The 144,179-nt window shown below is 37.9% G+C and overlaps 6 protein-coding genes and 2 long non-coding RNA genes across 8 annotated transcripts; all 8 read right to left on the reverse strand.

Moving 5' to 3' along the window:
• Positions 1-18,919: 18,919 nt before the first annotated feature.
• On the reverse strand, positions 18,920-20,773 carry LOC109195056 (uncharacterized). The gene is made up of 2 exons (XR_002056727.2): positions 20,008-20,773; positions 18,920-19,702 (listed from the first exon to the last, which is right to left on the reverse strand). It is a non-coding gene; the product is annotated as an uncharacterized LOC109195056 (long non-coding RNA).
• Positions 20,774-41,684: 20,911 nt separating this feature from the next.
• On the reverse strand, positions 41,685-49,543 carry LOC109195048 (integumentary mucin C.1). The gene is made up of 10 exons (XM_019346483.1): positions 49,384-49,543; positions 49,090-49,257; positions 48,855-48,965; positions 47,097-47,570; positions 46,803-46,970; positions 46,567-46,677; positions 44,882-45,277; positions 44,588-44,755; positions 44,352-44,462; positions 41,685-42,567 (listed from the first exon to the last, which is right to left on the reverse strand). Exons 1-10 carry the CDS (start codon positions 49,406-49,408, stop codon positions 42,218-42,220), a joined length of 2,082 nt encoding a protein of 693 aa, XP_019202028.1. The 5' UTR covers positions 49,409-49,543; the 3' UTR covers positions 41,685-42,217.
• A 16-nt stretch (positions 49,544-49,559) lies between these two features.
• Positions 49,560-51,967, reverse strand: LOC109195022 (integumentary mucin C.1-like). Its single transcript, XM_019346423.2, has 4 exons — positions 51,665-51,967; positions 51,373-51,540; positions 51,139-51,249; positions 49,560-49,855 (listed from the first exon to the last, which is right to left on the reverse strand). The coding sequence occupies exons 1-4, from the start codon at positions 51,687-51,689 to the stop codon at positions 49,560-49,562; spliced, it is 600 nt and encodes a 199-aa protein (XP_019201968.1). The 5' UTR covers positions 51,690-51,967.
• A 2,099-nt stretch (positions 51,968-54,066) lies between these two features.
• LOC109195023 (mucin-5AC-like) lies at positions 54,067-71,642 on the reverse strand. The gene is made up of 24 exons (XM_019346424.2): positions 71,537-71,642; positions 69,800-70,255; positions 69,508-69,675; positions 69,272-69,382; positions 67,525-67,980; positions 67,231-67,398; positions 66,995-67,105; positions 65,252-65,707; positions 64,958-65,125; positions 64,722-64,832; positions 62,979-63,434; positions 62,685-62,852; positions 62,449-62,559; positions 60,720-61,175; positions 60,426-60,593; positions 60,190-60,300; positions 58,450-58,905; positions 58,156-58,323; positions 57,920-58,030; positions 56,197-56,631; positions 55,903-56,070; positions 55,667-55,777; positions 54,259-54,383; positions 54,067-54,072 (listed from the first exon to the last, which is right to left on the reverse strand). Exons 1-24 carry the CDS (start codon positions 71,538-71,540, stop codon positions 54,067-54,069), a joined length of 5,259 nt encoding a protein of 1,752 aa, XP_019201969.2. The 5' UTR covers positions 71,541-71,642.
• Positions 71,643-79,120: 7,478 nt separating this feature from the next.
• Positions 79,121-81,441, reverse strand: LOC109195024 (cell wall protein DAN4-like). The gene is made up of 4 exons (XM_019346425.2): positions 81,025-81,441; positions 80,733-80,900; positions 80,498-80,608; positions 79,121-79,230 (listed from the first exon to the last, which is right to left on the reverse strand). Exons 1-4 carry the CDS (start codon positions 81,389-81,391, stop codon positions 79,121-79,123), a joined length of 756 nt encoding a protein of 251 aa, XP_019201970.1. The 5' UTR covers positions 81,392-81,441.
• Positions 81,442-83,226: 1,785 nt separating this feature from the next.
• LOC109195025 (integumentary mucin C.1-like) lies at positions 83,227-87,893 on the reverse strand. The gene is made up of 8 exons (XM_019346426.1): positions 87,794-87,893; positions 87,500-87,667; positions 87,264-87,374; positions 85,519-85,974; positions 85,225-85,392; positions 84,990-85,100; positions 83,583-83,706; positions 83,227-83,239 (listed from the first exon to the last, which is right to left on the reverse strand). Exons 1-8 carry the CDS (start codon positions 87,816-87,818, stop codon positions 83,227-83,229), a joined length of 1,176 nt encoding a protein of 391 aa, XP_019201971.1. The 5' UTR covers positions 87,819-87,893.
• A 1,692-nt stretch (positions 87,894-89,585) lies between these two features.
• On the reverse strand, positions 89,586-92,483 carry LOC109195055 (uncharacterized). Its single transcript, XR_002056726.2, has 6 exons — positions 92,292-92,483; positions 91,998-92,165; positions 91,762-91,872; positions 90,036-90,487; positions 89,744-89,911; positions 89,586-89,620 (listed from the first exon to the last, which is right to left on the reverse strand). It is a non-coding gene; the product is annotated as an uncharacterized LOC109195055 (long non-coding RNA).
• Positions 92,484-94,581: 2,098 nt separating this feature from the next.
• Positions 94,582-114,073, reverse strand: LOC109195026 (mucin-5AC-like). Its single transcript, XM_019346427.1, has 15 exons — positions 113,171-114,073; positions 109,156-109,249; positions 105,975-106,076; positions 105,680-105,847; positions 105,444-105,554; positions 103,432-103,905; positions 103,138-103,305; positions 102,902-103,012; positions 101,158-101,613; positions 100,864-101,031; positions 100,629-100,739; positions 98,886-99,341; positions 98,592-98,759; positions 98,357-98,467; positions 94,582-94,874 (listed from the first exon to the last, which is right to left on the reverse strand). Exons 1-15 carry the CDS (start codon positions 114,071-114,073, stop codon positions 94,582-94,584), a joined length of 3,894 nt encoding a protein of 1,297 aa, XP_019201972.1.
• Between the last annotated feature and the right edge of the window lie 30,106 nt (positions 114,074-144,179).

The raw sequence follows: 144,179 nt of genomic DNA on the forward strand, positions 1-144,179 counted from the left end.
AGGAAGATGCTCCCGGGAACCCCTGATGCCCTAAGCCTGTCCCTACCCCCACACCAATCACAACAGTGAAGGTGGGACCAAACTAAGACCCCCCACCCCCACTAGGTGATGGAGCTGATCAAAGGAGCCCAGAGCAATTGATCTGATGTGGTGGCAGAGGCTGTGTCAAGACTAATGTAATCTAATAAATAATTTCTATATTGGTTAGAATTAAGATTATTTTTATTTTCCAGTTCATGAGGACTGTTTTCTTGGCTATGCATAGGGCAGTGAAAACCATATGGGCTATATTCTTTTCCGGAGTGACATTATCTAAGCTGCCCAACAAACATACTAAAGGGGAAGTTGGAATGTTACATTTCAGACACTTTGATAAGTCTTCACATATCTCGCGCCAAAACTTCTGAACTGGTGGACAGAACCAAAGAGCGTGGATATAATTGTCCGGTGAATTGGTTTGGCAGTGTGAGCAGTTGTTGGTAGACGTAAAGCCCATCTTGAACATCCGATGGCCTGTATAGTGCACTCTATGTAGTATTTTGTATTGAATTAATTGAAGACTGGGATTTCTAATTAGATGAAAGGTTTTTAAGCAAATCTGAGACCAGAAGTTTTGGTCAAAGTTAACTGATAAATCCGCTTCCCATTTTGCAATAGGAAGTGATATTGATTCATCTGTTTTAGAAAGCATTCTGTATATTTTGGATAGTAATTTGGGGGTTTTAAGAGTAAGAAATTGAACCACACTTGGTGGCGTTTGTAGTTCAACTTGACCCGGTTTAAATCTCTTTTTTATTATGGATTTAATTTGTTGATATTCTAAAAATCTTTTCTTGTTGATCCCATATTGTGTAACTAGTCTGTCAAATGAAATAAATTCTGTTCCTTCTAGTATATGTTCTAAGTATTTGATTCCTTTACTACTCCAATCTGAAAAGTTTATCATATTATTGTTTGTAATATGTCAGGGTTGTTCCAGATAGGTGTACGTTTGCATGGGATTAATGAAGACTCTGTCAACTTCAGAAACTCCCACCACGCTGTCAGAGAAGAGCTGATGTTGATGCTTTTGAAGCATTCATGTCGTTGGATGTTTGAGCTGATAAATGGTAGATCTGAAATCTCTAGATTATTGCAAAGTGCTTGTTCTACATCTAGCCAAGGTTCATCTAAGAGGGTATGTTTTGCCATCCTGAGATAAACTGAAGCCTGTTGGCTAAGAAGTAATGCTGAAAGTTAGGTAGTTCTAATCCTCCTTTATCCTTGGTCTTTTGTAGTGTTTTTAAGCTTATACGTGGGGGCTTATTTTTCCAAAGGAATTTGGACATATATGAATCTAGAGATCTGAACCAATCTTGCGGCGGTTTAGTTGGGATCATTGAGAATAAATAATTTATTTTTGGTAATACCATCATTTTATAGCGGCAACCCTTCCCATGAGTGATATGGGTAGACATTTCCACCTAGCCAGATCACCTTCTACCTTCTTTAAAAGTGGGATATGGTTTAATTTAGTTAGATCTGCAAGCTTGGGAGATACATTAATACCTAAATATTTTATATTTCCCGATTGCAGTGGAGTAGAAGAGGAATTATGGAAGGAGCAATTAATCGGAAGGACTGTAGATTTTGACCAGTTAATTGAGTAATCTGATATTCTTGCAAAAGAGTTTATCAGTTCAATCACCCCAGAGATATTGGTTTGTGAATTTTGGAGAAAGAGTAACACATCATCCACATAAAGGCTGATTTTATGTTCTACATTCTTGCATTTTATGCCCTTAATTACTGAATTCTGTCTAATTGCTGCTGCTAGTGGTTCGATAAAAATTGCAAACAGTGAAGGGGAGAGTGGGCATCCCTGCCTGGTGCCCCTCAGGAGACAGAAGCTGGAGGATGTCTGGTCATTTGTTCTCACACAAGCTGTTGGGGAATTATATAATATTTTTAACCAGTTGATGAAAGAAGATCCAAAACCAAATTTGTGTAAAGTTGCAAATAGAAATTTCCAGTTAACTCTGTCAAACGCTTTTTCTGCATCTAAAGAAAATATTGTAGTTTCAAGGTTTTTACTGTATGAGTAGTCTATCAAATTAAGTAATCTACGTGTATTTGTTGATGAGTGCCTACCTTTTATGAAACCAGTTTGGTCAGGATGAATTAAGAGGGGGGTTATTTTCTCTAATCTCTTTGAGAGAGCTTTGCAGATTATTTTGAGGTCTACATTTATAAGGGATATTGGACGATAGCTTGAGGGATATACAGGGTCTTTGCCTGGTTTTAGTAAGAGATTAATGTTTGCAGAATTCATATTTGATGGAAGTCTGCCATTTTCTTTGATTTCCAACAACGTTCTGTATAAAACTGGTGCTAGAATCGTCCAGAATTCTTTGTAGAATTCTGCAGGAAAGCCATCTGGGCCTGGAGCCTTATTATTGGGCATACTTATCAGGGCTTCCTGGAGTTCACCTGGTGTCAGTGGCGAATCTAGTGCCATTGCTTGAGTGTCTAATAATTTTGGGAGAGTTATGTTGTCTAAAAACTGATCAATTTCCTTTTTAGATGGGTTTATTTGTGGTGAATACAACGTTTTATAGAAATCCCTGAAAATGTTGTTTATTTGTTTCGGGTCATATACTGTGTTCCCAGATGAATCTTGAACAGCACATATAGTTGTTTTTCTTTATTTATTTTTAGCTGGTTTGCTAGAAATTGACCGGATTTATTACTATGTTCATAATTTTGTAAGCGTAGTCTTTGTACTAAGAATTTTGTTTTTTTATCAATTATCTCATTTAATTCTAGTTTTGTTTTGCGTATTTTGTTCAATGTTTCCTGATCTTGGTGGTACGCGTAGGCTTCTTCTAGGGATTTGATGGTTTTTTCTAATTCCTGAATATTTTTGTTTTCTTCTTTCTTTTTATGTGATGAGAAAGAAATTATTTTACCTCTCATCACAGCTTTCCCTGCTTCCCATAGAACAGAAGCTGATGTTCCGGGAGTGTCATTAAAGTCTAAATATGAAGTCCACTCTTTTTTAAAATATTTAATAAAGTCTTCATCTTTAAGCAGTGAAGTATTAAATCTCCAGTTTTTACTTGGCGTAGTATTATTCTTGTGCATTAGTGTTAAAGATACAGGAGCATGATCGCTGACAGCTATAGGATGAATCTCAGTGTCTGAAATGTCACTCAGCAGTGAGCTGCTGACCAAAAAATAATCCAGACGAGAGTAGGAGTGATGAACATGTGAGAAGAAAGAATATTCCTTACTGTTGGGGTGGAGGGAGCGCCATGCATCGCAAAGACCAAAGTCGCTCATATACTGTTTGATTATATTTGTGGACTGCCAATTACGCTGAGTTCCTGCTGTATTGAGCCTATCCATTTCTTCATTTAGTCCAAGGTTGAGGTCGCCTCCAAGAACAAGTGTGCCATCTAAGTGTTCAGAGAGTGCACTGAAAAAACTGTGAAAAAATGAGGGATCATCAACATTTGGACCATATACACTTACAATACATAGCTTTTTATCACATATAGATAGTTTAATGATTAAGAATCTGCCCTCTGGATCTATAACTGTATCGAGTACTGTGAAATTAATATTTTTATGTATTAAAATTGCTACTCCCCTTTGTCTAGAATTATAACAAGCTGAGAACACGTTAGGAAACTCAGGTGTTTTAAGTTCATTCGAACCTTTAAGAGGTCTGTGGGTCTCTTGTAAAAGGACAACATCTGCCTGTAGTTTTTTGAGTTGGTTAAATATTTTTAACCTCTTTTCTCTGGAGCCAGCTCCATTTACATTCCATGTAACGAATCTTAGTTCACCCATAGATATGTTTGTATAACTAGGGGTGTATGCTGTGTGTGTGGCTTAGACAGGTGGAGAGAATACATCACCAGTTCATAAATAAAGAGAGGGAGAGAGAGAAAAAATGCGTGGCGAGATGCTCCCTGAGTCTGATTATGTGTGTGCATATTTACTAATATGAGTAGTACGCTTGACTTAAGTGTGTGTATCCTATACTGTGTGCGCTGTCTGTCTGATGTAAATGTGCTGCCGTTGAGCGCATGATTGTGTGTGATCGTGCTGTGCATATGTGTCGAAATAAAGTTTGTGGATGAGTCTGGAGGCAGGTGATCGAAGCAGTGAAAGAAATAAAGAAAGAAACCAAGTACAAGGGTGAGCAGCATAAAAACAGGAGGGGAAAAAGAGAGAAAAAAAAACGAGGAGGAGAGAAAAACAATAGCAAAAAAAACAAAAAAAACAAACAAACAAACCCGGAAACATTCCAATCATACCGTTGACGGAGAGTGACGGTGTTAATTCTGCTATGAAATTAAGATGAGCCGATTTGATACTGGTAAGTTAGACAGATGTTAATGTTAAGTTAATGCAAGTTAGTGTGCGTGGATAGGGAAAGGGTGTAGCGGATTCTTATCTGGTGTGAAGTTAATACAGCCACGGAGTGATGTCGGGGTCGCGGTGGAGCTGTCCGTCCACGTACAGCCGGTCCACAGCGATGACAGCGCGGGAGCCCTTCTGGATGAAGCTGCGTCGGATTGGGAAGAGGACCCTGCGTCGTTCCAGGATCTCTTTGGGGAACTGGTCGTTCACGCTGAAGTCCGTTCCTTTTAATTCCCTCCCGCGGCTTTTCACCTGTTCCTTTTGTTTGAAGTGGCCAAATTTGGCCACAATAGGACGTGGTCTCCCGGCCGGTGTCCTCACGGCCCCAAGCGATGCACTCTATCGAAGGCAATGTTCTTTACGGTGTCCTCCGGCAGCTTCAGGTGGATTTTAATGAAGCTTTTCACCGTTGCCTCTGCATCCTCTCCGGCAGATTCTGGAATACCGGAAAATACAAGGTTGTCACGCATGCTACGGGCTTGTAGATCGATAACTGACTCTTATTTTTTTATTTTCAGTGTTTAGCTGGGTCACATTATCGGTGAGAGATTTGACCGACTCCCGTAGCGTGGCATTTTCAGCGGCAAGCGTTTCCACTTGCTGCTGGCTGAACTCCAGGGATTCTCGCAGAGATTTAAATTCCCGGTGTAAAATCTCCACCAGGGACAGCCTCGCATCGAAACTGGACAATCGTTGGTCGATTGACTCCAGGATGTCTGCAATGTCTTTGCCGGCAGGTGATGTTGTGCCGGGGAGTCTGCCGGGCGACATCTCTTCGATGACGGTGTCTCAATTTTGGCCGGGGAAGATGCACTCTGGGCCTTCTTCATGACTAAATCTTGGAAACAGCGGTCGATGTAATCTTGGAGAGCGTCTAAACTCTCCCCGTTGTCCTCCAGGGTGTTAGGGATGATAGGACAGATGTTGTTAGTTATGTGACAATTGATTATTATATTTGGTAATGCTAAAGCTTAAAGAAACTTTGTTCAGTTCTAAACTACCATTCGCTTAAATTTTCCGCCAAAATCTCCGGCGTCTGACGTCAGTTACAGCATGTGTCGCTTACCTTGTCCGTCACTTCCGTCACTTACCTCTCTCTTTTATTCTTTTTTATAATGTCTAAAGGGCTTTGAGTAGTTGACAAGTGTAGCCTAACGGAACTGAGTTTCCAGTTTTTGTATTTTTTTTGTCTTTTTTGCCTAATTAGTTGTTTTTTTTTGAATAATTCATTATAGTTTATTTGCCCTGTTTTCCCATTCTTTACTGGCTCAACTGTATGTATATCAAGTTTTTTTTTGCTATCCCATTACCTTATTGGCTTAAACCATACACACTTGCATATGATTGGTTAGGAGAAGTAGATCCCTCCTCCTCATGCTGACTGAGGGAGATTCTGCATGTCAGGCAGATGAGGCTACAGTGCATCAGGTGAAATGCTAGAGCATCCTGATGAGTGAGGGAAACTGCTTTCTGCAGTAGAGAGGTATTCCCATACACCTTGTGTCTCAAATTTGATTGATGACCCTAGCCTTGACCTTTTGACCCCACCGGAAGTACTCCGGAAGTGTGTAATATGATCCATAAGCGTGACACCTGTTGTGAAAAAAAAAATTTTTTTCGCCCTTAGAGGGAGGGGGGTCTGTGGAGGGAGGAGAATAGAAACAGAGAGGGCGGCGCACACATTTCTATGCGCAGACAACATGGAACCTTTCATTCTGCAGCCCTGCGTTCCTCTGTACTTGGACGGGGAAGAGATCTGCTCTCCTCTCTAAGCATGGGAAGCAGCAGCGGTGAGTGGTCCTCATCGATTATCAGCGACACCCCCGTCACCGTCTACAGTAACAGATCAGAAGCAACCGATGCTCTGCGGAAAGAAGAGAGAAATAAGAGCGTCTTCATGTTCCGCAGCCAGATACCGGCTCTGAGGAGCTTGCGGGGAGAATGGCCTCTACCTTTTGAGGGGTGTGGAAAGTGGGGCTACGTCTTCAAATACGACATATTTATGATTGATGGCCTCAACCTAGACCTTTTGACCCTACCAGAAATACTCCGGAAGTGTCCAGTCGTTTTCAGACGTGTGTAATATGTTCCATAAGCATGAGGGGAGGGGTATGGTTCCTGAGGGTGACGCAGCAGATTTCTGTTGAGTCAGTGCTGTGTAGAGAGACAGAGGGGCAGTTAGTTTTCCACAGACAAACTCATAGTTTGAATTCTGTTTCAGTATTATGACAATTTTCTCAGTAAAAAAGTATTTCTTTTTTCAATAGCGGATGTAATTTTACTTTCTTATATTACAGACGCAATAAAATAAAAAACCTTTAAGATTATCCGACTAGTAACAGATTACATACATATATATATATATATATACACATATCTACACATATATAGTGCCAGGTGGAGGTAAGCTACACCTGCGCTTGTAATGGAAAAAAAGAGTGACTTCCTATTGCCTGTAGAGAACCATTTCTTTCAATAGTATTTTATTTTCTTATAATACAGACGCAATAAAAAAACTTTAAGATTATCAGCCTAGCAACAAATTGCATTTTTATAGAGTGGGGTGGAGGCAGGCTACACCATCGCTTGTAATGAAAAGAAGAACTTTCTATCTGCTTGTAACCTACAGGCCGCCCACCTTGTACGTGTAAAAATTAAATAAATAAATATCCCTTAGTGAAAAGAGCACCGCCCATATATTCAGAACTCGGTCTTACTTAAAAAATTAAAACACCCTCGGATGGTCTTGTTTTACACACACACACACACACACACACATCGTGGGTCAAGAAGGAGTCAACAAACCGCTCTAGTTATTATCAGTATTTCTTAATGCTTATAACCTAAACACCCCGATGAGGTATTTTGGTTTTGTGCAGCCACTCCTTATCAGACCAAAAGTAAAGAGTTTTTCTTCATTATTTTGAGCTACTTTTACAACAGGTTCTCTCAATAGACAGAAACCCTAAAAGAAAACGGCCTTGTTTTATGCACATCAAGGAGTCAGACGATTGCTGGTTCATCCCAGTAAATTACCTCCGAGAGATCGGAACGCTTCCTCCGTCTCGTACCATAAACGTATGAGAAAACCCCCCCCAGAGAATTTATTATTTTGGTAAGAGAGAAGGAGAGAGAGAGAGAGAGAGAGAGAGAGAGAGAGAGAATCGATCCAACTTTTCTACAACACGTTATACCACTCCGGGCCAGGGGGGCGATATAACACGGACCGGCTGGATGACTACGCCGGATGGAAGCATAACCGGAAGCGTGGCAGCGAGTTTCCCTTTGACCTTCATCCTGCTCCATGATCAGCCGTTAAAACTTTCCTCAGTATTGCTGTAATGTAACAACAAAGTTAGTTTTTTAAGATCAGACAGGTCCCAACACATTCCTTACACGCAGTCACTGAATTAGCATCTGTGGCACAAATAAGCTTCAGGGACTGACTTGATTTTTAGAACCGACCTTTGACACTTGGATGTTGGCTTAATTTTTTACACAAAGAGAAATTTGACCCTAATAATAAAAAACACGATACTGTGGTGAATACTTACCTCAACTTTGATGGGTTTTTGCACAGCTATTTATGTAGAAAAAAAGTAAAACACGTTACAAGGAAACAATGCACATTGCAGAGTACATGAATGGGAATTCCTCCTCTCTATACTTACACTCCTCCCTAACAAATGCCAAGTCATCATCTCCATATTGTGTGTCCCACTTTTCGAGTTTCATTGAAGTGTGCCCAAGTGCACAAGATGTAAAACACTGTATTAGTTTTTTAAGCCCCCGTCCCCAGTCTAACAAGATGCCATTCATTTAAGAGACTAATAATTTTTTGATTTTAAATTGTGCTAACTTCAACGCAGTAACATAAAAAATAAAACATAGCAGAACTCATTTTTGCTGGACACAAGAACAACTCAAGCATATTTTTCGGGAGCCGGAACTAGGGCTTACAAGTTTAACGTGCCCCTGGGGACCAGTGCGAGTTTGTGCGGCGTGGAGGGTTCAGACACTCCCACGGCGCAGACTTTGCTATCCGCACAGAGCGTTTCTGGTATGTCTCATGCAAAAGAGACAATACAGCGTGTTTCTCTGCTCCCAGTAAGCCTGCCCTTTATAAATATCTCTTTGATTATTCAAACAGTGTTTAAATTGTGACTCGTTTGTTATCCAAAAACATTTTATCTATGTAACTGATTTAAAATATACATAGATATACTTCAAGTTTTTAGCTCAAACAGACTCTTGAGCAAAATCTGTAATGGCATAACCAGTGTGCAGCCTAATGCACATCTTCGAACTGTATGTTAATCAGTACATGAAGCGTACCTCTGAAAAGAGTCCATCATTAACTTAAAACACTAAAAAACCCAGTTACAGCTGGTAAGATTTATGGTATAAACCAGACTTTCACAGTCTGCATCTTTACAGGGTTTTTTTTCTGCTTTTGTTCACTCCTAGTGTGACTAACAAACAACAGTCACAAACACAGAGCCCACTATTAGCTGCTTTTCCCCCTAAACAGTCAGTTGACTGAGAGAAATGCAGTCCATTATTGTGAACGCTGAAGGAGATGTGCTCCATAGTCAAACTTATATTTCCTTAACTTACATCCTATGTTCTGTTTAATCCCTTTGATGGAAAAGTGATATTTGCATGATTGATGTAGACATTAATGTGTCTACAGTTTATTGTGCGGCTAACTTTGCTGCTTGATCTGCAAAGTTATTGCCTTTAGTTATTTCTGATTCATCTTTCTGATGTGCAGCACATTTACATAATGCTAACTGTTTTGGCAATGTTATTATTTCTAATAGTGTCTTCAGAAGATTTCCATGTTGTACTCTGAGCGCAGTGTGAGGATGTTAGGGGTTTCGCTTCTATGAATCTGTCTGCTGTGGTTACTGCATAGCCGACAGCTACGTTTAGACGCTGAGCCGTCTACAAAAACGTCAGTGAAACCAGTTTGTGGTGTGCTGTGAATGTCACCACGTGGCTTTGTCTCCTCATCTAATTTTTGCATACAGCAGTGTGAATGACCTCCTTCAGGTGAGGCCAGAAGTGTGCTCGGGTTCAACTGGCAACATTTCTCGATTCTAATGTGTGATTGCGACAATAAGATTCCAACATATGAGAGCTGTCTCGCATGTGTCAGGTAAGACAAATTGGCTTAGGTTAAAATTGAAGTCACTACATGGGGTACTCTGATGATCAAAGTGTGCCCTAAAACAATGTCAGCTGACTTTTTTACTGCCTCTGCTGCGGCTGCACAGGCCTGCACATGCAGGCAGGCCTGACGCAACAGAGTCTAATTTGCAACAGAGTAAAATGTGAATTTACTGATTTGTTGATGAAATCCTCTGTATTGTAGAAAATGACTTTAAACTATCGCTGTTCCTACTTATTGAGGTCCCTAGCTACTGCTTTACTATATGAATAAACAATTTGAACGACAAAGGGTTTAAAGACACATTGAAGCAAAGGTAAAAACGTTGTAATGAAATTTATGTGACCGTTCTTCTGAAATTCGACAGAGAGTGAAAACCCAAGAGCTGCTGCAAGCCTCTGCATTAATGATCTTTCTGTTTCTCTCCTTCTGTGTGTGTGTGTGTGTGTGTGTGCTCACAGAGGGGAGGTCACGGCAGGAGTTCCCTGAGTTGACACGTATGAATCATAAAGTCAGTTTGGACTGAGGAGCAGTTGGTAAACTACATTCAGCGTAGACAAAATTACTTTTTTATCCAATGCATGCACAAGAAATCGAATCTCTGTATCACAACGATGTCGTTAAAGCCTTAGTAGTTTATGGGGACAAATTACTGCAGATCAGGGGTGGGCAATTCCAGGCCCCGAGGGCCGGTGTCCCTGCAGGTTTTAGATCTCACCTTGGGTCAACACACCTGAATCACATGACTAGTTCGTTACAGGCCTCTGGAGAACATCAGGACATGTTGAGGAGATAATTTAGCCATTTAAATCAGCTGTGTTGGTTCAAGGACACATGTAAAACCTGCAGGGACACCGGCCCTCGGTGCCCACCCCTGCTGTAGATCATTAATAGGGAACAAAAAAGGAGGATCACATCGGCAATGGGAGACAGAAGTTTTGACACGTGCTTATAACTTAAAAAACAAAAAAACCCAGTTACAGCTGGTAAGATTTATGGTATAAACCAGACTTTCACAGTCTGCATCTTTACAGGGTTTTTTTTTCTGCTTTTGTTCACTCCTAGTGTGACTAACAAACAACAATCACAAACACAGAGCCCACTATTAGCTGCTTTTCCCCCTAAACAGTCAGTTGACTGTAAGGAGTTGTAAGGAGGTTTACGATCTACTTTGTCAGCAGTATCCGCATCTGAAACGATGGATGGAGAGTAGATTCCCTAAAAATTCTTTCCAGGAAGCACTGAAATACAGGAAGGAGAACTCTGGAAAGAGCCGACAGTCTTTTACTGAAATTCGCAGTGTTATGTTGTTGCTCGAACTGAGCGAGTCAGTTTGTCTCATAACTGGTTCCTTCATAAAGCAAGGCACAGGCTTTGTGCTATTTGATAACTTTGTCTTGACCAACGCCCACTTATTCGACTACTGGGTGTGGAATTACAGGGATTATTTTACATAACCATCATCTTTATCATTGCATTAATTATCATTTCATCCAAGCATTTATTGAAGTTGCTGGCATTATGTTATAATTTGTATTACAGGGGTTATCATAGTCAAATATTAACATGTTTATTACAGGTGCAGTTATAACCACTTTAAATCGTTGAGTTAAATCTATAATCTTAAAAGCTTATATGCTGAGTAAATTGTTACAGTAAAATAGTAGCTGAGCAAAGGCCTGAATGTATTCAGCTTCTTGTTGCATTTGAGTTTGCCTAGCAACAGGTGACGCAAAGAGGAGGACAAGTCCATGGGGACCTCAAAGGCCTGAGATCATCACCATATTTGAAAGAGGATGCCAGAAAGGGGAACTTCTGTGTCTGCATTTATTTCTTAGAATAGATCATTGTCTGTACAAGGGGCAAAGAATGTTCTTAAGATGCAAATTATGTGCTTGTAAACGCATGAGGGGGCGTCATAATACCCTGATGTTATAAAAGCAATCTGAAGTGTATTTTTGGTCGGGGATTTACAACTGATGGTTTCCAGTGTATGTCTCCCCACGCTGCGTGTATTCATTAAAAATCAATTGTTTGATCGACCTCTTCTGGACCATCATTGTTTTACTCTCGTCCTCAATTTCAGACCCGTAACATTTGGTGCATTGGCCGGGATTGAGTAGAGAGACTTGGAGGTTGAGACCGAGAGGGTCCGAGGCGCTCGAACGGGCAGACACGAGTCAGTGGTCGAAGTGAGTGGACATAAGCCGGCTTATTCAAAGGTAAGGCACTACCTGTTGAATTATTTCCAAAATGTGCCAGATTGGACATGTCAAATTAAAGTCTACTCACTGAAATTACTGCTAAATGTCTGTTTTGATTTTGGTGAAAATCTCATGAGAATTGAAGTTGAAGTAAAGATAATGAAACGTTGAAAATAAGTAAAGAGTAAAGAGAATAAGTGTATTTAAAGCAGTTGGACTGCAGAGTGAATTTAGAGTTATAGGTTATTGGCGAAGAGTTGTGACAGTTAAGTCTTAATTGAATATAAAGCCGGGCTTGGACATCAATAACATTGCTTGTGTAATTTTATGGGGTGTCTTCAAAAGTAATTAAATTTTTGTAGTACGGGATTCTGGGAATTCTGAGAAGTGCATTGTTCGGAGGTGACGCTCCAAATTTCCTGGCGACGGTCAGGATTTTCCTTGGGAAGGGATAGTCCGATTGGCAATCGTGGGCAACTGGGGACGGCCCAAAATAGCTACTGACTAGGTCAGTTTACCGTCCGGGGCGGTGGTTTGCACTTTTTTGGTCAGTTGAAACCGGGTTTCGGGCGTGTAACTTTAACTTAAAACTTCGGGGAAGCCTGGGATGTGAAATGCCCCAAAATAGAGCTTCTCGGCAGGGGTTGAGTTGGTTGACGCTTTTAAATTGTGTTAGGGCATTAGATATGTGACCACGGTCCGGGGCCGAGACTGGTTAATTGATGACAAAAAACTCAGGGAGTTTATCGGTTGGACCGTTAATTTAAATTTGTCGAAATTGTGTAGGTTTTGAAATGTCAGGCCTAATACTGCAGTTGTAAATATAAAGACGTCTCTGTGTAATATAAAATATGAGATCTATGAGTAAGATCAGTCTCTGTGTCAGCAATGCACAGCCGGATGTGCACTGATGGTGTGTAAATGCAAATGAGGAGCGGTGACGCGCAGAGAGGGTGGTTTCAGTTTCGAGAGTATTGAGCTTTATAACTATTGTTTGCCAATATTGCTAAATGCCTGTAATTAAGAGGCTGGTTTTGCTTATTACGAGAGTATAAATACAGTTTGAATATATTAGTGTGGATGTATAGTAAATGACTGAATTTTGATAGATGTATATATCTTGAGTAACAAATGCTGGTGTGTTTTATTTTTTCAGTTATGTGTGTGTGGTGAGAAGCTGTGAGAATGATGAGAGGTTTCAGTTTCTTTTTCTTTTGACTTGCTCTTTCTGATTATGGAAGGCATGTCCAAAATACGCATAGGAAAGTGTATTTTGAGTGATTTTAACCGTGTGAATGCTGTCAGTATTTGATTTGAGTGACTCTGTATGAGTTGTCTGAGTGAGTGGAAAATGGAAGTTGAGAGAGAAAAGGCAGTGTGTGTGAGACGATTTATGGCGTCTGAAAGAGGTTAGAACATTTAAAAGTGTGTATGAAATAAAGGTGTGTATGAAATATATTTCTATTGGGATGTAAAGTAGGATGTTTTAGAGTTTGAAAGTGCTTTTAATTCAAGAAACGTATGAGTGATGTTATGAGCGGTTGAGTTTATTTTTTCTGATTGAAGACACTTAAGTATATACACTTGGTACACCCACTTAAGAGATTATTGGGTGACTGATGCTATAAAACTGACCTAAAGAAGGGTGTGTGTGTGGAGAAGTGTTAATTGTCCTGATGTGTGAAAGAGCTCTATTCAAAAGTGTGTGAGTGAAATGAAGGTGTATTGTTTTTAGATCAAGATTTAGTAGAATTAAAGAGGGTTTTAGACTATAAATACAAAGGGAGACAGAGTCTGCAGAAAACAGGAAATATGGCTCTGTGTGCCTGCTGTGTGAGAGGAAATGTGTGTGTCTGGGACAGGAAATGCATGCCCATAAAAGGGAAAGTCACTGTGACAAGTGTGCATCCAGAGAAGAGAGAGAGAGTTAACTCTGGGCAGATGAAGCAAATGCAGGTTTTAAGATAAAAAATGAATATGATACTAATTATATGCTTTAGTGTGCCAATACAGGTGGACTTCTCTCAACATTGGAACCTTGAGTACAGCGGCAGAACAATAGATTAACAGAATTGGGAGAAAATAAGCCAGTCTTTGGCTCGAAATTGTGCAGCCTGATCTCTCACTTTGTCCTTGACCCTGAGAAGCACAAAGGACAGTCAATTTCCTGATGAAGACCGACAGAACATCGTGGACTTGAACAATTAACTGAAGCCTAAAAGCAGTGCAAGCGAAAGCAGTAACACTGACGACGACTGATGAGTCCAGCAGTATGAAAGATGCAACATGCATGCTGGTGAAGAACAGTGTGATGTGTCTGCTTGAAGGCACTGACTCTCATATTTGCCAAGCTTGGAGCAATCTTGGAAGAGAAGACTGAAAGGATGAATGGAGAAGAAAACAGAACAAATGAAAATAAGACTGAAGGCACTGAATGTGATATTTTGCCATGCTGGGACTCAACCTAAAAGAAAAGACTGTAAAGAAACAGAGAAGAAGATAACAGCTGAGTTGAGACTGTGTTTGTTGGAGCTTTGAAGCCCGAACAGGACACTGTGAATGAAAAAGGACCAGCGAGAAATGAAGCTGGACGACTTTGATGGCGAGAATATAGGATATGATTGGATTAAATTGAAGCGGGAACTCATGATTGTTTAGGGATGTCCACCACATCACAACAAAGAGGTAAACAATACAAAAGGTAAAAATAATCAGAAAATAACTGACAACTATATTAATGAATTGAAAACACACATACACAAGTTGTTACATGTGAGATTATTTTTGAAATGAATCAGAAGTGAGATAGTTTGAATCTAAAGCTCAGTGAAAAATGCATGAAGTAAAACTGATTATAATTTAAGATGCAATGAAGAAACAGCTTACATGTAGTGTACATTAACATGAATACATAGAAATGCAACGAAGAACTCAATGAATTAATTCAATGAAGAAGCAGTTTACACTCAATTAACATAAAATGCAAGGAAGAACACGCTTACATGCATGGCATAATTGGTATTTCTGACCAGAGACAGAGAAATGGGTCCTTTAAGCAATGATGATAATAATGAAAATGTCTCAGTTTGTTATTTTCAGGAGTAAAGCGGACCTGGACCAACTCTCCAGACCCACCAGTCGGAAGGAAATTCTAGGTTAAAATCAATGGATAAGTTAAGGCAAGTTTCTGGTTGAATTGTTCACAGCATGATGTGTCCAGGAACCTGAAAAGCAAGCCCTAACACCTGGCTGAAGACCAGGAGGGTGGTAATTTAAGGTGGGAAATCAAAAATGTGGGTTAGTAATTCGGGGAAAAAGAAAACTGACTGCTTAATTGGAGAATTGGGAAGGAGTCTGGGAGACTGCGAAGCCATAGATGCAAAATACCACACACAAACAGAAAATGCATTAACCTTACAAAGACAAGCTCATGAAGCTTGTCTAATCAAAGCTTAACGCATAGATACATTGATTGAAAACCTGGCTAAGAACACAAGCATATGCAATGAAGATCAGCTTGCTACTTGTATGAGTGATAGAAGGGTGTGAATGTTTAATAAAATAGACTTACAGCTTGAAGTTGAAGTTGACTCAGAGGAGTTATATGACAGGGGAGTGAGTTATGGAAATTAACAGAAGAAAAGTGATTAAAGCAGTTGTAAAAGAGTGACTTAGGAGTGCTCTCGTACTGAGTGATTAAAACCAGTGATATAGTATAGAAAGAAAATGAAAATAGTTCAATAATGGGATAAGGTTTAAACATGTATTTCTCTTGTCAAGTTGGCTGTTGAGCTGTGAGTCACTATGCAAATTAGCTGGAGTGAGTGAGTGACAAAGACACTTCCTGTGTCTGTGTCTCGGAGGCTTTCAGTTCAAGAGAGCGGTGGCTGTTGTGTTGAGGAATACTTGCCGAAATATATAATGGTAAAGTATCAGGATATTTGATTACGGTGGTCAGGTCTGTTCAGAGGTGCAGATTTGGACAGGAAATTTATAATTTAGGGATGATACGTTGTTGAAATCGGTTTATATCTTATGTTGAATGAAAACATGGCGGAGTGAGGAAGGGAGACATTGTGCAAACGGTCTTTGATCTTTTGACGAGGTTTTCGGTGTGTTGAAAGGGTGAAATTTAAGATTGTTTAAGATTTTTTGGGGCTGTTGTTTTTCATTTTAATAGAGGGAGTTTTGATAAACATGGACATGCCTAAAAGGGCCCATAGTTTTTGTAACAGTGCACTTAAAAAAAAAAAAAACAAAACAAAAAAAAACCTGTCAGGTGATTTTGTTTGGTACTTTGATGAGCTAATAATCAGCTCTCTTTTTTTTTTCTCATTTTTGCTCTAAGCAGGCCTGGAAGAAAGTGAACTGACAGCGCTGACAAACAAATATGAGGTGACCTTTCCAGATTTCAATGGGTGGAGGAAAGGCTACCTGTGGGGACCTGATCAGATTGAAAGTCCCTGTCTAAAAGATTGCTGCGAGCCAATCCAGAGAAAAACCATAAAGAACTATTTTCTAAAAAAGAGAAAACAAAATAAAACAAATGAATGAGCTCATGTTGCTGAGAGTGAAGACTCTGATTATTTGCGAGGGAGTCCACACTATCAGCAAGACCTGATGTTAATGCATGTGAGTGAGTGTGTGACTGGACCAAGGTGGGGATGAATAAAATGTTGACAAACAGGAGGAGTGGAAGACTTAATTCTGGGGATGCTGATGTTTGCTCGGAGGGAATTTTTGTTTTATTTACTGGGGTTGGATTATGTTATTACATTATAAAATGCTAAATGCTAAAAGGGAAACATTTTTTGATATAACTCATGTTACCATTAACTGAAGAAACACATGATTGATAACTGTTCTGTTTTAAGTTTAGTCTTTGTTGTAACACAGATTGGATCATAAAGGGGGAGAGTTGAGTATGAAATGTAAAGTACAGGTTTTGTTTCCAGGAAATTCGAAGGATCCAGACTTTTGCATGGAGCAAGGAGTTTGAGAAGATTTGATATGATGATTAAATTGATTTCATTCCTTAAGCACAGGTTTTCAGGGCCGGAGCAGAGAGGAGGATTGCTGAGCTGTTCTGAGAGATGATATGACTAATCGTTTTCCTTTAATTTCTTAAGCCCGGGTGATGCATTTTGAGTTTTTTGAGTTTTTATTTATTTGGACACATTTGGTGTGTCCAAATAAAAAGGGGGTATTTAAGGGGTAATTTGAAATGAGTTCTAGGATCATTTTATGACTTTTGGGGTTGTTGATAATTTAGATATGGTAAAACTGAGGCAGAAATTGTCATTTTTAAATAGAGTTATTTGTAAAGTAAAATGGAACTCCCTTGCTTTATTTAAAATAGGCGAGGCCAAAGGCCTGTAGCTTTTAACTGTATAGCTCTTAACTTGCAGGGATGGCGTGGAGTGTAATGAATGAATGCAAAACATGCTTACAGACACAAACAGGACATATATTTATTTTATAGGGCAAAGGTGGAACACATGGTGCTTTGTTTCTGCTTAGCAACTAGTGAGGCAGACGGTGTTAAAGATAAGTATGGAATAAGTGAACAGGAAACATGTGAGGGTGAGACGGGTGAAACAAAATGTTGTAAATAATGGAAACTTGTGTAACTGGCATTAACAGTAATTTTTGCATGCTAGGTATATGCTTGAAGCAAAAAGAGGTGCAAATCCTGATAGAAATTTTGAAGCGTGCTTTCTAGCGGAGAGTTAGGCTGACATGGGGATGGTGTATATTTTACCTGGGGTGTGTTTAATAGAACTAAAAGCGTTGCTCACACGCATAAAGAGTATTGAGATTAAGTAAAGTTAATAAAAAAGGATAAAGCCCAGAACATGATATTGTGAACCAAGTTTGAATAATTAAAGGAACATTGGATGAACACAGTAGATTAGTGAGGTGTAGCAGAGAGAGGCTTTGTGTTTTCTATCTTTTACAGGAGAAGATTTCAGGACCACAGCGACCATAGGGGGCGAGAATCCTGGAAGCCCCAGACCGAACGGAACCAACCAGAGAAAGGAGAAAAACAGAGCACAAATACACCTAGTTGTTTATATTACAAAGAAGATCAAAAGCTTGTTAGACATAGGTTATAATGGAAGCATAAAAGGGATGAGAGGAACTTTACACAACATAGAAATCCTGCAACAATTCGTAAATTGCCCAAACACAGTGTTCAGACCGGATATGCGCTACCCGTTAAAGGGGGCGAAGAAATCAGGCCTAAGTTTGAAAAATGAAATGGGTTAACTCGATAGAGGATGTTTCCAAAGGTTGAGAAAATAATGTAGGACCTTTTACCAGGAGAAAGCTAATTGTATCTTTTACACTTTACAGTGTGCACTGAGGGAAGTCAGGAATAGTTTAAACTAGGATTGAAAAAAAAATTAAACTAGGTGAAAAAAAGGGGGTGTAGCAAGTAGATTTAGGGCAGCTCACAGCCTGGCGTAAACGCAAGGTGCCGTCACACAGCTTAAGTTATTTGTTTGATTTATTTTATGACAAAATAATAAGGAAACATTGAAAACATACAACCCGTTGAGGAGACAGATAGGGTTGGGGAATTGAAAGGTTTTGTTTGTTTAGCATAATGCACTACAAAGTATACAAAGTTTATATAACATGATGCAAACACACGAATCAGAGACACGTAATGAGAAAACTGATTAGAATGTTCCTTACAACTACATGTTTATTGTACGCAATGATATTAACTATGGCTGTGTTGTTTATTGTGTATATTTTGCAGGGCGCTCCGAACCACTTGTCTGAACACGGAGGCCAGTCCAGCCCAGCACTTCCTGAGACTGTAGTTGCTAAAACAGGATCGGTAAAAAAGACAAAAGCGCGAGGTGTCAGGTAAAGGTGATGAGTGTCTCAGCATGAATAATGGCATAGGGTTGAATTATGGTAAAGGGTCTACCAGCTCATTCACATTTGATTTGTGTGACGTCATTAAGTGTACAGGAGCTAGTAGTAGCTGGAGAGCGTATGATGTACGGGTCTGCAATTGTAACACTTCTGGAGTCGTTACAGTACACTAGGACCAGTTAGGTTCGACTACTAGAGTAGTAATGAGTGTAGGATGTAATAAAGACCACAGACCAGAAAATAAGTTTAAATTGCCGGCTTGTTATTTTGCAAAAAAACAGATAATAGACAGTTGACAAACATTATATAAAACATTCAAATTCACATTTAAAGAAAACGAGGTATTTTCTTTCCCTTTTAGTTCAGTAATTTCTGTTAATTTATCCTATTTATTTCAAAACCTCTTATTGGGCTTTAAAAGGATGTTATTTTCAACCTAGGTTATTGTTTTATTTATTCCAAGTTCTAAGTTCAAGTCTATCCTTTGATCTATTTGAATTAACACTGTGTTATTTTAAATCAAGTTTAGTTCTTTTAAGCCCAAGATTTAATTTAATCTTGGTCTAAGTTCACCTGTACATTTCAACCAGTTCTTATTTTGTTTTAACCCAACAAAATTATTTACATTTCCATTAACACCATTACAGCATTAAAATGTAAGGTTGACCAAAATAAATTACAAAAACATGTAAAAACTGAAAACAATTCAGCAAAAGGCTGAACAAATCCCTTAAACAAACAAATAAACAAAAGAAAATTGTCTCTGTGTCCTTTAACTATAAATCCTGGAATTGCTCTGAACGATTATCCAGTGCTTTGAAAGTCCACTGTTCTTTTGCAGAGGTGTATGGATTAATCCTACCAGTTTTTTAGTGAAAGAGTTCAACGTCCAGCAGGGGGCGGTTTTCCTTTTTCCTGCTCGGTACAGTTCAATGGGTCCCTGGGTGGCTCGCCATCTTGTTTCTCGCTCAGCGGATCAAACTCCGATTCTAGCTCGGCATTTCCCGATCCAAACCTTAATGGCCTACCATAACAACAAAGCAATATACATAAACATTTGAAAATAACACACGGGTAGCCCTTAAATAACAGTAAAAGTCCGTTTTTTCCAGCTTATTCAGCCGTAAATGAGGTGACGCCAACATGGCGCGCTGAAACACCGTCAAAGGCCTTTGAACTGCAGCCTGTGTGTCGGTCAAGCACCAATCCACCGTTTTTTAACATAAAACAGCATAAATCTGCTACCTTGACTTTCAATTTGCATGAAATGAGCAATATAATACAACAAAACATTTCTTGCATGAAATAAAATACAATTTCTGAACTCACCAAGTCCCGTTCGGTTACGTTCACAACGTCACCAAGGCAAAGACAGGTCGGAAAAAAAAAAATATATTCTCCAGAGTACAAAAATGGCTTTATGTAGGCTTCTGACTTGTTTTTTAATATTTTTTTCACTCGTTTAGACAGCAGCTCCGCAACGACTATCTGCATTTCTCCCTCTCCAGCATCAAAAAGAAGGAACAACCCGATTGGGTGTGGCTGATCACAGGAGTCACGCTACAGCGTACCCTTTCACAATAAGAGTCTGAACACATATTTTAGCCATTTTACCTGAATTAACATAAAAACACCATGAATTAGCAAGTTTTTTAACCTTTTAACATATGTTTAAACACAGTAATATACCCTGTCTCGTTTCTTCAGGCCACGCCCTCTAATACTCATGCTGTCTCTGCGTATCTACCTCTTCACTGAGATCACAACCTTGACCCCCCTGTCAGTTTTTGACCAGCGGTCACGGGTTCCTTCCAATAATATGACGCGAGACTGGCACTTTATTAAAGAAGGCACGTATTAACAGCACAAACACTAAAAACAAAATGGCTTCCTTTTATACTCTACCTACTCGGGTGAGCATCCGGACTAGCCTGAGTATGGGGGTTAACTAATCAAAGTGAAAACATTAACATACAATTACATTAGAGCACATAACAAACATATACATATTTCCAAAACGTGCTATAAACAAATCAATAACATATGCTTCAACCATTACTATCTAACCATACAGGGAGTGCAGAATTATTAGGCAAGTTGTATTTTTGAGGAATAATCTTATTATTGAACAACAACCATGTTCTCAATGAACCCAAAAAACTCATTAATATCAAAGCTGAATGTTTTTGGAAGTAGTTTTTAGTTTGTTTTTAGTTTTAGCTATTTTAGGGGGATATCTGTGTGTGCAGGTGACGATTACTGTGCATAATTATTAGGCAACTTAACAAAAAACAAATATATACCCATTTCAATTATTTATTTTTACCAGTGAAACCAATATAACATCTCCACATTCACAAATATACATTTCTGACATTCAAAAACAAAACAAAAACAAATCAGCGACCAATATAGGCACCTTTCTTTGCAAGGACACTCAAAAGCCTGCCATCCATGGATTCTGTCAGTGTTTTGATCTGTTCACCATCAACATTGCATGCAGCAGCAACCACAGCCTCCCAGACACTGTTCAGAGAGGTGTACTGTTTTCCCTCCTTGTAAATCTCACATTTGATGATGGACCACAGGTTCTCAATGGGGTTCAGATCAGGTGAACAAGGAGGCCATGTCATTAGTTTTTCTTCTTTTATACCCTTTCTTGCCAGCCACGCTGTGGAGTACTTGGACGCGTGTGATGGAGCATTGTCCTGCATGGAAATCATGTTTTTCTTGAAGGATGCAGACTTCTTCCTGTACCACTGCTTGGAGAAGGTGTCTTCCAGAAACTGGCAGTAGGACTGGGAGTTGAGCTTGACTCCATCCTCAACCCGAAAAGGCCCCACAAGCTCATCTTTGATGATACCAGCCCAAACCAGTACTCCACCTCCACCTTGCTGGCGTCTGAGTCGGACTGGAGCTCTCTGCCCTTTACCAATCCAGCCACGGGCCCATCCATCTGGCCCATCAAGACTCACTCTCATTTCATCAGTCCATAAAACCTTAGAAAAATCAGTCTTGAGATATTTCTTGGCCCAGTCTTGACGTTTCAGCTTGTGTGTCTTGTTCAGTGGTGGTCGTCTTTCAGCCTTTCTTACCTTGGCCATGTCTCTGAGTATTGCACACCTTGTGCTTTTGGGCACTCCAGTGATGCTGCAGCTCTGAAATATGGCCAAACTGGTGGCAAGTGGCATCTTGGCAGCTGCACGCTTGACTTTTCTCAGTTCATGGGCAGTTATTTTGCGTCTTGGTTTTTCCACACGCTTCTTGCGACCCTGTTGACTATTTTGAATGAAACGCTTGATTGTTCGGTGATCACGCTTCAGAAGCTTTGCAATTTTAAGACTGCTGCATCCCTCTGCAAGATAGCTCACTATTTTTGACTTTTCTGAGCCTGTCAAGTCCTTCTTTTGACCCATTTTGCCAAAGGAACGGAAGTTGCCTAATAATTATGCACACCTGATATAGGGTGTTGATGTCATTAGACCACACCCCTTCTCATTACAGAGATGCACATCACCTAATATGCTTAATTGGTAGTAGGCTTTCGAGCCTATACAGCTTGGAGTAAGACAACATGCATGAAGAGGATGATGTGGACAAAATACTCATTTGCCTAATAATTCTGCACTCCCTGTACTCCCCTAACCCGGCACACTGGTCTCCTCCAGGAGCTCTTAAGCAGGTGATTAAGCTGCTTCCACATCCTGCAAGAAGCAACCGGGACAGCGGACTACTTTTACAAATTCTCTTTTCACATATCTTTAGGTTACCGAAAAATGATCAAATGTAAGCAGCTCTAACTTTGACTCTTTTCTGACACAGGTAGGATGGACCTTGACGCTTGACAAGTTGTCATTTTAATCCTACATCCATAAAAACCTAATAAAGAATTCATAAGAACTAGTGCGTTGTCTTTATTATAATTTTTTTAATTTCCAATCAATCAATTAATTAATAAAAATGCAGGAGACCTGACCTTGCGATTGCTGCGCACAAACTTTGGAACAGTCTGCCTCTTGAAATTAGGATCTCCAACACTTGACATTTTTAAAACCCGGTTGAAAATACATTTCTAATCATTAGCTTTTAATTGTAACAGAGTTTTGTTCTGTAGTTTGTCTGTTTTTGATCTGCTTTTTTACTATGTACAGCACCATGGTCAGCCTGTGTTGTTTTTACATGTGCTTATGAATAGATTGATTTAACAGAGAAAACACTCACTTCTAAGTTTTCATTCATGGTGATAACAATCCAACTTTTGGGACTAGCGAGTAAATGGCACGAGAAGCATGGTGATAAGATGTTTGTTTCGCCTGCCAGTAAATAGTTATCGGTACTATTTACTTCTCTCCCTCCAAATGGAGGAAGGAGCAGCAGCAGGATAAATCAAACTTGTATACTTGTGGTAAAGGGCGTCATCTGTGAAAGGCTGTATTCGAAAAATGTTTGGTTTGCCACATTTAAAAAAAAAAAAAAAAATCCGCATTATGGGGTGTGTGGTTCGGCTGCCACTTCGCCCCTCTTTCACTGAGTTAATGGTCAGCTTTTGACGGCCGATGTTCCTTAGTCTATGACAGGGGATTTCTTTAAATCACCCCGTAGTTCTTCAGCTAAGACCCCTGAGTTAGAAAACACAAACACTGCAGTTGTCTTTTCACTCGCGAGGACAGTCATGAACGCACGACATGCGTCTCATCACTGTCTGCGTGCTTTATTTATACTTTTCTTGTGTGTGTGTGTGTGTGTGTGTGTGTACAAAGAGCACAGAGTTATTCTAAGAACTCTGAGCTGAGGTTCCCCTTTTCTAAATCTGTATGTTCTTACAGAAAGAGGAAGCTGTTAGTTGGCAAATAAGTTCATCACAAAAGTTATTAGGTGAAAAGTCACATAGACATGTGGTTTGCTTAGTGATACATAAAAAGAGCACATTTCATGTAGCTGATCACATTATGTACAATTTTCTTTTAACAGTCTAGTTTGCCATTTTCTATTTCAGGCTGGCTTTCCATCCTTAATAGCCAGTGACTGAACCTTGCTCATATAAGCATGGATGCTCTGTTATCAGGGCCACAGCTGCATTATCAAATTCTGCAATATATCAGATTTCAGTTTGGTACTTGGATGCAGGGCAGTTCCATTGTTAAGCAAGGCTTGGTTTCCTTGTTCTAACAGCACCTCATAATTAAACTCAGGTATTTGGAATTTTAGGGGATGCAATGGAAACCAGGGGTTCCATTACCCTAGTTTGCATTTTTATTAATTAATTGATTGATTGGAAATTAAAAAATATTATAATAAAGACAACGCACTAGTTCTTATGAATTCTTTATTAGGTTTTTTTGGATGTAGGATTAAAATGACAACTTGTCAAGCGACAAGGTCCATCCTACCTGTGTCAGAAAAGAGTCAGAGTTAGAGCTGCTTACATTTGATCATTTTTCGGTAACCTAAAGAAATGTGAAAAGAGAATTTGTAAAAGTAGTCAGCTGTCCCGGTTGCTTCTTGCAGGATGTGGAAGCAGCTTAATCACCTGCTTAAGAGCTTGTTGGGATTCAGAGATTCTTTTATTGTTACCATATAACCTGCCTTATGATAAATGCATTAATAACTTGTTTTACAGCATTATTTTATCAGTAATATTTCTTACAGGGTTCATATTGCATTGAATATGTTTGTCATCACAGTGACCTTTCTATTCACAGGTTGAGTTCATTCTATACACAATGCATAACTGTGCTTGTTTAGAGTTGATGTTCCATCCAAGAGGGTTTTAAGCTTCACTGGTGAGAGTGTCCAGGTGATACTGTCAGGGTCCTGGGTCCCCTGACCCAGCATGTTTAATTCTTTATGATTTTTGTAATATTGTGCTTGTGAGTTGTATCGTTTCTAGTTTTGATCCCTTGCCCTTCGTGTTTCTCTGTGTCCCCTCTGTTCTGTGTAGTCTGTCTGCATGTTGAGTTTCCCTCTGTGTCTTTCGGTTCTTAGAGTCCTCTGTCTTATGGTTTATGTCTCTGTGTTTCTTAGTTGCTGTCTCCACTGTGCCAAGTTCATGTCTCTGTGTCATACTTCCTGTTTTACTTTGAAGGTCCGTGTCTTATGTAAATGTGTCCTGCTTTGCTCCCTTGTCTCGTCAGTCCTGATTTCTCCCAGCTGTGCTCTCCTTCTGTGTCTCATTCCCCTCGTTACTTCCCAGTGTATTTAAACCCTGTGTTTCTCTGAGTCAGTGTCGCGTCGTCCCTCATGCTGTGTGGATCTCCTGGTGTCTCCCTGTAAGTTTAGTGTGTTATTCCCCAGTTTAGTTTACTTTGTATGCTTTCCCAGCCTGTGAATAAAGCTGTGGTTTTGAGTTCATCCCTTGTGTCTACGAGCCTGCATTTTGGGTCCAATTCCTGCCTGCCACATAGCGTTTCATGACAGATACATGTTGAGGGAGGATGAGAACATAGCAGGTTAATTGCATGCATGCTTACAATACACATTAAATCTAGTAGCAGGCCTGAGCGAAGGCCCAAGTGTCTTCTGCTTTACTTTGAGACCTGCGCCAATTCTGTCTACTTAGTGATTGGTGACGAGGGTCCATTATTAGCCCTTAGAGACCCTGAAGCTTGAAGTTTATTACCTTAAAAGGCAAGTGTTATAGAAAAGAGAAGTTACATGACTGTTTATAGTTATTAAGATGTACGAGATCTGCTCATGTCTGTAAACAATGTATTTTTGACCTGTATTTGACGTGTATGTGTGGGCGTTAATTTTCTATGCTATAAAACCAGCATTCAATGTATTTTTGTCAGAGGAAGACATATGCTGATGGTTCCTCTCTGGTGTTAATAAACTCATCGTTTGATTGCACTTGTCTGGTGCCTCCGTCGTTTGTTGTTCTGGTCTCCAGTTGATCGATCTTGCTTCATTTGGTGGAGGATGCGAGGCATCTGAAGATCAGTAGAAAGAAGTACAGGTGTTTGTTGTCGGCGTAGGTCGAGGCCAGATCAGGTGATCGGACGGCAGACGTCATGGTGATTGCTTGACTACTGGGCCCACATAATAAAAAAGGTAAGGCACAAACTTCTTAAACAGAAATTGTGCTGTAGTGGATTATAATTCTAAAACAGGTAGTCAGGTGGTCATCCGTTGATCTCTGTTTTGAGTTTTGTTTGAAATGAAAATCTTTGTTTGCAACGAAAGTGAAACTTAAGAGTATTGTTGCATTTACGGTCAGGCTCGGAAAAAGCCGTACTGAGCTAAAAGTAATCCGAGACGTTGTTTTAAGGAAATAGAGAGAAAAGAGACTGATTTGTGAGTAAGGAATAAAGAGTAAATACCGGACACAAGGGTCCGAGGAGTTGATATATGATCTAAGAGAAACTCAGGCCAGCCGTGAGCTTGAGGTTTTGTAGCAAACCGAGCCGATCAAGTAAAAGTGAAATTAAAAGTGAAAGTCTGATAATAGATACTGTGAGTTATGAGAGACGATTAAAAGCATTACCTGTGCATTTGTGGACCCGCCGTGGCCCGTGAAAAGCTGTGTTTTTGTTGATATTCCGGGAGAATCTGCGGACCTGTTGGCGTCTAAAAGACAAGCGGCAGTGTGCATATCCGGGTCGAACTGAACTGAGGTTGTGACGTAGAAAACTGTCTGAAATGATTTAAAGTGTCAGCCGGCTGCAGGCTGGGTGTGTGAGAGGCTTTGAAAAGTTTCTTTTTCCGTTCTTTTCTTGCTGGTGAAAAAGTGCGCAGTTAAAATTTGGGTGCGGTCACTTCCCCTTTTAATTTTAACAAAAGACACACATTGATTTAATGAGAGGTAGATATAAAGGCATGCTCATTTCTGGATCGTGTCAAATTGAGTATTCACGTGCAGGGGATTTTGTTTATATGAAATGCATATGTCGGGCTGAGACGCTAGAGAATCTTTATGGGTTTACAGTGACTGCAGAAATAAGACGGTCAGAACCAGAATTATACAGCTTTTTGTGCCGTTGTTTCATTATATTTAGGTGCCTGGAAAAACACGGGAATCCCATTGAGGCTGCTGAAGCATTTTCCCTGTTTTGTGAGCGTGCATTTGGTGATTTTGAAATACAGTATCACTGGACAGGGTGATTCTAATATAAGAGTTATTTTAATCCAACCAGAAACAGAGTAATAAATAAAGCTGTGAGCCTCTTCCTGAGTGCAGAGAATTTGCAGAATTTTTGAGTATCTCTTGTCAAAGAAAAAGGGAAAAGAGATTCTGTGTATTGCATGGGCGAGGCAGACCGTGAAGTTTTTAGATTAGATCAGAGAGAACAAATGTGGCCGAAGGTTGGATCTGATATGAGGCAAACAGAGGACCGGTCTAAAAAGATTAAAAAGGTAAGCACAAACCTGTTCAATAAGCAAATTTGTGCAAATTGGCTGAATTCTGAGTGTGCAGCGTTGTTGATAACAGATCTGGCGAGGTCTGAGGAAAAGAAATAAATCGGTGAATGGTTGATATATTTACATGAATTTTGGTGGATCCGTTGAGGTCCAGAAGAATAATCAATGCGGACTATGTTGGTTTGAATGTTGGTAAATGATCCAGGAAGAATTGCCCTGGGTCTGTGTCTGTGTGTGTGTGTTGTTCAGTGACAACATGCGCAGTTTAAATTGGGCGCTGTTCCTTCCTCTTTTTAGTTTCAAAACACAAAGGCTGTTGGATTAAGAATTACTGTGTGAGGAACGGCTTGACTTTTGACCAGGGAAATAATATGCTTACTTTTGGGTCTATGAAGATCTCGTAACATTCCGGTGGAGATGACGGGGTAAAAAGAGTGAGCTCGGACGAGGGAGTCCGAGAAAAGGACACCTTGAGTTTAGCAAGGTGTTTAACTGACTCAGGATTTCAGAGAATCGAGTCAGCTGTGATCTTGAGTTGTGTACATGTGGACACACAATTGTGCTGAGATTGATGGATCGGCTGCGGTCGATCTGATAAGTTAATACTGGGTAAACTGAGACAAGAAACTGTTTTTAAATCTTCACTGGCTGCAGTGATGTACATGTGCTGAAGATTACTGGACCCAGCGAGGTCCATATGATGAAGTTCTTGGGCAGATAAATGACAGAAACAGTTTCTGAATTTTGAGGAAAATTCTGAAGCACTGAGGTTGAATTTTCTCTGTGCTTGGTGCGCTGTGTGGACTTATATCAGAGTTATAAGTCCAAAGGTTATGACCTGGGGGTCATTCAGGGTGTTCAAAGAAGAACAGGAATTAGAAAAGGATATTTAATGTCATATTTTGTGTAAATTGAGGGGGACTCACCATATGTGTTCACCTTTTTTCATTTAAAGGGACACAGACATTAACACACACAAAGTTCTTAGGTGTGAGTTACTTCCTCTTTTAATTTTAAACTGCGACACATGTGTTCATTGAACTAGAACTTTAGTAGTGGATGAGACAGGATTTAGATTACGGCTAGTTAAAGATAAAGATGACCTTTATTAGTCCCACAGGTGGGAAATTTGTTTTGGTTACAGCAAAAGTGCAAAGTTATGCAGCAAAAATTAGAAAACACTGGAATGCAATAAAATAAGGTAGAATAGAATGATATATACAATAGAATAAAATAGAATACCAACACTATATACAACTGAGTAAGAAAATACAAAATACAACTTTGTCAAAGAAAGAATTGCACATATAGCAGTCTTAGTCTTAGTATGAGGGTTCTGGTAAAGTACTAGTTCTGGTAAAGTAAAAGATTATGCTCAAAGTTTTATGCCCTGGAGGCCAAGAGTCGTGTGTAGAGAAGAACATGACTTAGAAACGGACATTTAAGGTCACATTTTGTCTAAGATGGGGAGAATTGTCCCATATGTGTTTATTTCTCTTCTCTTTTAAGAGGACAGATGCAGTTACTGAGTGTTGTCTACTTCCTCTTTCTGATTCTGAACAAGCATGTTTGATAAAATACTCTTACGAAAGCGTGTTTTTCGAGTGATTCTAAGTGTGTGAATGTTGTGAGTACTCGATTTGAATGAGTCTGTGTGATTTGTACAAAATAATAAATAAGTAATAATAACACATAGGAGAATGTGTGAACAGAGGAACTCTGAGAGAAAAGTGTGTGCGTGGAATAAGGGTGTATTGTTTTTAGATCAAGATTTAGTAGAACTAAAGAGGGTTTGTAGATTGTAAATACAGAAAATAAGAGGTTGATTAGCCTGTAAAAAAATAAATAAAAAATTGTCACACTGCAGATGATAAGAAGCATGCTATTTAAAAAACAAAAACAAAAAAACAAAACAGCAACAAAAAGTAAAAAGTGAGCATTTTACATCTGATTTATTTCAAAAACAGGGATCCACAATGAGATTTTGAGCAGTACGGTAAAAGTGTAGACTCTCTGTTGGAGAGTGGGCAAGCCATTTTTATCTCGACAAATTTTGGATGAAACAAAGAAAATTTCCAGAGCCAGTGTGTCCCCTCCCCTCATAGCACCCCTGCCCACTTGGCCCCCGTATCAGGCGAGTATGGAAGGCTGGATAGCCCATGACGGGTAAGATCCCACCTCGAAACCCTGGGACAACCTAAGGCAGGCACAGTCACGATTACTCGGCCTCAATCCCTGTGAGCTCAGACTCACTGGTGAGATGAAGTGAAGAAGACGGGACTTCAAGGGTAAAACCGCTGGGCTGAGGCAGAGGGGGAAATGTCATTAACAATGACCAGAGAAAACACTCCCTGTCTTTCAGGGTGAATTGTTCACAGCGCCATGTCTCCATAAACCTGACAAGTGGGCCCTAACTTCTGGCTGAGGACAAGGAATGCTGTTATTTAAGGTGGGAAATCAAAATTGGGGTTAGCAAATTTGGGAAAGAGAAAACTGACTGTTTAAGTGGAAAATTGTGAAGGAGTCTGAAAAAACCACAAAAAAAACATACACAATCACACACACATATAGAAAATGCATTAACCTTAGAATACAAAAGAGTTCATGAAGATCAGATTGCAGGTTTAGCATAGGAGTCTGTTTATCATCTTGTCCAACTCGCTTAGTGTGTAGTAGTTTTTAGAAGAGAAAATTTAGAATTTAGTGTTGATGGTGTGCAAGTTGTGTGGCGTTTAACGAGATTTTCTGTGTATTGAGCAGGTGAGATGATGTTAGTTGACCTGAGAGTGTCAGGACCCTGAAGAACTTGTGGCAAAAGGTTCTGTGTTTAAGATTGTTGAGGTTGTTGTTGTAGTGATGGGTTACTTCTATCGGTTAGATTTGTGTTGTTTTCTTATTTTAACAGAGGGAGTTTTATTGAACATGGACATGTCTAGAATTGGGCCCATTATTTTTGTAACAGTGCACTTAGAAAAAACCTGTCAGGTGATTTTGTTTTGTGTTTTGATGAGCTAATAATCAGCTCTCTTTTTCTCATTTTTGTTCTAAGCAGGCCTGCAAAAGAGTGAATAACAGCGCTGACAAAAGTCTCGGGAGAACAAACATAAGGTGACCTTCTCCAGATTACAATGGGCGGAGGAGAAGGCTAAGTCTCTGTCTAAAAGGATTGCAGCAAGCCAATCCAGTCCAAAACCATAAAGAACTATTTTCCTAGAAAAAAGTAAAAAGAAAATAAATGAGTTGATTTTGCTGAGAGTGGAGAATCTGATTATTTGTGCGGGAGTCTCCACTATTAGCAATACCCGATGTTAATGCGTGTGAGGGGATGTGTGTAAATGGACGGTGACTGGATGGACGAGGACCGACTGGACACTGAGATAAAGATTGGACTAAGGTTGGACACATGACTGATAACTGTTCTGTTTTAAGTTTCCTTTCTTATAACACAGATTGGATCATAAGTGAGGAAAAACTCAGTATGAAATGTGAAGTTGAGGTTAACATACAGGTTTTTGTTTCTAGGAAGTTCCAAGGATGCAGGCTGTGGATGGAGCCAAGAAAAGATTTGACATGATGATTAATTTGATTTCATCCCTTAAACACAGGTTTGAAGGGCCGGAGCATGTATACCTAATATGATATGACTAACCTTTTTCTTTTAATTTCCTAAGCTCGAGTGAAGGATTTTGAGTTTGTAACACATAAGATGTGTCACAAAAGGGGGGAGTTACAGGATTTAAGGTTTAATTTGAAATGGGTTTTAGGACCGAATGGAACCAACCAGAGAAAGGAGAAGAACAGAGCACAAAGACACCTAGTTGTTTACATTGCAAAGAAGATCAAAAGCTTGTTAGACACAGGTTATAATGGGAGCATAAAAGTGATGAGAGGGACTTTATATAACATAAAAATCCTGCAACAATTCTTAAATTGCCCAAACACAGAGTTCAGACCGGATATGCGCTACCCGTTAAAGGGGGCGAAGAAATCAGGCCTAAGTTTTAAAGATGAAATGGGTTAAATCGATAGAGGATGTTTCCAAAGGTTGAGAAAATAATGTAGGACCTTTTACCAGGAGAAAGCTAATTGTATCTTTTACACTTTACAGTGTGCACTGAGGGAAGTCAGGAATAGTTTAAACTAGGATTGAAAAAATTAAACTGGGTGAAAAGGGGGTGTAGCAAGTAGATTTAGGGCAGCTCACAGCCTGGCATAAACGCAAGGTGCTGTCACACAGCTTAAGTTATCTGCCGGAGGTTTCTTCCTGTTAAAAAGGGAGTTTTTCCTTCCCACTGTTGTCAAAGTTCTTGCTCAATAGGGGGTCACATGATTGTTGGGTTTTTCTCTGTATCTATGAAGCGCCTTGAGGCAACTTTTGTTGTGATTTGGCGCTATATAAATAAAATTCAATTGGATTGTATTGAAGTAAACTTAAATGTGATAAATTAGGAATTAGTTCATTTCTTAAGTGAGAAATGAAAAAGGTGGACTGGTGTTAGGAATAAAAGAAATATTTTTAATGTGCACACAGCAATGCATCAGGGGTTGCCAAAATAATACAGAAAACAGCACATGTTGGGAGAGAACACTGTTAAGGTTCAGAATATTGAGGGGAAATCCAAAAATAACCACAGATCCAGCCGGGTGCAAATTAGACGGCATTTTAATGAATACACATATGCGGAGCCAACACTGCTCAGATTCAGTATTGAACTGTCTTACAAAAGTCAAAACAAAGACTTTATAGAGGTGAGAATTGTACCGCCCCCTCTTCTGTTGCTAGGCAGATTTAATATAGCATACGTCAACTCAAAACCACAATGACTTTTAACATAGTTTAAAACAGAACATCTTCTTCGGGTCGAAGCCAGGTGCTTCCTGTCTCCATCCTGCCCAGGCTTATCTTCTGGAACATCAGGTCCACGTTCTGCACAAAATGTCACTCATGCAGGCACAACTTTGCAGTCGCAAGCAAAACATAATTAAACTTTTACCTACTCAAAGGAGTCTATCTAATATGTGTGTGTGCGTGCACGTGCGGGGGCGCGTGCGTGCTGTGTACTGCGTACGTGTCATGACCTCTCTCACTATATGTGTCTGTATGTGTGTCTCGCCCTTAAATACTCTCACATCTCACCCGTTGCACTTCTGACCTTTCACCAGAACAGAGGCTCATCCTTACATATAATAACCTAACTGGAACTATATATGTAATCTACTGAATAAATGTTTTAATCAAAAGCCTCTACTAAAAGCTTAATACAGTTTCATATCCTACTCACAGTACTTGCATTCAGAGTCTGCTTTCAGTTTCACTTCTGCAAAAGCATGCCTTGCAGACGTGTTTCCTGTCCCTGCTCTTTGAGTGCTTCACCCACTGAAGACTTCAGTATAAGAATATAAAAACATTCAATAGATTCAACTCAACAATTTAAAGTGGTTCTTCTGGATTTGTAATAAAGACTAATATAATACCCATATATTTGAACATCTGAATGCATCTGGATGCAACATCACTATTAATAATGAAATGGTAATGATGATTATACTAATAGCAGCAAATAATAGCAGTAAAATATTCCTACTCCTCTCAATCCCCTCTCTCGACCTCTGGCACACCAGAGGTCGCCATACATTATGTTGGGTCACTCCTTGGCCCATTCAGCTGCCTCCCTGTCCACCCCTGACGTCATGGACATTAGGATCACTGTTCTTAGCTCTGACCCTCTCTAGTTCTCTTTATTCAAACCTGATTCAACCTAATATTACTCAAAACATGAACCTAATTTCGTATTTGGTTTTTGACTTTTATTTTTATATCTCATTCAACCGTACTCAGCATTTGTAAACCTCTGAAAGCGCTGTCTTTAAGAGGATCAAAGGAAGCACGTCTCTGCATGTGCTTCCTGTTGCTCCTGTGCACAAAACTGTCGCTGCTGCACGGAGCTCTCCCTTAACGTCACCTTTCACAAGAAAAATCATCATAAACACTTATTCTACTAAAGGATCAAAGAAAAAACAACCACTTTAATCACTAAGTGTAAGCACATTATCAATAGCTCCTAAGTAAATTTCATCATAGCTAAAAGCTGAACTCTAACTGTATTTTAGAACTCACATTTCCTGTGTTATACCCTGTTTTAATATATCATTTTATTTCATTTTTGCTGCTCTTAATGTTATGATACATTCTAATTTATACTTTATCAGACTTAAACAAAATATATAAGCTTTCTCCCCTTTTGCTTCTGTTTTAAACAAAAACTTGGTCACTTCAACAAGCATTTGTTATTCTGTAACTGCATTTTATAATAAGACTAATTTAGAGCTGCATGTGTTATCTCAATATTTTACATGTCACATAGTTTAGTTACACGCCAACTCCTATTTAGTTCCTCTTGTCTGTCACTTGTTACTGGGCCAACTCAAATTCAGTTAAAAGCTGAATGACTTTCAGGCCCTGGGCCTCAGCTATGTTTAAACCATATGTGTTTGTAAGCGTGAATGCTGTTTATCCTTCTGTTGCTCCAAGTCCCCTACAATATATCGACTGAGACATAACGCTCATCGAAGCTTATGACCTTAAATGGACCGAACATCAACTCTGTTAATGAGCACGATTGCAATGTGTAAGAAAAAATCATTTCTACATATTTAATCTCCAATATTATTCATTTGAGTCAGCGAGACTTTTAACATCCTCATAAAAGCTCTCCTCTACCCTAGAAATAAATCTATTTACTATCTGTTTCTAAAGCCTACATTATAACAACTTTATTCTAAAAATCAAAAAGAGATCACACATTTTCTACTCCTAACATCTTCCCCATTATTATTATTCCCACAGTTCCCCTTTAAGTTTGGTGTACAACTTCTTATCAACACCAGCAATTCATCTTCTAAACCGAATTCAGTTCATTTTAATCCTTTCTTTAAAGAATTTAAAGAATTTTACCATCTCTACATTATCAAAAAAAACCACTAAAATCATCCTAAACCCATTTCAAATTAAACAAATTAAATCTTAAACCCCTCTCTTTTTTGACACATCTCATGTGGCAAAAAACTCAAAATGCTCCACCCACGCTTAACAAATTAAAAGGGAAAAAAGGTTAGTCATATCATTTCTCCAAACAGCTCAGCAATCCTCCTCTCCGGTATTTTGCTTCAGACCTAAAACCTGTGTTTAAGGAATAAAATCAATTTAATCATCATGTCAAATCTTCTCGAACTCCTTGCTCCATCGAACTCTGGATCCTTGGAATTTCCTGGAAACAAAACCTGTACTTTACATTTCATACGCCCCCTTTATGATCCAATCTGTGTCATGACAAAAATAAACTTAAACAGAACTGTCATCAGTCCTGTGTTTCTTCAGTTAATGGTAACATGAGTTATATCAAACAATGTTTCCCTTTTAGCATTTTATAATGTAATAACATGGTCTAACCCAAATCAATAAAACAGAAATTCACTCAAAGGAACATCAGCATCCCCAGATTTAAGTCTTCCACTTTTCCTGTTTGTCAACCTTTTATTTCTTTCCCCCCTTGGTCCAGTCACTCGCATTCACTCACATGCATTCACACATGATATTTTTGCTGATCTGCAGCCTTCTGCGCACGTCATCAGATGCTCCACATCAGCAAAATGAGCTCAATCATTTGTTTTATTTTGTTTTCCTTTTTAGGAAAATAGTTCTCTATACTTTTGACTGGATTGACTCGCTGCAATCCTTACTTGGTAATTTTGTCAGCGCCGTCAGTTCACTCTCTTCCAGGCCTGCTTAGAACAAAAATGAAAAAAGAGAGCTGATTATTAGCTCATCAAAGTACCAAACAAAATCACCTGACAGGTTTTTTCTGAGTGCACTACTACAAAAATTTTTGGGCCCCTCTCAGACATATCCATGTCTACTCAAACACCCTCTCTTGAAATAAAACAACAGCCTCAAAAATCTGAAACAATCTCAAAGTTCACCCGTTCACTGCACTGAAAACCTCGTCAAAAGATCAAAGACCGTTTGCACAATGTCTCCCTTCCTTACTCTCCCATGTTTTCGTTCAGCATATGATATAAACCGATTTCAACAACGTACCATCACTAAATTATAAATTTCCTGTCCAAATCTGCCCCTCTGAACAGACCTGACCACCGTAATCAAATATCCCGTTACTTTACCCTTATATATTTCGCCAAATAATCCTCAACACAACAGCCACCGCTCTCTTGAACTGAAAGCCTCCGAGACACAGACACAGGAAGTGTCTTTGTCACTCACTCACTCCAGCTAATTTGCATAGTGACTCACAGCTCAACAGCCAACTTGAGAAGAGAAATACATGTTTAAACCTTATCACATTATTCAATTATTTTCATTTTCTTTCTATACTAATCACTGGTTTTGATCACTCAGTACGAGAGCACTCCTAAGTCACTCTTATAAATTACTTTAATCACTTTTCTTTTGTTTTTTCCATCTATTTTATTAAACATTCACACCATTCTCTCACTCATACAAGTAGCAAGCTGATCTTCATTGCATATGCTTGTGTTCTTAGCCAGGTTTTCAACCAATCGCTATGCATTAAGCTTCATGAGCTTGTCTTTGTAAGGCTAATGCATTTTCTGTTTGTGTGTGTTATTTTGCATCTATGGCTTCGCAGTCTCCCAGACACCTTCTCAATTCTCCAGTTAAACAGTCAGTTTTCTCTTTCCCCGAATTACTAACCCAAAATTTAATTATCTCCCCTTACATAACAGCCCTCCTGGTCTTCAGCCAGGTGTTAGGGCTTGCTTTTCAGGTTCATGGACACATCATTCTGTGAACAATTCAACCAGAAACTTGCCTTAACTTATCCATTGATGTTAACCTCTAACTTTCTTCTGACTGCTGCCGTGGAGAACTGGTCCAAGTCTGCTTTACTCCTGAAAATAACAAAACTAAGACATTTTCATTATTATCATCATTGCTTAAACGACCCACTTCTCTCTCTTTCCTGTCACAAATACCAGTTATGTCATGTTTGTGTCATGAATATGAATGTAAGCGTTTTCCTCGTTGCATTTCATGTTAATTGAGTGTAAGCTGCTTTCTTCATTGCAGGGCATGTGATCATCTTAATTAAGTGTAAGCTGCATCTTCATTGCATCCTATATATTCATATTTTTAATTTATGCATCTTTTCACTGAGCTTTAGATTCAAACTATCTCACTTCTGATTCCTTTCAAAAATAATCTCACATGTAACAACTTGTATATGTGTGTTTTCTATTCATTAATATAGTTGTCAGTTATTTTCTGATTATTTTTACCTTTTGTATTGTTTACCTCTTTGTTGTGATGTGGTGGACATCCCTAAACAATCATGAGTTCCGGCTTCAATTTAATCCAATCATATCCTATATTCTCGCCATCAAAGTCGTCCAGCTTCATTTCTCGCTGGTCCTTTTTCATTCACAGTGTCCTGTTCGGGCTTCAAAGCTCCAACAAACACAGTCTCAACTCAGCTGTTATCTTCTTCTCTGTTTCTTTACAGTCTTTTCTTTTAGGTTAAGTCCCAGCATGGCAAAATATCACATTCAGTGCCTTCAGTCTTATTTTCATTTGTTGTTTTCTTCTCCATTCATCCTTTCAGTCTTCTCTTCCAAGATTGCTCCAAGCTTGGCAAATATGAGAGTCAGTGCCTTCAAGCAGACACATCACACTGTTCTTCACCAGCATGCATGTTGCATCTTTCATACTGCTGGACTCATCAGTCGTCATCAGTGTTACTGCTTTCGCTTGCACTGCTTTTAGGCTTCAGTTAATTGTTCAAGTCCACGATGTTCTGTCGGTCTTCATCAGGAAATTGACTGTCCTTTGTGCTTCTCAGGGTCAAGGACAAAGTGAGAGATCAGGCTGCACAATTTCGAGCCAAAGACTGGCTTATTTTCTTCCAATTCTGTTAATCTATTGTTCTACCGCTGTACTCAAGGTTCCAATGTTGAGAGAAGTCCACCTGTATTGGCACACTAAAGCATATAATTAGTATCATATTCATTTTTTATCTTAAAACCTGCATTTGCTTCATCTGCCCAGAGTTAACTCTCTCTCTCTTCTCTGGATGCACACTTGTCACAGTGACTTTCCCTTTTATGGGCATGCATTTCCTGTCCCAGACACACACATTTCCTCTCACACAGCAGGCACACAGAGCCATATTTCCTGTTTTCTGCAGACTCTGTCTCCCTTTGTATTTATAGTCTAAAAACCCTCTTTAATTCTACTAAATCTTGATCTAAAAACAATACACCTTCATTTCACTCACACACTTTTGAATAGAGCTCTTTCACACATCAGGACAATTAACACTTCTCCACACACACACCCTTCTTTAGGTCAGTTTTATAGCATCAGTCACCCAATAATCTCTTAAGTGGGTGTACCAAGTGTATATACTTAAGTGTCTTCAATCAGAAAAAATAAACTCAACCTCTCATAACATCACTCATACGTTTCTTGAATTAAAAGCACTTTCAAACTCTAAAACATCCTACTTAACATCCCAAAAGAAATATATTTCATACACACCTTTATTTCATACACACTTTTAAATGTTCTAACCTCTTTCAGACGCCATAAATCGTCTCACACACACTGCCTTTTCTCTCTCAACTTCCATTTTCCACTCACTCAGACAACTCATACAGAGTCACTCAAATCAAATACTGACAGCATTCACACGGTTAAAATCACTCAAAATACACTTTCCTATGCGTATTTTGGACATGCCTTCCATAATCAGAAAGAGCAAGTCAAAAGAAAAAGAAACTGAAACCTCTCATCATTCTCACAGCTTCTCACCACACACACATAACTGAAAAAATAAAACACACCAGCATTTATGGCTCAAGATATATACATCTATCAAAATTCAGTCAATTACTATACATCCACACTAATATATTCAAACTGTATTTATACTCTCATAATAAGCAAAACCAGCCTCTTAATTACAGGCCTTTAGCAATATTGGCAAACAATAGTTATAAAGCTCAATACTCTCGAAACTGAAACCACCCTCTCTGCGCATCACCGCTGCTCATTTGCATTTACACACCATCAGTGCACATCCGGCTGTGCATTGGTGACACAGAGACTGATTTCATACATAGATCTCATATTTTATATTACAGACGTCTTATTAATTGCAACTGCACAGATTTAGGCCTCTTAGCTCCTACAAATTTCGATAAATTTACCATAACGGCTCCAACCGATAAAGTCCCTGACTTTTTTGCGACCAATTCACCGGACCAGCTCCAACCGTTCCGTCCACATTTCTAGCCCTAACTTAATTTACAGGTAGCCAAAAAAGCGCAAAATAGAGGCTCCAACCTCTAGCAATTTTGAAGATTCCCCAGTCCTTCCCGGCTGTTCGTGCCGTACTAACCCTTAGTCGCCGCTTCAATGAAACTCGAAAAGTGGGACACACAATATGGAGATGATGACTTGGCATTTGTTAGGGAGGAGTGTAAGTATAGAGAGGAGGAATTCCCATTCATGTACTCTGCAATGTGCATTGTTTCCTTGTAACGTGTTTTACTTTTTTTCTACATAAATAGCTGTGCAAAAACCCATCAAAGTTGAGGTAAGTATTCACCACAGTATCATGTTTTTTATTATTAGGGTCAAATTTCTCTTTGTGTAAAAACTTAAGCCAACATCCAAGTGTCAAAGGTCGGTTCTAAAAAACAAGTCAGTCCCTGAAGCTTATTTGTGCCACAGATGCTAATTCAGTGACTGCGTGTAAGGAATGTGTTGGGACCTGTCTGATCTTAAAAAACTAACTTTGTTGTTACATTACAGCAATACTGAGGAAAGTTTTAACGGCTGATCATGGAGCAGGATGAAGGTCAAAGGGAAACTCGCTGCCACGCTTCCGGTTATGCTTCCATCCGGCGTAGTCATCCAGCCGGTCCGTGTTATATCGCCCCCCTTGCCCGGAGTGGTATAATGTGTTGTAGAAAAGTTTGATCGATTCGCTCTCTCTCTCTCTCTCTCTCCTTCTCTCTTACCAAAATAATAAATTCTCTGGGGGGGGTTTTCTCATACGTTTATGGTACGAGACGGAGGAAGCGTTCCGATCTCTCGGAGGTAATTTACCGGGATGAACCAGCAATCGTCTGACTCCTTGATGTGCGTAAAACAAGGCTGTTTTCTTTTAGGGTTTCTGTCTATTGAGAGAACCTGTTGTAAAAGTAGCTCAAAATAATGAAGAAAAACTCTTTACTTTTGGTCTGATAAGGAGTGGCTGCACAAAACCAAAATACCTCATCGGGGTGTTTAGGTTATAAGCATTAAGAAATACTGATAATAACTAGAGCGGTTTGTTGACTCCTTCTTGACCCGCGATGTGTGTGTGTGTGTGTGTGTGTGTGTGTGTGTGTGTAAAACAAGACCATCCGAGGGTGTTTTAATTTTTTAAGTAAGACCGAGTTCTGAATATATGGGCGGTGCTCTTTTCACTAAGGGATATTTATTTATTTAATTTTTACACGTACAAGGTGGGCGGCCTGTAGGTTACAAGCAGATAGAAAGTTCTTCTTTTCATTACAAGCGATGGTGTAGCCTGCCTCCACCCCACTCTATAAAAATGCAATTTGTTGCTAGGCTGATAATCTTAAAGTTTTTTTATTGCGTCTGTATTATAAGAAAATAAAATACTATTGAAAGAAATGGTTCTCTACAGGCAATAGGAAGTTACTCTTTTTTTCCATTACAAGCGCAGGTGTAGCTTACCTCCACCTGGCACTGTAGATGTGCAAAGCTGGTAGAGACATACCCTAAAAGACTGGCAGCTGTAACTGCAGCAAAAGGTGGTTCTACAAAGTATTGACTCAGGGGGCTGAATAATTACGCACACCCCACTTTGCAGTTATTTATTTGTAAAAAATGTTTGGAATCATGTATGATTTTCGTTCCACTTCTCACGTGTACACCACTTTGTATTGGTCTTTCACGTGTAATTCCAATAAAATTGATTCGTGTTTGTGGCTGTAATGTGACAAGATGTGGGAGTGTTCAAGGGGGCCGAATACTTTTGCAAGCCACTGTATACTCCTTTCTAATTCTGTCCCCATCCCGGTCACTCTCAATAGAAATCTTAGCATCCAGCTCTGGCACTTCCATCTGTCTTTTTATCAGTGTCACTGTCACCAAACAAAACATCATAGCAGGTCTCACTAACATCTTGCAAATGCCCCATTTACGTTACTTTGCTATTCTTTTGTCATAAGTCTGTCATGGTCAATAGGCAGGCCAGACTCAAATGCTGACTCAGAGAGCAGGTTTAGTGAGTTCTGAATCTGAAGCACCGCTTCAACTTCTTTACTCAAGTAAACATGAAGAAAGTAAAAAGTAGCTATTTGAAGGACATTTCCACCAGCCTTTTTTGTGGAAAGCTAACTCAACCTCTTGCTATATTAATATAATAATATTATTATATGGGAAAACAAACTTTTTTTTTTACTGTGTATCTACATCTAAATAGAAATGGTTAAACAAAGGGTGTAGTAAAGTGCGCTGACAGAATGATTTGACAAGAGAGGAGATAAGTGTCTGAATGTTCATACTGTAAAAATGTAAACACGCCCAATCCTGACGTCATCTGTTCAATATATAAAGTGCAGCACTGCTCCTGAGGTTTAGTGTAACAGTCCAGGGAAACTAATCTGCACAAGCTACCTGCTCATCACAATGAAGCTGACTGCCCTGTTTCTGGACACACTCTAGAACAGTGACTACACTTTTTCTTATCATTCAGGATCTTATTTAAACTTTACAAATCTAAATTTTACAATAAAATATAAAGAAGACAGTAGAATTAATTTCATACAGATGTATGATGATTTAGTCACCTTTCCAAGGCACACCCAAACAGTTTTAAAGATGATGTATGTGGATGTGATGGACTCAAAAACCCCCAAATACAAACAAGAAGAAAAGAATAGAATAGAATAGAATAATCCTTTAATTGTCCCACAAGGGGAAATTTGGGTATAACAGCAGCAAGAAAGACATATACAAACAAACAGTACTAAAGACACAGAACAGAAACATACACAAGTTTTACATATTTACATCAAGGACAATGGTTACCAAAAACGGAGTACTGTACTGTTATTAAATTAAATAAAATTAAATACAGATAAGAAAGAAAGATATGCCACACTTTTTGGAAACCGTATTTTCTTGTTTTAGTTTTTAGATTCTCTTTTTGATTCTGTTTGGCAAACTGATGTGGAAATCTTTTACTTTGGCCAAATTATTTCAGTGAGTGGATTCAGTCTACTTCATATTAGCAATGAGAAAAAGCGATTACCAACTATATGTGAAGGAAACTGGGAAGTAGAGTTTTTTTTTTTCATGTGGACATGCTGATGAATATTTGAATTAATACAAAACCTAGATTAGTTTGTGTGGATGTCATAACCTGTTATCTTCTAAACTGTTTGGGTGTGCTTCTGAAAAAAGACTTAACCCAGAGATAGCTGGGGTTAATTATTTATTAATAAAATAAATAATAACAACAAAGGTCGATCAAATGGACCAATACGGCAAGGCCGTGATGATCCATTTGGTAAAGTAAATCCATTGGGTATCCTTGTTGATCTTCAGACAACAATTCTGACGGCTAAAAAACCAAATGGGACAGGCAAAAAAAAAAGTGCACCCTTATGTCAGATGAATTATAACGTTATTACTGTCACATTTGTTGTTGTTGTTGGGGTTTTTTTTCAGTTTTTTGGGTGTGATTGCCGTAACTAGTTTTAGAAATACTGTTCTGAATAGTTAAGTCATTTGATATTTGATAGATTTTTTTATGAATAGACAACTGATTATATATCAACATATGACCAAAAATTCCCAGATAACTAGTTACTGGTAGAGTATATAGTTGTTTATTTGTACTCATATATTGCATACTACTACATTTATTCAACACATTTAAACAATGACTTTCATAAATAGATAAATATATTTGTATTTAAAACATTATGTAAACAATTACAATTTTGAAGTCACTTGGAAAGGGGTAATAGCGTCTTAAGTATGTGTTCAGCTTTTCCCAGACACTTAAATATGATAAGATGTAAGAAAATCCCAACTACAAAAGAAAAGTAGAAGTTCCTTTTATTAAAAGAGGTGAAAGAAAAGGACTCCCAGTAGAAGAGGAATTACATTCATTCTAATAGAAGATACATTACTTCTTGTTGTGGTTGGTGAAGAAGTGGTCGTGGTTGGTGCAGCGATTGTGGTGGTTGGTGCAGAAATTGTGGTGGTTGATGCAGGTGTTCTTGTGGTTGGGGCAGCTGTGGTTGTGGTTGGAGGACCAGTTGTTGTGGTTGTGGGTGAACTACAGGTTTGTCGACTTGTTATGGTACCAACCCTCTGCATGAAAGGTAAAGAACCCAGGCTTGAAGCAGCTGCACACAGGTTTTTAGATGCACAGCCGTAAGCTGGGAAACTCTTGGTGCCGTCCGTCACTGCAGATCAAAAATTAGTTTGAACAATTTCAGAAATTTTTAATGTCATGATTTCATAATATATTATCATATTTAAAGGATTACTCAGTACATCTTAAAAATCTGTTTGCTACGGAAGCGTAGAGCTGCCACCCAGGCAAAAGAAAAAAAGAAGTATATCACGTTATAACGTGAAAAGTTTATTGTTCTAACAAGATACTTTTCACGTTTGTACAATATACTATCATGTTTGTACAATATACTTTTCACGTTTGAACAATATAATATCACGTTATTACAATATGCATAAATATCACGTTATTACAATATAAATATCACGTTATTACAATATAAATATCACGTTCGTACAATATAAATATCACGTTCGTACAATATAAATATCACGTTCGTACAATATAAATATATTGTACGAACGTGATATTTATGCATATTGTAATAACGTGATATTATATTGTTCAAACGTGAAAAGTATATTGTACAAACATGATAGTATATTGTACAAACGTGAAAAGTATCTTGTTAGAACAATAAACTTTTCACGTTATAACGTGATATACTTCTTTTTTTCTTTTGCCTGGGTGGCAGCTCTACGTTTCCGTAGTTTGCTGATATCTAGTAATATTTATTATTATGTCGTTTTAGTGCCTGTTGGTAAGACATGTTAAATGGTAAAACAACAGGTACATTTATTGCGATTTTGTACTCTAATAAAGGCCCCAATTTAATTTTATTCCAAGGCATATTTACCAGTTCACACACACTTTCATACAGCAGTTTTACAGTTTGCCTCTTTCGTGCTCTCTGACTATTGTGTGTAACGCTGATGATGCATCAGGGTAATTTGTTGTTCAAAATCTTTCATTCTGACATGTGAACTGTAACCAAAAAATATATCATAAGATAAACATGACTGTGAAAATCAAAATGTGTACTCAGAGTATTATCATTAAAAATGTTTTTCTTTTTTATGCAGGACCACTCCTGTCACAGGAATTTATTAATAAATATATTGTATTGTATTACATTTTATTTAGAGCTTCTTATTAGCTTCTTATTTTTCAGTCAAAAGAAAATCATCAAGCTACACTGTAGATCACCTGTAGAGTTTTGGGCATTGACCATCATTATTGGTTTGCAAATGATCAGGGAAGTGCATTGTACCTATCGTACACCATAGGTGGTCTTCCAACATGTAGCATTTTCTGAGAACATCTATCATTAAAATCTTTCTTTCATAAGCCTGATTTTCAGTCAGTTGTTTAGTGACTTTCACATTTATGTTATTGAAAACATTTAGTCACAATGTCATAAGTCAAAGTGATTTCCTTTTAATGAACAGTGTTCCGACACTGGGTGTTCTATTATCACACATTGTTTTTCATTTAAAACAGATAAATGATTTCTCCATCAACAAGAAATCAAAGTGCTACTCTTGATTTTATCGTATTTTTTTTTTTACTTTGTCCTTTTTTGGTGGACAATTATCTCTTTGTTTTCAGCTGTTGTTGTAAACAAATGATTACTCACAACAATAACTGAGAGGTTAATGAATACCTCCATACTACAAATATTGATATATATTTTTAAAATCTGTTACATGTTATAAACTGATTATCGAATCTTAAAGTTTAAAGAGTTAAAGTACAAAATATTACTTAAATAATGATAAAATGCTTTATGTTTCCACTGACTGATTAAAAAAAACAATGTTGGTTGAATTTATTCCAGGCAGAAAAACTAATTTAAAGACAATCTTTGTTAAAGTACACATCAAGAAGACTTACTCGTTGATTGAAAGCATTGGTCCTCCACTCCCTGACACTGTAATGTAGTGTTGCACTGAGAGGCGACACAAACGTTACATAGTAGGCCGTTACTTGACTGACGAGTAGGAGCTGAAACAGAAAAGAACATCATTTAATTTTATTACAGAGAACATTTCAGCATATATCAAAATGATTGTTTCTTATCTCTTTCTGTTACTGTTTCTTTAATAAAACACTTATAGATTTGTAGTTACCAGTCAGATTTTGTGAGTTGCAGTTATCCGTGTTGCAGCACGTGGCAGAGGCAAGAACACTTTGAACACCCAGGTTAACTGAAAATGTCTGATTGCCCGTAGCTGGACACAGAGAGGAAGATGCACACGCCTTGTAGATTTGTGTTGCTGTAGTTCCAGATGAGGTAGCTGCAAATTCAACGTAATATAAATACTTTTAATAATGAATTTTATTAATGTTGATGGAAAGCACACATAACTTCATAGTCATTGAAATTTACTGAAATGTATCAGATAATATGAAGAAAAGATTACCTAAAATAGTAGCTGTAACACACATGGTCTCTGAAGAACAGTTCACTGTTACTGTGCTTGAACACGTCTCATCTGTGCAGTTTTGGCACTGAAGTGCTCCAGCTGTTGTCGATGTTGGTGCAGAAGTTGTTCTGGTATCTACGACTATTGTTGTGGTTGGTGCAGCAGTTGTTGTGGTTGGTGCAGCAGTTGTTGTGGTTGAAGCAGCTTTTGTTGTGGTTGGAGCAGCTGTTGTTGTGGTTGGTGCAGCAGTGGTTGTGCATGAAGTACAGTTTGGTCCACTTGTTATGGTACCAACCATCTGCATGAAAGGTAGAGAACCCAGGCTTGAAGCAGCTGCACACAGGTTTGCAGATGCACAGCCGTAAGCTGGGAAACTGTTGGTGCCGTTCGTCACTGCAGATCAAAAATTAGTTTGAACAATTTCAGAAATTTTTAATGTCATGATTTCATGATATATTATCATATTTAAAGGATTACTCAGTACATCTTAAAAATCTGTTTGCTGATATCTAGTAATATTTATTATTATGTCGTTTTAGTGCCTGTTGGTAAGACATGTTAAATGGTAAAACAACAGGTACATTTATTGCGATTTTGTACTCTAATAAAGGCCCCAATTTAATTTTATTCCAAGGCATATTTACCAGTTCACACACACTTTCATACAGCAGTTTTACAGTTTGCCTCTTTCGTGCTCTCTGACTATTGTGTGTAACGCTGATGATGCATCAGGGTAATTTGTTGTTCAAAATCTTTCATTCTGACATGTGAACTGTAACCAAAAAATATATCATAAGATAAACATGACTGTGAAAATCAAAATGTGTACTCAGAGTATTATCATTAAAAATGTTTTTCTTTTTTATGCAGGACCACTCCTGTCACAGGAATTTATTAATAAATATATTGTATTGTATTACATTTTATTTAGAGCTTCTTATTAGCTTCTTATTTTTCAGTCAAAAGAAAATCATCAAGCTACACTGTAGATCACCTGTAGAGTTTTGGGCATTGACCATCATTATTGGTTTGCAAATGATCAGGGAAGTGCATTGTACCTATCGTACACCATAGGTGGTCTTCCAACATGTAGCATTTTCTGAGAACATCTATCATTAAAATCTTTCTTTCATAAGCCTGATTTTCAGTCAGTTGTTTAGTGACTTTCACATTTATGTTATTGAAAACATTTAGTCACAATGTCATAAGTCAAAGTGATTTCCTTTTAATGAACAGTGTTCCGACACTGGGTGTTCTATTATCACACATTGTTTTTCATTTAAAACAGATAAATGATTTCTCCATCAACAAGAAATCAAAGTGCTACTCTTGATTTTATCGTATTTTTTTTTTTACTTTGTCCTTTTTTGGTGGACAATTATCTCTTTGTTTTCAGCTGTTGTTGTAAACAAATGATTACTCACAACAATAACTGAGAGGTTAATGAATACCTCCATACTACAAATATTGATATATATTTTTAAAATCTGTTACATGTTATAAACTGATTATCGAATCTTAAAGTTTAAAGAGTTAAAGTACAAAATATTACTTAAATAATGATAAAATGCTTTATGTTTCCACTGACTGATTAAAAAAAAACAATGTTGGTTGAATTTATTCCAGGCAGAAAAACTAATTTAAAGACAATCTTTGTTAAAGTACACATCAAGAAGACTTACTCGTTGATTGAAAGCATTGGTCCTCCACTCCCTGACACTGTAATGTAGTGTTGCACTGAGAGGCGACACAAACGTTACATAGTAGGCCGTTACTTGACTGACGAGTAGGAGCTGAAACAGAAAAGAACATCATTTAATTTTATTACAGAGAACATTTCAGCATATATCAAAATGATTGTTTCTTATCTCTTTCTGTTACTGTTTCTTTAATAAAACACTTATAGATTTGTAGTTACCAGTCAGATTTTGTGAGTTGCAGTTATCCGTGTTGCAGCACGTGGCAGATGCAAGAACACTTTGAACACCCAGGTTAACTGAAAATGTCTGATTGCCCGTAGCTGGACACAGAGAGGAAGATGCACACGCCTTGTAGAATTGTGTTGCTGTAGTTCCAGATGAGGTAGCTGCAAATTCAAAGTAATTTAAATACTTTTAATAATGAATTTTATTAATGTTGATGGAAAGCACACATAACTTCATAGTCATTGAAATTTACTGAAATGTATCAGATAATATGAAGAAAAGATTACCTAAAATAGTAGCTGTAACACACATGGTCTCTGAAGAACAGTTCACTGTTACTGTGCTTGAACACGTCTCATCTGTGCAGTTTTGGCACTGAAGTGCTCCAGCTGTTGTCGATGTTGGTGCAGAAGTTGTTCTGGTATCTACGACTATTGTTGTGGTTGGTGCAGCAGTTGTTGTGGTTAGAGCAGCTGTTGTAGTGGTTTTAGCAGTTGTTGTAGTGGTTGGGGCAGCAATGGTCGTAGTTGGAGTAGTTGTTGTTGGTGCAGCAGTAGTTGTGGTTGAAGCAGCTTTTGTTGTGGTTGGAGCAGCTGTTGTTGTGGTTGGTGCAGCAGTGGTTGTGCATGAAGTACAGTTTGGTCCACTTGTTATGGTACCAACCATCTGCATGAAAGGTAGAGAACCCAGGCTTGAAGCAGCTGCACACAGGTTTTTAGATGCACAGCCGTAAGCTGGGAAACTGTTGGTGCCGTTCGTCACTGCAGATCAAAAATTAGTTTGAACAATTTCAGAAATTTTTAATGTCATGATTTCATAATATATTATCATATTTAAAGGATTACTCAGTACATCTTAAAAATCTGTTTGCTGATATCTAGTAATATTTATTATGTCGTTTTAGTGCCTGTTGGTAAGACATGTTAAATGGTAAAACAACAGGTACATTTATTGCGATTTTGTACTCTAATAAAGGCCCCAATTTAATTTTATTCCAAGGCATATTTACCAGTTCACACACAATTTCATACAGCAGTTTTACAGTTTGCCTCTTTCGTGCTCTCTGACTATTGTGTGTAACGCTGATGATGCATCAGGGTAATTTGTTGTTCAAAATCTTTCATTCTGACATGTGAACTGTAACCAAAAAATATATCATAAGATAAACATGACTGTGAAAATCAAAATGTGTACTCAGAGTATTATCATTAAAAATGTTTTTCTTTTTTATGCAGGACCACTCCTGTCACAGGAATTTATTAATAAATATATTGTATTGTATTACATTTTATTTAGAGCTTCTTATTAGCTTCTTATTTTTCAGTCAAAAGAAAATCATCAAGCTACACTGTAGATCACCTGTAGAGTTTTGGGCATTGACCATCATTATTGGTTTGCAAATGATCAGGGAAGTGCATTGTACCTATCGTACACCATAGGTGGTCTTCCAACATGTAGCATTTTCTGAGAACATCTATCATTAAAATCTTTCTTTCATAAGCCTGATTTTCAGTCAGTTGTTTAGTGACTTTCACATTTATGTTATTGAAAACATTTAGTCACAATGTCATAAGTCAAAGTGATTTCCTTTTAATGAACAGTGTTCCGACACTGGGTGTTCTATTATCACACATTGTTTTTCATTTAAAACAGATAAATGATTTCTCCATCAACAAGAAATCAAAGTGCTACTCTTGATTTTATCGTATTTTTTTTTTACTTTGTCCTTTTTTGGTGGACAATTATCTCTTTGTTTTCAGCTGTTGTTGTAAACAAATGATTACTCACAACAATAACTGAGAGGTTAATGAATACCTCCATACTACAGATATTGATATATATTTTTAAAATCTGTTACATGTTATAAACTGATTATCGAATCTTAAAGTTTAAAGAGTTAAAGTACAAAATATTACTTAAATAATGATAAAATGCTTTATGTTTCCACTGACTGATTAAAAAAAAGAATGTTGGTTGAATTTATTCCAGGCAGAAAAACTAATTTAAAGACAATCTTTGTTAAAGTACACATCAAGAAGACTTACTCATTGATTGAAAGCATTGGTCCTCCACTCCCTGACACTGTAATGTAGTGTTGCACTGAGAGGCGACACAAACGTTACATAGTAGGCCGTTACTTGACTGAGGAGTAGGAGCTGAAACAGAAAAGAACATCATTTAATTTTATTACAGAGAACATTTCAGCATATATCAAAATGATTGTTTCTTATCTCTTTCTGTTACTGTTTCTTTAATAAACACTTATAGATTTGTAGTTACCAGTCAGATTTTGTGAGTTGCAGTTATCCGTGTTGCAGCACGTGGCAGATGCAAGAACACTTTGAACACCCAGGTTAACTGAAAATGTCTGATTGCCCGTAGCTGGACACAGAGAGGAAGATGCACACGCCTTGTAGAATTGTGTTGCTGTAGTTCCAGATGAGGTAGCTGCAAATTCAAAGTAATTTAAATACTTTTAATAATGAATTTTATTAATGTTGATGGAAAGCACACATAACTTCATAGTCATTGAAATTTACTGAAATGTATCAGATAATATGAAGAAAAGATTACCTAAAATAGTAGCTGTAACACACATGGTCTCTGAAGAACAGTTCACTGTTACTGTGCTTGAACACGTCTCATCTGTGCAGTTTTGGCACTGAAGTGCTCCAGCTGTTGTCGATGTTGGTGCAGAAGTTGTTCTGGTATCTACGACTATTGTTGTGGTTGGTGCAGCAGTTGTTTGGTTAGAGCAGCTGTTTAGTGGTTTTAGCAGTTGTTGTAGTGGTTGGGGCAGCAATGGTCGTAGTTGGAGTAGTTGTTGTTGGTGCAGCAGTAGTTGTGGTTGAAGCAGCTTTTGTTTTGGTTGGAGCAGCTGTTGTTGTGGTTGGTGCAGCAGTGGTTGTGCATGAAGTACAGTTTGGTCCACTTGTTATGGTACCAACCATCTGCATGAAAGGTAGAGAACCCAGGCTTGAAGCAGCTGCACACAGGTTTTTAGATGCACAGCCGTAAGCTGGGAAACTGTTGGTGCCGTTCGTCACTGCAGATCAAAAATTAGTTTGAACAATTTCAGAAATTTTTAATGTCATGATTTCATAATATATTATCATATTTAAAGGATTACTCAGTACATCTTAAAAATCTGTTTGCTGATATCTAGTAATGTTTATTATGTCGTTTTAGTGCCTGTTGGTAAGACATGTTAAATGGTAAAACAACAGGTACATTTATTGCGATTTTGTACTCTAATAAAGGCCCCAATTTAATTTTATTCCAAGGCATATTTACCAGTTCACACACACTTTCATACAGCAGTTTTACAGTTTGCCTCTTTCGTGCTCTCTGACTATTGTGTGTAACGCTGATGATGCATCAGGGTAATTTGTTGTTCAAAATCTTTCATTCTGACATGTGAACTGAAACCAAAAAATATATCATAAGATAAACATGACTGTGAAAATCAAAATGTGTACTCAGAGTATTATCATTAAAAATGTTTTTCTTTTTTATGCAGGACCACTCCTGTCACAGGAATTTATTAATAAATATATTGTACTGTATTACATTTTATTTAGAGCTTCTTATTAGCTTCTTATTTTTCAGTCAAAAGAAAATCATCAAGCTACACCGTAGATCACCTGTAGAGTTTTGGGCATTGACCATCATTATTGGTTTGCAAATGATCAGGGAAGTGCATTGTACCTATCGTACACCATAGGTGGTCTTCCAACATGTAGCATTTTCTGAGAACATCTATCATTAAAATCTTTCTTTCATAAGCCTGATTTCAGTCAGTTGTTTAGTGACTTTCACATTTATGTTATTGAAAACATGTAGTCACAATGTCATAAGTCAAAGTGATTTCCTTTTAATGAACAGTGTTCCGACACTGGGTGTTCTATTATCACACATTGTTTTTCATTTAAAACAGATAAATGATTTCTCCATCAACAAGAAATCAAAGTGCTACTCTTGATTTTATCGTATTTTTTTTTTACTTTGTCCTTTTTTGGTGGACAATTATCTCTTTGTTTTCAGCTGTTGTTGTAAACAAATGATTACTCACAACAATAACTGAGAGGTTAATGAATACCTACATACTACAGATATTGATATATATTTTTAAAATCTGTTACATGTTATAAACTGATTATCGAATCTTAAAGTTTAAAGAGTTAAAGTACAAAATATTACTTAAATAATGATAAAATGCTTTATGTTTCCACTGACTGATTAAAAAAAAGAATGTTGGTTGAATTTATTCCAGGCAGAAAAACTAATTTAAAGACAATCTTTGTTAAAGTACACATCAAGAAGACTTACTCATTGATTGAAAGCATTGGTCCTCCACTCCCTGACACTGTAATGTAGTGTTGCACTGAGAGGCGACACAAGTGTTACATAGTAGGCCGTTACTTGACTGAGGAGTAGGAGCTGAAACAGAAAGAACATCATTTAATTTATTACAGAGAACATTTCAGCATATATCAAAATGATTGTTTCTTATCTCTTTCTGTTACTGTTTCTTTAATAAAACACTTATAGATTTGTAGTTACCAGGCAGATTTTGTGAGTTGCAGTTATCCGTGTTGCAGCACGTGGCAGATGCAAGAACACTTTGAACACCCAGGTTAACTGAAAATGTCTGATTGCCCGTAGCTGGACACAGAGAGGAAGATGCACACGCCTTGTAGAATTGTGTTGCTGTAGTTCCAGATGAGGTAGCTGGAAATTCAAAGTAATTTAAATACTTTAATAATGAATTTTATTAATGTTGATGGAAAGCACACATAACTTCATAGTCATTGAAATTTACTGAAATGTATCAGATAATATGAAGAAAGATTACCTAAAATAGTAGCTGTAACACACATGGTCTCTGAAGAACAGTTCACTGTTACTGTGCTTGAACACGTCTGATTTGTGCAGGTTTGGCACTGAAGTGCTCCAGCTGTTGTCGATGTTGGTGCAGAAGTTGTTCTGGTATCTACGACTATTGTTGTGGTTGGTGCAGCAGTTGTTGTGGTTGGTGCAGTTGTTGTAGTGGTTGGGGCAACAGTGGTCGTAGTTGGAGTAGTTGTTGTTGGTGCAGCAGTAGTTGTTGTTGGTGCAGCTGTAGTTGTGGTTGAAGCAGCTTTGTTGTTGTGGTTGGTGCAGCAGTGGTTGTGCGTGAAGTACAGTTTGGTCCACTTGTTATGGTACCAACCATCTGCATGAAAGGTAGAGAACCCAGGCTTGAAGCAGCTGCACACAGGTTTTTAGATGCACAGCCGTAAGCTGGGAAACTGTTGGTGCCGTCCCTCACTGCAGATCAAAAATTAGTTTGAACAATTTCAGAAATTTTTAATGTCATGATTTCATAATATATTATCATATTTAAAGGATTACTCAGTACATCTTAAAAATCTGTTTGCTGATATCTAGTAATATTTATTATTATGTCGTTTTAGTGCCTGTTGGTAAGACATGTTAAATGGTAAAACAACAGGTACATTTATTGCGATTTTGTACTCTAATAAAGGCCCCAATTTAATTTTATTCCAAGGCATATTTACCAGTTCACACACACTTTCATACAGCAGTTTTACAGTTTGCCTCTTTCGTGCTCTCTGACTATTGTGTGTAACGCTGATGATGCATCAGGGTAATTTGTTGTTCAAAATCTTTCATTCTGACATGTGAACTGAAACCAAAAAATATATCATAAGATAAACATGACTGTGAAAATCAAAATGTGTACTCAGAGTATTATCATTAAAAATGTTTTTCTTTTTTATGCAGGACCACTCCTGTCACAGGAATTTATTAATAAATATATTGTACTGTATTACATTTATTTAGAGCTTCTTATTAGCTTCTTATTTTTCAGTCAAAAGAAATCATCAAGCTACACCGTAGATCACCTGTAGAGTTTTGGGCATTGACCATCATTATTGGTTTGCAAATGATCAGGGAAGTGCATTGTACCTATCGTACACCATAGGTGGTCTTCCAACATGTAGCATTTTCTGAGAACATCTATCATTAAAATCTTTCTTTCATAAGCCTGATTTCAGTCAGTTGTTTAGTGACTTTCACATTTATGTTATTGAAAACATGTAGTCACAATGTCATAAGTCAAAGTGATTTCCTTTTAATGAACAGTGTTCCGACACTGGGTGTTCTATTATCACACATTGTTTTTCATTTAAAACAGATAAATGATTTCTCCATCAACAAGAAATCAAAGTGCTACTCTTGATTTTATCGTATTTTTTTTTTACTTTGTCCTTTTTGGTGGACAATTATCTCTTTGTTTTCAGCTGTTGTTGTAAACAAATGATTACTCACAACAATAACTGAGAGGTTAATGAATACCTCCATACTACAAATATTGATATATATTTTAAAATCTGTTACATGTTATAAACTGATTATCGAATCTTAACGTTTAAAGAGTTAAAGTACAAAATATTACTTAAATAATGATAAAATGCTTTATGTTTCCACTGACTGATTAAAAAAAACAATGTTGGTTGAATTTATTCCAGGCAGAAAAACTAATTTAAAGACAATCTTTGTTAAAGTACACATCAAGAAGACTTACTCATTGATTGAAAGCATTGGTCCTCCACTCCCTGACACTGTAATGTAGTGTTGCACTGAGAGGCGACACAAGTGTTACATAGTAGGCCGTTACTTGACTGAGGAGTAGGAGCTGAAACAGAAAAGAACATCATTTAATTTTATTACAGAGAACATTTCAGCATATATCAAAATGATTGTTTCTTATCTCTTTCTGTTACTGTTTCTTTAATAAAACACTTATAGATTGTAGTTACCAGCAGATTTTGTGAGTTGCAGTTATCCGTGTTGCAGCACGTGGCAGATGCAAGAACACTTTGAACACCCAGGTTAACTGAAAATGTCTGATTGCCCGTAGCTGGACACAGAGAGGAAGATGCACACGCCTTGTAGAATTGTGTTGCTGTAGTTCCAGATGAGGTAGCTGGAAATTCAAAGTAATTTAAATACTTTTAATAATGAATTTTATTAATGTTGATGGAAAGCACACATAACTTCATAGTCATTGAAATTTACTGAAATGTATCAGATAATATGAAGAAAAGATTACCTAAAATAGTAGCTGTAACACACATGGTCTCTGAAGAACAGTTCACTGTTACTGTGCTTGAACACGTCTGATTTGTGCAGGTTTGGCACTGAAGTGCTCCAGCTGTGTCGATGTTGGTGCAGAAGTTGTTCTGGTATCTACGACTATTGTTGTGGTTGGTGCAGCAGTTGTTGTGGTTGGTGCAGTTGTTGTAGTGGTTGGGGCAACAGTGGTCGTAGTTGGAGTAGTTGTTGTTGGTGCAGCAGTAGTTGTTGTTGGTGCAGCTGTAGTTGTGGTTGAAGCAGCTTTTGTTGTTGTGGTTGGTGCAGCAGTGGTTGTGCGTGAAGTACAGTTTGGTCCACTTTTATGGTACCAGCCATCTGCATGAAAGGTAGAGAACCCAGGCTTGAAGCAGCTGCACACAGGTTTGCAGATGCACAGCCGTAAGCTGGGAAACTGTTGGTGCCGTCCCTCACTGCAGATCAAAATTAGTTTGAACAATTTCAGAAATTTTTAATGTCATGATTTCATAATATATTATCATATTTAAAGGATTACTCAGTACATCTTAAAAATCGTTTGCTGATATCTAGTAATTTTATTATTATGTCGTTTTAGTGCCTGTTGGTAAGACATGTTAAATGGTAAAACAACAGGTACATTTATTGCGATTTTGTACTCTAATAAAGGCCCCAATTTAATTTTATTCCAAGGCATATTTACCAGTTCACACACACTTTCATACAGCAGTTTTACAGTTTGCCTCTTTCGTGCTCTCTGACTATTGTGTGTAACGCTGATGATGCATCAGGGTAATTTGTTGTTCAAAATCTTTCATTCTGACATGTGAACTGAAACCAAAAAATATATCATAAGATAAACATGACTGTGAAAATCAAAATGTGTACTCAGAGTATTATCATTAAAAATGTTTTTCTTTTTTATGCAGGACCACTCCTGTCACAGGAATTTATTAATAAATATATTGTACTGTATTACATTTTATTTAGAGCTTCTTATTAGCTTCTTATTTTTCAGTCAAAAGAAAATCATCAAGCTACACCGTAGATCACCTGTAGAGTTTTGGGCATTGACCATCATTATTGGTTTGCAAATGATCAGGGAAGTGCATTGTACCTATCGTACACCATAGGTGGTCTTCCAACATGTAGCATTTTCTGAGAACATCTATCATTAAAATCTTTCTTTCATAAGCCTGATTTTCAGTCAGTTGTTTAGTGACTTTCACATTTATGTTATTGAAAACATGTAGTCACAATGTCATAAGTCAAAGTGATTTCCTTTTAATGAACAGTGTTCCGACACTGGGTGTTCTATTATCACACATTGTTTTTCATTTAAAACAGATAAATGATTTCTCCATCAACAAGAAATCAAAGTGCTACTCTTGATTTTATCGTATTTTTTTTTTACTTTGTCCTTTTTTGGTGGACAATTATCTCTTTGTTTTCAGCTGTTGTTGTAAACAAATGATTACTCACAACAATAACTGAGAGGTTAATGAATACCTCCATACTACAAATATTGATATATATTTTTAAAATCTGTTACATGTTATAAACTGATTATCGAATCTTAACGTTTAAAGAGTTAAAGTACAAAATATTACTTAAATAATGATAAAATGCTTTATGTTCCACTGACTGATTAAAAAAAACAATGTTGGTTGAATTTATTCCAGGCAGAAAAACTAATTTAAAGACAATCTTTGTTAAAGTACACATCAAGAAGACTTACTCATTGATTGAAAGCATTGGTCCTCCACTCCCTGACACTGTAATGTAGTGTTGCACTGAGAGGCGACACAAGTGTTACATAGTAGGCCGTTACTTGACTGAGGAGTAGGAGCTGAAACAGAAAAGAACATCATTTAATTTTATTACAGAGAACATTTCAGCATATATCAAAATGATTGTTTCTTATCTCTTTCTGTTACTGTTTCTTTAATAAAACACTTATAGATTTGTAGTTACCAGGCAGATTTTGTGAGTTGCAGTTATCCGTGTTGCAGCACGTGGCAGATGCAAGAACACTTTGAACACCCAGGTTAACTGAAAATGTCTGATTGCCCGTAGCTGGACACAGAGAGGAAGATGCACACGCCTTGTAGAATTGTGTTGCTGTAGTTCCAGATGAGGTAGCTGGAAATTCAAAGTAATTTAAATACTTTTAATAATGAATTTTATTAATGTTGATGGAAAGCACACATAACTTCATAGTCATTGAAATTTACTGAAATGTATCAGATAATATGAAGAAAAGATTACCTAAAATAGTAGCTGTAACACACATGGTCTCTGAAGAACAGTTCACTGTTACTGTGCTTGAACACGTCTGATTTGTGCAGGTTTGGCACTGAAGTGCTCCAGCTGATGTCGATGTTGGTGCAGAAGTTGTTCTGGTATCTACGACTATTGTTGTGGTTGGTGCAGTTGTTGTAGTGGTTGGGGCAACAGTGGTCGTAGTTGGAGTAGTTGTTGTTGGTGCAGCAGTAGTTGTTGTTGGTGCAGCTGTAGTTGTGGTTGAAGCAGCTTTTGTTGTTGTGGTTGGTGCAGCAGTGGTTGTGCGTGAAGTACAGTTTGGTCCACTTGTTATGGTACCAGCCATCTGCATGAAAGGTAGAGAACCCAGGCTTGAAGCAGCTGCACACAGGTTTGCAGATGCACAGCCGTAAGCTGGGAAACTGTTGGTGCCGTCCCTCACTGCAGATCAAAAATTAGTTTGAACAATTTCAGAAATTTTTAATGTCATGATTTCATAATATATTATCATATTTAAAGGATTACTCAGTACATCTTAAAAATCCGTTTGCTGATATCTAGTAATGTTTATTATTATGTCGTTTTAGTGCCTGTTGGTAAGACATGTTAAATGGTAAAACAACAGGTACATTTATTGCGATTTTGTACTCTAATAAAGGCCCCAATTTAATTTTATTCCAAGGCATATTTACCAGTTCACACACACTTTCATACAGCAGTTTTACAGTTTGCCTCTTTCGTGCTCTCTGACTATTGTGTGTAACGCTGATGATGCATCAGGGTAATTTGTTGTTCAAAATCTTTCATTCTGACATGTGAACTGAAACCAAAAAATATATCATAAGATAAACATGACTGTGAAAATCAAAATGTGTACTCAGAGTATTATCATTAAAAATGTTTTTCTTTTTTATGCAGGACCACTCCTGTCACAGGAATTTATTAATAAATATATTGTACTGTATTACATTTTATTTAGAGCTTCTTATTAGCTTCTTATTTTTCAGTCAAAAGAAAATCATCAAGCTACACCGTAGATCACCTGTAGAGTTTTGGGCATTGACCATCATTATTGGTTTGCAAATGATCAGGGAAGTGCATTGTACCTATCGTACACCATAGGTGGTCTTCCAACATGTAGCAGTTTCTGAGAACATCTATCATTAAAATCTTTCTTTCATAAGCCTGATTTTCAGTCAGTTGTTTAGTGACTTTCACATTTATGTTATTGAAAACATGTAGTCACAATGTCATAAGTCAAAGTGATTTCCTTTTAATGAACAGTGTTCCGACACTGGGTGTTCTATTATCACACATTGTTTTTCATTTAAAACAGATAAATGATTTCTCCATCAACAAGAAATCAAAGTGCTACTCTTGATTTTATCGTATTTTTTTTTTTACTTTGTCCTTTTTTGGTGGACAATTATCTCTTTGTTTTCAGCTGTTGTTGTAAACAAATGATTACTCACAACAATAACTGAGAGGTTAATGAATACCTCCATACTACAAATATTGATATATATTTTTAAAATCTGTTACATGTTATAAACTGATTATCGAATCTTAACGTTTAAAGAGTTAAAGTACAAAATATTACTTAAATAATGATAAAATGCTTTATGTTTCCACTGACTGATTAAAAAAAACAATGTTGGTTGAATTTATTCCAGGCAGAAAAACTAATTTAAAGACAATCTTTGTTAAAGTACACTTCAAGAAGACTTACTCATTGATTGAAAGCATTGGTCCTCCACTCCCTGACACTGTAATGTAGTGTTGCACTGAGAGGCGACACAAGTGTTACATAGTAGGCCGTTACTTGACTGAGGAGTAGGAGCTGAAACAGAAAAGAACATCATTTAATTTGATTACAGAGAACATTTCAGCATATATCAAAATGATTGTTTCTTATCTCTTTCTGTTACTGTTTCTTTAATAAAACACTTATAGATTTGTAGTTACCAGGCAGATTTTGTGAGTTGCAGTTATCCGTGTTGCAGCACGTGGCAGATGCAAGAACACTTTGAACACCCAGGTTAACTGAAAATGTCTGATTGCCCGTAGCTGGACACAGAGAGGAAGATGCACACGCCTTGTAGAATTGTGTTGCTGTAGTTCCAGATGAGGTAGCTGGAAATTCAAAGTAATTTAAATACTTTTAATAATGAATTTTATTAATGTTGATGGAAAGCACACATAACTTCATAGTCATTGAAATTTACTGAAATGTATCAGATAATATGAAGAAAAGATTACCTAAAATAGTAGCTGTAACACACATGGTCTCTGAAGAACAGTTCACTGTTACTGTGCTTGAACACGTCTGATTTGTGCAGGTTTGGCACTGAAGTGCTCCAGCTGTTGTCGATGTTGGTGCAGAAGTTGTTCTGGTATCTACGACTATTGTTGTGGTAGGTGCAGCAGTTGTTGTGGTTGGTGCAGTTGTTGTAGTGTTTGGGGCAACAGTGGTTGTAGTTGGAGTAGTTGTTGTTGGTGCAGCAGTAGTTGTTGTTGGTGCAGCTGTAGTTGTGGTTGAAGCAGCTTTTGTTGTTGTGGTTGGTGCAGCAGTGGTTGTGCGTGAAGTACAGTTTGGTCCACTTGTTATGGTACCAGCCATCTGCATGAAAGGTAGAGAACCCAGGCTTGAAGCAGCTGCACACAGGTTTGCAGATGCACAGCCGTAAGCTGGGAAACTGTTGGTGCCGTCCCTCACTGCAGATCAAAAATTAGTTTGAACAATTTCAGAAATTTTAATGTCATGATTTCATAATATATTATCATATTTAAAGGATTACTCAGTACATCTTAAAAATCTGTTTGCTGATATCTAGTAATATTTATTATTATGTCGTTTTAGTGCCTGTTGGTAAGACATGTTAAATGGTAAAACAACAGGTACATTTATTGCGATTTTGTACTCTAATAAAGGCCCCAATTTAATTTTATTCCAAGGCATATTTACCAGTTCACACACACTTTCATACAGCAGTTTTACAGTTTGCCTCTTTCGTGCTCTCTGACTATTGTGTGTAACGCTGATGATGCATCAGGGTAATTTGTTGTTCAAAATCTTTCATTCTGACATGTGAACTGTAACCAAAAAATATATCATAAGATAAACATGACTGTGAAAATCAAAATGTGTACTCAGAGTATTATCATTAAAAATGTTTTTCTTTTTTATGCAGGACCACTCCTGTCACAGGAATTTATTAATAAATATATTGTATTGTATTACATTTTATTTAGAGCTTCTTATTAGCTTCTTATTTTTCAGTCAAAAGAAAATCATCAAGCTACACTGTAGATCACCTGTAGAGTTTTGGGCATTGACCATCATTATTGGTTTGCAAATGATCAGGGAAGTGCATTGTACCTCTCGTACACCATAGGTGGTCTTCCAACATGTAGCATTTTCTGAGAACATCTATCATTAAAATCTTTCTTTCATAAGCCTGATTTTCAGTCAGTTGTTTAGTGACTTTCACATTTATGTTATTGAAAACATGTAGTCACAATGTCATAAGTCAAAGTGATTTCCTTTTAATGAACAGTGTTCCGACACTGGGTGTTCTATTATCACACATTGTTTTTCATTTAAAACAGATAAATGATTTCTCCATCAACAAGAAATCAAAGTGCTATTCTTGATTTTATCGTTTTTTTTTTTTACTTTGTCCTTTTTTGGTGGACAATTATCTCTTTGTTTTCAGCTGTTGGTGTAAACAAATGATTACTCACAACAATAACTGAGAGGTTAATGAATACCTCCATACTACAAATATTGATATATATTTTAAAATCTGTTACATGTTATAAACTGATTATCGAAGCTTAACGTTTAAAGAGTTAAAGTACAAAATATTACTTAAATAATGATAAAATGCTTTATGTTTCCACTGACTGATTAAAAAAACAATGTTGGTTGAATTTATTCCAGGCAGAAAAACTAATTTAAAGACAATCTTTGTTAAAGTACACATCAAGAAGACTTACTCATTGATTGAAAGCATTGGTCCTCCACTCCCTGACACTGTAATGTAGTGTTGCACTGAGAGGCGACACAAGTGTTACATAGTAGGCCGTTACTTGACTGAGGAGTAGGAGCTGAAACAGAAAAGAACATCATTTAATTTTATTACAGAGAACATTTCAGCATATATCAAAATGATTGTTTCTTATCTCTTTCTGTTACTGTTTCTTTAATAAAACACTTATAGATTTGTAGTTACCAGGCAGATTTTGTGAGTTGCAGTTATCCGTGTTGCAGCACGTGGCAGATGCAAGAACACTTTGAACACCCAGGTTAACTGAAAATGTCTGATTGCCCGTAGCTGGACACAGAGAGGAAGATGCACACGCCTTGTAGAATTGTGTTGCTGTAGTTCCAGATGAGGTAGCTGGAAATTCAAAGTAATTTAAATACTTTTAATAATGAATTTTATTAATGTTGATGGAAAGCACACATAACTTCATAGTCATTGAAATTTACTGAAATGTATCAGATAATATGAAGAAAAGATTACCTAAAATAGTAGCTGTAACACACATGGTCTCTGAAGAACAGTTCACTGTTACTGTGCTTGAACACGTCTGATTTGTGCAGGTTTGGCACTGAAGTGCTCCAGCTGATGTCGATGTTGGTGCAGAAGTTGTTCTGGTATCTACGACTATTGTTGTGGTTGGTGCAGCAGTTGTTGTGGTTGGTGCAGTTGTTGTAGTGGTTGGGGCAACAGTGGTCGTAGTTGGAGTAGTTGTTGTTGGTGCAGCAGTAGTTGTTGTTGGTGCAGCTGTAGTTGTGGTTGAAGCAGCTTTTGTTGTTGTGGTTGGTGCAGCAGTGGTTGTGCGTGAAGTACAGTTTGGTCCACTTGTTATGGTACCAGCCATCTGCATGAAAGGTAGAGAACCCAGGCTTGAAGCAGCTGCACACAGGTTTGCAGATGCACAGCCGTAAGCTGGGAAACTGTTGGTGCCGTCCCTCACTGCAGATCAAAAATTAGTTTGAACAATTTCAGAAATTTTTAATGTCATGATTTCATAATATATTATCATATTTAAAGGATTACTCAGTACATCTTAAAAATCCGTTTGCTGATATCTAGTAATGTTTATTATTATGTCGTTTTAGTGCCTGTTGGTAAGACATGTTAAATGGTAAAACAACAGGTACATTTATTGCGATTTTGTACTCTAATAAAGGCCCCAATTTAATTTTATTCCAAGGCATATTTACCAGTTCACACACACTTTCATACAGCAGTTTTACAGTTTGCCTCTTTCGTGCTCTCTGACTATTGTGTGTAACGCTGATGATGCATCAGGGTAATTTGTTGTTCAAAATCTTTCATTCTGACATGTGAACTGAAACCAAAAAATATATCATAAGATAAACATGACTGTGAAAATCAAAATGTGTACTCAGAGTATTATCATTAAAAATGTTTTTCTTTTTTATGCAGGACCACTCCTGTCACAGGAATTTATTAATAAATATATTGTACTGTATTACATTTTATTTAGAGCTTCTTATTAGCTTCTTATTTTTCAGTCAAAAGAAAATCATCAAGCTACACCGTAGATCACCTGTAGAGTTTTGGGCATTGACCATCATTATTGGTTTGCAAATGATCAGGGAAGTGCATTGTACCTATCGTACACCATAGGTGGTCTTCCAACATGTAGCAGTTTCTGAGAACATCTATCATTAAAATCTTTCTTTCATAAGCCTGATTTTCAGTCAGTTGTTTAGTGACTTTCACATTTATGTTATTGAAAACATGTAGTCACAATGTCATAAGTCAAAGTGATTTCCTTTTAATGAACAGTGTTCCGACACTGGGTGTTCTATTATCACACATTGTTTTTCATTTAAAACAGATAAATGATTTCTCCATCAACAAGAAATCAAAGTGCTACTCTTGATTTTATCGTATTTTTTTTTTACTTTGTCCTTTTTTGGTGGACAATTATCTCTTTGTTTTCAGCTGTTGTTGTAAACAAATGATTACTCACAACAATAACTGAGAGGTTAATGAATACCTCCATACTACAAATATTGATATATATTTTTAAAATCTGTTACATGTTATAAACTGATTATCGAATCTTAACGTTTAAAGAGTTAAAGTAAATAATGATAAAATGCTTTATGTTTCCACTGACTGATTAAAAAAAACAATGTTGGTTGAATTTATTCCAGGCAGAAAAACTAATTTAAAGACAATCTTTGTTAAAGTACACTTCAAGAAGACTTACTCATTGATTGAAAGCATTGGTCCTCCACTCCCTGACACTGTAATGTAGTGTTGCACTGAGAGGCGACACAAGTGTTACATAGTAGGCCGTTACTTGACTGAGGAGTAGGAGCTGAAACAGAAAAGAACATCATTTAATTTGATTACAGAGAACATTTCAGCATATATCAAAATGATTGTTTCTTATCTCTTTCTGTTACTGTTTCTTTAATAAAACACTTATAGATTTGTAGTTACCAGGCAGATTTTGTGAGTTGCAGTTATCCGTGTTGCAGCACGTGGCAGATGCAAGAACACTTTGAACACCCAGGTTAACTGAAAATGTCTGATTGCCCGTAGCTGGACACAGAGAGGAAGATGCACACGCCTTGTAGAATTGTGTTGCTGTAGTTCCAGATGAGGTAGCTGGAAATTCAAAGTAATTTAAATACTTTTAATAATGAATTTTATTAATGTTGATGGAAAGCACACATAACTTCATAGTCATTGAAATTTACTGAAATGTATCAGATAATATGAAGAAAAGATTACCTAAAATAGTAGCTGTAACACACATGGTCTCTGAAGAACAGTTCACTGTTACTGTGCTTGAACACGTCTGATTTGTGCAGGTTTGGCACTGAAGTGCTCCAGCTGTTGTCGATGTTGGTGCAGAAGTTGTTCTGGTATCTACGACTATTGTTGTGGTAGGTGCAGCAGTTGTTGTGGTTGGTGCAGTTGTTGTAGTGTTTGGGGCAACAGTGGTTGTAGTTGGAGTAGTTGTTGTTGGTGCAGCAGTAGTTGTTGTTGGTGCAGCTGTAGTTGTGGTTGAAGCAGCTTTTGTTGTTGTGGTTGGTGCAGCAGTGGTTGTGCGTGAAGTACAGTTTGGTCCACTTGTTATGGTACCAGCCATCTGCATGAAAGGTAGAGAACCCAGGCTTGAAGCAGCTGCACACAGGTTTGCAGATGCACAGCCGTAAGCTGGGAAACTGTTGGTGCCGTCCCTCACTGCAGATCAAAAATTAGTTTGAACAATTTCAGAAATTTTTAATGTCATGATTTCATAATATATTATCATATTTAAAGGATTACTCAGTACATCTTAAAAATCTGTTTGCTGATATCTAGTAATATTTATTATTATGTCGTTTTAGTGCCTGTTGGTAAGACATGTTAAATGGTAAAACAACAGGTACATTTATTGCGATTTTGTACTCTAATAAAGGCCCCAATTTAATTTTATTCCAAGGCATATTTACCAGTTCACACACACTTTCATACAGCAGTTTTACAGTTTGCCTCTTTCGTGCTCTCTGACTATTGTGTGTAACGCTGATGATGCATCAGGGTAATTTGTTGTTCAAAATCTTTCATTCTGACATGTGAACTGTAACCAAAAAATATATCATAAGATAAACATGACTGTGAAAATCAAAATGTGTACTCAGAGTATTATCATTAAAAATGTTTTTCTTTTTTATGCAGGACCACTCCTGTCACAGGAATTTATTAATAAATATATTGTATTGTATTACATTTATTTAGAGCTTCTTATTAGCTTCTTATTTTTCAGTCAAAAGAAAATCATCAAGCTACACTGTAGATCACCTGTAGAGTTTTGGGCATTGACCATCATTATTGGTTTGCAAATGATCAGGGAAGTGCATTGTACCTCTCGTACACCATAGGTGGTCTTCCAACATGTAGCATTTTCTGAGAACATCTATCATTAAAATCTTTCTTTCATAAGCCTGATTTTCAGTCAGTTGTTTAGTGACTTTCACATTTATGTTATTGAAAACATGTAGTCACAATGTCATAAGTCAAAGTGATTTCCTTTTAATGAACAGTGTTCCGACACTGGGTGTTCTATTATCACACATTGTTTTTCATTTAAAACAGATAAATGATTTCTCCATCAACAAGAAATCAAAGTGCTATTCTTGATTTTATCGTTTTTTTTTTTTTACTTTGTCCTTTTTTGGTGGACAATTATCTCTTTGTTTTCAGCTGTTGGTGTAAACAAATGATTACTCACAACAATAACTGAGAGGTTAATGAATACCTCCATACTACAAATATTGATATATATTTTTAAAATCTGTTACATGTTATAAACTGATTATCGAAGCTTAACGTTTAAAGAGTTAAAGTACAAAATATTACTTAAATAATGATAAAATGCTTTATGTTTCCACTGACTGATTAAAAAAAACAATGTTGGTTGAATTTATTCCAGGCAGAAAAACTAATTTAAAGACAATCTTTGTTAAAGTACACATCAAGAAGACTTACTCATTGATTGAAAGCATTGGTCCTCCACTCCCTGACACTGTAATGTAGTGTTGCACTGAGAGGCGACACAAGTGTTACATAGTAGGCCGTTACTTGACTGAGGAGTAGGAGCTGAAACAGAAAAGAACATCATTTAATTTTATTACAGAGAACATTTCAGCATATATCAAAATGATTGTTTCTTATCTCTTTCTGTTACTGTTTCTTTAATAAAACACTTATAGATTTGTAGTTACCAGGCAGATTTTGTGAGTTGCAGTTATCCGTGTTGCAGCACGTGGCAGATGCAAGAACACTTTGAACACCCAGGTTAACTGAAAATGTCTGATTGCCCGTAGCTGGACACAGAGAGGAAGATGCACACGCCTTGTAGAATTGTGTTGCTGTAGTTCCAGATGAGGTAGCTGGAAATTCAAAGTAATTTAAATACTTTTAATAATGAATTTTATTAATGTTGATGGAAAGCACACATAACTTCATAGTCATTGAAATTTACTGAAATGTATCAGATAATATGAAGAAAAGATTACCTAAAATAGTAGCTGTAACACACATGGTCTCTGAAGAACAGTTCACTGTTACTGTGCTTGAACACGTCTGATTTGTGCAGGTTTGGCACTGAAGTGCTCCAGCTGTTGTCGATGTTGGTGCAGAAGTTGTTCTGGTATCTACGACTATTGTTGTGGTTGGTGCAGCAGTTGTTGTGGTTGGTGCAGTTGTTGTAGTGTTTGGGGCAACAGTGGTCGTAGTTGGAGTAGTTGTTGTTGGTGCAGCAGTAGTTGTTGTTGGTGCAGCTGTAGTTGTGGTTGAAGCAGCTTTTGTTGTTGTGGTTGGTGCAGCAGTGGTTGTGCGTGAAGTACAGTTTGGTCCACTTGTTATGGTACCAGCCATCTGCATGAAAGGTAGAGAACCCAGGCTTGAAGCAGCTGCACACAGGTTTGCAGATGCACAGCCGTAAGCTGGGAAACTGTTGGTGCCGTCCCTCACTGCAGATCAAAAATTAGTTTGAACAATTTCAGAAATTTTTAATGTCATGATTTCATAATATATTATCATATTTAAAGGATTACTCAGTACATCTTAAAAATCTGTTTGCTGATATCTAGTAATATTTATTATTATGTCGTTTTAGTGCCTGTTGGTAAGACATGTTAAATGGTAAAACAACAGGTACATTTATTGCGATTTTGTACTCTAATAAAGGCCCCAATTTAATTTTATTCCAAGGCATATTTACCAGTTCACACACACTTTCATACAGCAGTTTTACAGTTTGCCTCTTTCGTGCTCTCTGACTATTGTGTGTAACGCTGATGATGCATCAGGGTAATTTGTTGTTCAAAATCTTTCATTCTGACATGTGAACTGAAACCAAAAAATATATCATAAGATAAACATGACTGTGAAAATCAAAATGTGTACTCAGAGTATTATCATTAAAAATGTTTTTCTTTTTTATGCAGGACCACTCCTGTCACAGGAATTTATTAATAAATATATTGTATTGTATTACATTTTATTTAGAGCTTCTTATTAGCTTCTTATTTTTCAGTCAAAAGAAAATCATCAAGCTACACTGTAGATCACCTGTAGAGTTTTGGGCATTGACCATCATTATTGGTTTGCAAATGATCAGGGAAGTGCATTGTACCTCTCGTACACCATAGGTGGTCTTCCAACATGTAGCATTTTCTGAGAACATCTATCATTAAAATCTTTCTTTCATAAGCCTGATTTTCAGTCAGTTGTTTAGTGACTTTCACATTTATGTTATTGAAAACATGTAGTCACAATGTCATAAGTCAAAGTGATTTCCTTTTAATGAACAGTGTTCCGACACTGGGTGTTCTATTATCACACATTGTTTTTCATTTAAAACAGATAAATGATTTCTCCATCAACAAGAAATCAAAGTGCTACTCTTGATTTTATCGTATTTTTTTTTTACTTTGTCCTTTTTTGGTGGACAATTATCTCTTTGTTTTCAGCTGTTGTTGTAAACAAATGATTACTCACAACAATAACTGAGAGGTTAATGAATACCTCCATACTACAAATATTGATATATATTTTTAAAATCTGTTACATGTTATAAACTGATTATCGAATCTTAACGTTTAAAGAGTTAAAGTACAAAATATTACTTAAATAATGATAAAATGCTTTATGTTTCCACTGACTGATTAAAAAAAACAATGTTGGTTGAATTTATTCCAGGCAGAAAAACTAATTTAAAGACAATCTTTGTTAAAGTACACTTCAAGAAGACTTACTCATTGATTGAAAGCATTGGTCCTCCACTCCCTGACACTGTAATGTAGTGTTGCACTGAGAGGCGACACAAGTGTTACATAGTAGGCCGTTACTTGACTGAGGAGTAGGAGCTGAAACAGAAAAGAACATCATTTAATTTGATTACAGAGAACATTTCAGCATATATCAAAATGATTGTTTCTTATCTCTTTCTGTTACTGTTTCTTTAATAAAACACTTATAGATTTGTAGTTACCAGGCAGATTTTGTGAGTTGCAGTTATCCGTGTTGCAGCACGTGGCAGATGCAAGAACACTTTGAACACCCAGGTTAACTGAAAATGTCTGATTGCCCGTAGCTGGACACAGAGAGGAAGATGCACACGCCTTGTAGAATTGTGTTGCTGTAGTTCCAGATGAGGTAGCTGGAAATTCAAAGTAATTTAAATACTTTTAATAATGAATTTTATTAATGTTGATGGAAAGCACACATAACTTCATAGTCATTGAAATTTACTGAAATGTATCAGATAATATGAAGAAAAGATTACCTAAAATAGTAGCTGTAACACACATGGTCTCTGAAGAACAGTTCACTGTTACTGTGCTTGAACACGTCTGATTTGTGCAGGTTTGGCACTGAAGTGCTCCAGCTGTTGTCAATGTTGGTGCAGAAGTTGTTCTGGTATCTACGACTATTGTTGTGGTTGGTGCAGCAGTTGTTGTGGTTGGTGCAGTTGTTGTAGTGGTTGGGGCAACAGTGGTCGTAGTTGGAGTAGTTGTTGTTGGTGCAGCAGTAGTTGTTGTTGGTGCAGCTGTAGTTGTGGTTGAAGCAGCTTTTGTTGTTGTGGTTGGTGCAGCAGTGGTTGTGCGTGAAGTACAGTTTGGTCCACTTGTTATGGTACCAGCCATCTGCATGAAAGGTAGAGAACCCAGGCTTGAAGCAGCTGCACACAGGTTTGCAGATGCACAGCCGTAAGCTGGGAAACTGTTGGTGCCGTCCCTCACTGCCGATCAAAAATTAGTTTGAACAATTTCAGAAATTTTTAATGTCATGATTTCATAATATATTATCATATTTAAAGGATTACTCAGTACATCTTAAAAATCTGTTTGCTGATATCTAGTAATATTTATTATTATGTCATTTTAGTGCCTGTTGGTAAGACATGTTAAATGGTAAAACAACAGGTACATTTATTGCGATTTTGTACTCTAATAAAGGCCCCAATTTAATTTTATTCCAAGGCATATTTACCAGTTCACACACACTTTCATACAGCAGTTTTACAGTTTGCCTCTTTCGTGCTCTCTGACTATTGTGTGTAACGCTGATGATGCATCAGGGTAATTTGTTGTTCAAAATCTTTCATTCTGACATGTGAACTGAAACCAAAAAATATATCATAAGATAAACATGACTGTGAAAATCAAAATGTGTACTCAGAGTATTATCATTAAAAATGTTTTTCTTTTTTATGCAGGACCACTCCTGTCACAGGAATTTATTAATAAATATATTGTATTGTATTACATTTTATTTCGAGCTTCTTATTAGCTTCTTATTTTTCAGTCAAAAGAAAATCATCAAGCTACACTGTAGATCACCTGTAGAGTTTTGGGCATTGACCATCATTATTGGTTTGCAAATGATCAGGGAAGTGCATTGTACCTCTCGTACACCATAGGTGGTCTTCCAACATGTAGCATTTTCTGAGAACATCTATCATTAAAATCTTTCTTTCATAAGCCTGATTTTCAGTCAGTTGTTTAGTGACTTTCACATTTATGTTATTGAAAACATGTAGTCACAATGTCATAAGTCAAAGTGATTTCCTTTTAATGAACAGTGTTCCGACACTGGGTGTTCTATTATCACACATTGTTTTTCATTTAAAACAGATAAATGATTTCTCCATCAACAAGAAATCAAAGTGCTACTCTTGATTTTATCGTATTTTTTTTTTTACTTTGTCCTTTTTTGGTGGACAATTATCTCTTTGTTTTCAGCTGTTGTTGTAAACAAATGATTACTCACAACAATAACTGAGAGGTTAATGAATACCTCCATACTACAAATATTGATATATATTTTTAAATCTGTTACATGTTATAAACTGATTATCGAATCTTAACGTTTAAAGAGTTAAAGTACAAAATATTACTTAAATAATGATAAAATGCTTTATGTTTCCACTGACTGATTAAAAAAACAATGCAGATTTGGTTGAATTTATTCCAGGCAGAAAAACTAATTTAAAGACAATCTTTGTTAAAGTACACATCAAGAAGACTTACTCGTTGATTGAAAGCATTGGTCCTCCACTCCCTGACACTGTAATGTAGTGTTGCACTGAGAGGCGACACAAGTGTTACATAGTAGGCCGTTACTTGACTGAGGAGTAGGAGCTGAAACAGAAAAGAACATCATTTAATTTTATTACAGAGAACATTTCAGCATATATCAAAATGATTGTTTCTTATCTCTTTCTGTTACTGTTTCTTTAATAAAACACTTATAGATTTGTAGTTACCAGGCAGATTTTGTGAGTTGCAGTTATCCGTGTTGCAGCACGTGGCAGATGCAAGAACACTTTGAACACCCAGGTTAACTGAAAATGTCTGATTGCCCGTAGCTGGACACAGAGAGGAAGATGCACACGCCTTGTAGAATTGTGTTGCTGTAGTTCCAGATGAGGTAGCTGGAAATTCAAAGTAATTTAAATACTTTTAATAATGAATTTATTAATGTGATGGAAAGCACACATAACTTCATAGTCATTGAAATTTACTGAAATGTATCAGATAATATGAAGAAAAGATTACCTAAAATAGTAGCTGTAACACACATGGTCTCTGAAGAACAGTTCACTGTTACTGTGCTTGAACACGTCTGATTTGTGCAGGTTTGGCACTGAAGTGCTCCAGCTGTTGTCAATGTTGGTGCAGAAGTTGTTCTGGTATCTACGACTATTGTTGTGGTTGGTGCAGCAGTTGTTGTGGTTGGTGCAGTTGTTGTAGTGGTTGGGGCAACAGTGGTCGTAGTTGGAGTAGTTGTTGTTGGTGCAGCAGTAGTTGTTGTTGGTGCAGCTGTAGTTGTGGTTGAAGCAGCTTTTGTTGTTGTGGTTGGTGCAGCAGTGGTTGTGCGTGAAGTACAGTTTGGTCCACTTGTTATGGTACCAGCCATCTGCATGAAAGGTAGAGAACCCAGGCTTGAAGCAGCTGCACACAGGTTTGCAGATGCACAGCCGTAAGCTGGGAAACTGTTGGTGCCGTCCCTCACTGCAGATCAAAAATTAGTTTGAACAATTTCAGAAATTTTTAATGTCATGATTTCATAATATATTATCATATTTAAAGGATTACTCAGTACATCTTAAAAATCTGTTTGCTGATATCTAGTAATATTTATTATTATGTCATTTTAGTGCCTGTTGGTAAGACATGTTAAATGGTAAAACAACAGGTACATTTATTGCGATTTTGTACTCTAATAAAGGCCCCAATTTAATTTTATTCCAAGGCATATTTACCAGTTCACACACACTTTCATACAGCAGTTTTACAGTTTGCCTCTTTCGTGCTCTCTGACTATTGTGTGTAACGCTGATGATGCATCAGGGTAATTTGTTGTTCAAAATCTTTCATTCTGACATGTGAACTGTAACCAAAAAATATATCATAAGATAAACATGACTGTGAAAATCAAAATGTGTACTCAGAGTATTATCATTAAAAATGTTTTTCTTTTTATGCAGGACCACTCCTGTCACAGGAATTTATTAATAAATATATTGTATGTATTACATTTATTTAGAGCTTCTTATTAGCTTCTTATTTTTCAGTCAAAAGAAAATCATCAAGCTACACTGTAGATCACCTGTAGAGTTTTGGGCATTGACCATCATTATTGGTTTGCAAATGATCAGGGAAGTGCATTGTACCTCTCGTACACCATAGGTGGTCTTCCAACATGTAGCATTTTCTGAGAACATCTATCATTAAAATCTTTCTTTCATAAGCCTGATTTTCAGTCAGTTGTTTAGTGACTTTCACATTTATGTTATTGAAAACATGTAGTCACAATGTCATAAGTCAAAGTGATTTCCTTTTAATGAACAGTGTTCCGACACTGGGTGTTCTATTATCACACATTGTTTTTCATTTAAAACAGATAAATGATTTCTCCATCAACAAGAAATCAAAGTGCTATTCTTGATTTATCGTTTTTTTTTTTTACTTTGTCCTTTTTGGTGGACAATTATCTCTTTGTTTTCAGCTGTTGGTGTAAACAAATGATTACTCACAACAATAACTGAGAGGTTAATGAATACCTCCATACTACAAATATTGATATATATTTTAAAATCTGTTACATGTTATAAACTGATTATCGAAGCTTAACGTTTAAAGAGTTAAAGTACAAAATATTACTTAAATAATGATAAAATGCTTTATGTTTCCACTGACTGATTAAAAAAAAGAATGTTGGTTGAATTTATTCCAGGCAGAAAAACTAATTTAAAGACAATCTTTGTTAAAGTACACATCAAGAAGACTTACTCATTGATTGAAAGCATTGGTCCTCCACTCCCTGACACTGTAATGTAGTGTTGCACTGAGAGGCGACACAAGTGTTACATAGTAGGCCGTTACTTGACTGAGGAGTAGGAGCTGAAACAGAAAAGAACATCATTTAATTTTATTACAGAGAACATTTCAGCATATATCAAAATGATTGTTTCTTATCTCTTTCTGTTACTGTTTCTTTAATAAAACACTTATAGATTTGTAGTTACCAGGCAGATTTGTGAGTTGCAGTTATCCGTGTTGCAGCACGTGGCAGATGCAAGAACACTTTGAACACCCAGGTTAACTGAAAATGTCTGATTGCCCGTAGCTGGACACAGAGAGGAAGATGCACACGCCTTGTAGATTTGTGTTGCTGTAGTTCCAGATGAGGTAGCTGGAAATTCAAAGTAATTTAAATACTTTTAATAATGAATTTATTAATGTTGATGGAAAGCACACATAACTTCATAGTCATTGAAATTTACTGAAATGTATCAGATAATATGAAGAAAAGATTACCTAAAATAGTAGCTGTAACACACATGGTCTCTGAAGAACAGTTCACTGTTACTGTGCTTGAACACGTCTGATTTGTGCAGGTTTGGCACTGAAGTGCTCCAGCTGTTGTCGATGTTGGTGCAGAAGTTGTTCTGGTATCTACGACTATTGTTGTGGTTGGTGCAGCAGTTGTTGTGGTTGGTGCAGTTGTTGTAGTGTTTGGGGCAACAGTGGTCGTAGTTGGAGTAGTTGTTGTTGGTGCAGCAGTAGTTGTTGTTGGTGCAGCTGTAGTTGTGGTTGAAGCAGCTTTTGTTGTTGTGGTTGGTGCAGCAGTGGTTGTGCGTGAAGTACAGTTTGGTCCACTTGTTATGGTACCAGCCATCTGCATGAAAGGTAGAGAACCCAGGCTTGAAGCAGCTGCACACAGGTTTGCAGATGCACAGCCGTAAGCTGGGAAACTGTTGGTGCCGTCCTCACTGCAGATCAAAAATTAGTTTGAACAATTTCAGAAATTTTTAATGTCATGATTTCATAATATATTATCATATTAAAGGATTACTCAGTACATCTTAAAATCTGTTTGCTGATATCTAGTAATATTTATTATTATGTCGTTTTAGTGCCTGTTGGTAAGACATGTTAAATGGTAAAACAACAGGTACATTTATTGCGATTTTGTACTCTAATAAAGGCCCAATTTAATTTTATTCCAAGGCATATTTACCAGTTCACACACACTTTCATACAGCAGTTTTACAGTTTGCCTCTTTCGTGCTCTCTGACTATTGTGTGTAACGCTGATGATGCATCAGGGTAATTTGTTGTTCAAAATCTTTCATTCTGACATGTGAACTGAAACCAAAAATATATCATAAGATAAACATGACTGTGAAAATCAAAATGTGTACTCAGAGTATTATCATTAAAAATGTTTTCTTTTTTATGCAGGACCACTCCTGTCACAGGAATTTATTAATAAATATATTGTATTGTATTACATTTTATTTAGAGCTTCTTATTAGCTTTTATTTTTCAGTCAAAGAAAATCATCAAGCTACACTGTAGATCACCTGTAGAGTTTTGGGCATTGACCATCATTATTGGTTTGCAAATGATCAGGGAAGTGCATTGTACCTCTCGTACACCATAGGTGGTCTTCCAACATGTAGCATTTTCTGAGAACATCTATCATTAAAATCTTTCTTTCATAAGCCTGATTTTCAGTCAGTTGTTTAGTGACTTTCACATTTATGTTATTGAAACATGTAGTCACAATGTCATAAGTCAAAGTGATTTCCTTTTAATGAACAGTGTTCCGACACTGGGTGTTCTATTATCACACATTGTTTTCATTTAAAACAGATAAATGATTTCTCCATCAACAAGAAATCAAAGTGCTACTCTTGATTTTATCGTATTTTTTTTTTACTTTGTCCTTTTTGGTGGACAATTATCTCTTTGTTTCAGCTGTTGTTGTAAACAAATGATTACTCACAACAATAACTGAGAGGTTAATGAATACCTCCATACTACAAATATTGATATATATTTTTAAAATCTGTTACATGTTATAACTGATTATCGAATCTTAACGTTTAAGAGTTAAAGTACAAAATATACTTAAATAATGATAAAATGCTTTATGTTCCACTGACTGATTAAAAAAACAATGTTGGTTGAATTTATTCCAGGCAGAAAACTAATTTAAAGACAATCTTTGTTAAAGTACACTCAAGAAGACTTACTCATTGATTGAAAGCATTGGTCCTCCACTCCCTGACACTGTAATGTAGTGTTGCACTGAGAGGCGACACAAGTGTTACATAGTAGGCCGTTACTTGACTGAGGAGTAGGAGCTGAAACAGAAAAGAACATCATTTAATTTATTACAGAGAACATTTCAGCATATATCAAAATGATTGTTTCTTATCTCTTTCTGTTACTGTTTCTTTAATAAAACATTATAGATTTGTAGTTACCAGGCAGATTTTGTGAGTTGCAGTTATCCGTGTTGCAGCACGTGGCAGATGCAAGAACACTTTGAACACCCAGGTTAACTGAAATGTCTGATTGCCCGTAGCTGGACACAGAGAGGAAGATGCACACGCCTTGTAGAATTGTGTTGCTGTAGTTCCAGATGAGGTAGCTGGAAATTCAAAGTAATTTAAATACTTTAATAATGAATTTTATTAATGTTGATGGAAAGCACACATAACTTCATAGTCATTGAAATTTACTGAAATGTATCAGATAATATGAAGAAAGATTACCTAAAATAGTAGCTGTAACACACATGGTTCTGAAGAACAGTTCACTGTTACTGTGCTTGAACGTCTGATTTGTGCAGGTTTGGCACTGAAGTGCTCCAGCTGTTGTCATGTTGGTGCAGAAGTTGTTCTGGTATCTACGACTATTGTTGTGGTTGGTGCAGCAGTTGTTGTGGTTGGTGCAGTTGTTGTAGTGGTTGGGGCAACAGTGGTCGTAGTTGGAGTAGTTGTTGTTGGTGCAGCAGTAGTTGTTGTTGGTGCAGCTGTAGTTGTGGTTGAAGCAGCTTTTGTTGTTGTGGTTGGTGCAGCAGTGGTGTGCGTGAAGTACAGTTTGGTCCACTTGTTATGGTACCAGCCATCTGCATGAAAGGTAGAGAACCCAGGCTTGAAGCAGCTGCACACAGGTTTGCAGATGCACAGCGTAAGCTGGGAAACTGTTGGTGCCGTCCCTCACTGCAGATCAAAAATTAGTTTGAACAATTTCAGAAATTTTTAATGTCATGATTTCATATATATTATCATATTTAAAGGATTACTCAGTACATCTTAAAAATCGTTTGCTGATATTAGTAATATTTATTATTATGTCTTTAGTGCCTGTTGGTAAGACATGTTAAATGGTAAAACAACAGGTACATTTATTGCGATTTTGTACTCTAATAAAGGCCCAATTTAATTTTATTCCAAGGCATATTTACCAGTTCACACACTTTCATACAGCAGTTTTACAGTTTGCCTCTTTCGTGCTCTCTGACTATTGTGTGTAACGCTGATGATGCATCAGGGTAATTTGTTGTTCAAAATCTTTCATTCTGACATGTGAACTGAACAAAAAATATATCATAAGATAAACATGACTGTGAAAATCAAAATGTGTATCAGAGTATTATCATTAAAATGTTTTTCTTTTTTATGCAGGACCACTCCTGTCACAGGAATTTATTAATAATATATTGTATGTATTACATTTTATTTAGAGCTTCTTATTAGCTTCTTATTTTTCAGTCAAAGAAAATCATCAAGCTACACCGTAGATCACCTGTAGAGTTTTGGGCATTGACCATCATTATTGGTTTGCAAATGATCAGGGAAGTGCATTGTACCTATCGTACACATAGGTGGTCTTCCAACATGTAGCATTTTCTGAGAACATCTATCATTAAAATCTTTCTTTCATAAGCCTGATTTTCAGTCAGTTGTTTAGTGACTTTCACATTTATGTTATTGAAAACATGTAGTCACAATGTCATAAGTCAAAGTGATTTCCTTTTAATGAACAGTGTTCGACACTGGGTGTTCTATTATCACACATTGTTTTTCATTTAAAACAGATAAATGATTTCTCCATCAACAAGAAATCAAAGTGCTACTCTTGATTTTATCGTATTTTTTTTTTTACTTTGTCCTTTTTTGGTGGACAATTATCTCTTTGTTTTCAGCTGTTGTTGTAAACAAATGATTACTCACAACAATAACTGAGAGGTTAATGAATACCTCCATACTACAAATATTGATATATATTTTTAAAATCTGTTACATGTTATAACTGATTATCGAAGCTTAACGTTTAAAGAGTTAAAGTACAAAATATTACTTAAATAATGATAAAAGCTTTATGTTTCCACTGACTGATTAAAAAAACATGTTGGTTGAATTTATTCCAGCAGAAAACTAATTTAAAGACAATTTTGTTAAAGTACACATCAAGAAGACTTACTCATTGATTGAAAGCATTGGTCCTCACTCCCTGACATGTAATGTAGTGTGACTGAGAGCGACACAATGTTACATAGTAGGCCGTTACTTGACTGAGGAGTAGGAGCTGAAACAGAAAAACATCATTTAATTTTATTACAGAGAACATTCAGCATATATCAAAATGATTGTTTTTATCTCTTTCTGTTACTGTTTCTTTAATAAACACTTATAGATTTGTATTACCAGCAGATTTGTGAGTTGCAGTTATCCGTGTTGCAGCACGTGGCAGATGCAAGAACACTTTGAACACCCAGGTTAACTGAAAATGTCTGATTGCCCGTAGCTGGACACAGAGGAAGATGCACACGCCTTGTAGAATTGTGTTGCTGTAGTTCCAGATGAGGTAGCTGGAAATTCAAAGTAATTTAAATACTTTAATAATGAATTTATTAATGTTGATGGAAAGCACACATAACTCATAGTCATTGAATTTACTGAAATGTATCAATAATATGAAGAAAAGATTACCTAAAATAGTAGCTGTAACACACATGGTCTCTGAGAACAGTTCACTGTTACTGTGCTTGAACACGTCTGATTTGTGCAGGTTTGCACTGAAGTGTCCAGCTGTTGTCGATGTTGGTGCAGAAGTTGTTCTGGTATCTACGACTATTGTTGTGGTTGGTGCAGCAGTTGTTGTGGTTGGTGCAGTTGTTGTAGTGGTTGGGGCAACAGTGTCGTAGTTGGAGTAGTTGTTGTTGGTGCAGCAGTAGTTGTTGTTGGTGCAGCTGTAGTTGTGGTTGAAGCAGCTTTTGTTGTTGTGGTTGGTGCAGCAGTGGTTGTGCGTGAAGTACAGTTTGGTCCTTTTATGGTACCAGCCATCTGCATGAAAGGTAGAGAACCCAGGCTTGAAGCAGCTGCACACAGGTTTTCAGATGCACAGCCGTAAGCTGGGAACTGTTGGTGCCGTCCCTCACTGCAGATCAAAAATTAGTTTGAACAATTTCAGAAATTTTAATGTCATGATTTCATAATATATATCATATTTAAAGGATTACTCATACATCTTAAAAATCTGTTTGCTGATATCTAGTAATATTTATTATTATGTCGTTTTAGTGCCTGTTGGTAAGACATGTTAAATGGTAAAACAACAGGTACATTTATTGCGATTTTGTACTCTAATAAAGGCCCAATTTAATTTTATTCCAAGGCATATTTACCAGTTCACACACACTTTCATACAGCAGTTTTACAGTTTGCCTCTTTCGTGCTCTCTGACTATTGTGTGTAACGCTGATGATGCATCAGGGTAATTTGTTGTTCAAAATCTTTCATTCTGACATGTGAATGAAACCAAAAATATATCATAAGATAAACATGACTGTGAAAATCAAAATGTGTACTCAGAGTATTATCATTAAAATGTTTTTCTTTTTATGCAGGACCACTCCTGTCACAGAATTTATTAATAAATATATTGTACTGTATTACATTTTATTTAGAGCTTCTTATTAGCTTCTTATTTTTCAGTCAAAAGAAAATCATCAAGCTACACGTAGATCACCTGTAGAGTTTTGGGCATTGACCATCATTATTGGTTTGCAAATGATCAGGGAAGTGCATTGTACCTATCGTACACCATAGGTGGTCTTCCAACATGTAGCATTTTCTGAGAACATCTATCATTAAATCTTTCTTTCATAAGCCTGATTTTCAGTCAGTTGTTTAGTGACTTTCCATTTATGTTATTGAAAACATGTAGTCACAATGTCATAAGTCAAAGTGATTTCCTTTTAATGAACAGTGTTCCGACACTGGGTGTTCTATTATCACACATTGTTTTTCATTTAAAACAGATAAATGATTTCTCCATCACAAGAAATCAAAGTGCTACTCTTGATTTTATCGTATTTTTTTTTTTACTTTGTCCTTTTTTGGTGGACAATTATCTCTTTGTTTTCAGCTGTTGTTGTAAACAATGATTACTCACAACAATAACTGAGAGGTTAATGAATACCTCCATACTACAAATATTGATATATATTTTTAAAATCTGTTACATGTTATAAACTGATTATCGAATCTTAACGTTTAAAGAGTTAAAGTACAAAATATTACTTAAATAATGATAAATGCTTTATGTTTCCACTGACTGATTAAAAAAACAATGTTGGTTGAATTTATTCCAGGCAGAAAAACTAATTTAAAGACAATCTTTGTTAAAGTACACATCAAGAAGACTTACTCATTGATTGAAAGCATTGGTCCTCCACTCCCTGACACTGTAATGTAGTGTTGCACTGAGAGGCGACACAAGTGTTACATAGTAGGCCGTTACTTGACTGAGGAGTAGAGCTGAAACAGAAAAGAACATCATTTAATTTTATTACAGAGAACATTTCAGCATATATCAAATGATTGTTTCTTATCTCTTTCTGTTACTGTTTCTTTAATAAAACACTTATAGATTTGTAGTTACCAGCAGATTTTGTGAGTTGCAGTTATCCGTGTTGCAGCACGTGGCAGATGCAAGAACACTTTGAACACCCAGGTTAACTGAAATGTCTGATTGCCCGTAGCTGGACCAGAGAGGAAGATGCACACGCCTTGTAGAATTGTGTTGCTGTAGTTCCAGATGAGGTAGCTGGAAATTCAAAGTAATTTAAATACTTTTAATAATGAATTTATTAATGTTGATGGAAGCACACATAACTTCATAGTCATTGAAATTTACTGAAATGTATCAGATAATATGAAGAAAAGATTACCTAAAATAGTAGCTGTAACACACATGGTCTCTGAAGAACAGTTCACTGTTACTGTGCTTGAACACGTTGATTTGTGCAGGTTTGGCACTGAAGTGCTCCAGCTGTGTCGATGTTGGTGCAGAAGTTGTTCTGGTATCTACGACTATTGTTGTGGTTGGTGCAGCAGTTGTTGTGGTTGGTGCAGTTGTTGTAGTGGTTGGGGCAACAGTGTCGTAGTTGGAGTAGTTGTTGTTGGTGCAGCAGTAGTTGTTGTTGGTGCAGCTGTAGTTGTGGTTGAAGCAGCTTTTGTTGTTGTGGTTGGTGCAGCAGTGGTTGTGCGTGAAGTACAGTTTGGTCCACTTTTATGGTACCACCATCTGCATGAAAGGTAGAGAACCCAGGCTTGAAGCAGCTGCACACAGGTTTGCAGATGCACAGCCGTAAGCTGGGAAACTGTTGGTGCCGTCCCTCACTGCAGATCAAAATTAGTTTGAACAATTTCAGAAATTTTTAATGTCATGATTTCATAATATATTATCATATTTAAAGGATTACTCAGTACATCTTAAAATCTGTTTGCTGATATCTAGTAATATTATTATTATGTCGTTTTAGTGCTGTTGGTAAGACATGTTAAATGGTAAAAAACAGGTACATTTATTGCGATTTTGTACTCTAATAAAGGCCCCAATTTAATTTATTCCAGGCATATTTACCAGTTCACACACACTTTCATACAGCAGTTTTACAGTTTGCCTCTTTCGTGCTCTCTGACTATTGTGTGTAACGCTGATGATGCATCAGGGTAATTTGTTGTTCAAAATCTTTCATTCTGACATGTGAACTGAAACCAAAAAATATATCATAAGATAAACATGACTGTGAAAAATCAAAATGTGTACTCAGAGTATTATCATTAAAAATGTTTTTCTTTTTTATGCAGGACCACTCCTGTCACAGGAATTTATTAATAAATATATTGTATGTATTACATTTTATTTAGAGCTTCTTATTAGCTTCTTATTTTCAGTCAAAGAAAATCATCAAGCTACACCGTAGATCACCTGTAGAGTTTTGGGCATTGACCATCATTATTGGTTTGCAAATGATCAGGGAAGTGCATTGTACCTATCGTACACCATAGGTGGTCTTCCAACATAGCATTTTCTGAGAACATCTATCATTAAAATCTTTCTTTCATAAGCCTGATTTTCAGTCAGTTGTTTAGTGACTTTCACATTTATGTTATTGAAAACATGTAGTCACAATGTCATAGTCAAGTGATTCCTTTTAATGAACAGTGTTCGACACTGGGTGTTCTATTATCACACATTGTTTTCATTTAAAACAGATAAATGATTTCTCCATCAACAAGAATCAAAGTGCTACTCTTGATTTTATCGTATTTTTTTTTTTACTTGTCCTTTTTTGGTGGACAATTATCTCTTTGTTTTCAGCTGTTGTTGTAAACAAATGATTACTCACAACAATAACTGAGAGGTTAATGAATACCTCCATACTACAAATATTGATATATATTTTTAAATCTGTTACATGTTATAAACTGATTATCGAATCTTAACGTTTAAAGAGTTAAAGTACAAAATATTACTTAAATAATGATAAATGCTTTATGTTTCCACTGACTGATTAAAAAAACAATGTTGGTTGAATTTATTCCAGGCAGAAAAACTAATTTAAAGACAATCTTTGTTAAAGTACACATCAAGAAGACTTACTCATTGATTGAAAGCATTGGTCCTCCACTCCCTGACACTGTAATGTAGTGTTGCACTGAGAGGCGACACAAGTGTTACATAGTAGGCCGTTACTTGACTGAGGAGTAGGAGCTGAAACAGAAAAGAACATCATTTAATTTTATTACAGAGAACATTTCAGCATATATCAAAATGATTGTTTCTTATCTCTTTCTGTTACTGTTTCTTTAATAAAACCTTATAGATTTGTAGTTACCAGTCAGATTTTGTGAGTTGCAGTTATCCGTGTTGCAGCACGTGGCAGATGCAAGAACACTTTGAACACCCAGGTTAACTGAAAATGTCTGATTGCCCGTAGCTGGACACAGAGAGGAAGATGCACACGCCTTGTAGAATTGTGTTGCTGTAGTTCCAGATGAGGTAGCTGGAAATTCAAAGTAATTTAAATACTTTTAATAATGAATTTTATAATGTTGATGGAAAGCACACATAACTTCATAGTCATTGAAATTTACTGAAATGTATCAGATAATATGAAGAAAGATTACCTAAAATAGTAGCTGTAACACACATGGTCTCTGAAGAACAGTTCACTGTTACTGTGCTTGAACACGTCTGATTTGTGCAGGTTTGGCACTGAAGTGCTCCAGCTGATGTCGATGTTGGTGCAGAAGTTGTTCTGGTATCTACGACTATTGTTGTGGTTGGTGCAGCAGTTGTTGTGGTTGGTGCAGTTGTTGTAGTGGTTGGGGCAACAGTGGTCGTAGTTGGAGTAGTTGTTGTTGGTGCAGCAGTAGTTGTTGTTGGTGCAGCTGTAGTTGTGGTTGAAGCAGCTTTTGTTGTTGTGGTTGGTGCAGCAGTGGTTGTGCGTGAAGTACAGTTTGGTCCACTTGTTATGGTACCAGCCATCTGCATGAAAGGTAGAGAACCCAGGCTTGAAGCAGCTGCACACAGGTTTGCAGATGCACAGCCGTAACTGGGAAACTGTGGTGCCGTCCCTCACTGCAGATCAAAATTAGTTTGAACAATTTCAGAAATTTTTAATGTCATGATTTCATAATATATTATCATATTTAAAGGATTACTCAGTACATCTTAAAAATCCGTTTGCTGATATCTAGTAATTTATTATTATGTCGTTTTAGTGCCTGTTGGTAAGACATGTTAAATGGTAAAACAACAGTACATTTATTGCGATTTTGTACTCTAATAAAGGCCCCAATTTAATTTTATTCCAAGGCATATTTACCAGTTCACACACACTTTCATACAGCAGTTTTACAGTTTGCTCTTTCGTGCTCTCTGACTATTGTGTGTACGCTGATGATGCATCAGGGTAATTTGTTGTTCAAAATCTTTCATTCTGACATGTGAACTGAAACCAAAAAATATATCATAAGATAAACATGACTGTGAAAATCAAAATGTGTACTCAGATATTATCATTAAAAATGTTTTCTTTTTTATGCAGGACCACTCCTGTCACAGGAATTTATTAATAAATATATTGTACTGTATTACATTTATTTAGAGCTTCTTATTAGCTTCTTATTTTTCAGTCAAAAGAAAATCATCAAGCTACACCGTAGATCACCTGTAGAGTTTTGGGCATTGACCATCATTATTGGTTTGCAAATGATCAGGGAAGTGCATTGTACCTATCGTACACCATAGGTGGTCTTCCAACATGTAGCATTTCTGAGACATCTATCATTAAAATCTTTCTTTCATAAGCCTGATTTTCAGTCAGTTGTTTAGTGACTTTCACATTATGTTATTGAAAACATGTAGTCACAATGTCATAAGTCAAAGTGATTTCCTTTTAATGAACAGTGTTCCGACACTGGGTGTTCTATTATCACACATTGTTTTTCATTTAAAACAGATAAATGATTTCTCCATCACAAGAAATCAAAGTGCTACTCTTGATTTTATCGTATTTTTTTTTTTACTTTGTCCTTTTTTGGTGGACAATTATCTCTTTGTTTTCAGCTGTGTTGTAAACAAATGATTACTCACAACAATAACTGAGAGGTTAATGAATACCTCCATACTACAAATATTGATATATATTTTTAAAATCTGTTACATGTTATAAACTGATTATCGAATCTTAACGTTTAAGAGTTAAAGTACAAAATATTACTTAAATAATGATAAAATGCTTTATGTTTCCACTGACTGATTAAAAAAACAATGTTGGTTGAATTTATTCCAGGCAGAAAAACTAATTTAAAGACAATCTTTGTTAAAGTACACATCAAGAAGACTTACTCATTGATTGAAAGCATTGGTCCTCCACTCCCTGACACTGTAATGTAGTGTTGCACTGAGAGGCGACACAAGTGTTACATAGTAGGCGTTACTTGACTGAGGAGTAGGAGCTGAAACGAAAAGAACATCATTTAATTTATTACAGAGAACATTTCAGCATATATCAAAATGATTGTTTCTTATCTCTTTCTGTTACTGTTTCTTTAATAAAACACTTATAGATTTGTAGTTACCAGGCAGATTTTGTGAGTTGCAGTTATCCGTGTTGCAGCACGTGGCAGATGCAAGAACACTTTGAACACCCAGGTTAACTGAAATGTCTGATTGCCCGTAGCTGGACACAGAGAGGAAGATGCACACGCCTTGTAGATTGTGTTGCTGTAGTTCCAGATAGGTAGCTGGAAATTCAAAGTAATTTAAATACTTTTAATAATGAATTTTATTAATGTTGATGGAAAGCACACATAACTTCATAGTCATTGAAATTTACTGAAATGTATCAGATAATATGAAGAAAAGATTACCTAAAATGTAGCTGTAACACACATGGTCTCTGAAGAACAGTTCACTGTTACTGTGCTTGAACACGTCTGATTTGTGCAGGTTTGGCACTGAAGTGCTCCAGCTGATGTCGATGTTGGTGCAGAAGTTGTTCTGGTATCTACGACTATTGTTGTGGTTGGTGCAGTTGTTGTAGTGGTTGGGGCAACAGTGGTCGTAGTTGGAGTAGTTGTTGTTGGTGCAGCAGTAGTTGTTGTTGGTGCAGCTGTAGTTGTGGTTGAAGCAGCTTTTGTTGTTGTGGTTGGTGCAGCAGTGGTTGTGCGTGAAGTACAGTTTGGTCCACTTGTTATGGTACCAGCCATCTGCATGAAAGGTAGAACCCAGGCTTGAAGCAGCTGCACACAGGTTTGCAGATGCACAGCCGTAAGCTGGGAAACTGTTGGTGCCGTCCCTCACTGCAGATCAAAAATTAGTTTGAACAATTTCAGAAATTTTTAATGTCATGATTTCATAATATATTATCATATTTAAAGGATTACTCAGTACATCTTAAAAATCCGTTTGCTGATATCTAGTAATGTTGTATTATTATGTTGTTTTAGTGCCTGTTGGTAAGACATGTTAAATGGTAAAACAACAGGTACATTTATTGCGATTTTGTACTCTAATAAAGGCCCCAATTTAATTTTATTCCAAGGCATATTTACCAGTTCACACACACTTTCATACAGCAGTTTTTACAGTTTGCCTCTTTCGTGCTCTCTGACTATTGTGTGTACGCTGATGATGCATCAGGGTAATTTGTTGTTCAAAATCTTTCATTCTGACATGTGAACTGAAACCAAAAAATATATCATAAGATAACATGACTGTGAAAATCAAAATGTGTACTCAGAGTATTATCATTAAAAATGTTTTTTCTTTTTTATGCAGGACCACTCCTGTCACAGGAATTTATTAATAAATATATGTACTGTATTACATTTATTTAGAGCTTCTTATTAGCTTCTTATTTTTCAGTCAAAAGAAAATCATCAAGCTACACTGTAGATCACCTGTAGAGTTTTGGGCATTGACCATCATTATTGGTTTGCAAATGATCAGGGAAGTGCATTGTACCTCGTACACCATAGGTGGTCTTCCAACATGTAGCATTTTCTGAGAACATCTATCATTAAAATCTTTCTTTCATAAGCCTGATTTTCAGTCAGTTGTTTAGTGACTTTCACATTTATGTTATTGAAAACATGTAGTCACAATGTCATAAGTCAAAGTGATTTCCTTTTAATGAACAGTGTTCCGACACTGGGTGTTCTATTATCACACATTGTTTTTCATTTAAAACAGATAAATGATTTCTCCATCAACAAGAAATCAAAGTGCTACTCTTGATTTTATCGTATTTTTTTTTTTACTTTGTCCTTTTTTGGTGGACAATTATCTCTTTGTTTTCAGCTGTTGTTGTAAACAAATGATTACTCACAACAATAACTGAGAGGTTAATGAATACCTCCATACTACAAATATTGATATATATTTTAAAATCTGTTACATGTTATAAACTGATTATCGAATCTTAACGTTTAAAGAGTTAAAGTACAAAATATTACTTAAATAATGATAAAATGCTTTATGTTTCCACTGACTGATTAAAAAAACAATGTTGGTTGAATTTATTCCAGGCAGAAAAACTAATTTAAAGACAATCTTTGTTAAAGTACACTTCAAGAAGACTTACTCATTGATTGAAAGCATTGGTCCTCCACTCCCTGACACTGTAATGTAGTGTTGCACTGAGAGGCGACACAAGTGTTACATAGTAGGCCGTTACTTGACTGAGGAGTAGGAGCTGAAACAGAAAAGAACATCATTTAATTTATTACAGAGAACATTTCAGCATATATCAAAATGATTGTTTCTTATCTCTTTCTGTTACTGTTTCTTTAATAAAACACTTATAGATTTGTAGTTACCAGGCAGATTTTGTGAGTTGCAGTTATCCGTGTTGCAGCACGTGGCAGATGCAAGAACACTTTGAACACCCAGGTTAACTGAAAATGTCTGATTGCCCGTAGCTGGACACAGAGAGGAAGATGCACACGCCTTGTAGAATTGTGTTGCTGTAGTTCCAGATGAGGTAGCTGGAAATTCAAAGTAATTTAAATACTTTTAATAATGAATTTTATTAATGTTGATGGAAAGCACACATAACTTCATAGTCATTGAAATTTACTGAAATGTATCAGATAATATGAAGAAAAGATTACCTAAAATAGTAGCTGTAACACACATGGTCTCTGAAGAACAGTTCACTGTTACTGTGCTTGAACACGTCTGATTTGTGCAGGTTTGGCACTGAAGTGCTCCAGCTGTTGTCGATGTTGGTGCAGAAGTTGTTCTGGTATCTACGACTATTGTTGTGGTTGGTGCAGCAGTTGTTGTGGTTGGTGCAGTTGTTGTAGTGTTTGGGGCAACAGTGGTCGTAGTTGGAGTAGTTGTTGTTGGTGCAGCAGTAGTTGTTGTTGGTGCAGCTGTAGTTGTGGTTGAAGCAGCTTTTGTTGTTGTGGTTGGTGCAGCAGTGGTTGTGCGTGAAGTACAGTTTGGTCCACTTGTTATGGTACCAGCCATCTGCATGAAAGGTAGAGAACCCAGGCTTGAAGCAGCTGCACACAGGTTTGCAGATGCACAGCCGTAAGCTGGGAAACTGTTGGTGCCGTCCCTCACTGCAGATCAAAAATTAGTTTGAACAATTTCAGAAATTTTTAATGTCATGATTTCATAATATATTATCATATTTAAAGGATTACTCAGTACATCTTAAAAATCTGTTTGCTGATATCTAGTAATATTTATTATTATGTCGTTTTAGTGCCTGTTGGTAAGACATGTTAAATGGTAAAACAACAGGTACATTTATTGCGATTTTGTACTCTAATAAAGGCCCCAATTTAATTTTATTCCAAGGCATATTTACCAGTTCACACACTTTCATACAGCAGTTTTACAGTTTGCCTCTTTCGTGCTCTCTGACTATTGTGTGTAACGCTGATGATGCATCAGGGTAATTTGTTGTTCAAAATCTTTCATTCTGACATGTGAACTGAAACCAAAAATATATCATAAGATAAACATGACTGTGAAAATCAAAATGTGTACTCAGAGTATTATCATTAAAAATGTTTTTCTTTTTTATGCAGGACACTCCTGTCACAGGAATTTATTAATAAATATATTGTATTGTATTACATTTTATTTAGAGCTTCTTATTAGCTTCTTATTTTTCAGTCAAAAGAAAATCATCAAGCTACACTGTAGATCACCTGTAGAGTTTGGGCATTGACCATCATTATTGGTTTGCAAATGATCAGGGAAGTGCATTGTACCTCTCGTACACCATAGGTGGTCTTCCAACATGTAGCATTTTCTGAGAACATCTATCATTAAAATCTTTCTTTCATAAGCCTGATTTTCAGTCAGTTGTTTAGTGACTTTCACATTTATGTTATTGAAAACATGTAGTCACAATGTCATAAGTCAAAGTGATTTCCTTTTAATGAACAGTGTTCCGACACTGGGTGTTCTATTATCACACATTGTTTTTTTAAAACAGATAAATGAAAACCAGAACAAAATGATTTCAAAGTGAAATCAAAGTGCTACTCTTGATTTTATCGTTTTTTTTTTTACTTTGTCCTTTTTTGGTGGACAATTATCTCTTTGTTTTCAGCTGTTGTTGTAAACAAATGATTACTCACAACAATAACTGAGAGGTTAATGAATACCTCCATACTACAAATATTGATATATATTTTTAAAATCTGTTACATGTTATAAACTGATTATCGAATCTTAACGTTTAAAGAGTTAAAGTACAAAATATTACTTAAATAATGATAAAATGCTTTATGTTTCCACTGACTGATTAAAAAAAACAATGTTGGTTGAATTTATTCCAGGCAGAAAAACTAATTTAAAGACAATCTTTGTTAAAGTACACATCAAGAAGACTTACTCATTGATTGAAAGCATTGGTCCTCCACTCCCTGACACTGTAATGTAGTGTTGCACTGAGAGGCGACACAAGTGTTACATAGTAGGCCGTTACTTGACTGAGGAGTAGGAGCTGAAACAGAAAAGAACATCATTTAATTTTATTACAGAGAACATTTCAGCATATATCAAAATGATTGTTTCTTATCTCTTTCTGTTACTGTTTCTTTAATAAAACACTTATAGATTTGTAGTTACCAGGCAGATTTTGTGAGTTGCAGTTATCCGTGTTGCAGCACGTGGCAGATGCAAGAACACTTTGAACACCCAGGTTAACTGAAAATGTCTGATTGCCCGTAGCTGGACACAGAGAGGAAGATGCACACGCCTTGTAGAATTGTGTTGCTGTAGTTCCAGATGAGGTAGCTGGAAATTCAAAGTAATTTAAATACTTTTAATAATGAATTTTATTAATGTTGATGGAAAGCACACATAACTTCATAGTCATTGAAATTTACTGAAATGTATCAGATAATATGAAGAAAAGATTACCTAAAATAGTAGCTGTAACACACATGGTCTCTGAAGAACAGTTCACTGTTACTGTGCTTGAACACGTCTGATTTGTGCAGGTTTGGCACTGAAGTGCTCCAGCTGTGTCGATGTTGGTGCAGAAGTTGTTCTGGTATCTACGACTATTGTTGTGGTTGTGCAGCAGTTGTTGTGGTTGGTGCAGTTGTTGTAGTGGTTGGGCAACAGTGGTCGTAGTTGGAGTAGTTGTTGTTGGTGCAGCAGTAGTTGTTGTTGGTGCAGCTGTAGTTGTGGTTGAAGCAGCTTTGTTGTTGTGGTTGGTGCAGCAGTGGTTGTGCGTGAAGTACAGTTTGGTCCACTTGTTATGGTACCAGCCATCTGCATGAAAGGTAGAGAACCCAGGCTTGAAGCAGCTGCACACAGGTTTGCAGATGCACAGCCGTAAGCTGGGAAACTGTTGGTGCCGTCCCTCACTGCAGATCAAAAATTAGTTTGAACAATTTCAGAAATTTTTAATGTCATGATTTCATAATATATTATCATATTTAAAGGATTACTCAGTACATCTTAAAAATCGTTTGCTGATATCTAGTAATATTTATTATGTCGTTTTAGTGCCTGTTGGTAAGACATGTTAAATGGTAAAACAACAGGTACATTTATTGCGATTTTGTACTCTAATAAAGGCCCCAATTTAATTTTATTCCAAGGCATATTTACCAGTTCACACACACTTTCATACAGCAGTTTTACAGTTTGCCTCTTTCGTGCTCTCTGACTATTGTGTGTAACGCTGATGATGCATCAGGGTAATTTGTTGTTCAAAATCTTTCATTCTGACATGTGAACTGAAACCAAAAAATATATCATAAGATAAACATGACTGTGAAAATCAAAATGTGTACTCAGAGTATTATCATTAAAAATGTTTTTTTTTTTATGCAGGACCACTCCTGTCACAGGAATTTATTAATAAATATATTGTACTGTATTACATTTTATTTAGAGCTTCTTATTAGCTTCTTATTTTTCAGTCAAAAGAAAATCATCAAGCTACACCGTAGATCACCTGTAGAGTTTTGGGCATTGACCATCATTATTGGTTTGCAAATGATCAGGGAAGTGCATTGTACCTATCGTACACCATAGGTGGTCTTCCAACATGTAGCATTTCTGAGAACATCTATCATTAAAATCTTTCTTTCATAAGCCTGATTTTCAGTCAGTTGTTTAGTGACTTTCACATTTATGTTATTGAAAACATGTAGTCACAATGTCATAAGTCAAAGTGATTTCCTTTTAATGAACAGTGTTCCGACACTGGGTGTTCTATTATCACATTGTTTTTCATTTAAAACAGATAAATGATTTCTCCATCAACAAGAAATCAAAGTGCTACTCTTGATTTTATCGTATTTTTTTTTTTACTTTGTCCTTTTTTGGTGGACAATTATCTCTTTGTTTTCAGCTGTTGTTGTAAACAAATGATTACTCACAACAATAACTGAGAGGTTAATGAATACCTCCATACTACAAATTGATATAATTTTTAAAATCTGTTACATGTTATAAACTGATTATCGAATCTTAACGTTTAAAGAGTTAAAGTACAAAATAACTTAAAAATGCTTTATGTTTCCACTGACTGATTAAAAAAAACAATGTTGGTTGAATTTATTCCAGGCAGAAAAACTAATTTAAAGACAATCTTTGTTAAAGTACACTCAAGAAGACTTACTCATTGATTGAAAGCATTGGTCCTCCACTCCCTGACACTGTAATGTAGTGTTGCACTGAGAGGCGACACAAGTGTACATAGTAGGCCGTTACTTGACTGAGGAGTAGGAGCTGAAACAGAAAAGAACATCATTTAATTATTACAGAGAACATTTCAGCATATATCAAAATGATTGTTTCTTATCTCTTTCTGTTACTGTTTCTTTAATAAAACACTTATAGATTTGTAGTTACCAGGCAGATTTTGTGAGTTGCAGTTATCCGTGTTGCAGCACGTGGCAGATGCAAGAACACTTTGAACACCCAGGTTAACTGAAAATGTCTGATTGCCCGTAGCTGGACACAGAGAGGAAGATGCACACGCCTTGTAGAATTGTGTTGCTGTAGTTCCAGATGAGGTAGCTGGAAATTCAAAGTAATTTAATACTTTTAATAATGAATTTATTAATGTTGATGGAAAGCACACATAACTTCATAGTCATTGAAATTTACTGAAATGTATCAGATAATATGAAGAAAAGATTACCTAAAATAGTAGCTGTAACACACATGGTCTCTGAAGAACAGTTCACTGTTACTGTGCTTGAACACGTCTGATTTGTGCAGGTTTGGCACTGAAGTGCTCCAGCTGTTGTCGATGTTGGTGCAGAAGTTGTTCTGGTATCTACGACTATTGTTGTGGTTGGTGCAGCAGTTGTTGTGGTTGGTGCAGTTGTTAGTGGTTGGGGCAACAGTGGTCGTAGTTGGAGTAGTTGTTGTTGGTGCAGCAGTAGTTGTTGTTGGTGCAGCTGTAGTTGTGGTTGAAGCAGCTTTTGTTGTTGGTTGGTGCAGCAGTGGTTGTGCGTGAAGTACAGTTTGGTCCACTTGTTATGGTACCAGCCATCTGCATGAAAGGTAGAGAACCCAGGCTTGAAGCAGCTGCACACAGGTTTGCAGATGCACAGCCGTAAGCTGGGAAACTGTTGGTGCCGTCCCTCACTGCAGATCAAAAATTAGTTTGAACAATTTCAGAAATTTTTAATGTCATGATTTCATAATATATTATCATATTTAAAGGATTACTCAGTACATCTTAAAAATCTGTTTGCTGATATCTAGTAATATTATTATTATGTCGTTTTAGTGCCTGTTGGTAAGACATGTTAAATGGTAAAACAACAGGTACATTTATTGCGATTTGTACTCTAATAAAGGCCCCAATTTAATTTTATTCCAAGGCATATTTACCAGTTCACACACACTTTCATACAGCAGTTTTACAGTTTGCCTCTTTCGTGCTCTCTGACTATTGTGTGTAACGCTGATGATGCATCAGGGTAATTTGTTGTTCAAAATCTTTCATTCTGACATGTGAACTGAAACCAAAAAATATCATAAGATAAACATGACTGTGAAAATCAAAATGTGTACTCAGAGTATTATCATTAAAAATGTTTTTCTTTTTTATGCAGGACCACTCCTGTCACAGGAATTTATTAATAAATATATTGTATTGTATTACATTTTATTTAGAGCTTCTTATTAGCTTCTTATTTTCAGTCAAAAGAAATCATCAAGCTACACTGTAGATCACCTGTAGAGTTTTGGGCATTGACCATCATTATTGGTTTGCAAATGATCAGGGAAGTGCATTGTACCTATCGTACACCATAGGTGGTCTTCCAACATGTAGCATTTCTGAGAACATCTATCATTAAAATCTTTCTTTCATAAGCCTGATTTTCAGTCAGTTGTTTAGTGACTTTCACATTTATGTTATTGAAAACATGTAGTCACAATGTCATAAGTCAAAGTGATTTCCTTTTAATGAACAGTGTTCCGACACTGGTGTTCTATTATCACACATTGTTTTTCATTTAAAACAGATAAATGATTTCTCCATCAACAAGAAATCAAAGTGCTATCTTGATTTTATCGTATTTTTTTTTACTTTGTCCTTTTTTGGTGGACAATTATCTCTTTGTTTTCAGCTGTTGTTGTAAACAAATGATTACTCACAACAATAACTGAGAGGTTAATGAATACCTCCATACTACAAATTGATATATATTTTTAAAATCTGTTACATGTTATAAACTGATTATCGAATCTTAACGTTTAAAGAGTTAAAGTACAAAATATTACTTAAATAATGATAAAATGCTTTATGTTTCCACTGACTGATTAAAAAAACAATGTTGGTTGAATTTATTCCAGGCAGAAAAACTAATTTAAAGACAATCTTTGTTAAAGTACACATCAAGAAGACTTACTCATTGATTGAAAGCATTGGTCCTCCACTCCCTGACACTGTAATGTAGTGTTGCACTGAGAGGCGACACAAGTGTTACATAGTAGGCCGTTACTTGACTGAGGAGTAGGAGCTGAAACAGAAAAGAACATCATTTAATTTTATTACAGAGAACATTTCAGCATATATCAAAATGATTGTTTCTTATCTCTTTCTGTTACTGTTTCTTTAATAAAACACTTATAGATTTGTAGTTACCAGGCAGATTTTGTGAGTTGCAGTTATCCGTGTTGCAGCACGTGGCAGATGCAAGAACACTTTGAACACCCAGGTTAACTGAAAATGTCTGATTGCCCGTAGCTGGACACAGAGAGGAAGATGCACACGCCTTGTAGAATTGTGTTGCTGTAGTTCCAGATGAGGTAGCTGGAAATTCAAAGTAATTTAAATACTTTTAATAATGAATTTTATTAATGTTGATGGAAAGCACACATAACTTCATAGTCATTGAAATTTACTGAAATGTATCAGATAATATGAAGAAAAGATTACCTAAAATAGTAGCTGTAACACACATGGTCTCTGAAGAACAGTTCACTGTTACTGTGCTTGAACACGTCTGATTTGTGCAGGTTTGGCACTGAAGTGCTCCAGCTGTTGTCGATGTTGGTGCAGAAGTTGTTCTGGTATCTACGACTATTGTTGTGGTTGGTGCAGCAGTTGTTGTGGTTGGTGCAGTTGTTGTAGTGTTGGGGCAACAGTGGTCGTAGTTGGAGTAGTTGTTGTTGGTGCAGCAGTAGTTGTTGTTGGTGCAGCTGTAGTTGTGGTTGAAGCAGCTTTTGTTGTTGTGGTTGGTGCAGCAGTGGTTGTGCGTGAAGTACAGTTTGTCCACTGTTATGGTACCAGCCATCTGCATGAAAGGTAGAGAACCCAGGCTTGAAGCAGCTGCACACAGGTTGCAGATGCACAGCCGTAAGCTGGGAAACGTTGGGCCGTCCCTCACTGCAGATCAAAAATTAGTTTGAACAATTTCAGAATTTTAATGTCATGATTTCATATATATATCATATTTAAAGGATTACTCAGTACATCTTAAAATCTGTTGTATCTAGTATATTATTATATGTCGTTTAGTGCCTGTTGGTAAGACATGTTAATGGTAAAACAACAGGTACATTATTGCGATTTTGTACTCTAATAAGGCCCCAATTAATTTATTCCAAGGCATATTTACAGTTCCACACACTTTCATACAGCAGTTTACAGTTTGCCTCTTCGGTCCTCTGACTATGTGTGAACGCTGATGATGCATCAGGGTAATTTGTGTTCAAAATCTTCATTCTGACATGTGAACTGAACCAAAAAATATATCATAGATAAACATGACTGTGAAAATCAAATGTGTACTCAGAGTATTATCATTAAAAATGTTTTTCTTTTTTATGCAGACCACTCCTGTCACAGGAATTTATTAATAAATATATTGTATTGTATTACATTTTATTTAGAGCTTCTTATTGCTCTTATTTTCAGTCAAAAGAAATCATCAAGCTACACTGTAGATCACCTGAGATTTTGGGCATGACATCATTATTGGTTCAAATGATCAGGGAAGTGCATGTACCTCTCGTACACCATAGGTGGTCTTCCACATGTAGCATTTTCTGAGAACATCTATCATTAAAATCTTTCTTTCATAAGCCTGATTTTCAGTCAGTTGTTTAGTGACTTTCACATTATGTTATTGAAAACATGTATCACAATGCATAAGTCAAGTGATTTCCTTTAATGAACAGTGTTCCGACACTGGGTTTCTATTATCACACATTGTTTTCATTTAAAACAATAAATGATTTCCCATCAACAAGAAATCAAAGTGCTATTTGATTTTCGTTTTTTTTTTACTTTGTCCTTTTTGGTGGCAATTATCTCTTTGTTTTCAGCTGTTGTGTAAACAAATGATTACTCAACAATAACTGAGAGTTAATGAATACCTCCATACTAAATATTGATATATATTTTTAAATCTGTTACATGTTATAAACTGATTATCGAACTTAACGTTAAAGAGTTAAAGTACAAATTACTTAAATAATGATAAAATGCTTATGTTCACTGATGATAAAAAAAACAATGTTGGTTGAATTTATCCAGCAGAAAAACTAATTAAAGACATCTTGTTAAATACACATCAGAGACTACTCATTGATTGAAAGCATGGTCTCCACTCCTGACACTGTAATGTAGTGTTGCACTGAGAGGCGACACAAGTGTTACATAGTAGGCCGTTACTTGACTGAGGAGTAGAGCTGAACAGAAAAGAACATCATTTAATTTATTACAGAGAACATTTCAGCATATATCAAAATGATGTTCTTATCTCTTTCTGTTACTGTTCTTAATAAACACTTATAGATTTGTAGTTACCAGGCAGATTTGTGAGTTGCAGTTATCCGTGTTGCAGCACGTGGCAGATGCAAGAACACTTGAACACCCAGTTAACTGAAATGTCGATTGCCGTAGCTGGACACAGAAGGAAGATGCACACGCTTGTAGATTGTGTTGCTAGTTCCAGATGAGGTAGCTGGAAATTCAAAGTAATTTAAATACTTTATAATGAATTTATTATGTTGATGAAAGCACACATAACTCATAGTCATTGAAATTTACTGAAATGTATCAGATAATATGAAAAAAATTACCTAAATAGTAGCTGTAACACACATGGTCTCTGAAGAACAGTTCACTGTTACGGTGCTTGAACACGTCTGATTTGTGCAGGTTTGGCACTGAAGTGCTCCAGCTGTTGTCATTGGTGCAGAAGTTGTTCTGGTATCTACGACTATTGTTGTGGTGGGCAGCAGTTGTTGGGTTGGTGCAGTTGTGTAGTGGTTGGGCAACATGGTCGTAGTGGAGTAGTTGTTGTGCAGCAGTAGTGTTGTTGGTGCAGCTGTAGTTGTGTTGAAGCAGCTTTGTTGTTGTGGTTGGTGCAGCAGTGGTTGTGCGTGAAGTACAGTTGGTCCACTGTTATGGTACCAGCCATCTGCATGAAAGGTAGAGAACCCAGCTTGAAGCACTGCACACAGGTTGCAGATGCACAGCCGTAAGCTGGGAAACTGTTGGTGCCGTCCCTCACTGCGATCAAAAATTATTGAACAATTTCAGAAATTTTAATGTCATGATTCATATATATTATCATATTAAAGATACTCAGTACATCTTAAAAATCTGTTGCTGATATCTAGTAATATTTATTATTATGTCATTTTAGTGCCTGTTGGTAAGACATGTTAAATGGTAAAACAACAGGTAATATTGCGATTTTGTACTCTAATAAAGCCCCAATTTAATTTATTCCAGGCATATTTACCATTCACACACACTTTCATACAGCAGTTTTACAGTTTGCTTTCGTGCTCTCTGACATTGTGTGTAACGCTGATGATGCATCAGGGTAATTGTTGTTCAAAATCTTTCATTCTGACATGTGAACTGAAACCAAAAAATATATCATAAGATAACATGACTGTGAAAATCAAATGTGTACTCAGAGTATTATCATTAAAATGTTTTCTTTTTATGCAGGACCACTCCTGTCACAGGAATTTATTAATAAATATATTGTATTGTATACATTTATTTCGAGCTTCTTATTAGCTTCTTATTTTCAGTCAAAGAAAATCATCAAGCTACACTGTAGATCACCTGTAGAGTTTTGGGCATTGACCATCATTATTGGTTTGCAAATGATCAGGGAAGTGCATTGTACCTCTCGTACACCATAGGTGGTCTTCCAACATGTAGCATTTTCTGAGAACATCTCATTAAAATCTTCTTTCATAAGCCTGATTTTCAGTCAGTTGTTTAGTGACTTTCACATTTATGTTATTGAAAACATGTAGTCACAATGTCATAAGTCAAAGTGATTCCTTTTAATGAACAGTGTTCCGACACTGGGTGTTCTATTATCACACATGTTTTCATTTAAACAGATAATGATTTCTCCATCAACAAGAAATCAAGTGCTACTCTTGATTTTATCGTATTTTTTTTTTTACTTTGTCCTTTTTGGTGGACAATTATCTCTTTGTTTTCAGCTGTTGTTGTAAACAAATGATTACTCACAACAATAACTGAGAGGTTAATGAATACCTCCATACTACAAATATTGATATATATTTTAAAATCTGTTACATGTATAAACTGATTATCGAATCTTAACGTTTAAAGAGTTAAGTACAAAATTACTAAATAATGATAAATGCTTTATGTTTCCACTGACTGATTAAAAAAACAATGTTGGTTGAATTATTCCAGGCAGAAAAACTAATTTAAAGACAATCTTTGTTAAAGTACACTCAAGAAGACTTACTCTTGATTGAAAGCATTGGTCCTCCACTCCCTGACACTGTAATGTAGTGTTGCACTGAGAGGCGACACAAGTGTTACATAGTAGCCGTTACTTGACTGAGGAGTAGGAGCTGAAACAGAAAGAACATCATTTAATTTATTACAGAGAACATTTCAGCATATATCAAAATGATTGTTCTTATCTCTTTCTGTTACTGTTCTTTAATAAACACTTATAGATTTGTAGTTACCAGGCAGATTTTGTGAGTTGCAGTTATCCGTGTTGCAGCACGTGGCAGATGCAAGAACACTTTGAACACCCAGGTTAACTGAAAATGTCTGATTGCCCGTAGCTGGACACAGAGAGGAAGATGCACACGCCTTGTAGAATTGTGTGCTGTAGTTCCAGATGAGGTAGCTGGAAATTCAAAGTAATTTAAATACTTTTATAATGAATTTTATTAATGTTGATGGAAAGCACACATAACTTCATAGTCATTGAAATTTACTGAATGTATCAGATAATATGAAGAAAAGATTACCTAAATAGTAGCTGTAACACACATGGTCTCTGAAGAACAGTTCACTGTTACTGTGCTTGAACACGTCTGATTTGTGCAGGTTTGGCACTGAAGTGCTCCAGCTGTTGTCAATGTTGGTGCAGAAGTTGTTCTGGTATCTACGACTATTGTTGGTTGGTGCAGCAGTTGTTGTGGTTGGTGCAGTTGTTGTAGTGGTTGGGGCAACAGTGGTGTAGTTGGAGTAGTTGTTGTTGGTGCAGCAGTAGTTGTTGTTGGTGCAGCTGTAGTTGTGGTTGAAGCAGCTTTGTTGTTGTGGTTGGTGCAGCAGTGGTTGTGCGTGAAGTACAGTTTGGTCCACTTGTTATGTACCAGCCATCTGCATGAAAGGTAGAGAACCCAGGCTTGAAGCAGCTGCACACAGGTTTGCAGATGCACAGCCGTAAGCTGGGAAATGTTGGTGCCGTCCCTCACTGCAGATCAAAAATTAGTTTGAACAATTCAGAAATTTTTAATGTCATGATTTCATAATATATTATCATATTTAAGGATTACTCAGTACATCTTAAAATCTGTTTGCTGATATCTAGTAATATTTATATTATGTCATTTAGTGCCTGTTGGTAAGACATGTTAAATGGTAAAACAACAGGTACATTTATTGCGATTTTGTACTCTAATAAAGGCCCAATTTAATTTTATTCCAAGGCATATTTACCAGTTCACACACACTTTCATACAGCAGTTTACAGTTGCCTCTTTCGTGCTCTCTGACTATTGTGTGTAACGCTGATGATGCATCAGGGTAATTTGTTGTTCAAATCTTTCATTCTGACATGTGAACTGTAACCAAAAAATATATCATAAGATAAACATGACTGTGAAAATCAAAATGTGTACTCAGAGTATTATCATTAAAAATGTTTTTCTTTTTTATGCAGGACCACTCCTGTCACAGGAATTTATTAATAAATATATTGTATTGTATTACATTTTATTTAGAGCTTCTTATTAGCTTCTTATTTTTCAGTCAAAAGAAATCATCAAGCTACACTGTAGATCACCTGTAGAGTTTTGGGCATTGACCATCATTATTGGTTTGCAAATGATCAGGGAAGTGCATTGTACCTCTCGTACACCATAGGTGGTCTTCCAACATGTAGCATTTTCTGAGAACATCTATCATTAAAATCTTTCTTTCATAAGCCTGATTTTCAGTCAGTTGTTTAGTGACTTTCACATTTATGTTATTGAAAACATGTAGTCACAATGTCATAAGTCAAAGTGATTTCCTTTTAATGAACAGTGTTCCGACACTGGGTGTTCTATTATCACACATTGTTTTTCATTTAAAACAGATAAATGATTTCTCCATCAACAAGAAATCAAAGTGCTATTCTTGATTTTATCGTTTTTTTTTTTTACTTTGTCCTTTTTTGGTGGACAATTATCTCTTTGTTTTCAGCTGTTGGTGTAAACAAATGATTACTCACAACAATAACTGAGAGGTTAATGAATACCTCCATACTACAAATATTGATATATATTTTTAAAATCTGTTACATGTTATAAACTGATTATCGAAGCTTAACGTTTAAAGAGTTAAAGTACAAAATATTACTTAAATAATGATAAAATGCTTTATGTTTCCACTGACTGATTAAAAAAAAGAATGTTGGTTGAATTTATTCCAGGCAGAAAACTAATTTAAAGACAATCTTTGTTAAAGTACACATCAAGAAGACTTACTCATTGATTGAAAGCATTGGTCCTCCACTCCCTGACACTGTAATGTAGTGTTGCACTGAGAGGCGACACAAGTGTTACATAGTAGGCCGTTACTTGACTGAGGAGTAGGAGCTGAAACAGAAAAGAACATCATTTAATTTTATTACAGAGAACATTTCAGCATATATCAAAATGATTGTTTCTTATCTCTTTCTGTTACTGTTCTTTAATAAAACACTTATAGATTTGTAGTTACCAGGCAGATTTTGTGAGTTGCAGTTATCCGTGTTGCAGCACGTGGCAGATGCAAGAACACTTTGAACACCCAGGTTAACTGAAAATGTCTGATTGCCCGTAGCTGGACACAGAGAGGAAGATGCACACGCCTTGTAGATTTGTGTTGCTGTAGTTCCAGATGAGGTAGCTGGAAATTCAAAGTAATTTAAATACTTTTAATAATGAATTTTATTAATGTTGATGGAAAGCACACATAACTTCATAGTCATTGAAATTTACTGAAATGTATCAGATAATATGAAGAAAAGATTACCTAAAATAGTAGCTGTAACACACATGGTCTCTGAAGAACAGTTCACTGTTACTGTGCTTGAACACGTCTGATTTGTGCAGGTTTGGCACTGAAGTGCTCCAGCTGTTGTCGATGTTGGTGCAGAAGTTGTTCTGGTATCTACGACTATTGTTGTGGTTGGTGCAGCAGTTGTTGTGGTTGGTGCAGTTGTTGTAGTGTTTGGGGCAACAGTGGTCGTAGTTGGAGTAGTTGTTGTTGGTGCAGCAGTAGTTGTTGTTGGTGCAGCTGTAGTTGTGGTTGAAGCAGCTTTTGTTGTTGTGGTTGGTGCAGCAGTGGTTGTGCGTGAAGTACAGTTTGGTCCACTTGTTATGGTACCAGCCATCTGCATGAAAGGTAGAGAACCCAGGCTTGAAGCAGCTGCACACAGGTTTGCAGATGCACAGCCGTAAGCTGGGAAACTGTTGGTGCCGTCCCTCACTGCAGATCAAAAATTAGTTTGAACAATTTCAGAAATTTTTAATGTCATGATTTCATAATATATTATCATATTTAAAGGATTACTCAGTACATCTTAAAAATCTGTTTGCTGATATCTAGTAATATTTATTATTATGTCGTTTTAGTGCCTGTTGGTAAGACATGTTAAATGGTAAAACAACAGGTACATTTATTGCGATTTTGTACTCTAATAAAGGCCCCAATTTAATTTTATTCCAAGGCATATTTACCAGTTCACACACACTTTCATACAGCAGTTTTACAGTTTGCCTCTTTCGTGCTCTCTGACTATTGTGTGTAACGCTGATGATGCATCAGGGTAATTTGTTGTTCAAAATCTTTCATTCTGACATGTGAACTGAAACCAAAAAATATATCATAAGATAAACATGACTGTGAAAATCAAAATGTGTACTCAGAGTATTATCATTAAAAATGTTTTTCTTTTTTATGCAGGACCACTCCTGTCACAGGAATTTATTAATAAATATATTGTATTGTATTACATTTTATTTAGAGCTTCTTATTAGCTTCTTATTTTTCAGTCAAAAGAAAATCATCAAGCTACACTGTAGATCACCTGTAGAGTTTTGGGCATTGACCATCATTATTGGTTTGCAAATGATCAGGGAAGTGCATTGTACCTCTCGTACACCATAGGTGGTCTTCCAACATGTAGCATTTTCTGAGAACATCTATCATTAAAATCTTTCTTTCATAAGCCTGATTTTCAGTCAGTTGTTTAGTGACTTTCACATTTATGTTATTGAAAACATGTAGTCACAATGTCATAAGTCAAAGTGATTTCCTTTTAATGAACAGTGTTCCGACACTGGGTGTTCTATTATCACACATTGTTTTTCATTTAAAACAGATAAATGATTTCTCCATCAACAAGAAATCAAAGTGCTACTCTTGATTTTATCGTATTTTTTTTTTACTTTGTCCTTTTTTGGTGGACAATTATCTCTTTGTTTTCAGCTGTTGTTGTAAACAAATGATTACTCACAACAATAACTGAGAGGTTAATGAATACCTCCATACTACAAATATTGATATATATTTTTAAAATCTGTTACATGTTATAAACTGATTATCGAATCTTAACGTTTAAAGAGTTAAAGTACAAAATATTACTTAAATAATGATAAAATGCTTTATGTTTCCACTGACTGATTAAAAAAAACAATGTTGGTTGAATTTATTCCAGGCAGAAAAACTAATTTAAAGACAATCTTTGTTAAAGTACACTTCAAGAAGACTTACTCATTGATTGAAAGCATTGGTCCTCCACTCCCTGACACTGTAATGTAGTGTTGCACTGAGAGGCGACACAAGTGTTACATAGTAGGCCGTTACTTGACTGAGGAGTAGGAGCTGAAACAGAAAAGAACATCATTTAATTTGATTACAGAGAACATTTCAGCATATATCAAATGATTGTTTCTTATCTCTTTCTGTTACTGTTTCTTTAATAAAACACTTATAGATTTGTAGTTACCAGGCAGATTTTGTGAGTTGCAGTTATCCGTGTTGCAGCACGTGGCAGATGCAAGAACACTTTGAACACCCAGGTTAACTGAAAATGTCTGATTGCCCGTAGCTGGACACAGAGAGGAAGATGCACACGCCTTGTAGAATTGTGTTGCTGTAGTTCCAGATGAGGTAGCTGGAAATTCAAAGTAATTTAAATACTTTTAATAATGAATTTTATTAATGTTGATGGAAAGCACACATAACTTCATAGTCATTGAAATTTACTGAAATGTATCAGATAATATGAAGAAAAGATTACCTAAAATAGTAGCTGTAACACACATGGTCTCTGAAGAACAGTTCACTGTTACTGTGCTTGAACACGTCTGATTTGTGCAGGTTTGGCACTGAAGTGCTCCAGCTGTTGTCAATGTTGGTGCAGAAGTTGTTCTGGTATCTACGACTATTGTTGTGGTTGGTGCAGCAGTTGTTGTGGTTGGTGCAGTTGTTGTAGTGGTTGGGGCAACAGTGGTCGTAGTTGGAGTAGTTGTTGTTGGTGCAGCAGTAGTTGTTGTTGGTGCAGCTGTAGTTGTGGTTGAAGCAGCTTTTGTTGTTGTGGTTGGTGCAGCAGTGGTTGTGCGTGAAGTACAGTTTGGTCCACTTGTTATGGTACCAGCCATCTGCATGAAAGGTAGAGAACCCAGGCTTGAAGCAGCTGCACACAGGTTTGCAGATGCACAGCCGTAAGCTGGGAAACTGTTGGTGCCGTCCCTCACTGCCGATCAAAAATTAGTTTGAACAATTTCAGAAATTTTTAATGTCATGATTTCATAATATATTATCATATTTAAAGGATTACTCAGTACATCTTAAAAATCTGTTTGCTGATATCTAGTAATATTTATTATTATGTCATTTTAGTGCCTGTTGGTAAGACATGTTAAATGGTAAAACAACAGGTACATTTATTGCGATTTTGTACTCTAATAAAGGCCCCAATTTAATTTTATTCCAAGGCATATTTACCAGTTCACACACACTTTCATACAGCAGTTTTACAGTTTGCCTCTTTCGTGCTCTCTGACTATTGTGTGTAACGCTGATGATGCATCAGGGTAATTTGTTGTTCAAAATCTTTCATTCTGACATGTGAACTGAAACCAAAAAATATATCATAAGATAAACATGACTGTGAAAATCAAAATGTGTACTCAGAGTATTATCATTAAAAATGTTTTTCTTTTTTATGCAGGACCACTCCTGTCACAGGAATTTATTAATAAATATATTGTATTGTATTACATTTTATTTCGAGCTTCTTATTAGCTTCTTATTTTTCAGTCAAAAGAAAATCATCAAGCTACACTGTAGATCACCTGTAGAGTTTTGGGCATTGACCATCATTATTGGTTTGCAAATGATCAGGGAAGTGCATTGTACCTCTCGTACACCATAGGTGGTCTTCCAACATGTAGCATTTTCTGAGAACATCTATCATTAAAATCTTTCTTTCATAAGCCTGATTTTCAGTCAGTTGTTTAGTGACTTTCACATTTATGTTATTGAAAACATGTAGTCACAATGTCATAAGTCAAAGTGATTTCCTTTTAATGAACAGTGTTCCGACACTGGGTGTTCTATTATCACACATTGTTTTTCATTTAAAACAGATAAATGATTTCTCCATCAACAAGAAATCAAAGTGCTACTCTTGATTTTATCGTATTTTTTTTTTTACTTTGTCCTTTTTTGGTGGACAATTATCTCTTTGTTTTCAGCTGTTGTTGTAAACAAATGATTACTCACAACAATAACTGAGAGGTTAATGAATACCTCCATACTACAAATATTGATATATATTTTTAAAATCTGTTACATGTTATAAACTGATTATCGAATCTTAACGTTTAAAGAGTTAAAGTACAAAATATTACTTAAATAATGATAAAATGCTTTATGTTTCCACTGACTGATTAAAAAAAACAATGTTGGTTGAATTTATTCCAGGCAGAAAAACTAATTTAAAGACAATCTTTGTTAAAGTACACTTCAAGAAGACTTACTCGTTGATTGAAAGCATTGGTCCTCCACTCCCTGACACTGTAATGTAGTGTTGCACTGAGAGGCGACACAAGTGTTACATAGTAGGCCGTTACTTGACTGAGGAGTAGGAGCTGAAACAGAAAAGAACATCATTTAATTTTATTACAGAGAACATTTCAGCATATATCAAAATGATTGTTTCTTATCTCTTTCTGTTACTGTTTCTTTAATAAAACACTTATAGATTTGTAGTTACCAGGCAGATTTTGTGAGTTGCAGTTATCCGTGTTGCAGCACGTGGCAGATGCAAGAACACTTTGAACACCCAGGTTAACTGAAAATGTCTGATTGCCCGTAGCTGGACACAGAGAGGAAGATGCACACGCCTTGTAGAATTGTGTTGCTGTAGTTCCAGATGAGGTAGCTGCAAATTCAAAGTAATTTAAATACTTTTAATAATGAATTTTATTAATGTTGATGGAAAGCACACATAACTTCATAGTCATTGAAATTTACTGAAATGTATCAGATAATATGAAGAAAAGATTACCTAAAATAGTAGCTGTAACACACATGGTCTCTGAAGAACAGTTCACTGTTACTGTGCTTGAACACGTCTGATTTGTGCAGGTTTGGCACTGAAGTGCTCCAGCTGTTGTCAATGTTGGTGCAGAAGTTGTTCTGGTATCTACGACTATTGTTGTGGTTGGTGCAGCAGTTGTTGTGGTTGGTGCAGTTGTTGTGGTTGGTGCAGTTGTTGTAGTGGTTGGGGCAACAGTGGTCGTAGTTGGAGTAGTTGTTGTTGGTGCAGCAGTAGTTGTTGTTGGTGCAGCTGTAGTTGTGGTTGAAGCAGCTTTTGTTGTTGTGGTTGGTGCAGCAGTGGTTGTGCGTGAAGTACAGTTTGGTCCACTTGTTATGGTACCAGCCATCTGCATGAAAGGTAGAGAACCCAGGCTTGAAGCAGCTGCACACAGGTTTGCAGATGCACAGCCGTAAGCTGGGAAACTGTTGGTGCCGTCCCTCACTGCAGATCAAAAATTAGTTTGAACAATTTCAGAAATTTTTAATGTCATGATTTCATAATATATTATCATATTTAAAGGATTACTCAGTACATCTTAAAAATCTGTTTGCTGATATCTAGTAATATTTATTATTATGTCATTTTAGTGCCTGTTGGTAAGACATGTTAAATGGTAAAACAACAGGTACATTTATTGCGATTTTGTACTCTAATAAAGGCCCCAATTTAATTTTATTCCAAGGCATATTTACCAGTTCACACACACTTTCATACAGCAGTTTTACAGTTTGCCTCTTTCGTGCTCTCTGACTATTGTGTGTAACGCTGATGATGCATCAGGGTAATTTGTTGCTCAAAATCTTTCATTTTGACATGTGAACTGTAACCAAAAAAATATATCATAAGATAAACATGACTGTGAAAATCAAAATGTGTACTCAGAGTATTATCATTAAAAATGTTTTTGTTTTTTTATGCATGAACACTCCTATTACAGGAATTTATTAATAAATATATTGTATTACATTTTATTTAGAGCTTCTAACTATTTTTCAGTCAAAAGAAAATTATCAAGCTACACTGTAGATCACCTGTAGAGTTTTGGGCATTGACCATCATTATTGGTTTGCAAATGATCAGGGAAGTGCATTGTACCTCTCGTACACCATAGGTGGTCTTCCAACATGTAGCATTTTCTGAGAACATCTATCATTAAAATCTTTCTTTCATAAGCCTGATTTTCAGTCAGTTGTTTAGTGACTTTCACATTTATGTTATTGAAAACATGTAGTCACAATGTCATAAGCCAAAGTGATTTTCTTTTAATGAACAGTGTTCCGACACTGGGTGTTCTATTATCACACATTGTTTTTCATTTAAAGCAGATAAATGGTTTCTCCATCAACAAGAATTCAAAGTGCTACTCTTTCCATTTTCTTTACTTTTCTCTTGTTGTGATGGACATGTATGTCCATGTTACAAATAATGATTTTTTTCTTTAATTTTGAGAATAGTTGTTAACTAATATATTTATGTGTTGTGGACAAATCTGTAACATGTCATAAACTGATTATCAAATCTTCATCTTTCAAGATTTAAAGTAGAAAATAACATTTAAATACTGATAAAATGCTTTTATGACTGCAGAACATTCTGAAAAGAAAGTTGGTTGAATTTGTTCCAGGCAGATTAACCATTATCGTATTTTTTTTACTTTGTCCTTTTTTGGTGGACAATTATCTCTTTGTTTTCAGCTGTTGTTGTAAACAAATGATTACTCACAACAATAACTGAGAGGTTAATGAATACCTCCATACTACAAATATTGATATATATTTTTAAAATCTGTTACATGTTATAAACTGATTATCGAATCTTAACGTTTAAAGAGTTAAAGTACAAAATATTACTTAAATAATGATAAAATGCTTTATGTTTCCACTGACTGATTAAAAAAAACAATGTTGGTTGAATTTATTCCAGGCAGAAAAACTAATTTAAAGACAATCTTTGTTAAAGTACACATCAAGAAGACTTACTCATTGATTGAAAGCATTGGTCCTCCACTCCCTGACACTGTAATGGAGTGTTGCACTTAGAGGTGGCACAAGCGTTACATTGTAGGCCGTTACTTGACTGAGGAGTAGGAGCTGAAACAGAAAAGAACATCATTTAATTTTATTACAGAGAACATTTCAGCATATATCAAAATGATTGTTTCTTATCTCTTTCTGTTACTGTTTCTTTAATAAAACACTTATAGATTTGTAGTTACCAGGCAGATTTTGTGAGTTGCAGTTATCCGTGTTGCAGCACATGGCAGATGCAAGAACACTTTCAACACCCAGGTCAACTGAAAATGTCTGATTGCCCGTAGCTGGACACAGAGAGGAAGATGCACACGCCTTGTAGATTTGTGTTGCTGTAGTTCCAGAGGATTTAGCTGCAAATTCAAAGTTAATTGTAATATTTTTAATGATGAATTTTATTAATGTTGACAGAAAGTACACATAACTTCACAGTCATTGAAATTTACTGAAATTTATCAGATAATATGAAGAAAAGATTACCTAAAATAGTAGCTGTGACACACATGGTCTCTGAAGAACAGTTCACTGTTACTGTGCTTGAACACGTCTGATTTGTGCAGGTTTGGCACTGAAGTGCTCCAGCTGCAAGCAGGAGAGAAACAGTGAAAGGATTTTAGTTAAAAATCAAAGATTACTGGGGTTTTTTAAATACCTGCATTATTAAATAGGCTTTATCTCTTCTATTTCTTTACACTGTTACCCAAACTAATACAATTGGTTCATATATAGCATTTTGCTACTTAAACACCTAAAGCCCTTTATTCAACATGTCTCATTAACCCAGTCATACAGTATCTTTTATATATTTCTTTCTTTCTTTCTTTCTTTCTTTGTCTCCCTTTCTTAATTTTTACATGTAATTACTTTCTATTTAAAATTCACAGTTCAACTCCCCGCATAGAGAGTCATGTTACCAGGGAGTGTCCTACCACCATTCCAATTATTAAATGATCTTGTCTACCTTTCTTAGCCACAGGCAGCGAAGGTGGCAAAAGTACAGACATTCTGCATTTAAGTGGAAGTACATATACTTGTGTTAAATATAGTCCAGTAAAAGATGAAATACAGAAGCAACTTCTTTACTCAGGTAAAAGTGAAAAGTACAGGCTCTGATATTTACAAAAAGTATAAATATCCTTGAAGGATGATTCCACTATCTATTTTTATGCAGAGGTATTTGGACCTTCAGCTATATTAATCTAATATGAAAATAATTTTAGTACATGGGAATACAAATGTTATTTGAATCTAATCTAATTCTAATGAATGTGCTCAGCTTGAATCTGTTATTTAGAATACAAACTGTAAAAAAGACTTAAAAAATAGGTGTGACTTTGCCTCTACAGCTATACAGAAAAATTAGAATGGTCAGGGGTTAAAAGCAAGATTCGGCAAGTGGAGGAACACTAAGGTCTTTTGTAGTAGCTCAAGAAAATATGAACAGTTCACAATCATTTATATTGTGAGCTCCATTCAATTTTCTTTGTGTACAAGTTTTGATCAGCTGACCTGCTATTTGTGGATTTACACAACTGAAGTAAACTAGATGAAAGTAGAGGTTTCGGCTAAGTTCCATTTCCTACATTAATAATATAATGTATATTGTCTTTATACTAGGCAGTATAAATTTGGCATAAAGATTGCATTCAGTGAATAAATCTAAGCATCATCAGCTTAAATGTAAGTTAATCTCTGCTGCACTTGATGTAACCTAACACTGACCACCACAGCCACTGAGTATAAGTCCAACACAGACCTTTACTGTGATTTCACCACATTAATGTAAGCTAACCTGTTTATCCTGGACAAAACGAATCCAGAATTGTCATGCAACAAAGTTAGCATACTAAGTGAAGGAGGTTTCACAAAATTAAAATACAACATTTATAAAAACACATCATATACGCATCCAGTATATGAATATTACAACATTGCATGTAAGCTTTAAATCTTCAGTTTATCAAGCGTCACAGAGCAGTCATTACCTTTAAATCCCTCTTCTTCCTTTCCTGTCCTGTCATTTATTACATCTTTCTCGATCTCTCAATAAAGTTAGCTGTCACTCTTTTCTCTCCCTGTGAAATACAACAGCTGGACCTCTAGCTGCAACACACTGTGCGACAAACTGCACACAGTTTACGTATTTGTTGATGTTTGCTTAGCTGATAGAAATCTTGTAGAAACGTCACGTCTTTTATGCTCATCCCTCTTCTGTAGCGCTAGCTAGATGCTGATTACAACACAAGCCCACTTTAACCCCCGAGTACAGGGGTGTCCAACTCCAGTTTTTGAGAGCTACTGTCCTACAACTTTTAGATGCATCCATAATCCAACACAGCGAAATCAAATGATTGTATTACCTCTTCAGCGTGCCATCAAGTTTGGCAAAGGCCTGGTAACAAAGCCATTCATTTGATTTAGGTGTGTCGGAAAAAGGATGCATCTAAAAGTATTTAAACGTAGAATGGGAGGGAGAGCCTTCAGTTTTCAGGCCCCTCTTCTGTGGAAGCAGCTTCCAGGTTGGATTCGGGAGACAGACACTATCTCTACTTTTAAGATTAGGCTTAAAACTTTCCTTTTTGCTAAAGCATACAGTTAGGGCTGGACCAGGTGACCCTGAATCCTCCCTTAGTTATGCTGCAATAGACGTAGGGTGCCAGGGATTCCCATGATGCATTGAGTTTTTCCTTTCCAGTCACCTTTCTCACTCACTATGTGTTAATAGACCTCTCTGCATTGAATCATACCTGTTATTAATCTCTCCCTCTCTTCCACAGCATGTCTTTATCCTGTTTTCCTTCTCTCACCCCAACCGGTTGCAGCAGATGGTCCCTGAGCCTAGTTCTGCCGGAGGTTTCTTCCTGTCAAAAGGGAGTTTTTCCTTCCCACTGTCGCCAAAGTGCTTGCTCATAGGGGGTCATATGATTGTTGGGTTTTTCTCTGTATCTGTTATTATAGAGTATACTGTACAATATAAAGCGCCTTGAGGCGACTTTTGTTGTGATTTGGCGCTATATAAATAAAATTGAATTGAATTGAATTGAATTGAATTAAAAGCTGCAGGACAGTAGCTCTCGAGGACTGGAGTTGGACACCCCTGCTCAAGTATAAACGCTATAAATAATACCAAAACAGCCTTGTTTTGAAAATGCAAGGAGTAGAAAGTAAAGTTGTGTGTGTTAAAAATATAAGGAATAAAAAAGTTTTCAGAAAAATAAATACTTCAGTATACCTGAAATTTTTTTACTTAAAAAGAGTAACAGAGTATTTTTACTTTGTTATTTCCCACCTCTGACAGGAAGATCTTAACATCTTAACAATGAGTTTATCATATTTGATACAGTTTTTGAGTTTTCTATATCATCAATGTCACCCCCACACAATACATTTTTAAGCAATTTTTAAAAGATGTAGCAAATATGATAGAAATTAAGTCATACATGGATATTAAAACATAATTAATGTTTCTAACAAATTTTAATTTGAATATATAAAATTCCAATAAACACTCCATTTTCAAAAAATTAGAATTTTCTGGCAGTTATTTTATTGTTCAGGCTTTAAAGGGTTAAGGTGCTATAACATCTATATAAAATAATTTTTAACTTCTTTCTTTGACAGTAAAATTTACATCCTAAACAATAAGCAAAAGTGGAGTTACCTGTGCTGGATAGTGCCCAGAGGAGAATCAGAGCAGTCAGCTTCATTGTGATGAACAGGTCACTTCTGCAGATTAGTTTCCCTGGACTGTGATACTAAACCCGAGGAGAACTGCTACTCCTTATAGACTGAACAGTTGATCTCAGGATTGGGCGTGTTTACATTTTTACATTATGAACATTCAGACACTCATATCCTCGTTTGTGATAATGTCATCACCTTTACCACAACCTTTGTTCAATTGTAGATTTAAACAAAGGGTTCACCACAACGTTTTTTTTAATTAAGAATGAATGAAAATTATCTCCTTTTATGCGTCACTGAGCCTTCATTTTCTCTTTTGCTATGTGAAATTACTTGGGTTAATTGTTCGTGCATGTTTTTCAAGCACGTGGGTGTTAAACTTGGTAGTCTATAATGAGCTCTTTTATTGTTTTTCTTTTTCTTTCAAATCCTGCCCTGTCTGTCAGGTTTTGCATTCAAAATTCTGATCTGAATGCACTGTTGTGCCAAACATATTTTGCTTTTCCGAGATAAGACTCTCATTCAGGTGTTTCTTTAATCTGTTTATTTCTTCATTTCTATTTTTTTTAGAGGTGATACAAGTACAGACATTCTGTACTAAGTAGACGTGAAAGTGAAAGTACAGGCTCTGAAATGTACTCAAAATAAGAACGTAAAAAGTAGCTCTTGGGAGGATGATTTTACCAAGTATTTTTGTGCAAAGCTAACTGAACCATGTGCTATATTCATGTAATAAAAAAAAAATATGTAGGTGGGGTTACAAACTTAATTTTAAGTCTAAATTTCAATTCTAGTAAATGTACCCGGCTTTTATCAGTTGAGTAGAACAGATCAGTTGTGATCAGCTGATCTGTGCTGCTGTTTCTCTGAGGTTTACTGGTCTTTGTGGATTTACACAACTTTAAATAGCACTTAATTTACCTCAATTTGATTTACAGCATGTTTCACAATATGATAAAACATAATGTCACATGTACAGACCTAGTATCTGATTTAAAAACATGAGGACTTAGGATAGGAAAGGAAGAAGCGAGGTTAGATTTAAAGGTAAGGACCTCTCAATGGTGTTTGATAACCTGGAAATGTAAAGCTTACATCTGGCTTTTTTATCTTTTTCCATCTCTGAATAAAGTTAGCTATCAGTCTTTTTGCTCCCCGTGAAATAGAGCCGCTGGACCTTTAGACAGCAACACACTGTACAACAAACTGCAACACAAGCAACACAAGGATTGCCTTTCAGGTGTTACTGTTTAGGCTCAAATCGATTTAATATTTGAAGGCATGAAGTGACATGAAATAATAACCTCACCTCAAATACATCAAATTAAAAGTGATAAGCTCACTTTGAAAATGTAAGGAGTAGAAAGTACAGATATTTGTTTAAATGTGTAGGGAGTAAAAGTAAAAAGGTGGGAAAAAAAACCTCTCAAATACAGGTAACTGAAAAATTTACTCAAGTACAGTAACAAAGTATTTGCACTTTGTTACTTCCCACCTGTTTTTTTTAGTTTTTACTTTTTATGTGGTATACAGTATGAGAATATCTAAGGCAGGACAGGCAGGAAAAAAGGAGTGGGATAGAGTACAAATAAAAGTGTACAACAAACTGCGAACTGTCTCGCTTGTAAGAAAAATAAACATGCTGCACCTGGAACACAAAAAGCCAGTAATGCACAGTTACAGAAAATTATTTATCTTCTTGCGGTGTTTCTGTGTGAGAGTGTGGGGGAGAGAGAGCGAGAGAGAGAGAGAGAGAGAGAGTGTGGGTGTCAAGTGTGAGTGTGTGTGTATGTGTATATGTCTTTGTCATAAAATGTACTTGAAAATGAAGGTGGAAAGGCACAATAACGCCCAATGGATCCAAGAGAACTGGGTCATCTACAGCCCCCATAAGTACCGAAGACCTAAGACCACACACCTCTGCGATATCTGTGCAGCCATCCCAGTACACCTAGGTCCAAAGGATGGGAATCCCAGGAGACAAGAGGTGATGGGCAGCTGACCCCACAAGAGGCTGGTGTAAGCCAAGATCAGGGTCCCAGGGCTCCAGCTGCCCAAGAACCACCTGTTACCCAGTAGAGCACCCCCTGTCACGGAAGAAGTCCAAGCAACCCCAGACCACCAAGGGAGCAGGTCAACAAACATGACAGAACATGCGCCCTGGAACCAACAAGTACACACAATCCGGGGAGGGGCAGCAAAATCCAGAAAGGAGCAGTAGAGAAGGTGATACGCAATAGGTCATGAAGTGTCCTATTGAATCGTTCACATTGTGCGTTGCCTTGGGGATGATGTGGTGTAGTACGGCTTTTTTTAACCCCATATAACTTGCACAGTTCCTGAATCACCTCACTTTCAAAATTTCTGCCCTGATCAGAACGTAACCTCTCTGGTACACCATACCTCATGAACCACTCTCTGAGCGGTTGTATCAGCTTTCTGGTCGCGTGTAGGGAAAGCTTGTGTGAACTTGGTGAAAACATCTGTAACCACCAACACATTTTCCCGTCCATCTGAGGCTGGCTCCAACACACTAAAATCTACTGCCACTAGAGCAGGGCGATATGGCCAAAAATATTTATCACGATATATATTTGAAAATTTGCGATAACGATATAACTGACGATATAATTGATGCGAGACAAAATACAACTCCACAACATTACTAGAGCAAAAAGACAACCTTCCATTTATTTTCACTTAAACAAGAAGCTGGTTTTTATGTGCATTAAAGCTATATAAAAATTTAACAGTGCAAATGCAAATTCCTTGCTGAAAGTTTAACCAAAAGGCATTTCCAGTAGAAACGGTCTGACATATCCTGAGCATAACCATGTATAATATCCACTGAAGTTAAAAAGAGGTGCTTTGCAACATTAAACTGCAGTGTGCAGTACGTACTTTTCGGACCATAAAGTGCACGGGATTATAAGGCACATTAAGCGAAACAAAGCAGTCAGATAAATCAAACTTTACTCAACTCATTCTTTTTGCTTCCTCCGCTTCTGTACCATTGATTCATTAATGCTGTATTCTATCACAACTGCTCTATTCCCATGTTGTAACAGTATATTAATGACTAACCTCATATTGTGGATGGATTATCTCAGTTGTTCTCCTGACTGAAGTCCGTTTACAGCATCCTGCCATGCGATTGCATTTGTCTCTAACTATCAGGAACCTTAACGTTAACTTTTATAAGTGGAAAAGTGTTAGTGTTCGTCCTCCAGCTTCACTGTTTATGTTATGCTAACATAGCTGTGTCGCTAGCGATCACGTAGCACATCATTATATACCAGGTAGCCCAACTTCAGTAACCCTACAAACGTCACTGCTGTTTAGTTTTCTGTCTTCATTTATGTTGGAAGTGATAGCAGAGCTGTACGTTTGAATTTTTTCAGAAATCTCTCAGTCAGAACATGCTATATCATGCTTAGGTAACTAGCGAAACTAGCGAGCTAACTTCCGCTAGCTTCCTGCTAACTTCTAACTCCGTTAAGTGTAATAAATTCTGTTTTCATGGATGCCTGGAAGTTAAACTTCATAGTTACACCTGGTAAAGCAGTAATGCTGATCGTTTTATTAAAGCTGAAAGAATTTAGACAGTTTTTAACTCTCAGTGATGCTGCAGTGTTCGTTTGACCTGAAGTATACGGAGGTTAGGACCCAGATTGCTCCCAGATTTAAGAGCATCTTAGTCCGACAAACACGGCAATAACGACGGCCCGCTTGCATGTTCTGCAAAAAAATGTGCTCTGTCGTGTATCTGACAGACAAACACTAAACCAGTTCCTCATCACTGAAGTTGCACCATTTTTACAAACCAATTCTGGTTCATCTGTTTCACTCAACAATCGGCCATGTGCGTATGAAAACAAAGGCACTGCGCATGCGCGTTTTACTCATAGTCTATCGCGATATTTCATTTTCCTATCATTGCCTAACATTATACCGGTATTACCGTGAACGGTATAATATGGCCCAGCCCTAACTGCCACCACTTCAAGAGGTCTAGTGGCCAGAAAAGGCTTCACAGGGGCATGAATCTTGGGCTGTGGCAACTTAGTGAGCACACATCTATAGCATTTCTTAATCCACTGGTCCACTTCTTCATACATACCAACCCAAAAACATCTCTGCCTTAACAGATTCTGGGTCTGCTCCACCCCCTGATGCCCCATCTGATCATGCACACTCCCCAGTACAGCTTCCTTTAAACAAGCTGGCAAAAGGAGCTGCTGACACCTCCCCAAATGTCCATCCTCAATGACCCGATACAACAGTCCCTCAATCTCTATGATACGTGACCACTGCCGGAGCAGAGAAATCACAGATTTAGCCAAACCTTTCCTCTGCTGGTATGTGGGTTTCTTCTTTTTGTCCCAAAACTGCCTAAAGGACTTGATAGTAGGGTCAGAGCTCTGAAACTGTCGCAACTCTTCCTTAGAATACCCTGGCAGGGTGGGTGTATTCCCTTGGGAATCAGTAAAATGAGTGTCTTGCTCAACTGCTGTAACCCGCGCCTGCCTCACCTGACAACATTTTACACCTGCACTTACTAAATCCAGCCCAAGTGTTGTCCCTCTGCTGACTAGGTTACAGTTGGATATGCATTCATCAAACTCCTCCTCATCTCCTGTAGGCTGGGGCTCCCCTGCTAATGGCTGCCTAGAGAGGGTATTGGCTGCTGTGTTACACTGACCAGGGCGATACTGCACCTCAAAGTCAAATGGCGCTAACTGGGCAACCCAGCGCTGTTCGATGGCTCCCAGCTTTGCTGAGTTCAGGTGACAGAGGGGGTTGTTATCTGTCACAACTGTGAATTTGGAGCCTAAGAGATACCCCCTAAACTTCTCAGACACAGCCCATTTAAGGGCGAGGAGCTCTAATTTCATGCTGCTATAATTTCTGTCATTTCTCTCTGCATTTCTCAACCTTCAGCTGGCGTATGCTATAACACGTTTCCTGCCACCCTGCGCCTGATAAAGAACTGCTCCCAGTCCTAAACTGCTGGCATCTGTCTCAACAACAAATGGCAGTGAGAAATCAGCATAAGCAAGTAGGGGGGCACTTGTGAGCTTCTCTTTCAGCTGTTCAAATGACTCTTGACAAGATGGCGTCCACACACTTTCAAGCAAGCTTCTATATTTAGCTGGACTGTCATCTTTGCCCCATGCATTAATCAGATCATGCAAAGGACCTGCCAGCTGCGAAAATCCATGGAGAAATCTTCTGTAATAACTGCAAAATCCCAGGAAGGAACTCAGCTCTTTAACTGTGGTGGGTACTGGCCACTGCCTCACTGCAGCTATCTTGTCTGGGTCCGTACCTATCCCTTCAGCTGAGATCAGGTGAAACAAAAAGCGTACACTACATTGGAGAAAATGACATTTCTCCACCTTAACCTTCAGCCCAGTTTCCCTGAGTCTCTGCAACACTGTCTGAAGACATGCCAGATGGTCTTCAAAAGTGGATGAGTAGACTAATATGTCATCTAGGTACACGAGCATAATCTGAAGGATTAAGTCACTCATAATGGCCTGCATGAGTCTTTGGAAGGTGGCTGGACCATTACACACACCAAAGGGCAACCTGGTATATTCAAACAACCCAAATGGGGTTGTAAAAGCAGTCTTGTGCCTGTCCCTTTCGTGAACTGCCACTTTATGATAGCCACTTGCCAGGTCGATAGTCAAGAAAAACCTTGCACCATGTAATGCATCAAAGGATTCATCTATACGGGGCAAAGGAAAGGCATCACGTCTGGTCTTGGCATTTAGCCGCCTGTAATCGACACATAACCTCAAGCTGTTGTCTGTCTTCCTCACCAGCACAATGGGCGATGCATAGGCACTAGTGCTTTATTTGATCACACCCTTTTTCAGAAGCTGGGTTATGTGTTCTCGCACCTCTTTGTACTGTGTTGGAGGTATCCGTTGGTAGGCCTGGGTGACAGGGACATCATCGACTAGGTGTATCTCATGACTGACCTTCTCTGTATAACCTAGATCTTCATCTTTGAAAGCAAAAACATCTGTTTACTGAGCCAAAAGTGCAGCTAATTTGGTCTGTTCCTCTTGGGAGCCACCAATACTCAGCTGCTCTATCAGCAATTTCAGTTCACCATCAGATTCTGTAGCCCCTTTCTTATTCAGTGACACTTCCTCGTGGTCAGCAGAAATGCGATTAAACTGCACCTCAGCTGCATTTTCAACACACTCCACTACAGTAAGCACACCAAGTCTGGTCCGGGGAGCCAACCACACATCTTCCTGAGAGAAGTTCACAACTTGAACTGGAAACACGTGCCTGTCAGTTTCAACAAGAGTAGGAACCACAACCAAACCGCTGGGAACGAGCGTGTTGGTTGGCTCAAGTAACATTAGGGTCTGGTCATCTGAAACTTTCCCAAGCCCCCTAGCAAATACTGTGGCCACGGATGATGCGGGCACGTGTACAGTATTTTTACCAGCTAACCGGGCCGTGGATGACCTCTCTAATACTTCGCAGGCTTGCACCCTCTGAAAAGCTTCTCCCCAAGCGGCATTTAACTCTCCTCCGAGAGTTGAATCAAAACTAGCAATGGCTAGCTCCTTACATCTCTTTATTAAGATAAGATAAGATAACCTTTATTAGTCCCACACGTGGGAAATTTGTTTTGTCACAGCAGGAAGTGGACAGTGCAAAAGTTATGAAGCAAAAATTAGAATAAAATAAAATAAGAATGTTCATTTCAACAAGAACAGGGGGGGATCCCTCTAGTCTGCTGGCACCTTTTTCAACCTGCTGTTCCGCATCATTTTCCTGCACTTTAACTTTAGCTGACATTAGCTCTTGGTCCTGTGGCCCTCCCGGTTCTGGGGCGGGGTCCCTGACTACCAAAAACCCACACTCCTGCACTGTTAACCCCATGGCCTGCACATCCAGCTCAATGTCACCTATATAAGGAATTGGCAATGAGTTAGCTGCAGTCAATTTAAGCCATTTAGCTGTAGAGGTTACGTCATCATCTTCACCCATTAGGTGTTGTCGGAAAAATGCCTCTGAGATGGTGCTAACCTGGCTCCCTGTATCCAAGAGGGTTCTAGCCCTAATCCCTCCCACCTCAATTTCAACTTCAGGACATTTACCAACTGCTCTGTCAAAAAATCTCTCACGAGTTAGGGTCTTTGAGCCAGTAGTCTCCCTTCGAATTGCCCGGCTCTTGGCAACCGAGGTAGCTAGTTTCCCTGAACAGGTGCAGGAACAGAAACTGGAGAAGCTCCTTGCTTAAGGGTTTTGCACTCTCTAGCAATGTGTCCAACTCCCTTACACTTGAAACAGATGGGCTTCCCATCTTCAGTGAACTGGAACTTTGATCTGGGAATCCCACGTTTAGGGGCCCTTTCTCCGGATGTAACACTCTCCCGAACCACACTGAGTAACTCCCCAATAGCCTTGCCCTGCTCAGACACCACCTTAAGGATTTCATCTAGAGTTGCAGATGACCTATCTGGAACTTCACGGGTACTCTGATCCCCTGCAACCGCACTGTCACTTAATATGGGCCTGCTCTTGGCAACTCTGGTGCCACTAGGTTTTTCCTCCATAGACCAAGCAATTGCTTCCTGACGTACATCAAAAAGCGTAGACTTTGGCTTTTCCCTCACCATCTTGCGAAGCTCCCTTCGCAGAGTGGAGTCCCTTACTCGTCTCGTACTGCATCAGGCCTTTGTTTAAGGGCTAAGCGGAGGATCTGGGACAGAGCGTGTGAGTACTCAAAGAAATCTTCACCTTCTAGCTGGAAACGGCTAAAAAAGGTTTGTAGTAATTGTGCTACACTGCGCCTCTCACCGTAAGCTTCTCTGAGAAAACAAAAAATTTCTTCGGGTTCAGTCTGCTCTCCCCCAGTACACAACTTGAAGTGCAGAACCCCTGAGGAGGGAAAAAATGAAGTCAACCTGATCATCATTACCCAAGCCTCTAGTTCTGATACCCCTCTGTACTTCATCAATAAACTCCTCTACAGAACGTCCATCCACGGTTGCATCCCCACTAAAGGGTTGGATAGGTCGCTCTCGCGGCAGATACACATACGACCTACTTGCCCCGTCACTCAAAGCAGTTATCCTGGCCATAGCCTGGTCATGTTTGTTACTCAGTTCTGACAATTTTGCCTGAAGCTCAGTGACAGGGTCCCTTCCAGTGGCCCCTGCCAAACCCTGGTCATCGTCACTGTTTGTGTCTGACATAATGAAATGTCTGTGTCCAGATTAGTCTTTGGTCAGGATGCAGAAATTGCCTTAGCAGTCTATTCAGCTAGGTGCCACTGATGTCCTCCTCTCCTCTGGAAAGAATCCTTCCCTCGATCAAAATCGCCTTCTTCTGGACAGACTGGCCACTGCTCCTCTGCACACCTCTGGTATGGCCCCAATCGTCAGGTCCTTTCCAATCCCTCGCGCCGCGGGTGACCACCACTACAGTTATTTTTTGCACCGTAAAATAACCTACTTAAACTGAAACCCATAAAAAAACAAAATCCCTGAGCTGCCACTTTTGCAGATACCCCACTCCTGGTACCAAATTGTGTAGCCTGGCTAAATTAACCAGCCCAGAACACAGATTATCTTTGGGGTTCTTTTAATCTGAATGATAAAGTAAGCGCTCAGAAGAAAATAAAAAAAGGTTGTAAAAATAAAGAAATAAACTTGTTACAGACAGTTCCTATCCAGTAACAGCTTTGTGCACTGGTAACCTACTGCTACTGCAGGTTATTTCCCCAACTTTATCAGCATCTAGAACTCAAGGATGTCTAGCGTCAATTTGTGACTGATATAAACCCATACAGAAATACAACAAACTTAGCAGTGCAAAAATAACTGTAGTGGCTTCTCCTGCTAAGATACAGAGCCAAGATTAAATAGTTAACAAGGTACATTTTCCCTGTTACCCACAGAAATATTCTAATACAAGTGTGAACTCAAATACATACAGTGCATTAATCCAGCAGAAAACGGAATACAGATCCCTCTGAGATGAACGGTGAAGTTGGTTGCAGCAACTCCTGGTGCCTTAATTGTTCCACACTTTGCATTTAAAACAGATCACGCAGTGAAAAACGGCATTGCACACCACATAACACCAATGCAAGCTAGCACTTCTGTGAATGTCTCCGTAGATCCCCATCATCCCTTGCGCTCTGAGAGGTACCCCAAAAGAAAACAGCGCCCTCCAGTGGCATGTCCCATAGTATTGACCTTCCACCTGGCTACAATAATAACACATTTTATTTATAAAACGCCTTTCAAGACACCCAAGGACACTGTACAATAGATAAAAACACATAATAGAACAATGACACAATGAAGAAAAATAAAACAAAAGCACAAGATAAAATTAACCAACAGTGGGTTCACAGTGAATATGCAGATTTGAACAGATGGGTTTTGAGTTGAGATTTAAACTGGGGGAGAGAACCAATGTTTCTTGTATCTGGGGGCAAAGAGTTCCACAGCCTGGGAGCAGAGCAGCTAAAAGCTCTGCTTCCCATGGTGGTTAGGTGGAAGGAAGGCACAGAAAGCTGGATAGAAGAAGAAGATCAAAGTGAGTGGGCAAAAAAGGTAGTGCTTAACAGGTCAGAAAGGTAAGGAGGTGCAAGATTATGGATGGCCTTGAAGATGAGCAGAAGCAGAATTTCACTGGGAGCCAGTGAAGTTCCTGAAGAACAGGGGTGATGTGCTAGTAGGAGGGGGTTCTGGTGAATATGCGAGCAGCAAAGTTCTGAACCAGTTGAACCTTATGGAGGGATTTTTGGGGGAAGACCATGCAAAAGAGAATTGCAGTAGTCAATACGGGAGGTAACAAGACTGTGGACAAGAATGGACGTAGACTGGGTGGAAAGAGAAGGACGTAATGTGTTATTGTTGCGTAGATGGAAATAGGCAGAACGGGTGAGATTATTGGTGTGAGATTTATAGGAAAGTGAACTGTCTAGGATGACACCAAGGCTCTTAACTTGAGGAGAAGGGAAAACTGTGGAGTACCGATAGTGAGTGAGAAATGGTTTGCCTTCAAAAGGTTGGATTTGGTGCCAATAAGCAGGATTTCAGTTTTATCCTCAATGAGCTTTAGAAAATTAGAGCTAAATCAGGATTTTAATTTGGATAGACATTCTTTAAAGGAAGAAGGTGGGAGGGAGGTATCAGGTCTGCAGGAGAGATATAACTGAGTGTCATCAGCAAAACAGTGAAAGTGAAGATCAAATTTGCGGAAAATGGTACCTAGAGGGAGGTTGTATATTATGAAGAGAAGAGGGCCTAAGACTGAACCTTGGGGTACACCAGAAGTGACCGGGAATAGGCAAGAGTGGAATGATTTCAGTTGAATAAACTGGGAGCGGTCAAGGAGATATGATTGAAACCAGGCTAGGGGTGTGTCAGAGATGCCGAGAGAGGAAAGTCTGCTTAGAAGCACAGAGTGAGAGATGGTGTCGAAGGCTGAGCTCAGATCCAAAAGGACGAGAATGGTGAGAAGACCAGAGTCAGCTCCGATTAGAAGATCATTAGTGACTTTAAGTAAAGCAGTTTCTGTACTGTGACATGAACGAAAACCAGATTGAAATCCCTCGTAGATGTTATTATTAACCAGGTGTGAATGAAGTTGAACTGCAACTACTTTTTCAAGTATTTTATGAAGGGTAGATTCGAAACGGAGGGAGGTTGTTAAAGTTGTTAGGGTCTAAAGAAGGTTTTTTTCAGTATGGAGTGACTGAAGCAATCTTGGATAAGGAGGGAACGATACCGGTGGTGAGTGAAGAGTGGATGAGAGCAGAGGTGAGTGGGAGTAAGGAAGACAGGCAGGATTTCACAAGCCCTGTAGGCATAGGGTCAAGATGACATGTGATAGGCTTTGATTTACATATAAACTCAGAAATATCAGATAAATCAGGAAGATGAAAAGTGGAAAACGGCTCAAAATAGAGAAAAGGTTCTGGAGAGGGGGTAGACACAACATTTGACCTGAGTTGCTGGTGGATGTTATTGATTTTTGTAGTCCAGACAGCATCAAGGAGTTACAGGTTTCAGAAGAAGAGAAGTGTGGTGGTAAAGCATTGGGGGGTTGAATTAGTTTGTACATCTAACATCATACATCTAACGCTACAGTTTTTACTGTCCATTTTGCTTTTCGGTGATGTTTATTTGACAGTTCTGACAGATCGCCAACTATCGATGGAGGCATGACTCTTTTTTAATGTTTTTCTTCTTGTTAAAAAAAACCCTATTGGGTCAATTAAAAAATTCCAAGATAGTCTGGAATTAAAATACAAAGAAAAGATTACTGTAGATGTCTTGATGCATTCTCAATCATCCAGGAAAGTAAATCTCCAAAAGTTGAATCTGTTCATCTGGACGTAGTGTTTTGCGGGAGAAACGTTTCGTCACTCATCCAAGTGACGAAACGTTTCTCCCACAAAACGCTACGTCCAGATGAACAGATTCAACTTTTGGAGAATTACTGTAGATGTTTTGATAGATCAATTACTTGAGCATTATATTTATTGTTTTAAGTCTATTAACCTTTTGTGCTTGAGCTTTGCTGTTATTTCATGCCTGTACTAGGCATCTAACACAAGAGCTGTACGGGATGGGGCAGAAAGACGTGCATATAGTTGCTAAAAATGTATGCTTTATTAATGCATCTATTATTTTCCTTATTTGATCTGCTCTCTCTAACCATATTTACATATTCCATAATGGTTTTGAGTATTGGGTATACGAGGTTGGATAAGGAAGGACAGGGTGGACTTTTGTGTGTCATATTTTGCACTTTTGCAACAAAGATAATGGTTTTTATAGTGGTTTTTCTTTTTACCTTTCACTTTTGTATAAGGTGTATACAAATAAGTGTATAATGGTGTAATTGTTACCAAAAATAAATGACTGAGTATGAAGCTGTAACTAAGGTTAACGCATAATATGTTTGAAAATATTTAGTGTAATTAGTTAAACAATTGTAAACACAGGAGTGTTTTTCAGACAGGGCTGTTTTGCTTTCTGATAACTTTGCCACACCTCCTATTGACATCCACTGCAATCCCTATATATATATCTTTAATAATAGCATGTTGAAAATCAAACATAAGGCATTCTCTGTAGGAGGTCTGCTTGTGTGTCACAGGTACACACACACACACACACACACCTTATGCATGTGTTTTTGCTTCTGGTTTGTGTGTTTTGTGGCACATTAAAGGGACAACAAAGGAGGTTGATTTTCATGCACAACGTATTTATTTTAGATTTTGTCTATTATAGGATAACACTGTGGTAAATACAGCATAGAGTAGAATCTCGTATAGGACCACATTTCGAGTGTACTTCTTAAAGAGCCCTTGTGGATTAGGCTTAGGATTGCTATTGACTTGAGTTTACTTTTTGTTTGTTTTATTAAACACAGAAGTTGTTGTTATGTTAAGAAAAATGATCTAGTCCTTAGCAGGTTTTAAAATGAAATAAATACACTCTCAGATGAACAGCAACATATGAAATATTACATCTTGTCATTATTTATTTAACAAAAATAAATCTCTATTTTTGTATTTTTTTTTCTGAATATTTATTTATACACAGCCCTCTTACAGTCCCACATCATTTCAGTTGGCTTGAGGTTTGGGCTTTGACGGAGCCACTGCTACATCTTTATTCTTTTGTTTTCAGCTATTCTGTTGTAGGTTTGCTACTGTGCTTGGGACCATTGTCGTTTTGCATTTCCCCGATTTTGGCCAAACTTTATCTGTCAAACATATGGCTTCACATTTGAACTTAATAATAATTTGATGTTAATTTGATGATAATTTATCTGAATTTCAGGAACAGGCCCACACCTCCAATGGATTAATAAAGTTGTATTTCTATTAAAACTTGAAACAAATAACATTGTACTGGGTGAATGAAGAAAAACAGGTCAAGAGCACCCAGCTTGTAAATGCTCTAGGGAGACTGGCCAGATTAACCCCGCCGACCCCACCAGTATCAACCTGTAAGACAACATAAAGGGACAAACAAGAGAAAACATAGCAGGCCTGCCCAAGGCAAAGGGCTGTCACACCCATAATAAAGTGAACATATTTCACTGGAAATGCTTTACAAATAGCTCCTGGGAATGTGCCAGTGGCTAGGTTTGACTTGATATCAGTCCAATGAGTAGGTGTGAGTATTCTGATCTTACATTACAAGACTGCTCATAGGTAAGATGCTGGAAAAAATGAGGAACTATGCTGCTATGCTGCTATGCTGCATGACAGACCGGTGTCATGCAGCATAGCAACTGAGGGCTGATTTGCAACCTTCCCTGTTACTGACACAAACCCTGTGGAAATAAAGAGTTTTAAACATTCATCTGGCTCTTTTGCACGTGGAGGCTACTACACATTTTGGCTGTTTGGAGTCAGATGCTTTTTACTTCTTTCTAAGAGTATCAGTCTACTAAAAAAGAAACCCCCCCCCCCTCCCCCCCAGAAAGGATAAAAAGTGATGACTCAAAACAACCACACTGATTTTCAGTGACTCTTCCATCTAAAGGGACAAGTGTCAGCATTTTCCGTTAATTGTCACCCATTTATGTATGAACATTTCATAAACACACGGGTTTAGGTTTGATTTGTTGATGAGAGGAGGTCTATAATGTCATTTCTGCTTGTTACTACTGGTTCAGTCGCTTAGTCATGTAGGGACCTGACTGACCCGGTGCTGTCATTGTGTAGCTGGCCACTGAACTCTTTCATGCTGAGAATGGAAATACAAGATAGAAAACACAATGAAAACAAACAAATAGACAAAAATAAAAATAGTGCTGTGGAAATGACGGCCTCAAGACCAACAGAATTTGCAGTTACACAAACCCCCTGCTTGTAGCACACATGCCTCCCACCTCAGATCCCAGCACATCTTTTATCAGGGAACCATGACTAGATGATGGAGCTCAGGTGTGTGTCACAAATGCACAGAGAAGGTGTGTTTGTGCGTGTGTCTGACACGTGCGTATACGCACGTGTCAGTGTGATAATGTGTGATGTCCTATTTTTGAGATATAAAAAGACTTTGGCAGTGGCATCAATTTAATTACAGCAGGTGTGGCAAATTCAGAGACATCAAAAAGTTTATCACCGAAATTCTTTGAATTCTTTCACACTTACTCAGATGTAATTACAATAAAGTTACAGCTTCATCTGTGCTTGATAATCATTCTTAAAACCTTGTACTAAGGTTGTAGTCATGGCAAAGCCTGAAACAATAAATGCTAAAGTTTGGATATTTTTTTCTGATCATTTTAGGTGTAAAATCAAAATATTAGGAGGAAAATGCAGAAGTTACCCAAAATTTAGATGTATCAAAACACAAAAACAAAGTCTTTGCTAAAATGTAATTGAGAAGAGTAGGTGAGATAAAGTAAAGTTACTTCACTGTTCAAGCACTGACCTGTACTGACACGTCAAGTACTGACACAAGAAAAGGCAGTTGCCACACCTGCTGCACATCTAGCGTCTATTTAATTAACAAGACTAAGCAGACTGGTTGTTTTTCACCAGTCAACATTAGCAGGATAACAAGAAGCACTTGTGAGACAAGCTGTAATAATAGACTGCAGTTAAAGTCATTCCTTTATATATTAATCAGTTACCTCGCAGCCAAAGTGATGTTCTACACATAACATTATTACTGGTTTTCAGGTCAAGTGACATTTGATATTTTTCTGTCTTGTATTGCTCGTTTCCCTCTTTTGTGGGTTTTGAGTCCAGATGTTACACCTGTGTTTTTCCTTCATTTACAGCACTTCTCTGTGTCTGTCTCCAACACATCTGTCTGCCCCTGTTTTCCATATTTCGAAAAGAGGTCATACTGCCTTCAAGAGGTATTTAACATTTGAAACTAAGTAGAAATAAGTAATCACTTATTTACATGAGCATAACACAAGAGGGTGTGACATCATTGCAGGTCAGTTAACTAGCAGATCTGTAATGAACAAAAGTTATGAAAATAATAATCTGTGTATCTTGGCTATGTCTAAGACACCTAAAGAAAGCTCCAGCCGATCCAGGAGAGAAGGACAACCGCTGCCCAAGCGAAAACCTGTAGTGATCCCATATGTGTCAGGAGTATCGGAGCAGTTGAGACGCATTTTTTCTAAACACCGGGTCTCTGTGGCTTTTAAACCCCAAAACATGCTGCGCCAAAAACTGGTCCACCCCAAGGATCGGGTCCCCCAACACAGAGTAACATAGTGTATGCTGTTAAGTGCCAGGAGGATTGCCAGGATTTATACATCGGGGAAACCAAACAACCTCTAGCGAAGCGGATGGCACAACACAGAAGAGCTACCTCGTCAGGCCAGGACTCTGCAGTCTATTCACACCTACAGGCCAGTGGACACTCTTTCAATGATGAGGATGTACACATCCTGGACAGGGAATAACGCTGGTTTGAGCGCGGAGTCAAGGAGGCCATTTACGTGAAAAGGGAAAGACCATCTCTGAATCGAGGAGGGGGCCTAAGGGTACATCTTTCGCCATCTTACAATGCTGTGATTCCAGCCATTCCCCAACTCTCTGTGAATGGTACTCATGGCCATTGATCAGTGTTCTTTGATCAGTGGGTTTTGGTCAGTGATTGTTGATCAATGGTCATGGGAATTTGCATAATTATGATTAAGGAACTGACCTCACAGCCCATTGTTCCTTCAGTGGGCTGGTTTCAGTCATTATGCAAATGTACTGTTTATAAGGTTTGGGGAAACCTGCAGTCAGCTGAGACTGAAGAAGTCACTTGGATGAGTGACGAAACGTTTCTCCCACAAAACGCTACGTCCAGATGAACAGATTCAACTTTTGGAGATTTACTTTCCTGGATGATTGAGAATGCATCAAGATATCTTGGCTATGGCTTCTTTCTGATAACTACAGATATAAATTGGCAACTCTGTGTGTGTGTGTGTGTGTGTGTGTGTGTGTGTGTGTATTATCTTTAAAAAAAAAAGAAAGTATAACACAGTGAAATCTCCAATGTGTTGTGGTGGAGAAGTACGAATACCCGGGCACCCATATTCACAACAGACTCTACTGGAAGATCTAAACAGAGGCTTTCCACAAGAAAAGGATAACTGCAGACTGTTTTAATTATCACTTTTATCTAAATAATGCTATATAGAACTGTTCAAAACTATGTCTCTTAATGCCTTAAGGAAGCTTGTGTGTGCACCTAAATGTTGAAGATGTTCTCTCAGTCAGTTAAGGTGCTGTGGTATGTTTCAAAAACTGATCAAGAAAGCTGGCTCTATGATTGGCTGCACTTCTTATAACAAGCTGGATGGTCCCTGGATCATGTTCATTTATGGCTTCTTATCTTCATGATGGTGTCAGGAAACGGCTGTGTGCAGGCAGGGGTGGACCCAAACGGACAACTCACGACACACGGAGAGTAAACTCAAAAGAAAGCTTTATTCATGGAGATGCAAAGGGCGATACATACCTAAACTGGCAAAGCTAACTTCACAAAGGAACACAGGGAACACACGAGGACATGCACACATCACTGAGGGACAACACAGCGCTGACACAGAGAAACACAGGGCTTAAATACACTGGGGAATAACGAGGGGAATGAGACACAGGAAGAGAGCACAGCTGGGAGAAATCAGACATGACGAGACCAAAGGGAAGCAAAACTAGAAACAGACCTTCAAAGTAAAACAGGAAACACACCGACTGAACTCTAGACACGTAAACTTAACAGAGACTGGGGAGACAGAACATAGAGACCTGAAGTGTGGGACAGAAGGGCGCAGAGTTAACACCAGGAAACCAAATAAGAAAACCTAAGAATTAGAACTCAGGAAATACTATAGAACTACTAGAAATACTAGGACAGAAACCAAAACACAAGCAGTCATAATCCATGATAAAACCAAAAGTAAAAGTACAAAGCTCAAAACACTGGGTCACCGACCCAGGACCGTGACAGATGGAGCTTTAACCTGTTTGATGTGTTCACAGAAAGCATTGTCTCGAAGCCCATGCATGTATTTCCATCACAGAATCATTTGTGTTTTTAATGCAATTTTGCCTGAATGCCTAAACATCATTTTCAAACTTTTCCCAAAAGAGATTTCTCAAGTGTATCTGAATCTTTTAATGGTATATATTTTGATGTCTGTAGAGATAAATCATTCAAAGTGTTCACTTTTCGACACTGAGGAACATTATTCTGAAATGAACCTTTCCCCATCTTTTCTTCAGAGCAACTGAATCTTGTTGTTCAGGCTGCCTCGAACAAAAACATTTTCTGTTTGTGTCAATGTGTGGATAACGTTCTGTATGTTTGTCAGATCGCTGTTACCTGTGGATCATAGGCTGCCACACCTGTTTAAAAACCACAAATACACATCCATACACTCTCTGCGAGCAGTAGCGGTTTTAGATACGGGCGACACGGGCGGTTGCCCGGGGCGGCATCGTGGTGGGGGGCGGCATCACGGGCATCGGCAAAAAAAAAAAAAATTGCTCGTACTCATGCTGCCCCGACACCATGCCAGCGCATATTGGGAATGTCATAGGCACCGATCGGTTTTCTACCGCCCATTTGCTGGGAGTAAGGGCACCCTCCGTTTGCAAGGTGCGCCTGCTGCTTGCGGCACAGGGAGGAGAGGGCGGGGCGGCGGGGGATTCTCTGGCTGGCTGGAGCAGCAAAAATTACCAACTCGCAAAATAAAACAAAATAAAAACAAACCAACAAACACGAAAACACCAGACATTATGATACAGACTTATAATTTGCACCGATGTTTTTTCAAAATTCTATACCCGAAAAGCGAGCGCGAGAGCCCTCGGTGCGCCTGCTCGCTGCTGAAGTCAAAGTAAACTTTGTCATCTCTGCTACATACAGTACAGTATATAGAGAGACGAGACGACGAGGCTCCAGTTACAGCAGTGCAAGTAAACAAACAATAAATATAAGAAGAGTAAGAAAATAAATATACACTTTAGGACTCGGGGTAAAGGGATCAATAACAATTTAAAATGTATATTTTATATTTTGTTGATTTAAAGTCTCACACACAACCCGTTTTTAAAGTTTTAAAAAAAGAGAAAAGAAGAGGAGGAGTATAGCGACTTCCACAGTCGCTAGAGGCCACTGAGCCTGCCTATTTGCCTGACGCGCTGTCAACTTTACGCAATAATGCGAGAGGTGGAATTGCTTGCTTGTTTATTAAAACCCTGGAGAACCCATGGGGTCAAATGTTTCCCTAGAAAACCAATGGGGTCGGCTCTGACCCCATGGGTTCTCCAGGGTTAAAGTGCTTGAAAAGTTTACAGAGCAATGTGATCGGCTCGCGATTCAAACTCTTAAAACATCACAGGCTCTAATGCAACAAGGGGAAACTCGTTGTGCTGCGGTCAACAAAACCTACGGCTACCCAGCCCTCCTCTCTGTCAAAATCAAACCAGTGAATGACAGACTGACAACGCCCTCTTAATGTCACCGCTACTGCCCACGTGACTCCCATTACACATCACCATAGCAACCAAACAAATGTACACGCACCCACTCACTGCATTCATAACAAGTCAAACCTAGCCACTGGTGCTTTCACAGTAGTTGTTTGTGAAGCACTCCCAGTGAAATATGTTCACGTTATCATGGGTGTGACAGCACTCTGCCTTGGCCATAAATCACCACTTTTTCAATCTGTCCTGCTATGTTTTCCCTTGTTTGTCCCTTTGTGTTGTCTTGTTGGTTCCTGTAAGCTGGGTTAAATCAGTGCAACTGGTAGCACCTGACCCAGTCTTTCTGGAGACAGCTGACACTTAAATGCTTCTTGGAGCATTTAAGAGTCAGCTGTCTCAACAGCTGACTGTGGGTGCGTGTACTCTGCTCTTTCCAACACCTGTCATTACTGCACTTCCGTCACAAGCAGACATGACACCCACTCAGAGGCAAGAGAAAGAATGAGGATCTGTGAATCACAGGTATCATGCACAACCTTCCCTGTTACTGACACAAACCCTGTGGAGGTAAAGAGTTTAAAACATTCATCTACAGTGGCGGTCCTAGCCTGTTTGGCGCCCTGGGCGAACACCCCCTCTGACGCGCACCCCCCCCCCCCCCCCCCCCCCCCACACACACACACATGAAGAGAGAGTATGCATTGTATGCAAACGGCTACTAAACAGACATCATAATTCGTCATACAATGAGAACAGGACAAATCAACAATTGACACTGACTTATTAATATTATATTAGTGTATATATTGTTTGGAGTTTAGTCTGTTACTGTTACTGTTACTATTTTTACCATTTCTTCTTGGAGGAACTGTAACCCACATAATTTCCTTAGGGATTAAGAAAGTATTCTGATTCTTAATGTTTTAGGATACATGACCTGCCATTATCCAATGACACATCTGCTTACCTGTATCTTTTGCTCGTTTCTCCTTGTAGGAGCCATAATTAAATGTACTGAATTTTAATGATCACTGGGTTTTCATTTGTTTGGTTGCTATGGTGATGTGTAACGGGAGTCACGTGGGCGGTAGCGGTGACATTAAGAGGGCGTTGTCAGTCTGTCATTCACTGGTTTGATTTTGACAGAGAGGAGGGCTGGGTAGCCGTAGTTTTTGTTGACCGCAGCACAACGAGTTTCCCCTTGTTGCATTAGAGCCTGTGATGTTTTAAGAGTTTGAATCGCGAGCCGATCACATTGCTCTGTAAACTTTTCAAGCACTTTAACCCTGGAGAACCCATGGGGTCAGAGCCGACCCCATTGGTTTTCTAGGGAAACATTTGACCCCATGGGTTCTCCAGGGTTTTAATAAACAAGCAAGCAATTCCACCTCTCGCATTATTGCGTAAAGATGACAGCGCGTCAGGCAAATAGGCAGGCTCAGTCCCCGGCCTCTAGCGACTGTGGAAGTCGCTATACTCCTCCTCTTCTTTTCTTTTTTTAAAACTTTAAAAACGGGTTGTGTGTGAGACTTTAAATCAACAAAATATAAAATATACATTTTAAATTGTTATTGATCCCTTTACCCTGAGTCCTAAAGTGTATATTTATTTTCTTACTCTTCTTATATTTATTGTTTGTTTACTTGCACTGCTGTAACTGGAGCCTCGCCGTCTCGTCTCTCTATATACTGTACTGTATGTAGCGGAGATGACAAAGTTTACTTTGACTTCAGCAGCAAGCAGGCACACCGAGGGCTCGCGCGCTCGCTTTTCGCGTATAGAATTTTGAAAAAACATCGGTGCAAATTATAAGTCTGTATCATAATGTCTGGTGTTTTCGTGTTTGTTGGTTTGTTTTTATTTTGTTTTATTTTGCGAGTTGGTAATTTTTGCTGCTCCAGCCAGCCAGAGAATCCCCCGCCGCCCCGCCCTCTCCTCCCTATGCCGCAAGCAGCAGGCGCACCTCGCAAACGGAGGGCGCCCTTACTCCCAGCAAATGGGCGGTAGAAAACCGATCGGTGCCTATGACATTCCCAATATGCGCTGGCATGATGTCGGGGCAGCATGAGTACGAGCAATTTTTTTTTTTTTTGCCGATGCCCGTGATGCCGCCCTCCACCACGATGCCGCCCCGGGCAACCGCCCGTGTCACCCGTATCTAAAACCGCTACTGGTGGGGACCAGTGCTGTAAAAATGAGGTGAAATGTCCTGAAAGATTACCCAACAGCATAGCCTCTCTCCTCTGAAACCAGCCACCAGTTTTGGAACATAACACCTAACTGAATCAGTGCACCCAACCCTTAGTTATGCTGCTGTCAGCTAAGGCTGCTGAAATATCCTTAATGAGGCACCAAGCATATGTTCTTTTAATTTAAAAAGGTTTTAGTGGGTGACAGAATCAAAAAATAGACATGTTCATAAATATTGTAAACTCAAGCTCTTTGGTTGTGAAGGGGTCTTCTTCCTTGCAGGGAATTGCAATCCTCCCACTGTGGTCCTGCTCTAGGTTTTTCCATCTCCTTTGTCCATGAGTGCAGTTCCTCCTCGAATGTCCTCTTTCTCTGCATGTGAAGTAGGTGTCCTTCATCCACTTGTTGGAGGCTGATTGTGATAATAAATAATAATAATAATAATAATAATAATAAATTACACTCTCAGAACCTTGATCCGACTATCCCTACATTTGTTTGGGGGATGTTTATGAGAGGACCCTGCAAAACTGGTGATCTCCTGGTCTGCATTCCCCGCTATATTTGCTGTCGATGCACTGATTTGGAGGCAGGCCCCACGTGGGCCCCCACACACCGGTGGGCATAGCTGTTGTTGATGCTGTGTTGCCAGTGCTGCTGCTACTTCTTCTTGTATCTCAGTCATCAGGTCTGTAGGCGTTACCATTATTTGTCTGGCCTTCACCTTTGTGTTTCCAGTTTCTGTGTTCTTCTCTGGCACCTGATGCTCCAGCACTTCTTCTGGTGATTTTTACATTTCTTTGGAAGGTTGATCCAGTCTTTGGCCCATCTCTAGTCTTTGGGCTGCTTCTTCTTCCATCTGTTGTTTCAATTGGTCAATTTTAGTTTTTTTAGATTTAGTTTTTTAGTTCATCAATTGGGAGGGATGTAGCAGAGGCATGTGGCCTCTGCGTCAGTTGACTTAACACTCTGACTTTGTCTTGCATAATTCTTCTTCTCTTGTTTCAATGTCTTTTCAATTCTTTCTCTAATTACTTAAAATTTTTGAAAACTGTTAACATTTGTTTATACTTTATTGTTGCTCTGGTCTTTATGTTAATTAATCAATAGATAATGGTTTTTTTTTCTAATAATCAAAATAAATTTCTATTTTGAATTTTTTAAACCTTACTTGCAATCAGTATTAAACTTCCTGTGTCCACCAGGGGCTCAGTACTACCACTAGTTGGCACTAATTCACGCCCCCCCCCCTTTTTTGGCATTGTTCTATATTAAATAGACCCATGCTTACTTCTTCTTTGCTCAGTTTCTCTTCCGGTTTTACCAGCGGTTTGGGCACCTTTTAAAAAAAGCAAAGGCTCTCAGAAACAACAACAGACACAAAAACAATAACAAACAAATTTATACATTCACATCACTATCCTCAAACACCATTAAGTGTGTTTTTAAGTTAAGAATTTCTCCTGCTAAAAATTGATTTATCACAATATAATTGTACTTTTCAGACAATTACAAAAGTTGTAACAACAGCAAATTATGCCTTGAGAAACAATTGGTGGTCTGGCGAAAATTGCGAGGCTCAAAATGCCATCATTCCGATTCTGTTCCGATTGTCTTCTCCATAAATCAATTTAAAAAAATTACTTTGGTGTCACCAATTTTGTCGTGTTTTTATTTTTGAGAGGGAAGAAAAATGTGCTCAATTCATAAGTTTTCAAAATTTATTATCAAATGGTTAGAATTTCAATTTAGGTTTACATGGCGCCACAGATCTCCGCCTTTCCACATGGCTCCAAGAGACAAAGGCTGCCTGAGTCAAGCAGTAAACACTTTTTATTGTGTATTTGGTAAAAGCAGAGTGTTAGTGTGGTTGGTCAGAAAGTTTGTCTCAGGGGCATCTTTACACAGCCTGCACCTGGGTTCATGCCTGATGCGACAGACACCAGCCTGTATGGATCTTGTGCTCAGAGCTTGTGCCTGTGCTGCCATGATTAGTGCCTCTGTGCTGTGTTTCAGTCCAGCTTTGTCCAGCCACTGGTAGGATTTCTGGATATCAGCCACTTCCTCTATCTGCTGGTGGTACATACCTGGTGGCCTATCCTTCCATAATGGTGCCTCCTCTTCCTCTTTTTTCTTGAGTTTCTGCTGCCTGAGGTAGTCACTGAGGATGTGGTTGGTTGGGGCCATCTTCCTAATGTATTCATGGATGTTTACTGCCTCATCCTGGACTGTGGTGCTGACACTTACTACTCCCCGGCCTCCTTCCTTCCACTTAGCATACAGCCCTCAGGCTGCTGGTCTTGAAACCCTCCATGCATGGTCAGAAGTTTCCTGGTCTTGATGTCAGTGGCTTCTATCTCCTCCTTTGGCCAACTTATTAACCCAGCAAGGTACCTGATCACGATGTCATTGCTGTATATCCTGGTAACATGGATCAGTGCATCGATGTCTCATTCACTCTTGGCATACAGCTTGATGTCATCCATGTACAGGAAGTGGCTGACAACAGCTCTATGCCGTAGCCGGTATACGTGGCCAGTCTTGTCAATGATCTCACTGAGGGGGTTCAGGCCTATGCAGAACAGCAGTGGGGACAGAGCATCTCCTTGGTAGATCCGGCACTTGATGGTGACTTGGGCTATGAGTTTAAAGTTGGCCTCTAGTGTTATATGCCACATCCCCATTGAGTTCCTGATGAAGGCTCTTAGGGTCCTGCTGATCTTGTATAGGTCTAGGCATCCCAGGATCCAGGTGTGGGGCATCGAGTCACAGGCCTTCTTGTAATCAATCCAGGCATTGCATAGGTTGGTCAGCCTAGTCTTGCAGTCTCGGGTGACTGCTTGATCTACCAGTAGCTGGTGTTTTGCGCCTCTAGTATTCTTGCCAATCCCTTTATGTGCCCCGCTCAGTTGGATGGGATCAGTCGCTTCGTCAAAGCTGCATATTTTCAATGTCCATGCTACCTAATACCTCCCTGGCTGGTTTGCACGGACAGGGAGGCTGTACAGTAGGGGGAATGTCATATGATCAGATGAAACCAATATTGAGTTTTTTGGTAAAAACTCTACTTGTCATGTTTGGAGGAGAAAGAATGCTGAGTTGCTTCCAAAGAACACCATACCTACTGTGAAGCATAGGGGTGGAAAACATCACACTTTGGGGCTGTTTTTCTTCAAACGGACAAGAGGACTGATCCGTGTAAAGGACAGAATAAATGGGGCCATGTATCATGAGATTTTGAGTGAAAACCTCCTTCCATCAGCAACGGCATTGAAGATGAAACATGGCTGGGTCTTTCAGCATGACAATGATCACAAACACACCGCCTGGGTAACGAATGAATGGCTTCGTAAGAAGCATTTCAATGTCCTGGAGTGGCACAGCCAGTCTCCAGATTTCAACCCCATAGAAAATCTTTGGATGGAGTTGAAAGTTTTGGAGGGAGTTGAAAATTGTGGGGCTGTTGCCCAGCAAAATCCCCAAAACATCACTGCCTTCCTATCACAACCTGGTCAAATCTGACCGATTTACAACTTAAAACACTGATAAATATTATGTTTTACATCTGATCGCCTCAAGGCCTTATGATATGCTCCACACTATGCACTTGAACATATAAAAGTGATAATCACCTCTTTCATTGAATTTTGAGTGTTTTAATCAAACTTGTTGTTGGTGATCGCCATAAGAAATGAATGGGAATCCACTATAGCTGGGCGATAAAATGATAACGATATGTATTGCAAAATAACTTTTTCTCGATAGAAAAATTAAACTATTGCGATAGGCCTCATCTCTCTTGTCCTCTTAAAAAAAAAGAAAAGAACAGCCAATCCAAATTAAGTAGCGCAGAGCCGAACCAATCACAGCCGCAGCGTCACGTCACGTGACTTGTTACGTACAGCACAAGCGCCAAGGCGCACATGTGTATTTGTTTTTGCAGCCGTGCAGCCCGGGTAATGAAGGAAATGAGTTTGCCGACTAGAGAAAAATCAACCGAGAGCGTGAGCGAAGGTTACCGAAGAAAAAACAGATGATGGTTCCAATGCCGGAGAGCTTGTCGAACGGAAGGGCCACAGAAGTTCCGTAGTGTGAAGGTATTTCGGCTATTTCAAGTCTGACAAAAAACAGAGTAGCGCGCACTGTAAATTGTGCCGAAAGCAAGTCTGGAAATACAATAAAGCGGTGCATGCTCAATCTCTGACTTAAAGCGCTAATTCGTCATTCGGCTTTTGTCAGACTAAAGTAACTGTTAAAACTGTTTGAAAAGCTAAGATATACAACAAAGAGAGATTAAGAATTTCCTTTTAGTTTTCAGTTTATTTGATATTGACAAAAGTTAGTCAATTTTGTCTGTTCTTCTGTAAAACGACCTAAGATTTATTTTTAGAATTAATATTTTGTTTCTAAGTGGAATTGACAATTTAGTAGTCTGTTTTGTTTGTTCTATTTTGAAACTTAAACGCTTTAGCGGCTACCTTTTGTGTAGTTTGCAATATTTGCCTTTATTTATCTGAAACTGAAGTCTCATGTTCCTTAAGTACATCTACCCTGTTGAACTTATTATGGGAAATAAATATTTTAATTAAAACAAGCTGCTAATTATTTCACATTTTACTTGTGAGCAACGGCACATTTAAATCTTACAAATATAGTTATTTGGCTTATATCGTGATATATATCATTATCGCCTGAAATGAAAAAAACATATCGTGATATGAAAAAATCTTATATCGCCCAGCTCTAGAATCCACTGAACCAATACTTTTTTGCTCCACTGTAGGTGAAGCTGAGGTGAGCGACTTTGTCCTGATGTCTTGAGATAGCTACTAATTGTATGGGTCTGTGTGGGTCAGGCAAAGAAAAAATGCAAAGTAGGCAAAGCAGCACTAAGCAACAGAGGAATGACCTATTCCCAATGAGCAAACACAGGCCTCCACTGCCTAGAGCATACGACTACACACACAGTGGAGATATGTTGTCTGCAACTTTTTCTCACTATTTTTTTTATGCATCAGTGAGCCCAAGATGACAGAAAAACATCAAATATTACTTATAAATAAATGCTGGGTCAAATGACCAAGGACCATGACATCTCCCATATTTCCATTTTCAACAATGAGCGAGCTCATGAAAGACTTCAGTGATCAACTACATACTGACAGCACCAGGTCATTTTCCATAGGCCCCCACATGAACTGGAAAACAACTGGACCAAACAAAACATTATAAGCAGGAATGTCAGCAGACCATAGGGTACACATGTCCAAGATCCACTAAAGTCAGTGCGTGCAGCCTCTCATGGCAAGGCACACAAATCTTCTACCTTCTTCTATGTTGTGTGAAAGAATCATAAAACAAGAAGCTCGATCTGCTGTTTGAGCTCAAAAAAACATCAAATGTTACTTGACCCAAAATTCAGTAATCATGTTGTTTGTAGAACATCACATTGGCTGTGAGGTAACGGAATGATATATAAAAGAATGACTTTAACCACACATCCTGGTTCTCTGTTCCCCATCTGGAGCAGGGGGCCAGAAGGAGGACCTGCCTATCTGGTCAGGGTCCGGGCTGTTGGGCCTCCCTGCTGCTGCAGGACCGAGAGTGGTCTGCTTGTCTCCACCCCAGAGTAAAGGGAAACATCTCCTGGGTCTGGGGGCAGATTGCCCCTATGATGGTACCTGGATTTGGGGGTATAGAGTATGTTTTGGGGAGTGTACAGTGTTTAGTTCTGTGTGTCTCCATCTTGACCGAGTGCTTCATGAGGGTCGAGATGCATGTTTGTGTCTGTGTGTGCCTGTTTGTCTGTGTCTGAGGTCAGGTCTTAGACTCCACCTCTCTCGGAACATCTCAGGCCCCCCCAGGTGAGGGGGCCTATCTCCCCCAACCACAATCTCCGCCAGTGACTGCCCCACACCTACTATTAGACACTTACAGTGGTAAACATGAGTAAACCCTCACTAGGTTTTGGATAAAGTATACACTCACAAACCTGTCAAACCTGCATTTGAAAAGCAGTATAGCAGTATAGTATTGCAACATGGCATTTGGGTCTTCTAAAATAGGAGAATAGGAACAGTGAAACACAAAACAAGAAAAGGAAAATTTTAAAATAATGTATTAAGATTTTTTTTTTCATCCCAAGATGTATGCACGCACGCACGCACTGCTTCTCGAGCTAGTTTTGAACTATTTTTTTTCATAGTTTTCGGTGCTTTTGATTACTGTTGATTTCGGACCAGAACCAGTGAGTACCACATGAGTACAAACCTCGGTGAACACTGCTTAATTTAAATCATCGCTCCTGGAATATTTTAGACGAAGGACGGTAGTGTCAAACTAGCTAGCGGGCCGTCACAGCAAGGCTACAAGAGCGTCTCTCAGCATGGGCCCGAAAAAAGTTCTGTCAGCCGAGGAAGGTGACGATATTAAGAAGTCGCTGGAGTTTATGACAGAGGAGATTTCTGCTGTCAAACTGCAGCAGAAAGCCATCCTGGACCTGGTCGAGGAAGTTAAGGCTCTCCGCATCCAGAACGCCGAGAAGGATCAGAGTGGCGGATTTGGAGCAGTACCCCCGGATGAACAATGTCATCATCACGGGGCTTCGCATCAAACCCCGGTCATACACCCGGGCGGTCGCCGCTGACAATGTAGGAGGGCCAGGAGAGGAAGATGTCAACTCCATGGAGCTTCAAGTGGTTACCTTTCTACGGTCCAAAGGTGTGGAAGTGGATTATAACAGCATTGAGGCTTGCCACCCTCTACCCTCTACCCAGTGACAAACCAGCCATCATTGTGAGATTTGCTAACAGAAAACACAAAACAGCACTGTTAAAACAAGGAAAGAAACTGAAAGGATCCGATGTCTTCATGAATGAACATCTGATAAAAAGAAATGCGGACATCGCCAGGAAAGCACGTTACTTGAAGAAACAGGGAAAAATTCAAAAGACATGGACCACCAACTGTAAAATATTCATTAAACTCAATGGAACACCGGAACAAGCCTAAGTGTTGGTCATCAGAAATATGGAGGAGCCGGACAAATACTGAGGTTCAACTTACACTGGAGGTATGAATGCACATCTGACGTGACACACAACATAACACATGGCACGGTCTAAAAGAACTTCATCTGCATCCGGCAACAATATTAATATAACTCATTGGAATTCTGTTTATGATAATCTGGAACTGAGAACATTTCAATACACAGACCATAATGTTCTAGACTTAGAAAAGGATATAGACCCGGAAAATAATTTCTTCTACAACATCAGCAATAACTGCTGCTACTTCACTGATGAACAGTTTAAACACACCATCAACACGGAAAATAAATGATCAATAATCCATTTTAATAGCAGAAGTCTGTATGTCAACTTCAACAATATAAAGGAATATCTAAATGAGTTGGCAAATCCATTTGGAATTATTGCCATTTCTGAAACATGGATCAAAGCTGAGAAAGGACTGGATTTTGGACTGGAGGGATATGATGTGAATTTTGTAAATACAAGGAACAAAAGTGGAGGGGGAGTAGCTGTGTATGTGGATAAAAACCTAAATTACAAGATAGTGGAAAGTATGACAACTGTGATAATTTATTAGAATGTATAACAATTGAAATTTATAAGGAAAAAGAGAAAAATAATAATAATAATAATAATAATAATAATAATAATAATTATTATTATTATTATTATCTGTATATATATAGAACACCTGGCTCTAGTATTCAAGTATTTAATGACTTCATAAGAAGAAATATTCTCTAAAACAAATCAAAAAGTTATGTTTCTCTGTGGTGATTTTAATATTGACCTGTTGAATCCAAAAAAGCATAAAATGACTGACGAATTTCTAAACACTATGTACAGTTTGAGTTTACATCCTAAAATAACCAGGTCTAGCAGAATTATGCCACATTGTGCCACCTTACTTGACAATATGGAAAACAACATTGTGAGCGGATTATTAATTAATGACATCAGTGATCACCTACCAGTTTTTGCAGTTTATGACACTAATTATAAGAGAAATCAGCATGAAGAACAACTGAGATACAGACGTGTAAGGACAGAAGAAACTATGAATGCACTTAAGAACGATCTATTAAATCAGGACTGGGACAATGTGTACAAAGAAACTGATATTGGTATTGCATATGCCATATTTTTAAGAATATTCATGGAATTGTACGATAAAAACTGTCCAACAATAAAATACAACAGAAAGCACAAATATTCAGATAGACCATGGATCACTAAGGGTTTACAAAATGCATGTAAAAAGAAAAATACACTCTATAGGGAATTCCTAAAACAAAGAACAAAAGATGCTGAATATAAATATAAAAAATACAAAAATAAGTTGACCAATATTATACGTGTATGTAGAAAGGAGTATTATAGTAAAACACTGATCAACAATAAACATAATATGAAGGGAATATGGGATGTTTTAAACGGTATCATTAAAAATAATTCTGGACAACAAGGTTATCCTCAATATTTTATTGACAATGACAATATTATTGAAAACACTGCTGATGTGGTCAACAGCTTTAATCATTATTTTGTAAATATTGGACCAAATCTAGCAGAACAAATTCCTGAGTCACTGCCATCAGTAGACTGTAGTGAATGCCTGATTGATAGGAACCCTAACTCAATGTTCCTCACAGCGGTGGAGGAAAAAGAAATAATTGACACTGTACACATGTGTAAATATAAAACATCTACTAATTGTAATGATATTGACATGAAAATTGTCAAGAAGGTCATTGAAGGAATTGTAGGACCTCTAACATATATTTGCAACTTATCATTTCAGACTGGAAAAGTTCCAAACAAAATGAAAATAGCTAAAGTTGTGCCGCTGTATAAAACTGGGGATAGACACCACTTCACAAATTACAGGCCTGTTTCTTTACTACCACAATTCTCCAAAATCCTAGAAAACCTGTTTAATAAACGATTAGACAAATTCTTAGATAAATATAAATTACTCTCTGACAGTCAATATGGATTCAGATCAAAAAGATCAACATCTCTGGCATTAATCGAATCAATTGAGGAGATTACAAATGCTATAGATCAGAAACAGTATGCAGATGGACTATTTCTGGATCTCAAGAAAGCATTCGACACAATCAATCATGACATATTAATTAATAAACTGGAACGGTACGGTATCAGGGGGGTTGTACTGCACTGGGCGAAAAATTATTTAAGTGACAGGAAACAATTTGTGAAGCTGGGTGTCCATTCCTCATCATGCTTGGACATTGCTTGTGGTGTTCCACAAGGCTCTGTACTGGGTCCAAAATTATTTATTATTTATATAAATGATATTTGTAAGGCATCTGATATATTAAACAGGAACAAACTATTGCTAAATCTAAGTTAAACTAAAATAATCTTATTTGGGAATTCCCTTAGAAATGCACAAGTGCAGATTCATATAGATGGTGTGGAAATTGAAAGAGTACTTGAACATAAGTTTCTTGGTGTGATTATAGATGATAAATTAAACTGGAAGTCTCATATAAATCATATACATAACAAAATTTCAAGAAGTGTTTCAATCTTGAGTCAAGTAAAACACATTCTGGACCACAAATCACTCCACATTCTCTATTGTTCCCCTCGGTTCTGAAGGACAAGCTGGAGAACTCTGGAGTGGACCATCACCTCACTACCTGGATTTTGGACTACCTCACTGACCGACCACAGTATGTGAGGACTCAGGGCTGTGTGTCGGACAGGGTCATCTGCAGTACGGGGGCCCCACAGGGGACGGTTCTGGCTCCGTTTCTCTTCACCATCTACACTGCAGACTTCTCCCACAACTCCACCCAGTGCTTCCTGCAGAAGTTCTCTGATGACTCTGCAGTAGTCGGCCTCATCACTGATGGGGACGACAAGGAGTACAGAGGACTGACTCAAGACTTTGTGGACTGGTGCCAGCTGAACTACCTCCAGATCAACGCTAGTAAAACCAAGGAGCTGGTGGTAGACTTCCGCAGGCACAAACATCCTCCACTGCAACCACTGAACATCCAAGGTATGGACATTGAGGCTGTGGACAGCTACAGGTACCTAGGTGTTCATCTGAACAACAAACTGGACTGGACTCATAACTCAGACCCCCTCTACAGGAAAGGGCAGAGCAGGCTGTACCTGCTGCAGAGACTCAGGTCGTTTGGAGTAGAGGGCCCACTCCTGAAGACCTTCTATGACTCTGTGGTGGCCTCAGCCATCTTTTATGGAGTGGTCTGCTGGGGCGGCAACATCTCTGCTGGGGACAGGAAGAGACTGAACAGGCTGATCCGAAGGGCCAGCTCTGTTCTAGGATGCCCTCTGGACCCAGTGGAGGTGGTGAGTGACAGGAGAATGGTGGCTAAGCTGTCATCCCTGTTGGACAACATTTCCCACCACATGCAGGAGACTCTGACAGCACTGAGCAGCTCCTTCAGTGAGAGACTGCGGCACCCACGGTGTGGGACGGAGAGATTTCGCAGGTCTTTCCTCCCCACTGCTGTCAGACTCCACAACAAAGACTTTTGCAGCTGATCAAACCCTCACACGTGCAATAAGACTGCTATATGTGCAATTCTTTCAAAGTTGTACTTTTGTATTTTCTTACTCAGTTGTATATAGTATTTGTATTCTATTTTATTCTATTGTATATATTATTCAATTTTTATTCTATTGTATATAGTATTTTATTTTATTTTATTGCATTCCAGTGTTTTCTAATTTCTGCTACATAACTTTGCACTTTTGCTGTAACAAAACAAATTTCCCACCTGTGGGACTAATAAAGGTCATCTTTATCTTTATCTTTTATCTTTATTGCATCGTATTTGCATTACTGTGCAGAGGTTTGGGGCAATACTTACACATGTTCGCTATCATCAATCTTTATATTACAAAAAAGGGCCATAAGGATAATCCATAAAACTGGTTACAGAGTTCATACAAATCCACTATTCTTAAAATCACAAATTTTAAAATTCACAGATCTGGTTCATTTTCTCACTGCACAAATTATGTATAAAGCAATAAATAACCTGCTTCCTGACAATATTCTAAAACTGTTTTCTAAAAGGGAACGGGGATACAATTTGAGGGGGGAATTAAATTTAAAACATCCTTGTATCCGTACAACATTAAAAAGTTTTTGCATCTCTGTGTGTGGAGTGAAGCTGTGGAACAGACTAAGTAAAGATATGAAGCAATGTCGGAGCATGGCGCAGTTTAAAAAGCGGTTTAAGGATATGGTTTTTATAGGGTATAGGGAGGAGGTAGAGATTTGATAGGGTGTTCTTGTTGTTCTTGTGTGTGCGGGTGCACGGGTATGTTGGTATGGGTATATATATCTGTAGGTTGTGTATCCTTTGAGGTGTTACTGGGGTTATTGAAAATGTGTATATGTGTGTATGTGTATATACGTATGTATGGATAGATAGAAACATATATACACACACACATACACACATATATATATATATATATATATATATATATATATATAAAACATTAATAAATAAAAAAAATACACATAACATATAATGTAATTGCAAGGAGGTATTTCTGTAGTCTATTGATTACTAGATAGTGGAAAAGGGGTGGGATTAAATAAGCTTATGCTTCTTCCTGCTCCTTTTTGAACATGAAAGTTATTTGTAGTTGTGGTTGCTCGTTTTCCTTTTGATTTGCTTTGTTTACTTTGTCTCTTAATTCTATGTTGTTGTACTTTTTCAACATGTTCAAAATAAAGATTCAATCAATCAATCAATCAATCAATCAATCAATAGTGCCATCATTGCCAGACCTGGCCCACATCTGGTTGACATACACCCTGCCATGACACCAGTCAGTCAGAAGTGCCAGCTTGATGCCGGATCCGGGGAAGACCTGCTTTCTATGAGCCTGGGCCACATAAACCAAACCACAATCGGGCCAGATGTGGCATGCCATGACATAAACAGTGCCATCTACACCAGGCCTGGCCTATATCTGGATGACATACCAGTTACCATGCCAGAAGTAAGCCAGCAGTGCCGGCTTGACACCAGATCCGGGCCAGACCTGTCTGCTATGTGGGACTCTTATTATTTTTGTATTTTATCCATTCATCCATCCATCCATCAATTCTCTTCTGCTTATCCATTTCAGGGTTGCTGGAGCCTATTTCGGCTGTCATAGGGTGAGAGGCTGAGTGTTTTACACCTAAAATATTTTGAGGAAACATCTAACCTTTAGCATCATTTCATACTTTCATAGTGAATGTTATAGTCATTGTAGTTTTCAAGAAGGATCATCAAGCACCGACGACTTTTAACTGCTGTATTTACATCTAAACAAGCGTAAAGAATTCAGTGAATTTAGGTGACAAACAGAGGACTGTTTTCACACGTTTTCTCTGTATTTGCCACACCTGCTGTGATTAAATTGACACCACTGCTGTCCACTTTGTATATCTTAATATAGGATGCTTTTTTTTATCAGACATAATTGAGTGTCACACACATGCACACAAACCTTAGACATATAGGTAGTATTTTAATTTTCGCTTTGTTTGGTTTCATTTGTGGTTTTTCTATTTTTGTATTTTTGGGGACCAATTTGGAAACAGGGCATGAGTTGATACTGGTGGAGTTTCAGAAATGTATGGCTGAAGGCAACAAGGTTTATCTAAATGAGCAGAAAGTAACCACTTTGCAGCTGCTCTAACAGATGCGTTTGTTCTATCACACAAATAGCTTTATTAAATATGACAGATGACAGCTCTCCCACAGATTCCCCTTAAGCAGCAAGGCAAGAGCCAATGTACGAAGGCTTAGATTGTTGGGGAGGTTGTTACATCTTGCAGGAGCTCTCCTCTCTTCAGGAACTCATACAGGATACAGGAGAGGTGGAGGAAGATCTCAGCCTGGGCGTCTATTGTCTCGTGTAGTCTGGAAGATGAGTGGATGACGGGGTGGGCGCAGTTTTCTCTGTGGTGGGGTCGGGTGGGCTGTCCCGGGCTCTGTGGGGCCAGGCGACGCTGCTGTACTGGGCCCCGGTCCGGATGGGCCTGGGCCCCCTTTCCCTGGCGGGTTGCAGAGTATGGGGGTGCCTACTGGGGTCAGCGGGGGAGCTGGCCCCAGGGAGGGGTCACTTGCCCCTCCCTTCCTTCCCTCCCCATCTCCAGCTGCCTCCCTCTTCCCGCTCCACCACAATCACCCACACATGCAGGGCCTTGGGGTAAAGGTGTGTCACCAGGGTGCAGGGGAGGCATCCCCCCCTCTGTCCCCTTCTGGCTGCCTATGCCTCAATTTTATCTCACAACTTAGACATTCACATTACTCACACTCTCATAACACATACATATAGGATCTTGTATGGCGTCATTGCCCACCTCTCAATTTTAAATACACATAGACATTGAGGGCTATCAGGAGGGGCTATGCGCTTACCTGCTGCTCTCTGGCAGGTAGCTCCATGCCCTCCTGGGTTTTAAAGGCACTTTAGAACACACATGCATCAACACTACATATGAGCGGGCGGAGGGAGGTTTGGAGTCTTCTTACACCCCCGTTCTCTGCGGCCTGCTGGAGTGGGGGGCCTAGGAGGAGGAGTTGGCCATCCGATTGGGGTCTGGAATGTGGGGCCTCCCTGCTGCTGCGGAGTCGGGGCGGTCTGCTTCTCCCCACCGCAGGGAAAAGGGTAACACCACCTGGGTCTGGGTGCAGTTTCCCCCTCCAGAGGCAAGGGTACCTAGACCCGGGGCTTAGAGTACGCTTGGGGAGTGTGATTGTGTGTACAGTGTCTCTTTATGTCTGTCTCCACGTTGGTTGAGTGTTGAGTAATTGCATATGAGAGCATGAGGGTGGGAATGGATGTTTGTATCTGTGTGTGCCTGTATGTCTGTGTCTATATGTCAGGTTGGATATCAGACGCCACCTCTCTGGGGACATCTCCCCCCACCACTTCCCCTGCCAGTGGCAGACGCCCTCAGACATCGGTGCGTTGGTGGGTCTTTGTGTCCGGGGATGGGCGTCCAGGTACACACCGGCTCACTCCTTGGTGGCTGCTTATCAGGGCCTGGAGCCTTGGGCTCACTCGGGCCACTTCGGTGGTGGGGTGCCCTCAGCCTCTCCGCCTGGGGTTCGGTCACTCTGACACAGCTGGCTGCCGGCGGAGCTCCCGGGCATGTCACTGCAACCCCCCTGGCTTATGCTCCGTGGCTGCTGAGTGACCCCTCATCTGGGACTCTCCTCAGCTCTTTCTGGGATAATGGCGCGGCTGCCCCTCTGTTGGTCTTCCTTGGTCTCTTGTTCT

This window comes from Oreochromis niloticus, linkage group LG17 (genome assembly GCF_001858045.2).
Source record: "Oreochromis niloticus isolate F11D_XX linkage group LG17, O_niloticus_UMD_NMBU, whole genome shotgun sequence".
NCBI lineage: Eukaryota > Metazoa > Chordata > Actinopteri > Cichliformes > Cichlidae > Oreochromis > Oreochromis niloticus.

Bases quoted from the DNA above. Each gene is read 5' to 3' on its own strand.
- LOC109195048 (XM_019346483.1), bottom strand. From the start codon at position 49,408: ATGTGTGTTACAGCTACTATTTTAG. The intron at 47,571-48,854 runs GTAAGTCTTCTT...TTTGATCTGCAG, and splicing joins CCAATGCTTTCAATCAATGA to TGACGAACGGCACCAACAGT. The intron at 46,971-47,096 runs GTAATCTTTTCT...TTGAATTTGCAG, and splicing joins TGTTACAGCTACTATTTTAG to CTACCTCATCTGGAACTACA.
- LOC109195022 (XM_019346423.2), bottom strand. From the start codon at position 51,689: ATGTGTGTTACAGCTACTATTTTAG. The intron at 51,250-51,372 runs GTAACTACAAAT...TTTCTGTTTCAG, and splicing joins CAACTCACAAAATCTGCCTG to CTCCTACTCCTCAGTCAAGT. The intron at 49,856-51,138 runs GTAAGTCTTCTT...TTTGATCTGCAG, and splicing joins CCAATGCTTTCAATCAATGA to TGACGAACGGCACCAACAGT.
- LOC109195023 (XM_019346424.2), bottom strand. The intron at 69,383-69,507 runs GTAACTACAAAT...TTTCTGTTTCAG, and splicing joins CAACTCACAAAATCTGCCTG to CTCCTACTCCTCAGTCAAGT. The intron at 54,384-55,666 runs GTAAGTCTTCTT...TTTGATCTGCAG, and splicing joins CCAATGCTTTCAATCAATGA to TGAGGGACGGCACCAACAGT.
- LOC109195024 (XM_019346425.2), bottom strand. From the start codon at position 81,391: ATGCAGATGGCTGGTACCATAACAAGTGGACCAAACTGTACTTCACGC. The intron at 80,901-81,024 runs GTAATCTTTCTT...TTGAATTTCCAG, and splicing joins TGTTACAGCTACTATTTTAG to CTACCTCATCTGGAACTACA. The intron at 79,231-80,497 runs GTAAGTCTTCTT...TTTGATCTGCAG, and splicing joins CCAATGCTTTCAATCAATGA to TGAGGGACGGCACCAACAGT.
- LOC109195025 (XM_019346426.1), bottom strand. From the start codon at position 87,818: ATGTGTGTTACAGCTACTATTTTAG. The intron at 87,668-87,793 runs GTAATCTTTTCT...TTGAATTTCCAG, and splicing joins TGTTACAGCTACTATTTTAG to CTACCTCATCTGGAACTACA. The intron at 85,393-85,518 runs GTAATCTTTTCT...TTGAATTTCCAG, and splicing joins TGTTACAGCTACTATTTTAG to CTACCTCATCTGGAACTACA.
- LOC109195026 (XM_019346427.1), bottom strand. From the start codon at position 114,073: ATGAAATTAGAGCTCCTCGCCCTTAAATGGGCTGTGTCTGAGAAGTTT. The intron at 105,848-105,974 runs GTAATCTTTTCT...TTGAATTTGCAG, and splicing joins TGTCACAGCTACTATTTTAG to CTAAATCCTCTGGAACTACA. The intron at 103,013-103,137 runs GTAACTACAAAT...TTTCTGTTTCAG, and splicing joins CAACTCACAAAATCTGCCTG to CTCCTACTCCTCAGTCAAGT.